The following is a 144,179-nucleotide window of genomic DNA, read 5'->3' on the forward strand; positions in this document are numbered from 1 at the left end:
GTTTAGAAGGGAATGACGCGCGCGCCCCGGAACTGACGTCGGGGCCGGTGCAGGCGCAATGATTCCTGGGAGCGATGACGTTCAGCTCCCAGGAATCATTGCAAAAGCCAGGAAGTGACGAATCGCCGTGGCCGCCGAGGGGAGGAAGAAGGAAGTAAGGTGAGTATATTTTCTCTAAAAGGTAAGTGAAAAAAAAAAAAAAATTGCGATTATCCATTTGTTTTTCAGGTGACCGGGAGCGAGAAGATGGAGGTAAGTATAAATTTCGGGTGGAACTCCGCTTTAAGGACCGGGCCTTTTTCAACACTTGTTGTTTACAATAAAAATCTGTATTTTTTGCTAGAAAATTACTTAGAACCCCCAAATATTATATATATTTTTTAAGCAGAGACCCTAGAGAATAAATGGAGATCATTGCAGTTTTTGTATGTCACACGGTTTTTGCGCTGCTTTTTTCAAACGCATTTTTTTGGGAAAAAATACACTTTCATGAATTAAAAAAACACATGCCCCAACTTTTTTTGCATAATATGAAAGATGATGTTACGCCAAGTAAATAGATACCTATAGGACACGTCATGCATTAAAATTGCGAGCGCTCGTGAGATGGAGCCAAACTACTGTACCTAAAAATCTTCATAGGTGACTCTTTAAAAATGTATACAGGTTACCAGTTTAGAGTTACAGAGGAAGTGTAGTACTAGAATTATTGCTTTCGCTGAGACATTTGTGGTGATATGTCACATGTGTGGTGCAAACACTGTTTACATATGTGGGAGTGACCTACATATGCGTTCACTACTGCGCATGAGCACTTGGGGATAGGAGCGATTTAAAAAAAAAAAAATTTAGATTATTAGTTGTAAATTTGTATACAAGAATGTAAACATCACTTGCGATAACATTACAGCATGACAGGTCCTCTTTATGGAGAAATCTGGAGTCTAAAAGACCCCAAATCTCTCCTCTACCCTTAAAAGCAAAAAAAAAAAAAAAAACATGTTTACATGGCTTGAGAGCTGGAAGTGAAGTTATGAAGAAAGATGAGCGGCAGCCATCTTGCCATCGCTTATCTCTATGGAAAGTCACTGCCGAATGGCAAATCGGTAACATAAACCTGGGAACCACCAGGCAGGGAAAGAAAATAAAAATGCGGATTGCATTTGATATCACATCCCTTAGTAAAAACAGCACACATAGTACACAAAAACACAGGCTACGCTTACATTTTACCCTTTGATCACCTTAGATGTTTAACCCCTTCCAAGCCAGTGTCATTAGTACAGTGACAGTGCACATTTTTAGCACAGATCACTGTATTAGTGTCACTGGTTCCCACAAAGTGTCATAAGTGTCAGTTAGTGTCAGACTCTCAGCTATAGGTCACTGATCACCGCCATTACTAGTATAAAAAAAAATAAATAAATACAAATTCCAAAATAGTTCGTAGATGCTATGACTTTTGTGCAAACCAATCAATATTCACTTATTGGGATTCTTTTTTACCAAAATATGTAGCAGAATACATATTGGCCGAAATTTATGAAGAAACCTGATTTTTTAAAATGTTTTATTGCATATGTTTTATGGCAGAAAGTAAAAAAATATTGTTTTTTTATTTTTTTTATTTTTAAATTGTCGGTCTTTTTTTGTTTATATCACAAATAATAAAAAACCCATAGGTGATCAAATACCACCAAAATATAGCTCGATTTGTGGGAAAACAGGACATCAATTTTATTTGTGTAAAGTGTTGCATGACCGTGCAATTGTCAGTTAACGTAACACAGTGCTGTATCACTAAAAATGGTCTAGTCAGGGAGGGAGGTAAAACTTTTGGAGATCAAGTGGTTGAAAGTTTAGTTCACCAGACATCCCAACCTGCAAAAACTAATTTCAGGTTCGTGGCACCCCCCTCCCCTCAGCAATGTAACACAACTAGAGGATGATCAAATGAAATGGGATCAGTATACAGAGGTTTACTTCTTATGAGAGATATTAAAGGAACACTCTAACCACCATGACTATGTCAGTGATTTGAAGTGGTCATGGTGGTAGGAGTCAGAAACACTGCACATGTTGAGATATTCACAATAATGTGCTGGGGGCTAGTTGAACCCCTAGCACATGGGAATTAGGCAGCCAGAAAATGTAATGTCCTTATTCATACATGTATGAACAAGGACATGTCATTTTATTATGACAGAACACAACTAGCTATTAAAAAACATATTGCAACAATTTACACATGCTAATGCACAGACCGATCGTGTGAAAGGGGCCTAAGGCTGCTTTCACATGGATGCACTGCGGTTTGGTGCTGCTGGTGGGTACTGATGGCAGGTACTGATAGGGGGTACTGATGGGTACTGCTGGCAGTTACTGCTGGTGGGTATTGCTGGCTGGTACTGCTGGTGGGTACTGCTGGTGGGTACTGTTGGCTGGTACTGCTGGTTGGTGCTTCTGGCGGGCACTGCTGGCAAGTACTGCTGGCGCGTACTGATGGCGGGTACTGCTGGTGGGTAATGCTGGCGGGTACTGCTGGTGGGTACTGCTGGCGTGTACTGATGGCGGGTACTGCTGGTGGGTAATGCTGGCGGGTACTGTTGGTGGGTACTGCTGGCGGGTAATGCTGGTGGGTACTGCTGGTGGGTACTACTGGCGGGTAATGCTGGTGAGTAATGCTGGCTCCTCTGAGACGGAGAGTGTGACAGAAGCGGCGCTGGAGGAAACATACATCTGCAGTAGAGAGCAGAGCCGATGCTTCCTGTATACCTCCTGTCACAGGCAGATTGCATTTGATATCACTCTGCCTGTGACAGGAGCCGTAGCTATACAGGAAGCATCGGCTCCGTTCTTCACTGACACCGCTGACACTGCAGTGGGGACATCTTGCGGGTGTCAGGGAGCCACAGAACACCTCGTGGGAGACTTGGTATGTCTGGTTCACCCTTACAAACAAACTGCCTAACCAGGTGAGGGACATCTGTAGGTAAAAACAAACTGTGCAGCTCTAAATAAAGTTGAATAATACCCTTGTTTTAGGTGTAGGTCATTTGTGTACCTCATAAAGCTTGATTGGAATACTCCCAGGACGCTCATAGGACGTGGCTAAGTGAGGCCTAGTCATTACTGTTCACCTCCACCATCACAGGAGCGAGCTCTTTCTCCGATACAAACCTTCTCACATACTCTTTCTCTTCCCCTGATACAGTATCTCTGAGCTCAGCATTTGAGAGCTCACTCCTGTGATGAAGGAGGTGAGCAGTAATTACTAGGCCTCACTTAGCACCATCCTAACAACGTCCTGTTCAGGCTTCATGAGATATGTAAATGGCCTACACCTATATCAAGGGCATTATTCATCTTTAGTCAAAACTGCACAGCTTGTTTTTATCTACAGGCGCCCCTTATCTGCATAGGCAGTTTTTTGGTAAAGGTGAACTAACCCTTTAATGTTCTTCTTGTGATATAAAACATTTCTGGCTGACTAGAAAAAAAAGTATGCATATATTTACAATGGAAACGTGATGTGCCAACTCACACGGTGATGTAGATTTCACCTTGTACATGTGAGATCATATAAATTAGGAACAGACTGGGAAGCGTCATAACTGTGTATGTATAGTTTGGAAAATAAGCAGCATATTTTGATAGTAATAGAAATACTGACCAATCAGCTTCAGACATTCTTCTTTCCTAATACCGTAATGTAAATCACATGTTGTATGACACCTATGTGTGCACTGGTTTTCATTAAAAATATGAAAATATGATGTGACGTAACATTTTCCATAGCAACAAGGAAATGTGTTAGGCCTTGGTGTCTTGTAATGGACATCGCTATTTTACATAAATCTTATTATTAGGCACATATGAACTGCTGGTCATTGTGAAACACGAATGCTTTTAGGAATCCATTCTAGCATAAGCTTCTTCCACACATCATCAATGCATATCTTTGGACTGCTTGTTTATATGTAGCCAGGTGCTGGCTAAACTACCCGTGTCATAAGGGGATGCTCTGCAACATCAGCCACAGTGAGTCTGTTCCCTTTAGTGTTCAGCTTGGACACTGTATTGTCACCTTCTAAATGCAGAGTGGGTGAGATCCGAGAGAAGAGCAAGAGGTCTTGGGACATGTAGTCCAAAGAGCCAAGTTTACACAGGAGTCAGACTGTTGTGGACTACAAGTTCCAGCCTGCTGGAGAGAGAGAGCAGAATGCTGGGAGAGATGTTATATAGCCTGGGGACAGGAGGAGTCGCTCTCTTAAGACCATAGCCTTCAGTACGGAGCAGGTACCCAGGATATTTGGAGGGTCACAAGGAGTCCTGTGGCCTTGCCAGTGTAGGGAGCCTTTAGCGGACACCTGAGCGGATCCCTTTCTTGCCAGTTTCCTGTCGGCCGAGTGACCCTTGGGGGCATCTTCATCGGCACAGATCCCACTGAATCCAAGCATTGCAAAGTGTGTGGTCAGGCACCCTTTCCCTATGGACCAATTCTGCGGGGGCCTATCCAGGGACTCCCTATTCCCTCAAGCCCGATATCGTCAGGACTGGTGAGTGGTCAAAAGCCCACCTTTTACATACCCCCAAAAGACATGCAAACACCTTTATTCCATTTATTTGTACTAAAGCTTTAGGTAGTGGAAGATGCTGAACATCTACATCACCAGGACTCCACCCCCCCCCCACGACTTACAGGACTTTGTGTATAATATCTGCATATTAAGGGGAACTCTTCTCAGAGAATAAATGTTATATTTAAAGTAATCTGTAACACAATAGTAGTTCATCAGGGGTTGAAGGGAGTAGTCTGACATAAAAAGGATCATTCTCCTTCCCTCCTTCTATACCTGCGGTCATAGGTTCTACCAATGTTACCGGTTGCTGCTATTCGTCCTATCGTGATTCTAAATGCATTGCATACCTGTTTATTTTTGTTGAGAGCAGGCAGGGGTTCGTTGCCAAAAGTATGTTTGCCTAAGCCAATTTCTTGTCCTTTCTCTTCACAACACTTTAAGTAAAAATACTTGTCGCAGTCTGGTGTCTGTGTAATTGCATTGTCATATTGAAATATGTCCGGGTTTGCGGCTTCTGGCTCCAAAAGTGGCCGGAAGCGCGATGACGTCACTCCCGTGCATGCACAGTATGCCGGACCTTCGGAGCGAATGCACCGGTGACATCACTGGCTGCATGCACTCTGAATATCTGCTAAACAGTGCAAGTTTAGGAGATATTCCCAGCACCTATAGGTAAGCCTTATTACAGGCTTACCTTTAGGTAAAAGATGAAAAAGTGGGTTTACTACTATTTTAAACCTCTAATGACTAAATCTACCGGAAAGCTTGTTCTGTTGAAAAATATCAGACTTACTAACAGGTTCACCAGGTGAAAATAAGAGAAATAAAGCCTAAAAAAGAAAACGAATGCAGTCATCACCGAATTACAGGAAGTGCCGGAACAGAGACCCTCAATGGTGTGATCATCAGGTTTTATTTTAGTGAAAGCAACACTTTGTGTGTGCCCAGCTATGATCACCTCAGGTAATCGATGGGTGTGCAGAGAGCCACGAATAGCTGTACCTGCCGGAAACATTATAGTGAACTGGGTTGGCAGTCGCACCTAACCACTGACAGCCACAGCAGAAATCAGAAGATTCCTGCTGCTACAATTCGCACCTGCTTTAAACGCTTCCGGACCGCCCACCGCAGTTATACTGCGGCAGGGCGGCCCTCCTGCGCGAACCGACGTAGGTATACATCGGTCGCGCGCCTGCAGCTAGAGGGCAATTGTGCGCTCCCGCCCCCACTCATTAGTGGGGACTCCGATGCAAGGGGCAGGTGGCTCTGATTGCCTCCTGACACCCGTGATCGCTCCCCGCTGAGAGAGAAGGATGGGCAGCTGTTGTAAACACAGCTGACCATTCTTCTTTCTGCAATGATCACAGAGCTCCTGTGATCCTTCTATATAGGAACATAGGTCTCTGTGATCATTTCAAAAGCCACAGTTAGAAACACCTCCCTAGGTACACATTTAACCCCTTGATCACTTACTGTGTTAAGCCCTTCCCTGCATGTGTCATTATTACAGTAACAGTGCATATTTTTAGCACTAATTACTGTAGTAATGTCACTGGTCCCCCAAAAGTGTCAAAAATGTCAGTCAGGGGTCCGATCTGTCCACCTAGTAAAAAAAAAAAAAACAATAAAAATGACATAAATCTTTCCCGTAGTTAGTAGACGGGATAAGTTGTGCGCAAACCAATCAAAACACGCTTATTGCGATTTTTTTTTACCAAAAATATATAGCAGAAAACAAATTGGCCAAAAATGTTAAAAAATTTAGATTTTTAAATCTTTTTTTGAGAAGGTCATATAGCAGGATGTGAAAAATATAGTTTTTTTTTCACAATTGTTGCTCTTTTTTTGTTTATAGCGCAAAAAATAAAAATCGCACAGGTGATCAAATACCACCAAGAGAAAGCTCTGGTGGTGGGAAAAAAAGGACATCAATTTTATTTGGGTACACCCTTGCGCGACCACGCAATTGTCCGTTAACCACCTAGGAGGTAATCCAGAGCGTGACTCGGGGTGGATTTTTCATTGCAGGAGCGGTAACCCCGAGTCACGCTCGGGGTGGATGTGCAGAGAGCGCAGCGGTGTTCTCTTACCTTCTCCTGGCGATCCAGCGATGATCTCTCATTGCTGAGATCGCCAGCCGAGAGTCCCGCCGCTCCTCTGTCCTCCGTCGGTGTGATGACTTCCTAGTTCCGTTGCATGGGAGCTGAACTAGGGAGGGAAATTAAAAAAAAAAAAAAAAAACGTTGCACAAAACACATTTTATATTATATATATATATATATATATATATATATGCATATATATATATATATACATATATATATATATATATATATATATATATATATGCATATATATGCGCATATATATATATATATATATATATATATATATATGCGCATATAAATGCGCATATATATATATATATATATATGCATATATATATATGTGTATATATATATATATATATATATATATATATATATATATGCACACACACACATATATATATATAAAATTATATTATTGATTCAATTATAATTCATGCGTTATATATTATATATATATATATATATATATATCTGTGTGTGTATATATATATATATATATATATATATATATATATATATATACACACACACACATATATCTATATATAATATATAATGCATGAATTATAATCTAATCAATAATATAATTTTATTATATATATTATATATTAAATAATAAAATAATATTATTGATTCGATTATAATTCACGAGTTTGTGTTTCAAATTTATCACATCTGGGATGTCTACTAGACTCTTGTTTTGGTCAGGTTAAGTCAGTAATTACTAAGAATTGTAGGCCCATAATACATAACGCCAAATTTCCATGAAAACAATTTTACCGCTTTTGGTATGTAATTCCTGACATAATCATACCGCCAGGGAGGTTAAAGTAACGCAGTGCCGAATTGCAAAATAGGGCCTGGCAGGCCAGTTAGGTTGGGGAGGTCAAATATCAATCCTTTGCAATCTGGTTGCTCATCTCTTTCTACTACAAACTGTGGAGGGAGAAAATCTTGTAAATTTGAGAGCTGAAACATACAGATCTGGGAGATTGGGATTGAATTCTGACTTGTGCAATCTACTAATCACAACCCCTGAAAACAGACATTGAGGTTGATTTACTAAAACTGGAAAGTGCAACATCTGGTGCACCTGTGTATGGTAGCCAATCAGCTTCTATCTTCAGCTTGTTCAATTAAGCTTGGACCAAAAAAACCTGGAGTGCCGGTTCACACTATTGCGATGTGGGAACACTGCGAATATACTGCATGTTCCCACATCACATCACCAGCACAGGCAGTTCACACTGCCATATGCAATATGCTGGGGGTGTCAATTCAAAGTTAACGACACCCCCAGATCAGATCACAAATCGCAGTGCGATCTGACAGTTCGCATTGGAATCGGATCGTGCTGGTGTGAGCCACTTTGCGATCCGATTCTGCTGCGGACCAAAAAAAGGGTCCTGTGCGTATTCACTGTGATTGCGGTGCAAATTCAGCCATACAAACTGACATCGCATGTGATTTTAGGAGCAGTGCGCGATGTCTGTGATTGCAATAGTGTGAACCGGGACACGGAAACTTATTAGTTTCTATCCAGAGCTTCACCAGATTTTGCACTCTACAGATTTAGTAAATCAACTCCATTATATTTTGTAGTATTTTTCTTTACTATATAAAGACAGATTGCTTGTATCTATTCACAATGTTAATGCACTTCATCATTTGGTGATATATAAATAAAACCATCTTCGTATTGTGTTACACTCAAAAAAAAACCAAACATGAACCTCAATGATCTGCTACGTTTTGTAGCATTTTTTCTATCTTAGCACAGCAGAAGACCACACGAAGATGGAAACATATCACATTTCGCTGTTCCAAACTATGCAAGCTTGCAACATTTTTTTATGAAATGATGCCATATTTTTCCGCGTCTGGTGGGTATAGCAGTGATAACTAATACTTCTGCTTCTGAATCAAATTTCTAATGATATTTACAACTATACAAAATATAAGCTCCCCAAATAAATTCGATTTTTAAAAGACAGATGTGAAAATGTTATTGTCAAAGTATCTTTGGGTTGAGCCAAAGTTTTCCCAATGTGTACCTTATGAGAGTAGTTTAGTGTTTGTTTTCTTTCCAGAGATGTAAGTGTGCAGGCAACTATGGGCTAATCAAAGCTACTAAGAGTGACATGAGTTTTCTTCTGATAGATCCTAGAGAACATATTTTGTTTCCTGACTCATGGACCACACACAAAGTTTATCTTGGTTGTCAATATACGTTTATCTGTACATTACTATATCACTGGGCTTGTAAACACTAGATCCGTATTGCTCACCCTTTTCAGTCAAGGCCCACTTTAAAATTTTGGACAAGCTTCAGGCACCCTATTCCAAAATTTAAAAAAACAAAAAAAAAAAAAAAAAAAACGAATAGTTTTACATAGTGCAGTAATATCCACACAGATACTCTAGAACACCCAATGTTAGCGGGTGCCAAGGCACCCCTGAAGAAACCTGAAGGCACATCAGGATGTCTGGGTACCCTGGTTGAAAAAGGCTGCTTTTGATCTGTAAATGTAACACTGTTGTTGATGTTGTGTAGCTACTGAACCTTTTCCCTGATACTGTTTTTTTTAAGGGACAGTGTATTGCATTGGAAGGAACCGCACCCCGGTACATGTGGATGGTCAAGTTGGTGACAAGATACACAGTTGGCGCTTTTCCACTGCATGGAATGGATCGGTTTGGCTCGGTTTGGAGCTTTTCCACTTCATGGTACCGTATGGTACGTGTTAGAACGGTTCGGTACGGCTCGGTACAGCGGCGCTTTTCCACTACATGGTATGGCTCAGTACGGCTCGCTTAAACAGTACCACCTCAGTTGGGGTTCCAAGCAGGCCGTACCTATACCATATCCCACAATCCTTTGCATACAGCCTTGATTGTTTGTCACTACTAGTCACTGATTGGTCAGAGAATCGTTGTAATCCCACCCACTTACTACTTTAGTGGAAAAGCAAACCGAGCCGAGTAGAGCCTATACAGTGCCGAAAGGTGCCGACTCGCACCACGCAGTGGAAAAGCAAACTGAGCTGAGCAGGGCCAAGCAGTGCCGGGTAGAGCCAAGCCGGTACTTGCAGTGGAAAAGTGCCAAGTGGGTCCAGATTTGCTGACCTGACCACAATAGGATGTTAAAATCTTTCTTTATAACAAGAAATAGATTTTACTCTCCTTGGCAATAAACAGCCAGTCACTGTGAGTTCATGGCAAGAAACAAATGTTTAGCACATCACCGACCTTCAGACTGTTTTGATTGCTGCTCTTTTAAAATCCATCTCACGCATTTGACCATTTGCTTGACTTAGGTCATCCCAACTGCTTCACAGCACTGATCCAATCACACTTTCAACTGATAGTATTGTTTTTATAATGCCTAACCTAGCTTATACTTGACATATGACATGCAGAGACATCTGTCCAGTGTATTGATTTGTCCTGCCACTGAAAACATTGCTGATGGATTTCCTGATGCAGCTGGTAAGCATCAGGAGCATGCTTGAGGATGACGGAGTATATTGCAGAGGTCCTGATGAACAATATCCGTACAAATAAAAATAGCATAGTTGGACAATGCAATACACTGAAAAAAGTTCCTGTTGATCAAGCTATCTTTCTTGCTCAGCATTGACCTTTTAAAGATCACAGAGCAGTTCTAAATGCAGAATTGTCCTGCTAATGTACACAAAATGAAACATAAAAAAATCAAAAAGATGGCATGCCTAGGGGTTATAATCAAGGGGACAGGGTAAGTATAAATCTGGGATTTGTGAAGTGCTGCTTTCAAACATATCTACACACCCTAAATCCATTACCTATGTAGATTCAGCGCATACAAACATTTTAAAGAGTATCTAAAACTTAGAGTAAACTATGCTGCAAAAAGGAGGGTAGAGAAGACTGATCTCACTTTTTATTCAGTTATGAAGATTTCAACATATTTTGGAAAGGAGATAGTAAATTACAGCTACGTACCACTGTATCATCAAGTTTACCCATAATGCATTTCATGGCTGGAAAGAGATCAGATTGTGGAAGACTTTGATGTCAATTAGAAATTATATGACTTTAGGAACTACATTTCAACCCTCATACCCAAAAGTGTCATAGCCTATACCAGGGTTTCTCAACTAGGGTTCCTCCAGAGGTTGGTAGGGGTTCCTTGAGCAATGAGGAATTTCTGCCTCCCAGATAAGTTCCCATCGACACTGATCTTTGAGCTATCTGTAAGAGGGAAATTCTTCCTAATGACCACTAGTGTAAGAAGCATTCTTCCCACTGACCATCACACTAATAAACCATGAGTTGTAGATATAGTCATTTTTAGCAGGGGTTCCCTGGGACCATACGTTTTTAGCATGGGTTCCCTGAGAAAGTAAGTTTATTTTAAGTGTTGTCTGTGTTGAAAAGGATGAGAAATGCTGGCCTATATCTTATCTATCTCTCATCTATGGTAGGTGTCAAACAGTACTGGGATTTACAAGACAACACTGGACATTATCAATCTCCCCTTCTCTGCTCTACACTGTGGAAGCTTGTGCCCAAAGATTCAAGCTGTGTGCCAAGGATCAGTCACCAGTTATGTCTGTAGCCTCCCTTCAACTGATATTGTTCTATGCTGGACTTACCATGCCTCATTCCACATGTCTTTCCATCTTGTGTAATCTTTTTTATGAGGGCATCTTTTTAGAGGAGCAGGTTTTTCTCATGCCAGACCTCATGATTTGATGGGGTTGATTAATCATAGCTCCACAAACAGCAAAAGCACAGAATGGAGGACCAATCAGTAAGCAGCAGGAGAGTTAAGCACAGAACCATCGAGTGAAGGAAGCAGGAGAGACGAATCATGGAGATCCTGGCATTGCAGATCATAAGGTGCAGTGTCTACTCCAGCATGTTCTAAGAACAATGAACATTCCAGTAGTAATATCACCAATTTTTGCTAAAGTGACCAGTAAGACACTTCGTATTTCATTACAATAGTCATCATCAGAGGCAATGTACAAATACTGTACTGGTGACCCTAGCATAAGGAACAAACTATTCAGAGAAAGGGAATACAATAAGACACGTGGCCACTCACTAAAACTAGAGGAAAGGCGGTTTAACCTTAAAGTACGTAGGGGGTTCTTTACTGTCAGAGCAGTAAGGATGTGGAATTCTCTTCCGCAAACAGTCGTATCAGCAGGGAGCATTGATAGTTTAAAAAAACTATTAGATGGGCACCTTAAAGACCACAACATACAGGGGTATACAATGTACGGTTAACAGCAAACACACACACACACACATCATAGGTTGAACTGGATGGACTGATGTCTTTTTTCAACCTCACTAACTATGTTACTATGTATGTTACTATGAATTAGTATGATTTGCCTTTAGATGATCTCACACTGTGGACACAAGCACAGAAACACGTAAGGAATTGCGCAGCAACTTCTCATGTGGATTTCAAGGCACAAATGTAATTTGCCAAGGTACTTTGCCCCAATTAACACTTCTATATATTCCATAAAAGACAAGAAATATTCACTTTTTGTTAATTGGTCCACTTTAAAATTAATATATAAGGATAGATCCATGGAAGCTCTCAGTACTAACTTGCTTTTAAAGCTTCAGGCTCTGAGCTGATATTTATTTCATTACTTGAGTTACTTACTGAGTTGTACCAAGCATGCAGCCACTGAAGTCAGAAAACTCTGAAGTAATGTAGAGATAGCACTGTCGTCTTTCATATTTTATTTCTTTATTTATGAACGTCAGTGAGATTACATTAAAGTACAACACAGTTCTCAATACGCATCATCAAGTCACATTATAGATGTCCAAATAGATAACAAACAGTAATCATACATGGAGTGCCTGCAAGTTAGCATATATCTCAACCTACATACTGACATAATAAAAGTGCAATGTGCATTAGCAGTCTTTGGTGCGGGATCAGAAACATTTGAGAGCTATAATACACCGGCTGCGACAATCTTGTTGACCACCAAAGTTTTTGTTGAATTTTAAAGAATCAAATTAACCAATAACAAACTAAAGCCTCAGAGTTGGAGGTTGTGATTCCATTGAATATGAAAGTGGGGGAAAACAAATAGGAAAGGAAAGGAAAATGAAAGAGCCCTAAGAAATGAGAAATTTTTACCAAAGGGAGAAGGAAAGAGCAAAGAAAAAGTGGGAAGCCATCAGGTGTCACATGGGGTCAAGAGGGAACACCCCAAACAGCTCCTCTTACTCCAATCCATCAATTAACATTTTACCCTCATCTGATTACATAAACATATGTAAGTGCTGCCACATTTTTTGGAAGACTTTTTGTGTATTCTTTTGGGAATGGGTCAGGTCTTCTATTCTCATAAAAACCTCTACCCTCTGTAGCCACATCTGGATTAGGGTAAGGGATTCTGCCCTCCAGCAAGCAGGAATTCAGGCTTTAGCAGAGTTAAGCAGGTTTCCTAAAACTGACTTCCAGAAAGTCTTTGTAGGGATTAAATTATGATGGAGAAATAAAGCTGGGTCTTTAGGTATATTGAAATCAGTAAATTCTTGGGAGATTCTTTGCATATTCTTCTAAAAATCTGAGTACTTAGGGCAGTCCAAGAAGATTTAAAAAAAGATCTCCAACATTTTTCTGAAATGTAGGGCATGTATTTATGAAGTTGTGATGGAGAGATTATACCACCTAGTAATAAAGCTAGTCACCTTCCTGGATCTTTTCACAGATCAATGATTTTAGCATAAAAAGGTACATTGATCTGAGGAGAAGGTAAGATTTAGATCACATTTTCAGGCTGCAATAAAAGTTAGGGGTTATCGTGGTCTGGTGGGACCAAGGAAGAATAAATTAGCGATAAGGAGTGCCATAAGCTTGGTACACACTAGAACTAAATAGCTCAGGAGGAGCCGCTGTACTAACTATCTAACTAGCTAACTAGCGATCTAACCGCTGAGCTATTGTGTTCTGAGGCATCGCCTGAGAGTGCTGATCAGATGCTGATCGGCAGACCTTTTTCGATCATGTCCTTTTGACAGAAGTCAAACTGCTTCTGTCGGACCAGCTGCCATACACACGGGCCAAGTGTCGGCCAGTTTTTATTGAGCCGGCCTATGCTGTCCAATAAAGGTCTGTGTGTTCGGTCCTTAAGAGTACCTCTTTAGAGCAAAGCAACTATTTTCCATATGTCTATAATTTCTGGTTCCCCCTAAAAAGACAATAGCTCCGCTTATATACGTCATGACTTTGACGTTAAATATTTTTTTAAACACTGGGTGATTCTGCGTCTGATAAAAGTGGTCCCGGTGGCAGATTTACTTTTATAGGCAGTGGGAGAGGTGCCAACCCCCCCACCGGGCGCTTCTTGGTCGCTTCCCTCGCTTACCGGAGAGATCGGTAAAGGCAGAAATGATCCAATCCCCAGGAGGGATGGGCATGAAGTCGAGTGAGGGCAAGATGGCCCCCGCTCGACTCTATGTCCTTGGAGGATTGGAGTGACGTCTGACATCACTTCCGCCTAACGGCCTTAAAGGGACAATTTATTTATTTTTGGTAAAGGTAAATTACATTTTTTTTTTTTTTTTTGCTTTTAAGTGTAAATGTGAGATCTGAGGTCTTTTTGGCCCCAGATCTCGCAATAAAGAGGCTTCTTTCTATTAGAACGGAAGTTTACAATCCTTGCAATAGGAAGAAAAGTGATAATTTTTTTTTTTTTTAAAAGGGACAGTGTAAAAATAAAAAGTAAAATAAATAAGAGAAAAATCATTTAAAGCTCACCGTTCCTCTGAGCTCGTGCGCAGGATTGAATGCATACATAAGTGTATAAGTATTACTTTACTGAGAGAGTAGTGGGTGCATGGAATAACCTTCCTGCAGAAGTGGTAGCTGCAAATACAGTGAAGGAGTTTAAAGCGGAGTTCCGGGCACAGAAGTCATTTTTTAATAGACATACCCCCGGGACAGTCAGGGCTAGCACATTCCACAATGGCTAGCCTCTGATCTGTCCCGGTTCACACTTACCTTTTAGAAAAAAAATACTTACTTATAAAATTTCTTCCACAGCGTTTCCATCTCTCTTGTGGGCAGGTGAAGCTGGCGCGGTCCTCTTCTGTGTCTTCTTCCGCGTCTTCCTGTCCCAGAATGCGCCTGCACCGGCCCCTCTCGTCACTTCCGGTGTGGCGCCGCATTTCTCCACAGCTTCTGGGCATGCCCAGAAGCTGTTTAGCAGGGGAATGCGGCGTCGCCCGGAAGTGACGAGCGGGGCCGGTGCCGTTGCATTGATTCCTGGGAGCGATGACGTTCAGCTCCCAGGAATCATCGCGAGACAGGAAGTGACGGGGTGAGCCGCGGCGCTGAGGGAGGAAGTACTCTGAGGTGAGTATTTACGATCTTCAATTACAAGGTGAGTAAACAAAAAAAAAAAATAACTATCCAATTCCTTTTCAGGTCCTGTCGAACTAGCGGAGGGGCACAAAAAAAAATATTGTTTTTGTGCCCGGAACTCCGCTTTAAGCATGCATGGGATAGGCATAAGGCTATCCTTTATATAAGATAGGGCCAGGGACTATTCATAGGATTCAGATATATTGGGCAGACTAGATGGGCCAAATGGTTCTTATCTGCCGACACATTCTATGTTTCTATGTTTCTATGTCTAAGTCACACCCACATAGGTAAACGGTGTTCAAACCACACATGTGAGGTATCGCCGCGCTTGTTAGAATGAGAGAAATAATTGTAGTGCAAGATCTCCTCTGTAACTCTAAACAGGTAACCTGTAAAAAAATTTAAAGCGTGGCCTATGGATATTTTTAAGTACTGTAGTTTGTTGCCATTCCACGAGCATGCGCAATTTTAAAGCATGACATGTTAGGTATCTATTTACATAACCGTAACATCATCTTTCACAATATAGAAAAAAATTGGGCTAACTTTACTGTTTTCTTTATTTTTAATTAAAAAAAGTGATTTTTTTTTTTTTTTTTTACAATGTGTTTGTAAGACTGCAAGATTTGTAGGATGCTGTGCAAACACGTGCGACATAAAATGTTGCAATGATCTCTATTTTATTCTCTAGAGTCTCTGCAAAAAAAAAAAAAAAAGAAAACATATATATATATATATATATATATATATATATATATATATATCTATATATATAGATATATATAATGTTGGGGGGTTCTAAGTAATTTTCTAGCAAAAATCTTATTGTATTTTGTGAGCAACAAGTGTCAGAAAAAGGCTTGGTCCTAAAGAGGTAAGCATATTGTACATAAGAAAGAGATCTTCCTAATGTGAATAATCAATAATGGTAAACGTTAATATTCTGAAAACATTGTGTTCCAGTTTTTCATATTCCTTGGAACAACATCCGAAAAATGAATCCAAGAAACAGCAGAACTCGAACCATCAACCCAACATTTTTTTTTCATTTTTACTTTAAACAACACCCTCCTGCTATTACTATGTTAAAAGGTCAGTCCTCCCAAAACTTTTGAACAGCTGACCAAAGGTTGAATCACCCCCCCCCCGGTTTCTTTCATTTCACAAGGAGACTTCTGGGTCTACATTTACAGGATGGATCATTACCTTGCTCATTATGAAGAGATATCACTGTTCCTTTCAGTTTGTTTATGAAGAATTAAGTACAAGGGTAGAGACTCCACAGAGAGTACCTTTTTTGTCCCTAAAATAAATAAAATGACTAATATCCACCAGAAAAATAACAGTTTTAGGTGACTATGGCGGCACACAAAATGGCTTTGTACATCATGTGATATGTGAGCTTTTAGAAAATGTATAAAAGAATGTGGCGGAAGTGGCGCCAGATGCCATGCACACGTGGTTTGACGGGCGAATTTGGTGAGGAGAACAGTTTGCTGGCTGCACTAATTTAGGTGTATCTATTGTCTTACTACTTTTTAGATGAGCAATATACAAAGCTAACCTTGTGAGTGTTCTTCTGCTTAGTTTTAAATAAATTGGTTTTATACAGGATTACGCTATGTAAGACACTTTTTTTCTCCTGTGTCTTCGCAATATATGGAGCTCATGGGGAGCTGACGGAATGCCCTTAAAAGATTACATGAAAGGAGACCTTTTGAATGCCTTTTTGCTAATCATTAAGGCTCCATTCACATCTTAGCGTTGCTATTACAGGCGTTTTTATGGGTATTTTTATGGGCGTTTTTGCAGGCGTTTTTACAGGCGTTTTTTGTGCAGGCGTTTTTAGATTGACTGGAGACCAATGGAAAACGCCTGTAATCTGCCCAAAAAAAGAAGCGCAAGTACTTTTTTGAGCGTTGGGCGTTTTGCTCACGGTGTCAAAACGCTGAGATGTGAACAGGGGCCATTGAAATGAATAGGATTTGTCTTGTTGGGCATTTTGAGAGTTGATTCTAGAGCAGAAAAACGCCCCCAAAACGCCTACATGTGAACGTAGCCTAAAATGAGAGTCAATAACTTCTGGTGAGTGTGGTGATGGTGATGTAAGGGAGCTGTTTCACACTTTGTTCAACATGGTGGAGGATTAAAAAGTGCACACGTATTGGAATAAGAATATTGATTGGTCAAATATATGAAGATATTAGGGATTTGTGCATGGGTTTATGAACTTTATATGTTTTTATGGACTTTACTAATTTACTTATTTAGACACTTTGATTTTGGGTGTTTTTCTCCACTTTTTTTTTTTTTTAAGATATATTAAGTGTGGTTTCACCACCAGAGGGAACATCAAATTGGTATATTCTCTTTTTTTATACTGAAAAAGGATGCGCCTCTTTTTAAAGGTCAGTAATTACACGGATCCCCCTACTGTAAGTCGCGTAATCTCAAGCATTCCTTAAGTTGCGTCAAAGTCCGAGGACAAGTATGAATGGAACTTAAAGTGAATTAAAACTAGCAATTTTTGACAGTGTATAAATATTCCCAAACCATCCACTAAGCTAAACCCTAACTGGGAGACATACAGTATATTTTGAAAAAGCGTTGTGCATCATCATTTTCCTTTTCTTAAATAAAATATTGCTTTTTCACCTTTTTTTATCCTCATAGGCAGTTTTGTACTGCCGATCTCCTGCAGCCTCCTTAAGCCAATTTCTGTCTACATGAACTCACTCCAGCATTGATGCACACCATTGGTCAGGACTGGCTTCCTATTGTTACAACATTGGTAGATCACACCTGTGCAATGTGTATTAGCATGTCCACTGGTTGTCTCCATCAGGGGAGCAGTTGACAACACAAGTGCACAATTTGGACACAACTGTCACTCTATAACAAGAAGTGCCTTAACAAGAAGTCTTGTGGCAGGATCATTAAATTATTATATTTAATGAAAGCTGTAATAAGGTTAAAAACTGTTTTTGAAATCGCCTTAACATGTTAACACTTGTACGAGATTTTAGTGATTGGTTTAGGCTTTACTTTTTTAAACAAATTGGATATTGGTTTTATGTACAATTTATTTTCCAACACATTCAACTTCTCTGTTTGGTGGTTTTACTAAAAGAGGCAGAAATCATGAGAACTGAGAAGCCCCCTGCTCTGGTGGATGTTTATCAGTGTGTGACACATAACACTACTAGGCTTCGGAGCTGACAGTCTGATGATGTTATGAGACTTGAAGCTTTGTAGTGTCTACAGACCTGCAGCAATGCCATGTGTTGGGAAAGTATGGGGACATATGGATTCAGGATTTTTCCTGCACAGAGAGCAGAGGATAGAAACGCAAGTACAGAGAAATCCTAACAGTAGTCTGTGGATAGGGGGAAGGGTCTAGGAGGAATCACATTTCAGTTTGACATCACTAACTCCCATTCAAACAGGAGACAGTATAAAGGCTATTGGAAAAGCAGTCTACACTGCAGAGGTTGTAACCCTTAAACACATCAGACTACTGAACCTTCATATAGACACTTCACTACCACTGCCAATCACTCACACAGGAGGCTGCCAACTCTAGGAGCGACCGAGCAAGAGGTAAGGAAGGAATAGAGAACTTTGCTTATTTTACTACGTTCACTATTTATCACTGTGCTGCCTCTTTGCAGCTTTCAGTAATGCAAATGCCCCTTTAACTCCCTTTTCTGTCATTTGTTTCCATTCTTCTTATGTGCAAACACTTGCTTACTGCCAATAGAAAGAAGGGAAAACTAATAACATTCAATTATGAATACATTTTAAATATCTGTCTTTCTAAGCAGCTATGGTCTAATTTCCAGTGATATTTATTCTATTTAAAAATAAGATTTTTTTTTTTTTTTTCTAATGGCAGGTATCAACAATTAGTTTAAAAATATATTCTGTTTTTAATTACATAAAGCAAAATAGCTATAATAAGCCACAACAACCAGAGTTCACTTTGTGTGAGTTTCAATACACACTTGTGTAAGCTGTTGGCTGGTTGCTATAAGTTATTGCAAATTGTGGCTCTTTGCACTGCTGGCTTCTTATTGATTAATATAGGTTATTGCAAAGGATGGCTGTTTGCATGGCTGTCTTCTCATTAATCAATATATGTTATTGCAAGTGATGTCTGCTTGCACAGCTGGTTTCTCAGTTCTCACTGATCAATATAGGTTATTGTAAATTATGGCTCTTTGCATTACTGGCGTCTCATGGGTTGATGCAGGTTATTGCAAATTAGTGCTCTTTGCATTGCTGGCTTTTCATTGATTGCTACAGGTTATTGCAATTTTTGGCTCCTGGCATTGCTGGCTTCCCATTGACAAATATAGGGTATTGTATATTATGGCTCTTTGCATTACTGGCGTCTCATGGGTTGATGCAGGTTATTGCATATTAGTGCTCTTTGCTTAGCTAGCTTTTCATTGATTGCTATAGATTATTGCAATTTCTGACTCCTGGCATTGCTGGCTTCCCATTGACAAATATAGGGTATTGTATATTAAGACTCTTTGCATTGCTGTCTTCTCCTTGATTGGTATGTAAATTTAAATTATGGCTCTTTGCAATAATGACTTCTCATTGATTGATATAGGTTTCTGCAATTCATGGCATTGCTGGCTTCTTATTGACAAATATAGGTTATTGCATATTATGGCTCTTTGCATTGCTGGCTTCTTATTGATCGATATGTGATTGCAAAGTATGTATCTTTGCATTGCTGACTTCTCATTGATTGATATAGGTTATTGCAAATTATGGTTCATTGTATAGCTGGCTTCTCCTTGATAAATAAATAAAGGGGTTTTAAAATTATGCTTTTGGCAAATGATGGCTCTTTGCATTGCTAGATTCTCATTGATCGATTTAGGTTATTGCAAAATATGTCTTTGCATTGCTGGCAACTTATTGATTGATATAGGTCATTGCAAATTATGTTTTTTTGCATTGCTGGTTTCTAGTTGCTATGGATTTCTGTACTTAGTGCTTTAAGTATGCCAATTTTGGCTCTTGGCATTCCTAATTTTGGATTGGTTGTTAAGCGTTACCACAATATGTCTCTTGACATTGCTGATTATTTTTGCTTGTTGCCTAGGGATAATTTGCCTTTGATCCGTAAGACTGGTAATTAGATTACTATTTTGTATAATATTACTATATTAAAGATTTTTAAAGGAAAATATGCCTAAAAGGTTCATGTTGTGACATCTGTGTTGTTTAGCTGTGTGTAATACATCTAAAACATTTTCCTAAGTTGTAAGTATTCATGTACAGGCTTACTCAGGTAACACAATACAAGCAGCATGATGTTTGAAGCAGAGAAAACCATAATAGCCAGATTTCAGTATAATGTAATTGAATAACTTAAAATAAAACTGTTATACCTTGTAAAGTTACAAAACTGCATTTATAAATAAATGCAAAAACTAGGGACAGGGGTTTCTGTACATAACCTTTTATAAGCACCCTAGCAGCCCTGAAACCCAGAGAGATTGAATATGCTAATTTTGACATCTCCTGGAGAAGTCAAACCCAGACCAGCCCTCTGGTGCCTGCTGCTACCTTACCCCTGGCTGGTCAGGCCACCTATCACTGGAATGGGCAAATAGGGAAGTGAGTAAAGCAAGGGTGGTCAGAACAGCTCCCAGTTGCCAGAAGAAATCCTTAGTTTACTACATTTTGGATGCTCCTAGAGTGTCCATAAAGCTGCTGAGATGTACCTGCAGGCATTGCTGAATGCTGACATTTGATTCCTGTAACTATTATGTAGATTTTTCAGTTAGATGGGTTTGCTTTCAGAGGGGATTTTGCATTGGTTTCCAGTGAGTACCTACACATTTTTTATTATGATTGTTCTTGGCAATGCCTAAGTAAGGTTGATCTGGTTGTAAATAATTAGGTTCATTGAAATTGTGAGCAAAGTGCATGAGTTCAATGCAACCAATCAGCAACCATATTTTAGAGTTCCAACTGCTCTAAAATGTTGGAAGTTGAAATCCTGTTGATTGATTTGGAGCTTTGCTCTGCATTTTTGTTGTATACTATATAACATTGTTCTATACTATATAACATTTTTGTGGCATTCTCTGTGATAATAAGTCCTGTTTTATATTTTACTTTTTCTGTGCTGTGAAGTACCAGACTGTATGCTGGTGAACAGCAGGCTATGAATGTGGTCTGTTTGCTGTCCATGGTTGAGAGGTTTGGCTAAAGAATGAGGCAAGTCAGTATGCTAGTAAAGTTCCCTCTACTCTGTGATCTTGATGTAATCCAGAAGAATGTAAAAACACTTTGCTTAAGACCAGAACAAATAAAAGCAGCCTTATCGGAATTCCTCGCAGCAGACTGTCAGCTGTTTTCGATGCTAAAATCCCATATAATCCTCTAAAAAGCTGAGGCAATAGCAACTCTACATGTTTGGTTTTATGTATAAAGGTTATCTGGGTGTTATTTAATACCTTGTTATTGCTTTCAGTAGATTAGAAAAATTGAAATGTGGTTTCCTTTTAAAGCATATGGACCAAATTTTTCTATTTTCATATACCTGAAACGTTCAATTAAAACCAGGCAACTTTCAGAGTTTCCTGAACAGTCTGCCAATCATGTCACTTCTTGTAATATTTTAAAGAAATGCTGTGGACATTTCATTCTTTGAGCTGAGTGGTTTTCCAGCTAGACTACATAAAAAAATCTCACATTTTGGCTAATTATTACTATTTCCATCATTGCACATTTTTGTGTTTTTGCTTTTTGCTTCACTCAACGAAAGACGTGTGCTATGGTAGGCATTTCCTGGTTCCAGACTGTAAAGGCTGGAAGTTTAAGACTGGGAAGAGGGGCCACTGTGCAGTCTTGCACTTCGGGACCCTGATCCATCCTGCCAAGTATAGCACGCTGCTGGCTGCACTAAGTGGAAACTGGATCTATAGGATGCCAAACAGTAATGGTGCCAGCCAGCTAGTCATGGAAATATGGTTCCAGCTTTCTCTGTGTCGTACTCTAGGAACCTGTGGAGCTTTAAATGGTATTAGTCAAAGTTGGCACATGTACAGATCGAATTTATGTGGACTGCCTACATATAGACCTGATGTTTAAAAAAGGTGCTAAAGCCAATTTTTCTTGTTCCTCATAGCAACTAAGTAGCGTCCTTGACATACTTTCAAACCCGTGAGTATTAATATTAATTCTGGAAAATTAGTGATTGATAAGGGTAATAATAGTGTTAATTATATCACACTTCCACAAAGTAAGCCCATAATGATTCCCAACAAAAAATGTAATGGTTAATTCCAATTTTTGCAAAGGTAACAGGCAATGAAATGTGTGTTTTAACACAACACATAGCTCTTTGTGTGGTGCATTACAGTGTCATTCATTGTCAGTGGCACCTCAATGCACTGTACAGTAGTAGAAAAACTGAACTTTAATGGCTTCCCAGTCTTAGTCCGTAGGGTTCAATATTGAGTTGGCTCTCCCTTTGCAGCTACAACAGCTTCAATTCTTCTGGGAAGGCTGCCCACAAGATTTAAGAGTGTCTATGGGAATGTTTGACCATTCTTCCAGAAGCGCATTTTTGAGGTCAGGCCCTGATGTGGACCAGAAGGCCTGACTCGCAGTCTCTGCTCTAATTCATCCCAAAGGTGTTCTGCAGGCCAGTCAAGTTCTTCCTTCCCAAACTCGCTTATCCGTGTCTTTATGGACCTTGCTTTGTGCACTGGTCCAAATCATTTGGTGGAGGGGGAATTTTGGTGTAAGGTTGTTTTTCAGGGGTTGGGTTTGGTCCCTTAGTTCCAGTGAAATTAACTCTTAAGGCATCAGCATACCAAGACATTTTGGACAATTTCATGCTCCCAACTTTATGGGAAAAGTTTGGGGTTGGCCCTTCCTGTTCTAATATGACTGTGTGCCAGTGTACAAAGCAAGGTCCATGAAGACATGCATGAGTGAGTTTGGGGTGGAGGAACTGTGCTGTAGCATTCATTTTAAATGGCACTTTAATGCACTAATTCACAATAAAAAAACTCTATTTTGATATGTTTTTCTGGCACATAGCTACCTTCTCATGTTGCTACAATGAAATTTACAGACATTCCTTTAAGGTTAAGGGTTTTGTTACAGCAACAAAGGGCAGTTAAATGTTGTTAAAGGTCGTATACATGATACAAAGAACTCACAAGTAAGAATGTAGCTGGAGATTGGTTGCAGTGAAAGGTCACACAGGTCATGGCCTAAAGTTACACAGACTGTAGGAGGTTATTTGGGGACATCGTCTTTGTGCTTCCAAGTAGGACAATACTGCATCTTTTGCTCCTATGTATTGCACTGTGCATAAAATATGGTAGGGTTTTGCAGCATAACAATGATTCACATCTCTGTGAGCCTGAAGCCTGATCTATAATCTGTTGGGCTGGGGGAGACACGTATACAAGGCGTATTTAGCTCATTGTGGGCTGTAGCTTGATATAGTATCTGAAGATCTGGTAGGAGGTTTATATGAGGCAAAAAGCTCAGGGTGGGTTGTGGTCAGATATATTATGTTTGATGGTCTATATAGGGAGGTATACATATAGCAATGAGCTCAGGGTGGGCTGCAGCCTGTTATATTAGCTGATGAGCTGGTAAGATGTTTACATGAAGCAATGAGCTCACGGTAGGTTGTGACTTGATATGTTATACCTGATGGCCTGGTGGGGAGGTATAAATAAGGCAGTCAGCTCAGGGTGGGCATCATTATTGGAAAGAAAGAAAAAAAAGTGGTAAAAAAGGTTAATAGTTATACTGTACCCAGCTTCTGTATTGCATCCTACAACTCCCCTGATGAGTTCCCAGGCATTACTGAGTACACAACATCTCTTGAGAAAACCTCCAGCATAGTACAATAGTGTCTTCGCTTGAGATTTGGGGTACTCATTGTCATCCCCCGAGATCTTGATGGAAGTATATTAATTACCTTTTTTTGTTAATTTTGCTACTATATTTTGGGAAGGAGAAGGCTGTGAAGGAAAAAAGCAGAGATTTAATTTTTTTGCCCAAGGTCTACTTTAAAGTGTCTGTAGCCCATTTTATTTATTTAGTTCTGGAAAGAATAGCAACAATATTAACATTAATATGTAAAAAATCCCAGACTAGATGGGATAATATAGCGCTTGCTGGTATGAGCAGGAACAGGTAGAAATAAAATTACAATAAAAAGGCTAGTAGCATAAATATCTAAATACTGTACCCTTAAAAAATATATATATATATACAGTGAAGATGAATAAATAACAATATGAATAGTGTGCCAAGTGAAGTCCAAAAAGTTCATAAAAAATGCACAGTGTAAAATTGCATAAATATATCACAATATAAATAATGTGCCAAGTGAAATCCAAAATAGTTCATAGGTGACTCAGTGATAAATAATCCAAAAGAGTGCCAAAAAAAGTGCAAGTGCTTGGTGCTGGATACTCCAATGGTCCAGGAAATCCAATCATGCAGGTGGCTTCAAAAAGGATAAGATGTAAACTCACCAGATATGGTGGGTCTCAACTGCCTTACGGCAAAGAGACCAATAATGCCGGAATCCCCCACGGTAAGCGAATAGGGTCCTCAAGGTCCTCCAAATTGGATTAGGGGAACAAAACAAACAAGCTCCGGATGGTGCAGTACCATTTAGGTTACTTTATTTAAGTTAAAAGGCAAACAAGGATAAAAAAACGCTGTACAAAGCCCGCCAGTAAAGTGTCTGTAGACATCGCCTCTGAAGACGTCACTACACTCTGACGAAACGTGCGTCAGGTGGAACGCACGCCGTCAGCCCGGAAGTCAGCCTGGAACGCAAACCGCTCTCCACGCTACAGACACTTTACTGGCAGGCTTTGTACAGTTTTTTTTTTATCCTTGTTTGCCTTTTAACTTAAATAAAGTAACCTAAATGGTACTGCACCATCCGGAGCTTGTTTGTTTTGTTCCCCTAATCCAATTTGGAGGACCTTGAGGATCCAATTCGCTTACCATGGGGGATTCCGGTCGAGAGGGATCAGAGCCCAGCAGTTACCATCTTTCTGACCTGGAGGGTCATAAAAGCATTATTGGTCTCTTTGCCGTAAGGCAGGTGAGACCCACCATATCTGGTGAGTTTACATCTTATCCTTTTTGAAGCCACCTGCATGATTGGATTTCCTGGACCATTGGAGTATCCAGCACCAAGCACTTGCACTTTTTTTGGCACTCTTTTGGATTATTTATCACTGAGTCACCTATGAACTATTTTGGACTTCACTTGGCACACTATTCATATTGTTATTTATTCATCTTCACTGTATATATATATATATATATTTTTTAAGGGTACAGTATTTAGATATTTATGCTACTAGCCTTTTTATTGTAATTTTATTTCTACCTGTTCCTGCTCATACCAGCAAGCGCTATATTATCCCATCTAGTCTGGGATTTTTTACATATTCACTTTGCACTTTATAGCAGCTGCTTACAATCTGATTATATTTTATATTTATTAGCTTAACTACCCGTCCAACTAGGCACTCCTAGGCGCGAGGAATATATTAGTTTGAATATATACATTTTTAATTATTAACATTAACATTATAATATTAACATTTGATGTGTTGATGTGTCAATGAGACAGGAAGGGATATCTCACCGAGATTTTTCTGCATTTCTTACTATATCTAAAACAAAAAAAAGTTTGGTTACTACTTTAAAAAAGCTACATACTGCATTAACTAGTTGTTCTGAAAGTCTGTAATAGCTCTGCATGATGCAAGGGCCTACTTATATCTATAAAGTCTGTTAACACGCATTGCATTCATTTATGAGTCGACTGACAACACTCTTCAACAAACCGATTAATGCATCTGACATGCTTTTTTCCAATGCAACACAGTGCACCAAAATGCACTGTATGTGTGCTGTGGTTTGTTTTGGCCTTTAATCGTACAGCACATTGGGGAGCCATTCACAATAAATGACACTGCAGTTATACAGAAGGGATGACGTACGTTTCTACAAAATATACCTGTGGCCCTTGGTCTTGAGCTTTGTCTTGAGCAGTTTTATTATAAATAAAGTTTTTGGTGGAAGCAGAGCCAAGAACCCTAGTAGGAGCTTCCTTATTTCCAGTTGAAAGATTTCGAGGTTTGAGTCTCCGGGAGTTTGTTGATAGCATATCCTTTGTTGATATAAGAAGCTGGAAAGTAGTTGGATTTCCAAGTATTTACCCAGTAGAGAAAATCAGTTTTGGATAGGTAGCATATAAACTTAAAAAAAAAATAAAAACTTGATTTTTGAAGCAGTTGTTTGCTAAGTTTTTACAGAAAGGCAATACTGTTGTACAGGTGGGCAAATAAACCTAGCAAATGTTGTTAAAGAAAGAACTCTCTGCACAACAATGACATTACACAGATTCCTTGTATTTGTATTGAATTGTATTTGAAGTCAACAATCACTATGACAGTCTCTGGGCTTGGGACCCCCCCCCCCCCTCTACCGTGCTTCACCCCAAAAAGGCTTACTTGTAGAGACTTGCCATCTGTGTTCCGAGAGTTCCTTTCTTCTGTTTATGTGTTGGAGCATGGGCCATGCCATGAATCATCTGCACCTGGCATGGAGGGCACAGCAAGAGAAATTTAACTTGATTGTAGAGGAGCTTTTCTATATACACATTGGTTCCAGCACATTTTGTTATTGCGTAGTATAGTAAAGCCTTTTTCAACCAGAGTGCCTTGGCAAAATGCCAGCAGGTGGATCACTGGTTTTTATTATGCACCATTATGACTTTCTAGACACTAGCTTCCTAACAACCAATGACATCTTCAGTTCCTAGATAGTAAGGATAACTTGCTACAAATTTGTGGCAGTGTTGAATTGTAAATCTGGTAACTTGCTGCACATTTTTACTGGCAAGTTGTACACGTGCAGAGCATGTGAAGCACAAGTTCTAGTTGACACTTTCCCAATTTGTAGCAAATTTGCATGGCAAGTCTCTGGCAAGAGCAAAGTTGCAGTGGTGAGTCTACAGCAAGAGCTCTGCAAGGCTACAGCATGAAAAATTCAGCCACAGTGACCCCTGTGGTGGGATGACTATAGGACAATATAACTGAACCAGAACTTGCAGCAGACTCGCAGAATTTTTGCAAAGAAAGTTGATCTGGAGTCATGCAGTGCAGACTTGCTTCAATTGTTCAACAAACTTGTGAAGCCTGGCAAGTATAGCAATAGCTTAGCAAGCCATTTTCAAACTCGCGGCTCAATTGCTTGCTAACTGGGTTAAAAAGGATGGCGGCTGTTGCTTCCACAGCATCCTTATTTGACCCTCTTGTGTCCCTCTTCCTCAGCACTGGGGTGACATTAGCTGACTGATGTAGAGAAACTGAGGGAGAAGAGAAACATTGCATTACTAGTCAGTACCAGTGTGCAAAAGTTTATTTGCTTTAAAAGAATAAATAATCTCTAACCTTGGGTGTCCTACATTTTAGAATGGGGGTGCCTTGAGACTGCCCATACATTTAAAGGGTGCCTTGAGATTGTCTATAATTTTAAAGGGTGCCTTGACTTAAAAAAGTTTGCGGTCCCCTTCCAGAGCTGGGTGGGTTGATGCGATCCGATCTTATCTTTGTGCTTCGGGCCTCCCCTCCCTTCCGACGGAGGAGGTGGAGAAGTTGGATGAACCTTTGCGCCCTGGTGAGCTGATGATGGCTCTGAAGGCGACACAGCCGGGGAAGGCCCCAGGCCCGGATGGCTATTCCATCCGTTACTACAAGTGCTTTAATGACATCCTTTCTCCCCATTTCCTTGCTGCATATAACGCTACGGGTGATGGTGCGGCGTTCCCGACGGACTCGCTTAGGGCGCACATCGCGGTTCTCGCGAAGGAAGGTAAGGATCCTCTGGTCTGCGCCAGCTACAGGCCTATCTCGCTCTTAAACGTCGACCTGAAGCTCTTTACTAAGATCCTAGCCTCCAGATTGGCCCCGCTGCTTCCGCAATTGATCCACGACGACCAGGGGGGCTTTGTTGCTTCCCAGGAAGCTCGAGACAACACCACTAAAGCGCTTGACCTGGTGCACCTTGCCAATATCCGCCAAATCCCAACCTTGCTTTTATCCACGGACGCGGAGAAGGCATTTGATCGGGTGAACTGGGAATTCCTCTTGGCTACAATGGAGCACGTTGGAGCAGGGGAGCGGCTCATGTCTTGGGTTCGGGCTATATACTCAGCCCCTTCGGCGAGAGTGAGGGTCAATGGTCACCTATCTGACCCCCTGGTAATCTCCAATGGGACCCGACAGGGCTGTCCACTCTCCCCGCTGATCTTCGTTTTGACCCTCGAGCCCTTCCTGCGTACGGTGAGGGCTAATGCTGATATTGCGGGGGTGTCGGTCTCCACGACGCTTTCCCCTAAGGTGGCGGCGTACGCGGATGACCTCCTTTTCTTTCTTACGAAACCTCTGACATCTTTGCCCAATTTACTGCGGGAATTCCGCATTTATGAATCCCTTTCGTTCTATAAAATTAATCAAACTAAGTCCGAGGCCCTAGCGGTGGCAATTTCACCCGCTCTTTCCGCTCTCCTCCGGGCGGACTTCCCCTTTCGGTGGGGGTCGTCCCATATTCGCTACCTGGGGATTTCTCTACCGCATTCACCAGATGGAGCTTTTGACTGCAACGTCCCACCTTTATTGACACGAATCAAGAAAGATCTCGATGACTGGCACGGAGGCCGATTTTCGTGGTTCGGGCGTTGCAATATCATTAAAATGAACGTGATGCCCCGCCTATTATATTGGTTCCAGGCTGTCCCGGTGACCGTCCCAGCCTCCTTCCTTCGGAAGGTTAATCGTTTCGGGAGTTTCTGTGGCGGCGGGGTTCCCCGAGGCTGGCGTTACGCATCCTGCGCATGCCTAAATTGAGCAGCGGCATGGCTCTACCGGATGCCGTAGCCTATTATGAGGCGTGTCACTTGTCCCGTATTCTGGACTGGTACCGCCATGGCCCCCTGAAGCAGTGGGTACGATTGGAGCGGAGCTCGGTGGGGACCCCACCCGAGGCCTCTCTGTGGACTCCCTCAGCTGTTCAGAAGGAACTGTCCGACCACCCGACCATTGGCCCCACCTTGCGGGTGGGGAGGCGACTGTGCCACGGGGGCCTGTTGGCTGCCCTGCCGTCCCCCTTGCTCCAGGTGGTTGATAGCCCTGACTTTCCACCGGGGATAGACCAGCCGGGATTTCGGTCCCTGAGGGATGCGGGACACGGTCAGGCCCGCCACTTTGTGCGGGGCGGGTCCTGGATCACTAGGTCTTGCCTTCACTCGGACGCCACCTTCTCTGAGCTGACCTTCTGGCAGCAGGTCCAACTTTCGCATTTTTTGCAGTCTCTGCCGGCGGCGCCCCTGTTTGCCAGACGTCTCACCTACTTTGAGGAACTTTGCTCCGTTTCATGTCCTTTACGTCACACTATTTCCCTCCTGTAGAGGACTCTGGTCACCCCTGAGGCGCCATTCCGACCTCCCTACGTTGCACGTTGGGAGCGGGATCTTGATCTGTCCTTCACCGATCAACAGGTGGAACGCATACTGTTTTTCGCATACAAAACTTCGATTTGCTCTCGCTACCAGGAAGTGGGGTACAAATGTCTGACTAGATGGCACTATACCCCAGTGCGGTTGAGTCGGATGTTCCCGACTGGTGATGACACTTGCTGGAGGTGCGGGAAGGAGCGGGGGACATACCTTCATATTTTTTGGGCGTGCGAACGGGTGCAGCCATTCTGGGCATCGGTTCGCCTCATTGCCCAAAAATTCACGGACCACTCTTTAACACTGGACCCTGCGCTTTTCCTGCTCCACCATCACGAGTTCCCGAGGGCGTCTTATCGGAAATCCATCTTGCCGTTATTGTTCACAGCTGTGAAGAGTTGCATCCCCCCCCTTTGGAAGCAGACACAGCCCCCGACCGTGGCCATGTGGCTTAATAAAGTCAAATGCATCAACGAACTGGAAGACCTGATGGCGACGGAGAAGGGAACCAGAGAGAAATTTACATTTTCAGCGGAATATCGTGATCTGCTGCTTTAATGCTCTGTAATTGACGGTGCGGGTAGGCCGCGCGGTCCCCCGCCCCCTCCCCCCCCCCTTACCCCTCTCCCTTTCCCCTCTTTGTCCCTCTCCTTCTCCCTCTCTTTGCTGTCCCTCCTATACCTCTTTTTTTTTATTATTCTGTCTGGTCTACTCTTGCAGGCATATTTCTTTGGTTATTTGTCGGATCCACATCTTGCTCCCGGACTGATGTACTGATATCGATCCCCCCCTGCCCCTAGGGAGCTCTTTGGAGACAGTTGGGAGGCGACCCCCGCACGCCTGATACCGGCCATGTGTTGGATGCCGGTGGTGGCGGGGGTTTGCCCCGCGGCGGCCCTTGGGCTCCTGGTTACACACTTGGTACCATATTTCCTTATGTGCTGGGTTCTAGGGGGGCGATATGCTTGTGTTTAAGTATTGGGGGATATACGCCCCCCAAATTCCACTATGATGTTATCCTGTTATTCCATGTTGTCTATGCAGACCGGGAGCTATGTTTCCTACCATTGCACTGTTAATGCTTACTATGTTGATCTGTTGGCTTGTAATATGTCTTATTCTTGCTTCAATAAACGAATTTATAAAAAAAAAAAAAGTTTGCGAAACACTGGTATAATACACCATGGGTAATAGGTGCAAATATGGTAAACTCCAAGAAATTCCTGGAGCCTAAAAGGTAGACTTTTAAGATGAAGTATAATTCTCTGTTTTGTAAAAGTCTGCCGCCTTCCATTTAGAGGATTCCCCAAATGACTCAATGCATTAGCTGCTTTATAGAGCATTGAGTGACACTTCAGTCTTGTCTGTGGCTGGGTATTATGTACTCAATACAAGCTGATTCACTCCCCGTAAAGGGCTCTTGCTATGACTTGTATTTATATATGTATGACAACACGAGTTTCCATGGTCGTTTATTCCTATTCTTCTCAATTGTTTGGCACTGTTAGCCATTGAGAAGGGATTACATGAAAAAGGTTTTAGCTCATAAAACCAGACACAAATCAAGTTTACTATTGAACCAGAAAAGCTACAAAATATATTGAAGAATAACCGGGTAGAACAATCCCATCTGTCTGCCTATATAAACCTGCCATCCTGCATTTCACATTGACAGCAATACCAAATACAGTAAAACCTTGGATTGAGAGTAACTTGGTCTGAGAGTGTTCTGCAAGACAAGCAAATTTTTTTTTATAAATTTTGACTTGATAAACGAGCAATGTCTCGATATACAAGTAGCGTCATGTCACACCTGAATATAAAAGAGAAGAAAGGCGCCTCTAAGTGTAGCAATATGATTACATTTAATAAAGCTACAACATTTAGTAACTCACATGGTTGATAATTAAAGCAGGCACATCTAAGTATGCAGGTATCTGGGGTAAATCTGTCCACATAGACCATCCCCTCACCGCCATCGATGTCATCCCTTCCACGCTGCACTCCACGAGAGCTTTAAGCCTCGCTTTCAGATCGCTCTACTGCAGGGTAGTCTTCCTGGTCACAATTTTAGACTGAGAGTGGTGAGAGCTGGTGGTGCAGAGGACAGTCTATGTGGACAGCTTTACCCCGGATGCCTACATACTTCGATGTGCCTCTTTTAATCATCAACCATGTGAGGTGCTAAATGTTGTACCTTTATTAAATGTAATCATATTGCTACACTTAGAGGCACCTCTTTTCTCTTTTATACTTTGTAGCTCCTGCTGGATTTTGCTTCTAATCCCCATGCGGAGGCTTCCACTTATGAATAGACATTTTATGGTTACACAACCTATCACTTTGCTTTAATCTTTTTATATGGACTATAAAGTGAAGGCCTTATGAATAAATGGTTGTGGAACGAATCATCTTCAAATCAGTTTCTTTTATTACTTATGGGGAAAATCGCTTTGATATAAGAGTGCTTTGGCTTACAAGCATGTTTCCGGAACGAATTGCGCTTGCAATCCAAGGTTTTATTGTATTTGATGTATATGTGCAAACACCGCGCTAATACAGCTGTACAATGTATACAGCTGCTAGCACTACAATGGACAAAATATTGCAATAAATATATATGGCAAAAAAAAGTGCAGTACTAAAAAAATTTCACGAACATAACATTATGAATAACTTAATAAAACATAAAAGTGCAAAAGTACCAAAGATGCATGAGAGTAATAGAGTCCATATAGTGTTAATAAAGTCCACAAAAATATGCAATAAAGAATAGAAATGGAATATAGATCCCGGTGAAAACTCTGTGGTGTAAGTTAGTCTTGCCACTATCCGTTTTTAAATCCCACTGTGTAACCGTCCACCGCTCTTAAAGGTTTACTGCTTACCAGAGAGTGTGGACTCAGGTACCATTAGCAATGAGTCAACCACATTAGGGTATAACCAGGGATGGTGCTTGCAGGTAGCTCTTTAAGTTTCCCAACTTAATTCCAAGGTAGGATTGCACTGGGATCACTATTCCATTTCTATACTTTATTGCATTTTTTTGTGGACTGTATTAACACTATATTGTTACTCTCATGCAATTTTGGCACTTTTGCACTTTTATGTTTTTTTTAAGTTATTCATAATTTTATGTTTATGAAATTTTCTTAGCGCTGCACTTTTTTTTACCATATATGAAGCTTTGTTTTCAAAAGAAAAGTTACAGGCTGAAGTAATTGCCCTGTGTTCTCCCTGAATGCTTATATGTTTATTAGTAGTAAATGGAACGCCATGACATTCTGTATTAGGTATGTGAATATGGACCTTTGCAGATTTTGTTTGTTTTAGCACACTTTGTCCCTAAATGGTATGTACACATATACGGTAGATTTATGTTGTACAATGTCATATATTTTGTACTGAAAATGGTCATAAAGTAACTTTATGTGTTCACAAGAATGCATTCCTGGGATGTCACAATATAAAGCAACAGTATCATTTTTCAAAAAAAGCTTCTTGAGCTTAAGGAAAGAGACATGGTTTTGGCTGTTTGCAGGCAGGAGGAAGCATTTCCTCAGTCTCCTAATTTTGTAGAAAGTAACAAGATGAGAGACTGTGACAGGGGTCAGGGGCTTATCCATGTCAAAAATGTGCAAACAAACACAAGGATTCAAATGGTTGCAGGGACACACATTTGTGTAAAGCAGGTCACGCACACTTCGAATCTCGGCCGGTTCAGTGGGAACCGTCCGAGATTGCAACTGTGTATGGGCAGGCTAAATGTACCAAGTTGATGGATCGATCAACTTGGGTACAATCAGCATGCCAGGTTTTACCTGCTATTATCTCTAGTAGTGCTATAGCTGCTAGCAATAATCACTGCCTTTTCCCGGCAGGGACGGCTTCCCCCGTCCTTCCCCGCTCCCCTGCCAGGAGAAGACAATGGCCTGGTAGAAGGGATTCCTGCATCAATACTGTATGTGTTCATGGGGGAATCAAGCACATTTCCTTCCTGCAACCCATGGCTGCAGGAAAGAAATTCGCTCTGTGTATGGCCAGCCTAAGGTCTGGACAGTAAGCATTGTATTTATAAAAAAAATTGCATAATATTTCACCCATTCACTCATTCTATGCAAATGGGGGAAAACAACAAATATTAAGCTACAGTATTTACCCTTCTGGTCAAATGTTTTTTATTGATTTAATAGGAAAAATACCACATTTGGCCACTAGATGGAATTAAGTATTCTAGGAAATTCCTATGATACTTACCAGCAACATCCAGTATCCAAATGCGGTATTTTCCATTTTATATCCAAAAACCTTTCACCAGTGCAGGAAATAGATCAATGACATTTATTTTTTATTTTTTTGCCCCATTCTCACAGAATAAATGTTTATACATTTTATAAGGTACACCCAGTGAACAAAGGCCTGGTGCCTTAATCGAAAGTGAAGGTTTTTTTAGCCCCAAGCTAACAATTTATTATGGGGGGGGCAAGTGGTAAAAAAGGTAATAACTGAGGGATGAGCTGATGGAAGAATTAAAAATCGAGTGGTATTAAACCCAAAACTAAAAATGTTAAATATTGCAGTTTATTCAATCATTAGATGTGGTGGCTGCATTAATTTTTTTTTTTTTTTTTTTTAGGCTTTTTTCTTCTGTTCCTTCACCTTGTGATCTGGCCAGTAAAGCACTTTCTGTATTAGAGTGCTCTGACTCTGTATGAAGGAGCACAGGGGGCATCTTTGCACAGCAGCGTTGTCAATCTTGGGGAGGGGAGTGTTAGATATACTAGCAGATTTGGATGCACTAACAAATTAAGGCTTAACTCCAGCTAATACTTAATATTCAGCTACAGCAAACATTTTTTCTTTTGGGATAAAGGTTTTACATAAATGAATAAAAGCTGATAAATGTAAACACCCTTGCTGGTGTTAAATGGTTTGTCTTATCCCTGTAACTGCAAGAGAGCTTTTCTGTTGAAGACTAGACTTTCTGGCTGGAACACCAGATGAAAATAGAAAAAAAAGAAAACTTAACACTAATGCAGAGATCACATCTAAGAATCGGTAAGCTGCAATATAATAAATGTTTGCTTTTGGGTTTAAAACTGTCGTCAGTTGTCAGGTGAAGGTGGGATAGGATTCCCCTAAAGAGATGAGTTTTCAGCGATCATCTAAAGGTGGACAGATGAAGGTAGAGCATTCTAGAGAATGGAAAGGCTCTGGAGAAGTCCCGGAGATGAGCATGGGAGGAGGAGACAAGATAGCCAAAGAGCAGGAGATTATAGGAGGAGCGGAGAGGACGGTTTGGGTGATATTATGACACAAGCTTGGCAATTAGCTTGGGGCAGAATTTTATAAGACACGATTCTCCTAAATTTAGTTAGTATTCTCAATATAGCGCACACCAAGTTGTTTACTCTGTGCTGCACTTATTGCCAACAAATGACAGTATAAAATACAATAACAATTAAACCGTGTATGGCACCAATCTGGTCAAAATTGTCCGTGCTTACAGGAAGATCGGACAGTGTGAACTCAAGTCTAAAGCTTATTAAAAGTAAAAAATTACTAGTCTAAGAGGAGAGCCAAATATGTAGATTGATAAAATCTAGATTCTTTAGCTGACACTGTATGGTGGAGGTGAGGCTGCCTCTGGAGCAGTCTGGGAACCCGACCACTGAAACAACAAGAAGGGATGGGGAGAAAGGGATGCCAAGCCACCAATAGTGTAGCACAGTTTATTAGGTGGTTAACATGAAAAACATCAGTATTGCACTCACAAGACATCCAAGATGACAGGTGTGTGATCTCTCAAATGAGTCCACTCGAAGGGTCCTGGTCAATGCTGTGGCCACCGTGAGGCCAGATCCATCGCCAGGGGAGATGCAGGGAGTGGGGTGGACACTGGAGAACTGTGGTGACACAGAGCTGTCAGAGAGTTGTCAGACCTGGGAGTGGAATGGCCAATCAGAGCACATTTCGGAGGCAGGGCCATGCCTCCTTCACCAGCCACTCAACCTCTTCCTCCCCATCTCTTCTCTTTATAGACCACCATGTGTTTTTGTTTTTTTTTTCTGGGGCACTCTGAAGCGATCAGGGTTTATTTTCTAAAGCTGGAGAGTGCAAAATCAGGCTCACTTCTGCATAGAAAGAAACCAATCAGCTTCTAACCTCAGCCTGTTCAATAAAGCTTTGGCAAAAAAAAAAAACTGGAAGCTGATTTCTATTCAGATGTGAACCTGATTTTGCACTCTCCAGCTTTAGTAAATAAACCCCTAAGTGTTAACTTTTCTCTTATCATTTATACTCTGTTTAGAGCTACAGAAAATGAATGTAGTCCTACTAATACAACGGGGCTAAAGGCCCGTACACACGTACCGATCGTCGGCCGAAAATCTGCCGATTGTAGGCTTGTTAGTATGATGCCTCCAACAGCCGACAGCGCACATTCGGCCGAAAAGAATCTGTCATGCAAGCATTAAAATTTTTGTATGCCGACACCAGAGCGGCCGATTGTTCGCCAGTCAGTACAGAATTGCAAGACTGGGCATGCTCAGAAAAGAAAAAACACAGGGAAAGTTAACCATTACATGACATAACTTCTGCAGTCGGCTGTAGTCGGCGGACAAAATTCTTGTGCAGTCTTTTGCACTTTTCAACAGACACCGACAGCCCTGGACAAAAGACGGCCGATCGTTCGGCCGACGATCGGTACGTGTGTACGGGGCTTTAGTATTAGGCTGACCATAAATAACTCAGTTCTGCTCCAGTCTGACAGCCTTAATGCCAATGCTCAGTGTCTAGGAACTTAATGTACACTTGATGCACAAGTTACTCCGTTGCACCAATAAATGCACTTTTGAATATTATTATACGCCAAGCGCAATTAATCCAATTGTGCTAAAAAGCCCAGTTCTCAGCTCTTTTGTATAAGTAGGTTCATCACGTTCAGTCACGTTTAGTCACGTTCGGCCGCGTTTCTGCGTTTGAAACGCCGGGAAACACACGTTTGAACGCAAATAATTGCGTTCTAAAAAAAGTCCCTGAACGCAACTGCCTGTAAATGACTGTAAACGGCCATGTATACATGGACAGATAAGATAACATGGAGCTGTGTTCAGGGGCTTTTGAAAAAAACACCCAACTGCTCCTAAACGGCCATTTCCAGCGTCCCGTGTACATGGACCCTAACACTACACAATGAACCAAGCCTGTAGAACTGTGAACACTGCTCTGATTAAACTCGTGCATGTATTCCCGCCACTACTACTGGCGTGAATCCCATTCAGCAAAGCTCAGAGAACTGTTCACATAGACGCGAGGCAATCTGCAGGGAAAGAGCCATGCTATTTCCACTATGGTGATCAGGCACAGTAGAAAAACATGAGCGTGTATCCCTTTATAAAGGCAGATAGATATCAAAACGATATTGACTCCACACCGCAGTACACATAGATCTCTACCGGCAAACAGACCCACGCATAGCACATGGAGTGTTCGCCGGTGGACATCTAAAGGAATGTTTGCACTGCCAGTAGTCTTTCCTCAATGCTGGCTTGCCCGTACAGGCTCTAATGAGCATATTGCAAGCAAACTGACAACAGGAACCATAATGACAAGCTAAATAAAACACATTCTGAAAAATGTCCACACTAGTCCTAATAACATTTCCACAACAGCAGGTCTTTGAGGAATACCCCAAAATGGGTATAAGGATCACTTTTTTCATTGCACACAGGGATTTCCCAGTTTGTTAAAAAGTGTCTCTAGTGATCTAGTTGATCCTTTTCTTTTCCCAAAATGAAGATGGAAAGCATGTGTTTTCAATGTCTGTTTGGTCAGTTAGCTGCATGGAAATATCACTGTGACAGATGACAGGCAGATGTCTCACACTTCTCAGGGAGACATTTGCCTGCTTATAGTTAGTTTTGAAGTGTAAGCAACAAGCTACAAGTTACCAGAATCAAAGCTCACACAGGGATATGGATTTATGACAAATTACCAGGGATATGGATTCTCCTGTGCTGCACTGATTGGCCCAGCTATGTCACATGTTCCTCCATTCTCGAAAAGCACAGTGTGTTTGCTTTGGTTCATGGTGCTGAATAGCCAGGTGGGGGAGTGAGAAAAGGTAAGTACACTATATTTTCAAAAGTAGTGGGATGCCTGCCTTTACATCAGTGGCGGCTGGTGCTCAAAATTTTTGGGGGGGGCGCAAACAGAAAAATGTAATAGGCATTGCTTCGCGGTAAAAAATAGCGTGACTTTGAGGTCACACAAGTGTGAAAGGGGCCTTCAGTAATCAAAGTACAGTGTGCCCCCATCAATGCAGAGTGATCAGTGAGCAGTGCTCCCATCAATGTAGAGTGACCACAGCGTGCCCCCATCAATGTAGAGTGACCACAGCATGCCCCCATCAATGTAGAGTGACCACAGCATGCCCCCATCAATGTAGAGTGACCACAGCGTGCCCCCATTAATGTAGAGTGACCACAGCATGCCCCCTTTAGTCTAGAGTGACCACAGCATGCCCCCTTCAATGTAGAGTGACCACAGCATGCCCCCTTCAATGTAGAGTGACCACAGCATGCCCCCTTCAATGTAGAGTGACCACAGCGTGCCCCCCTTCAATGTAGAGTGACCACAGCGTGCCCCCCTTCAATGTAGAGTGACCACAGCTTGCCCCCTTCAATGTAGAGTGACCACAGCATGCCCCCTTCAATGTAGAGTGACCACAGCATGCCCCCTTCAATGTAGAGTGAACACATCATGCCCCCCTTCAATGTAGAGTGACCACAGCGTGCCCCCTTCAATGTAGAGTGACCACAGCATGCCCCTATCAATGTAGAGTGACCATGGTGTTCCCCACCACCACCGCCGGACTCGAGTCCGCAGTCACGCACAGTGACAGGAGAGAGAGGAGGGAGGCACTGAGTCTGAGGCAGCGGCTGCATTTTGAATCACTTACCTCCTGCTCTTGGGCTGGCTCTCTCACGATGACCGGACCGACTCTGCTGCTCTCTGCTGCTGACGGCGGGACTCGGGAGACTCAGGACTCTGGAGCAGTGGAGAGATGTCTTCTTCCTCCACGCACGCCGCTGCTTCCTCTCTGATGGCGGGCGGGAAGGTGACGCCGGCCTGGGACGGTGAGTGACTAACGCACGCACCGCCCCCCTCGCGACGTCACCCGGGATGTCCTCCTGTATGATTGGTCCAGGCTGGAGTCTGGACCAATCACAGCCAGGACATCACTAAAGTGGGGAGTGTCGTGGCGCATTGCTCTGCGCCCCGATGACCCCCAGAAGGCTGCCAATCGGCGCCTCTGCCTGGCGCATGCATGGTGCAAACCCCCCCCCCCCATAGCCAGCATTAGGTCCGGCGCCCCTAGTGGGCTGAAAATGGTAAAATTTTTTTCTTGCCACAGATTGGGGGAGCGGCGCCCCTGTGCCCCCTATGAACCGGCCGCCACTGCTTTACATGAACTTTAATGAAAGTTTGAGTTGGCCCACCCTTTGCAGATGTAGCACCCTCCTAGGTAGGTGCTAGGAAAACCATAAGGCAGGCCCTGTCTGCTTATCAGGGGGGCCTGATTGTACAGCTAGGCTGTCATGTGTTTCCAGGTATGCCTGTTGAGCTTGGGGAGTCTCCCCACTATGTCCAATGAGGGTTTAATATTGGACAGTGGAGGAAACCTGATCAATAGCACACCAGGGCTTGTATATATCCCAGAGGGCAGATTCTGCTCAATGCATCCTGGGATGGGGTATAAGACTGCGGGGAGCACATGACAGAGTGGTATTTGGCGGGAAGCAGAGTCCCAGGAGGGGGGTGATGGCTGTCTCTCCTCCTGTCAGCGTGAGGAAAGTGTCCTGGGCAGTTGGCCTAGAGGACGGAAGGTTGAGCTGAGCTACAGAGAGGGATCCGATGTGCTGTGGACCGAGTGGAGCTGCTGGGCAGAGTGTCAGGAGTACTGTAAACTGCCCAGGGGTCTGCCTAGGATAGGGGACCACTCCAGAAGGTCAGAGGGATCTGGGAGCCAACTAACTAGTAGTGAGGGCTTAGAAAAGGGAATGCCAGTGTCTAAGCCCTGAAGATAAGTGTGTGAGAGAGGGTTTCGGTGCGGACCCTGAAGCGTATAAGTGTTCAGCAGTGCAGCAGTGATAAAGTAGCTACCTCAGCAAGGAGTGGCAAAGGGAGCTTCAACAATGACTTTGAGTCACAAGTAGGGATGATCGAACTTTTGAAAAGTTCGGTTCAACCAGAACACCCGAATTTCCCAAAAGTTCGGTTCAGATTTCAGAACCCCATTGAAATCAATGGGACCCGAACTTCGGTAATCAAAAAACACCATTTTTAAGCCCTAAAACCCAATAAATGCCCCTAAAAAGTGCCTAGGGTTCTGGGTCATGCCCCATTAACTATTAATCACACAAAAAAAGTTCTTAAAAATTGTCATTTTTGTGTCTGGGGGGGGTCTAAAAGGTGTACCTGTGAAGTTTCAGCTCTGTAGCATGTCCAGAACCAGAAAAAAAAAGGATTGTATGTATTAGAAAACTTTCAGCTCAGGGGGTTAGCTTCTCTCCACACCTTGCCGGTTTCAAAGCAGGCATTTTTTTGGGTTCTTTGCAGTCAGGAAAAACATCTGAACTTGTGTATAGTGGTACTGTGCACAAGTTCAGATGTTTTGCCTGCCTCCAAAAACTCCCAAAAAATGCCAGCAAAAACACACCTGGGCATTTTTTTTTTTGACGCTAGCGTTTTTTTTGGCATTTTTTGGGGTTCTTTTGAGGCAGGCAAAACATCTGAACTTGTGTATAGTGGTATATATACACACATAATTATATGTATATAGACACCTAGCCATATATAGGTGTGATAGTAGCAGAAATATATTACTGTAAATGATTTCATTAGCGCAAGCATTTATTTCTGCTACTATCACACCTATATATGTCTAGGGGTATATATACAGACATATATGTGTATATATACCCCCTATACACATGTTCAGATGTCATGTCTGACATCAAACATGTCCTCAAAAAAGCACTGGCAGTGGCAGCCCCTGCAGCATAAAAAATGCTTGGCTGGTGAGAAGCCATATGGGTGTGCCGAAGCAATTCAGAGAAATGATAATTTCTCTATAGCGGTCACCCTGCTATGGAAGGGTTTTGTCACCCTGCCATAGCAGTCACTGCCAGTTAACCCTACACTACGGTCCCTTTACACTTAACACTTTCCCTACAGAAACTAAATTTTTGAAGCTAACTTAAGTGTAAAGGAGCACTCTAACTACACTAGATATCCCTTTCCTCACACTAATAAATAGCTAAATGACACTTTTAAAGTAAAATTAACAGAACTGCTTCCACTCTCTTCCATGTCCAGTATAACAATGCTAGGAATATGGCGGGGCGATCTTATATACTGGGGGGCGTATTCACTAATGATTGGTCTAGGGACCCCCTAGTCACTCCAATCACATTCCTAGCATTCTCCTGCCCCCTTAATTGGCTTTTGCTAATGGTTCTGGTCCAATCACGGGCTTTTAAAGCCCATTTCCTGAAGCATTACATTTTGGGCGGTTCTGGTTGCCGAATTCTAAACTTTTTGGGCAAAAAGTTCTAAATTCGGCCGAACCTCGAACACCCAATGTTCGGGCCGAACCGATGGTCGACCCGAACCGTTCGATCATCCCTAGTCACAAGGAGGTGATTGGAAGTCAGTTCAGTGTTAACAGGCAGCAGGCCAGCGTTAACCAGCATTAACCACCGTTGACCGGCATTAAGCTAGCATCAAGTCAGCGCCAACAAGCATTTTTCAGTAGTCCCTAGCAAATTGTGCATAGTTGAGCCAAAGGAGTATCCCACTCATCCCTTCTCCTATCCAAGTTCTCAATAAATATAAAAAACCCAAAGATACTGGGCTGGTCATTGTTTCAGTGCTCACACTTGAAGAACATGCTTAAATGTGCTGTTGTTGTTAGCGGTAACCCAGGCGGACCCACTTCCAGCACAATGGCTTGGAATTCTGCTACACAGCTATAAAAGTTTCAACACTTCTGGAAAGGCTGTCCACAAGGTTTAGGAGTGTGGCTATGGGACTGTTTGACCATTCTTCCAGAAGCCCATTTGTAAGGCCAGGCACTGATGTTGGACGAGGATGCCTGGCTCGAAGTCTCCACTCTAATTCATCCCAAAGGTGTTCTATCGGTTGAGGTCAGGACTCTGTGCAGGCCAGTCATATTCTTCCACCCTACAAACTCACTCATTAATGTCTTTATGGACCTTGCATTGTGCACTGGCACTTAGTCACGTTGGAACAGGAAGGGGCCATCCCCAAAATGTTCCCACAAAGTTGGGAACATGACATTTTCCACAATGTCTTGGTATGCTGATGCTTTAAGAGTTCCCTTCACTGGAACTAAAGAGCCAAGCCCAACCCCTGAAACCCTACACCATAATCCCCCCTCCAGCAAATGATTTGGAACAGTGCACAAAGCAAGGTCCACAAAGACAAGGATGAGCGAGTTTGGGGTGGAGGAACTGGCCTGCACAGAATCCTGACCCCCAACCCAATAGAACACCTTTGAGATTAATTAAATTGGAGACTGCAAGCCAGGCCTTCTTGTCCACATCAGTGCATGACCTCACAAATGCACTTATGGAAGAATGGTCAAACATTCCCATAGACACACTCCTAAACCTTGTGGACAGCCTTCCCAGAAGAGCTGAAGTGGTTATAGCTGCAAAGCCTTCCCAGAAGAGCTGAAGTGGTTATAGCTGCAAAGTATGAGCCAACTCAATACTGAAACCTACAGACTAAGACTGGGGTACCAATAAAGTTCATGTGCATGTAAAGGCAGGTGTCCCAATACTTTTTACAATATAGTGTATTTGTTCCAGGAGCCTGGATGATGTTCCCTGACTATGTTTGGGGGGAAAGTTGATCTGCTAGGATGGATATTTCCAGATCATTACTGTTGTTTTCCCCTCAAGACAGCCTGTACACCCTGGGTTCCTCCCTCCACTCGTAGTAGGCACAAACATGCAAGTGTGTCCAATGTGAGCTTTATGCTCGTAAAACAATCTTTCACTAAACACGATTGATCAAGACATCATCTAATGTGGGCGTTCAGTTGGCCTCAAATATCAGATAATGATCAGATGAGCAAAAACAATCTGACTATCTGCAGATGTCTTTCAGCTCAGCTTAAGCTAATAAAGGAACGTGTTTGCATGCAGGAGGAAGAGGGGAACACAGCTGACATGCTCTAGATAGTTCTGGCGCCAATTGAGCACAGGAAAAACAACAGTGGTCAGACAAGGCTTTTTAACTTGTCCAATTGCTTTGGTTGAGGCCCTCTGAAGCTGACTAGAGACAAGCAATTGTCCCCCAGTCTCGTAAAAAATATAATGATCTGTAAACATATTTATTCAATAGACCACCTCATTTATTCAGTACAAAGTAGTCAGGGAATGAGAGTTGACTATAGTGTCACCTCTATTGCCATGGGCAATATATAATTGAAAAAGACAAATGTCACATGGTAACTGTAATCCTATGCTTGGATTCCTTCAATCGTTAATAGAAAACAGTTGTCAGTGCAAGCAACCGAGGAATTCTGACTTGACACTCAGCATGAAAACAGACCCAAAAAGAACTCCTGGGCTATGCTAGGCATCTCAATGTAAGCCTATACTGTATATGCAATCAGGGCCACATTAACAATAAAGGCCCCAGGCCTAGTAGTCTAGGGTGTGCAGATGACCCCGGGTTAACAAGTGTCCTCAATTGTGTCCCAGGTTTAAAAAAATGCATTTCCCACCCTTTTCTCTGGCTGGCAGTGTGTTTTGGTATGCCACAGCTCTGCCCCGTTTCTCTGCCTAGAATCCTAGCTGCAAGAGGAGAAAGAGGTGCCATGCTGTATGGGAGCCCTAATGCACTGTTGTGGCAAGACAAGTTGGACTGAGTACAGTCAAAACTGGTCTGAAGAGTTGGTTTGTCTTTAGTATAGATATCTTCATTATTAGGTTACATTGCTAGGCCAAGATGGGGCCATAATTCCCAATCAGAACACTTCACCGAGAGCTGTCAGTGCCTGTGTTTGGAGGTTGCAGTGAGCATGCTCTCAGCATGCAACTCATTCTGCTGTGTACAAATATGTGCGTAGAAGGGCAACTCTAGCTGCAGTTAAGTAGCTCATAATTTGAGCAGTAGAAGGGAAGTATGAAAGGGAGGAAAAGTGTGGTGTCTGCGTGTACTTATATCTGCACTACCAGGCTCCTTCCTGATCCCCCTGGCTAGTTTGCTAGTACACCAGGCTGTACTCATTATTTCTTTTATACCTTTTGTTTCCTATTTAACCTCTGATGCCTCTTCCAATCAATTCAGAAACAGCACCACATTTTTATTATTAATTTTTAATGCAGTGGTTTCAAAAATAGCTAAATTAATATAAAATGTTTAATCATATTATTGTAATGCATTTTAACCACTCAACCACCAGATTTACCCCCTTCATGACCACTCCATTTTTTGCGATACGGCACTGTGTTACTTTAACTGACAATTGCTCGGTCATGCGACACTGTACCCAAATTAAATGTATGTCCTTTTTTTTCCAACAAATAGAGCTTTCTTTTGGTGGCATTTGATCACCTCTGCGTTTTTTATTTTTTGTGCTATAAACAAAAAAGTCCGACAATTTTTTAATAAAAACAAAATTTTTTACTTTTTGTTATAAAACATATCCAATAATAAATTGGAAAAATCAAATTTCTTCATCAATTTAGGCCAATATGTATTCTGCTACATATGTTTGGTAAAAAGAAAACCCATTAAGCGTATATTGATTGGTTTTAGCATCTACAAAACTATGGGATATTTTTATTTATTTATTTTATTTTTTACTAGTAATGGTGGCAATCAGTGACTTATACCCGGACTTTGATATTGCAGTTGACATTCTGACACTTTTGACACTTTTTGGGGACCAGTGACACTAATACAGTGATCAGAGCTAAAAATATGCGCTGTCACTGTACTAATGACACTGGCTGGGAAGGGGTTAACATAAGGGGTGATTAAAGGGTTAACTGTGTGCCTAGCCAATATTTTACTATACTGTAGAAGGTGTTACTAGTTTCTTTTATTAGGGGAAGACTGCTTGCTGTGTGGGCACTGAACAGACCGGTGGGGTCAGGATCACAGAAGAGGAACCCGAGAAGAGGAGGATCTGGTCTGCTCTGTGCAAATCCACTGCAACAGAGCAGGTAAGAGCCGGTTCACATAGGAGCGACCCAACTTGCCGGGGCGACCTGTGAAGTCGCGGTGCACAGCGCGCATCGCGACCTCGGAGTGGCATGCACAGACTTCATATCATTGAAGTCAATGCGGGTCGCTCCAGGTCGCCCCAAAGTAGTACAGGACCCCTTTTCTAAGTCAGAGCGACTTGTGTCGCTCCTATTAGAACGGGTCCTGTGCTAATCTATGGCAGACGACCCACAGCGACTTGTCAGGCGACCAGGTCGTCTGACAAGTCGCCCCAGTGTGAACCGGCTCTAAGTATAACATGTTTGTTATTTTTATAGGAAAAAAAACGAGACTTTAATGCAGGGAATGCATTAGGGTAAAAATTGTCTAGCTTTCAAAACAAATTTAACAACCAAAGAAGCTGTGCTGAACTGTGGCACCACCTTCAAAGACTTGGGATTTTATTGTGCTTGTAATGTACAAATCATTTATAGACATACTTGTTATAATTGTACTATTTTTTATTTAGCAATAAGCAACATAGCCGTAAAAGATTTGCAAAACATTTGTAATACATCACTGTGAGTTCCTTTAGCCCTTGGCGGGTCCCAAAATGTAATTTGGACTTATTTCACCAATATGTGAGGTTCCCCAAAGACTGCTTTAGGAATCATTGCTCTGCAGATCCAAAGAAAGTTGAAACAAATCCCAGAGACATTTCAGACCAATTATATCTCAAACGGGGAAAAATTCCTTAACCCAAACAGGACATTTGGATTACACCCTGAATTCCACATACACAACAATGCTGCATACTGCTACAGAATAGGTAGAAATGCCACCAATGGGGCCTAGAAATCAAACAATGCAGAAAAGTTTTCCTCATTCTATTATTTTCACTTTCTTTTTCCTTTAGTCTTGCTTGATGCCCTTTTCCATTGTGTTCCCTTGTCCATCTTTCAGTTAGGTGCCAATGACATTCATGCAAATAGGACAGAAGTGAAGAGTATGCTGCCTAACCCCTGCAACTGGTAAAAAGGATATTTGTACACAGAGATTTACACATGCTTACTGTTGATGCATACATATACACTGTGTATATAAAAAATGTAAGGATGGAAATGGGGAGCTGAGTAAAGCAAAGTAATTACATCTTATTTTTCATCAGTTAGTATGATGAAAGCTGACTATCAATTAGTTGCTGTACGTTAAGCCTAACTCCAGATTTCCCTTTTATTTTAAATAGTTAATTTGGGCCAAGCTGGCCCAAACAAACTATTTCTATTATGAAGAAATAGGTCTGCTGTTGGTGGCCTTAGGCTTGAGAGCGGGGACCTAGAGGGAGGGGGTCGCTGCCTCGCCTTCTCAGTACAGGTTGCCATGCAGGCTCAGGTAGTCGACCTGAGGGCCAGAGTCGCAGAAGCTGCAACCCAGATATCCTTCAGAGCTGACCAACATTTCCCCTAGATGCCAATGTGTCCATACTCGAGAGTGTACGTAAAGTGAAAGTACATAAAGCAGGGTATGCCTATAAATTGCTTCCTTTGTATGAAATACACTATATTACCAAAAGAATTGGTACACCAACCTTTCCACGTACCTGAAATTTAATGGCATTCCAGTCTTATTCCCTCAGGTTCAGTATTAAGTTGGCCCACCCTTTGCAGCTATAATAGCTTCAACTCTTCTGGGAAGGCTGTTCACAAGGCTTAGGATTGTGTCTATGGGAATGTCTGACCATTATTCCAGAAGCACATTTGTGAGGTTAGGCACTGCGGTTGGCAAGAAGGCCTGGCTTGCAGTCTACACTCTCATTCATCCCAAAGGTGTTCTATCTCGGTCTGGCCAGTCAAGTTCCTCCACCCCAAACTTGCTCATCCATGTCTTTATGGACTTTGTTTGTGCCCTGGTGTACAGTCATGTTGGAACAGGAAGGGTCAATTCCTCCACCCCAAACTCGCTCATCCATGTCTTTATAGACTTTACTTTGTGCAGTCATGTTGGAACAGGAAGGGGCCATACCCAAACTGTTCCCACAAAGTTGGGAGCATGAAATTGTCCAAAATGTCTTGGTATGCTGACTCCTTAAGAGTTCCTTTCACTGGAACCAGGGTTTCAAGCCCAACCCATGAAAAACAACCCTACATCATAATCCCCACTCCATAAAATGATTTGGACCAGTGCACAAAGCAAGTGCTCTTCTGGAGTAATCCAAACATATAAGATGTGTAGGTCTTGCTTTGCATTTATTGTATTTTCATTTTATGGAACCTGGTGAGCAAATTACCATATAAATAAGTAATAATACATTAATATAAATTATACTGAGATAATATATACATTAAATAGTTTCTAATATTCAGTAACAGAGATGTCCCTTTGCATTGCAATATCAATTATTATTGATTATTATTTATAAATTCTCCAGGAACTAGACTATGATTTACTAAAGACAAATAGGCTATTCGTTTTGCAATGGAATGTTTTCCAGAGCTTAGTGAATGTGGTGCAATTTCACATTGCAAAGAATACCCAACCACGTGCAGGGAATATATAAAATATGTATATTTGCTTGCACATGATTAAATGAAAGTCAGCATTGCTTTACCTCATTCACTTAACTCTGGGGAACATTCCCTTGCAAAGTGAACAGCCTATTCGCCTTTAGTGAATCAACCCCACAGCAATGTCACTTTTTAGGGAGCTGGCTCTACCTGTTTTTTAACCACAATATGGCTGCTTCTACTATCTAAATTGGTAAAGTACACTTTATCTATATTTCTTATGGAACTCTGGATCTATTTCTTATGTAATATTCCTAGTTATTTCATCCCCAGTAGCTTCCTCTGCATACTGTTTAACCCAAGTAATTTCCAAGTCAACTATTCAGCTGTCTTATATCATCTGGTAAAGAGAACAACTGTACAGTTGATTTAAGATGAAAGCTATATAAAGACTGCCTTTGTAAGATGAAATCAAAGAAACATTGCTCTTTTTCACAGATTTGCCCATCCAGAAGGATATATTACTGATGGAGATACTGCAGAGATTGGAGTGAAGGACCTGCAAGTAATGGAGTTTAGCTGCAGGGACCAGTACAGCTTTTGAAGATGTTTAAATGTGCCTCATGGATCTGCCTAGAACTTTTCCTTTTGTTCTATATGAACTGCCTCCAAATAATACCAGGACTACCTAGTGCCCCAGACTACCTACAGCGTGGTTGGCAGAGACTGTTAGAAGAAGGAGAAAGCTGCTCAGACTGTAAGCCGGAAGAATGTCCTCAACCCAGAGGATGCCTTGCTGGGGTGGTAAAGGACACTTGTGACTGCTGCTTGGAATGTGCCAACTTGGAAGGGCAGATATGTGATCTGGATAACACCAATCACTTTTATGGAAAATGTGGAGATAACCTAGAATGCCAGCTGGATATGGGAGACCTGAGGAATGGAGAAGTGCCAGAACCTCAGTGTGTCTGCTTATCTAACACAGCTGTGTGTGGATCTGATGGCAAAACGTATCCCCAGCTGTGCAAATTCCTGGAGATGTCCAGTGCTCAGCCAGAGAGAAATCTGACTGTTGTACACGAGGGGCCATGCGAATCAGGTATAGTAAACACATCATGATTTGTTTACCATGGAAATACAATTGCCTGCTTAAATGCAAGGGCCAGCTTCTCAATTTGTTTAGAAATACTTAACCTAAAACTGAGCAGAGAGTTAAATTATTCACATAGAAATCTAAGCAAGGCCATAGCTAAAGAATTAGGTACACAATTTGCTAAATATGTTGTGCTTATTTATGTGGCATTAAAGGCTAAATTCACCTTAAATATAAATAAATGTGCATATTTTTGCAGGCTATTTTTTTACTGGAGAATGCAGAACACTGCACCTGTGATCAGCAGATCATAAATGCAATGTCAGGCTCCTGCACAGTCTTCCTTTAGCTTTTGTGCCAGTAACCTTGTATGGGCTTACAGTTACAATGTTAAAGGAAGATTGAATGAACTACAAGCGTGCATACTCATTCCCCATTCAAACTACAAGTACATCTGCCATGATGGAAAATGGTAATTGTAGTTTTTCATTCACAGGTACCTGTGAATAAATGATGTGGCTGTGTGGGTGGAGCTTGCACAGATGTGCTGTTTTCAAAAAGTGACAGCAAGTGCTGATCCGATACTTGCTGTCACAGAGAGGGGAGTGCTTGTGGTGGGAGGTCGGTACATAGGAGCATGCTACACCCTAAATAATTGGTGGAACATGTTCCTAAAGATGAACTAAAGGTTGAACTTAAGGTGAAATAAAGTAAGCTAACGGTGAATTTAAAGAAATTACTCTCACTCTCTTTAATGACTTGAGCTCATAATTTTCTGCCTCCCCACCATTACATTACTGGATATTAACTTTTCTTTTTTTCCTTTTAAATGGGAAAGCAGTTTTTTTGGGAGTCTTGACCTGGGCAAAAGTGAGGTTCCCCATTCTCAAGGCCTCCAGGCATACTGACATCCAGCATCCCAGGAGGCTTCTCGCAATCTCTGCTAAGTTGCACATGCGGCTGGCAATTTTTCTACCACAGTGTGCATGCACTGTGGCATCTCAACAGGGGCCAGCTGAAAGAACTGGGAAGGGACAGCTGACCTTCTGCTGACATCCGAAGAGAAGATGGTGCAGGACTGGCTGTGCTGGAATGGAGAAGCAGCTTACACAAGACAACACTGGATTTGCTGGGTGTGTGCGCACAGTACAGCCAACCACCCACCCAAAGCCCAACATGGCAGCAGGTAGAGAACCTACACAGGCTGCAGCACAGTTTAACTTGGCTTGTTGAGTTTGTCAGGCAGAACCACCTGTAAACTTGCTCATTGAAGTCAATGGGACCACGCAGCAACTGCAAACCAAACGCTTGGCTTGCAGTTATGCATTCGGCCAAAAAAAAAAAGAACAGACATCCAAGCCCAGGTTACCTCCTGAACACCTGGAAGCCACTTCTCTACCACCCTCGGAAAAGCTATCTCTGGCTGGCCATTTCTGCTGGCTTCTTTCTAAAAATCCTAGCTGCAATTTTGATCTTCTAGATTCCTTATTTTGTGAATTACTGACTTGGAGAGAAAACACAGCAAAATAATTCAGATTCTTGTTCTGTGCATATTAGGGGGAATTTATGAAAACGGGAGCAGACAGAATCTGGAGCAACTGTGCATATTACCCTATCCCTTTCTTCTGCTTGTTCAAAATGAAAGTTAGAAGCTGATGGGTTGACATGCACAGTTGCTCCCGATTTTGTTTGCTCCAATCTTAGGCCACTAATGTTGCCAAAGAGGGAATTTACTAATGCTCTGAAGCTTTGAATCAATGTGAAAGCCATGTGTCAGCCAGCAGGTTCTCTTTAAAGGCAAAGTACCTAAAAATATGTCTCTAGTTTTGTTAAAGTTTGTGCCCGCACTGCATGGGTCAACTTCTCATTTACTCTAGTGGTGAGCACAAAGTTCATACTCACATGATCCGATCCAATGATACGATCCTCCGGAAAACTGCCCCTATAGTCCAACAGTGCACTGTTCCTGTCTATGGAGTGTGCTCTGAGCATGCCGACTTCTGAAACAGTCCATTTTCAAGACAGCTGGAGCACGGGGGTGCCGGACAGGTCTTGTACAAGGAGGATTGGCGGTTCAGGTAAGTATTTCTCTGCTGCCCTCTCCCCTAGAACAAAACGAACAATTAAAATGAGCAGTCACAGTTCCATTGCATGGGGGGAAAAAATGTCCCTGAAGTTCTGCTTTAAGTTGCTTTTATATCTTGGATATATCAAGAATGGAAGATGATTTCGATACTGCAGTGGCAAAAAGCAAGGATCCATAAACTGTACAGAAGGGTAATATAATACTTTATCCAGACTACGCATTCCTTTGCACCTGACATAAAAAAGCAAAGTCAAGGTCTGAGATTTATAGGCCTTTAGGTGAAAAAAAATCTCTTTTTTGCAAGCCTAAGCTTTAGATTTAGGGGCCCTTTAAAAGGAACAGAGGTCTTCATGTAGATTATCCTCAGGAGTAAAACATGCTTTTATGAACCATTTTACTAACTGCCGACCAAAAGAAAACATTGTGATTTATTTATGGTGGTATATATATCGTTTTTTCATCTATCAGGGTTCACCGCTAACACATAATTAGTAACAGATCGCACCTCACAAAACTCTACTTTGTTCAGTTCTCCTTTAGGAATTATATAAAATGAGGAATTCAAAACAGTAGCTCCTTGTCAATCAATTCCTCATAGTATTTGATATTTTTCTAATATGTGTAAAACATACAATGAATCTAGGCCACATATTTCATATAACAAGGGGAATGGTGATTTCTGCTTACAGTATGAAATAACTGGTGTCTGCAAAATATAAAAATAGAAAAAAACATACATCCACTCATCATTCTAATCACTCGCAGATGTAGAATTGTAAATTCCTAGCACTTTCTCTGGGCTAGCTTTTCCATTTCAGTAACGTCAGTGAGGCCAGAAGTAAGCTGGAGTCAGGAATCACTCATGCACATGTGATCTGCCTTCAAAAATATGAATGGTCAGGAGGAACAGTTATCATGCAGTGGGCCTAATTTAAAAAGGCAGAGCAAGGATATAGCGCTTTTGTGCAATTGCATTGCAGGAGTGTACAGACATAGGCACAGACAGTGAACATGATGCCTGAACTTATATAGCAAATTGTGATGTTCAATGCTCACAGTACCGTCCTAGGATACCATTCACATAGAACATCCAAATGAAGCTGCTTTTGGGCTTTCTGTCTAATAAAATACAGTAAGGCCTTATACACATTGGGTGTTTAGCCCAAATGCACTAGGCTTCCTAGTTTAGGTGCGGGTGGTGGGCAAAGGTGCACCATCTAGCCCTATGGGAGGCTGATAGCTGCTACAGCTAGATATGTCTGCATTAAGCACCTAGTGGCACTTATATTTTTGTTCCCAGGAACAAATGCCCAGAATGCAAGTAGAATAGTCTATATAGAATGCAGTGAGTATATAGTGCCAACAGTTTACTTAATGCTTTACATGTTGTACATTAATATCATGTCCCTGCTCTCAAGGAGCTCACAATCTAAGCACCCTGTCTATCATGTACAATATCTCACAAAAGTGAGTACACCCCTCACATTTTTGTAAATATTTTCATGAAGAAATGACACTTTGCTACAATGTAAAGTCGTGAGTGTACAGCTTGTATAACAGTGAAAATTTGCTGTCCCCTCAAAATAACAACACACAGCCACTAATGTCTAAACTGCTGGCAACAAAAGTAAATACACCCCTAAGTGAACATGTCAAAATTGGGCCCAATTAGCCATTTTTCCTCCCCGATGTCATGTGACCTGTTAGTGTTACAAGATCTCAGGTGTGAAAGGGGAGCAGATGTGTTAAAAATGGTGTTATCGCTCTCACTCTCTCACACTGGTCACTGGAAGATCAATATGTCATCTCATGGCAAAGAACTCTCTGAGGATCTAAAAAAAAAAGAATTGTTGCTCTTCATAAAGATGGCCTAGGCTATAAGAAGATTGCCAAGACCCTGAAACTGAGCTGCAGCATGGTGGCCAAGACCACACAGCTGTTTAACAGGACAGGTTCCACTCAAAACAGGCCTCGCCACAATTGACCAAAGAAGTTGAGTGTACGTACTCAGCGTCATATGCAGAGGTTGTCTTTGGGAAATAGATGTATGAGTGCTGCCTGCATTGGTGCAGAAGTTGAAGGGGTGGGGGTCAGCCTGTTAGTGTTCAGACCATACGCCACACACTGCATCAAATTGGTCTGCATGGCTGTCGTCCCATAAGAAAGCTTCTTCTAAAGATGATGCACAAGAAAGCCTGCAAACAGTTTGCTGAAGACAAGCAGACTAAGGACATGGATTACTGGAACCATGTCCTGTGGTCTGATGAGACCAAGATAAATGTATTTGGTTCAGATGGTGTCAAGCGTGTGTGGCAGCAATCAGGTGAGGAGTACAAAGACAAGTGTGTCTTACAAACAGTCAAGCATGGTTGTGGGAGTGTCATGGTCTGGGGATGCATGAGGGCTGCCAGCACTGTGGAGCTACAATTCATTGAAGGAACCATGAATGCCAACATGTACTGTGACATACTGAAGCAGAGCACGATTCCCTCCCTTTGGAGACTGGGCCGCAGGGCAGTATTCCAACATAGCGACCCCAAGCACACCTCCAAGACGACCACTGCCTTGCTAAAGAACCTGAGGGTAAAGGTGATGGACTGGCCAAGCATGTATCAGACCTAAACCCTATTGAGCATCTGTGGGGCACCCTCAAAATGGAAGGCGGAGGAGCGCAAGGTCTCTAACATTCACCAACTCCTTGATGTCATCATGGAGGAGTGGAAGATGACTCCAGTAACAACCTGTAAAACTCTGGTGAACTCTATGCCCAAGAGGTTTAAGGCAGTGTTGTAAAATAATGGTGGCCACACAAATTATTGACACTTTGGGCCCAATTTGGACATTTTCACTTAGGGGTCTATTCACTTTTGTTGACAGTGGTTTAGACATTAATGGCTGTGTGTGGAGATATATTTAGGTTCAGCAAATTTACACTGTTATACAAGCTGTACATTCACTATTTTACATTGTAGCAAAGTGTAATTTCTTCAGTGTTGTCACATGAAAAGTTATAATAAAATATTTACAAAAAAGTGAGGGGTGTACTCACTTTTGTGAGATACTGTATATATCAGGAGCCAATAAAGCATCCAGGATGTTTTGGAATGTGGGAGAAAAACAGAGTACCACCCACGCAAGCACAGGGAGAACATTCATTCTCCATTCAGGTAGTCTCCTGGTCAAACCTAGGACCCTATTATTGCAAGGCAGGAGTGCTAACAGTCACTGTGCTGCCCAATATTGACCCTTGAAACACAATATAATACACAACCACCTGGGTTTTACATATAATATTTGAAATGGCTTATAAAGAGGCAGCTCTACTTTATGATATATGCAGGACTAAACCCAAAATGTACATCTGCATTAAATGATTAGGGAGTCATGTATATGTGGGGGGAAGGGAGGGGGACTGGAGGAGAAGTAAGTATATAAGCCATCAAAGCGTTTTACATATACAGTACATTGTACATTCACATAAGTCCCTGCCCTCAAGGAGCTTACAATCTAAGGTCCCTAACTCACATTCATACATGCAGTGCACATACTAGGGCCAGTTTAGACAGGGACTAATTAACTTACCAGCATGTCTTGTGGGAGGAAACCGGAGTACTCAGACAGGCACAACACGCAAACTCAAGGCAGGCAGTGCCATGATTGGGATTCGAACTGATGACCCTAGTGCTGATAGGAGGAGGTACTTACCACTTAGTCACAGCGTCCTGTTGGCATTAAAGGGGGATTAATGGGGATTCCAGGTCACATGGCCTAATCAGAGGCACCAGCATCAGTAAAAATAAATCAATATTGCTGCGCCAAATGACTAAATTCAATAAGGGTAAATAATAAATCACCATATACAAATATAGTAGAGTGATCCAATATAAATAACAAAGTGCAAGTGCAAAAAAAAAAAGGACAAATGCAAAAATGTCCAAAAAAGTGCTATATTCAAGTGATCAAAAAAGAGAGAGTCCCAAACTCAATCTTAATCAAAACAAGAGTTATTAAGATAACTCCATCCATGATACAGTGTGTAAAAGGTGCAATCGTGCTCCAAACACTTCAACCAGGTGCTCCCAGTGATTGGTGCTAGATTAGCAGTTCACCTCAGGGTTAGACTCAAAAGAGTCATGCAAGCATTGGAATAATGTAATGGACAGCCTGTTCTTTCCACTCCACACCTTCCACTCCTCCTTCACCGATAATAAGAGTGCGATGATACTCAGCAAAAAACAAAGGAAGAAGGTGCTGTGTAGTTTTTTTGCTGAGTATCATCGCACTCTGATTATCGGTGAAGGAGAAGTGGAAAGAACAGGCTGTCCATTAAATTATTCCAATGCTTGCATGATTCTTTTGAGTCTAACCCTGAGGTGAGCTGCTAATCTAGCACCAATCACTGGGAGCACCTGGTTGAAGTGTTTGGGGCACGATTGCACCTTTAACACACTGGATCACGGATGGAGTTATCTTAATAACTCTTCTTTTGATTAAGATTGAGTTTGGGACTCTCTTTTTTGATCACTTGAATATAGCACTTTTTTGGACATTTTTGCATTTGTTATTTATATTGGATCACTCTATTATATTTGTATATGGTGATTTATTTTTACACACATGTTGTATTGATTTATATGATTCATATTGATTTACCCTTATTGAATTTAGTCACATGACGCAGCAATATTGATTTATTTGTACTCACTGGTGGTTTGTGTTAACACTGATTGCTTGCTGCCTTGTATTTATTTATTCATTGACCTATTTATTTACTTTTATTATTGTAGATTGCGCTGATTATTTTCACGTTTTTGAACCAGCATCAGTAAAGTCTGATTCTAGGTTCCAGGTTTTGGTCATGGGATATATACCTAGAGCTTCCCTAGATTATCTTGTGTGGGTTGAGAAACCAGGTCCCAGTCTGGTTTTAATACATCTACCACACTCTCTTCTCTATCTAATACTTACATAATTATTTAGAGCAAAGACAAATACATAGTTGAAATCTGCTTTGATGAACGATTACACTCAAAAGTGCCATCTCAAACTTCAGTGGACACTGGTGGCATGCAACGTCCACTAGCTGTTGTAACCTTTCCGGGCCTCTAGCAACAAGATCACTGCTCTTACATATCCAGGTGCTTTAAATTAACTATATTATCTATTTAATTTGGACCCAGCTGACTGTGTGGGACCAGGTTTGATAGTAAGATTGTAGATGGCCTTGGTTTTATACCACTGGCATATTATAAAGCACTTGTTCTAGGCAAAGGGGCCCCTTACCATTATTATACTATATTGTCTGTTATACATTGCTAAACACGTGAAAACAAATTATCGGGCAGAGATTGTGTTATTGCGACAATGATGATGATCATGTTGGCATTAAAGAGGTTTCAAAATGTACTAAAAATGCCCCCCCCCCCCTCCCTTCCTGTATTCATCTTCCATCCTAAATGTACAGGTTCTACATATACTGAGGCTTGCATGCTTAAAGGTGCCCATGAACATTAATAGCTTTTTAAATGACCCTAAATTCTTAAAATATTGTTCTTTAAAAAGGCTGTAAATGATCCTTGCTCAGTCTGGCCAATTTTCAAATCATTTGAGTAAACTGAAAGGCAGAGAGGGTTATAGGCTTTGGAGTAACTTGTATCAACCATTGTTAATTTTGCATTATACTGTAACCTGGAATGATGAGTTGCTACATGTTTTTTAACCCCATTGTTACTCCTTGAGCTTCCTTATTAAAAAAGAGTATATGTGTCTAAGTAAAAATAGATGGTTGGAATTGAACAATATAATGATGTCTATCTATCTATCTATCTATCTATCTATCTATCTATCTATCTATCTATCTATCTATCTATCTATCTATCTATCTATCTATCTATCTATCTATCTATCTATCTATCTATCTATCTATCTATCTATCTATCTATCTATCTATCTATCTCCCAAACCATTACAATTTGTTTTCCCTTAACTTCAAAAACCTAAGGGTCCTTTCACACAAGCTTTCCTGCCCAGCGGACTCCGTTTAGTAGGCACAGTGAGCAGAGACGGACCTTTTAGAGCCCTGTTCTCCTCTATGGGGATCGGGAAAATATGGACCACCTGTCCATTTTCATCTGATCTGATCCAATCCTCCAGACAGATGGAAAATAGGGTTTCAATCAGTCTGGATTTCACGGACAGAATCGGATCGAATAGCAGTGGGTTTCAGCGGACATGTCACCGCATGTTCCGCCTGAAAAACTGACAGGAGGACCTGATCAGAAAGCCCGTGTTAAAGGACCCTAACTAAAATCCTTAGCTGCTTAAAGTGGTTTTAAAAGCTAAAGGTTTTCTTACCTTTATGCAATCTATGCATGAAGGTAAAAAACTTTCAGTGTGCAGCTCCCCCCCTAATACTTACCTAAGCTAGATCTTGATCCAGCGATGTGCACGAGACCCAGGGGCTCTCTCGGGTCTCTCCCTCCTGATTGGCTGAGATGCAGCAGCAAGAGCCATTGCACAGCGCAAGTATGACATGTTTGGTATTTTTTAAAAAAAAGCATTTTTCCTTTACAATGACTTAAAGGGTGACACAAGTCTGCAGGGGAGTAACTGCAGATCATGGGGCTCAATAGCAAAGTTTTAAGCTGTTGACATAGCCTATACACTACTATAGACCAGTGCTGTGAATATTTTTTGCCAGGGAATGGAGCAATAGTACAGGGAAATCATTTTTCACTTTATTTTTCCAGCGTACTTTTCGGTCACTCACTAGTCTTTTTCAGCATATACTGATAATTTTAGGGAAATAAGATCTTAGGGCTTTGCTGTATGCAAGCAAGTGTTGCAATAGGTACTTTAGTACTCAGTTAAAAAAGGAGCATTTATAATACCAACCATAATGGCATTTTATATTATTACATAATTATTGTTAGTACTCCTATACACAATTACTTTATAACCCTAATGAAAACATTTCTTTAAAATGTGTCTTTTATGCAGAACTACAAATCTCAAATACCATGAGATTTATAGAAAGTAAACAAATGCTGTTGCTGCACCAAGAAAACAAAGGAGTGCTGGGACTATCAAAGATCCCAAAGACTCCTCCTGTGCATGTGACATTAGCTCTTCCTGACTGGAGACTTTACAGGGGGCAAGGTCAATGTCAATTACAATGTCTCCAATGCCAAATGATACAGTACACACACAGACTTTCTATTTTTAAGCCTTCCGCCCTAAGGCCTCATAACAGAGGCACGGGCTGCTATGACTATATTTGTAGTTTTGTACCATTGCATTGCTATAGAAATTCAGTACTAGCTATAGTATCCAAAAATGAATTTCTGACCTACAATCAAAGCTGATATCTCATCAAATGATTGCCCATATAAACATTTTAGCATGATTGAAAACAGTTTAGGTGATCCTGCAATGGGTTTGTCGGATTTTGTAGGAGGTAGCCTCCATCTACTGTAAACTCAAATACAGTCCAAGTAAACCTACATAACCTTACAGAGAAGAGACACACAGTAAAAGTTCTTACTTCCACCGTACAGGAAATGTTTCTTGCCAAATCCTAAATATATTCTGTGACTTTTCTGCAGCACCACAGATCCTTACCGCACCCTATGATAACTGGAATGTTACTGGAAAGGATGCTATATTTGGCTGTGAAGTCTTTGCCTATCCCATGGCATCTATTGAATGGAAGAAGGAGGGTTCCGAGATGCTGCTACCAGGCGATGATCCTCACATTTCAGTCCAGGTATTTAAATGTCAAATTACAATGTTGTTTCTGCCAGAAGATTTTTTTATGCATACACTTGCACATTCCACATAAAAGGCAAATGAATTAAGAAGTGATAAAATTGAAAATAGTATGTCACTGCTGCGAGGTGTGGTTTGCTGTGAAGTATGAAATGGGGAAATGGTCAAAGGTTTTACAAATGCTGATTAACAGTAATAGGTAAGAAATGTTCTGGAGAAGAAGTCCGATGCCTCTGGAAAACACAGTGAAAGTCAAAGGGTCTCTTGTTCTGTTGTAACTAACCACAACCAATTTTATTAACAGGCTGACCATCTATAAACTAAAAATGACTCATACAGGATGACTGTTACGGCCTTTTCCTTTCTGGAGTCCTGAATCTGTAAATACATATCCCTTACAAAGAAAAGCCACCTGGATTGTCTGGGAGAGCCTCAAATCTTTGACTGTAATGGACGTCACCCATCCAGCAAAGCAGGCTCTTCTCAGCTATTACCCTTGGCCAAAACAGCTGGTCCATCCTTTACAATGAACCTGTTAATTTGTTTGATGAGGACAAAGTAAAGGTTCATTTTAAATTGGGTATGTGTCTAAGCTACAGACATTCAAGTACAGTATTTACATATTCTTAAAACACTATCTAAAGCTTTTAAACATGTCCTCCTTGACCTCTGCAGGCATTATGGAGCAATTAATTCTCATAGTTCATACCAAAGTCACTAAAGACAGATTCTTCTTTCTTAGCAGCTTTAGCTCACCCTGAACGTCCGCTGTTTAACGATAAGTAGGAGTATTATTCATTCATTCTTTCATTGTTCTTTCAATCACTTATTTATTCTTATTAATAGATAATGATAATAACATTTAATATGAGGAGTTTTTACTTCGGTCCCATTGCAACAGGGGCAGCTTTTGCAGCAACTCAGAAATAAAAAGGACAATGTAATCTAAAATAGTAAAATTATTTGGGAACAAATAACTAATAACAAAATTAGAAAATTAGAACATACTATAGAATCATGTAATCTTAATATATTATGACAGTAACACACTAAAAAACATTATTTAGGTCAAAGTCTTGTCAATGATTAAAGAAATTTGACTTGCTGACCTTAGCTATTAATAATCTGGATACCTTGTAGTGCATTTGTGAGCTCTTTAATGTAGATATAAACTCTAACGGGATGACTTCTAGCCTTCCAAGCACGATCCTGCCTCCCCACCCCTCCTCCCATCTTTTACAGGAATAGGGCTTTTTTTTGTTTACCTCTTTTTAGGATAGAATGTCTGCCCTGCCTCCTAATGCACATCACTCCCCTTAAGCAAATGATGAGCACACTGCCTGCTGTGCCTCCAGGAAAATGTATGTCGCATATCCCAGAAGTCATAGGCTTTCATTGAGTAAAGGAAGAGGAGGTGGGCCTGCCAGTGTGTCATCGTGTGGGGTGCCGGAACAGCCGGCAGCTTAGCAATGATGTCACAGGGAAACATGGCGGCGGAGGACCGAGCACTGCCAGAAGAAAAGAAGCTATCAGCTGGACAACGCTGGATCCGCTGGGTGGGTGACTATCAAAAGTTAGCAGAACTCACCACCAAGTAGGTAAGGCTTAACCACTTGCCGACCGCCCTATAGCAGTTTTACTGCTAGAGAGCAGCTGTACTGCACAGGATCACGTGTATATACACGTGACCCTGCACTCCTGGGTATCAGTCGCGAGTGTGCCCCGCTGGTTCGCTCCCACTGTGATTCTGCACAGCAGGAGCTAATCAGCGGGTCCCGCAGGCCCAATGTCCGCCAGCACCCACTGATCATTCCATACACAGGCAGAACGGCGATCTGGCTATGTAAACTAGGCAGACCTCATTCTGTCAGTAGGCATGGATCCTGTGTTACTGCAATGCATGGACATGGATCAATGCCTTCCCCTAGTCAAAGCATTTCCCACACTGTTAGAAAACACTGGCTAGGTACACAGTTAACCCTTTGATCACCCCTGATGTTTAAACCCTTCCCAGCCAGTGTCATTAGTACAGTAACAGTGCATATTTTTAGCACTGATCAATGTTTTAGTGTCACTGGTCCCCAAAAAGTGTCAAAAGTGTCAGTTAGTGTCCCAACCGACCACTGCAATATTGCAGTCCTGCTATAAGTCGCTGATCACCGCCATTACTAGTAAAAAAAAAAATTTTAATTTCCATAAATATATCCCATAGTTTGTAGACGCTATAACCTTTGTGCAAACCAGTCAACATACGCTTATTGGGATTTTTTTTTTTAGCAATAATATATAGCAGAATACTTATTGGCCTAAATTTATAAAGTAATTTGATTTTTAAAGTGTTTTTATTGGATATGTTTTATAGCAGAAAGTAAAACATTTTTCAAAATTGTCAGTCTTTTGAAAGCTTTATTTGAGGGGAAAAGGCTGGGATGATCACAAGTTTAATAAAAGCTGCAGATTTAAAAATGGTATATTAACACAAAGCTTGTACGAGATATGATGATTGCATATACTAATTAAAACACTAACCTTTGTTTTGGAAGTGTTTCAGTTTCTGTAATAAAGATTATTCCTTACAATATTTTTCTTTAAGCCCCGTACACACGTACCGATGGTCGGCTTACAAATGTTCCTCTTTTCTCCCCGGGATGTCGGTGTCTGCTGAAAAGTGCAAAGACAGCACAAGGACAGCACAATAATTTTGTCCGCCGACTGCAGAAGTGATGTCATGTAATGGTTAACTTTCCCTGTGTTTTCTATTTTCTGAGCATGCCCAGTCTTGCAAATCTGCGGTCTGTCGGCCGAATTGTGTACTGACAGGCGAACAATCGTCCGTTCTGGTGTCGGCATACAAATATTTTCATGTTTGCACGAAAGACTTTTGTCCGCGGATTGTGCGCAGACATCTGTCGGAGGCACCATACTAACACGCGTACAATCGGCAGATCCTTCGTCCACCGACGTTTGTATGCCGACGATCGGTACGTGTGTACGGGCCTTTAAAGTCATGTACATTTACTTGTGACAGGAAGACAAAAGTTAATGCAATAGATTGTGAGTTTAAAAAGTGTCAGCCTCCTGGTGTATACCAGGGGTTTCAACTTTTAGTGTAATGCCCCATACACACGTGCAGATTATCTGCAGACTTTTGTCTGCAGACTTACCTTTTCTATGTAGTGCAAGGGCCTGCCGGATTGCATACAAATTGAAAGTGTTTAGGTTTGACCTCATATTATATGGTTTTGGTAAGTCTGCAGACAAAAGTCTGCAGATAATCTGCACGTGTGTATGGGGCATAAGAGTAAATTCTGGTTTGATGCTTCTTCATGTACTGTTTTGTCAAAATTGGGCCTTCAGGTTTCAAACTTGATATAAACTTATTCACCTAGACTGGGCATTTCGGAAACCAAACCTCTAGTTTAATAAAAAGACGGGGGGGGGGGGGGGGGGTTACCATGTGTTCTATCATACAGGGTCCAGGGACAAGCGATCTAAAGCAAGAGGCCACTTTTCATTTGAATTAGAATCCAAAAAGTATCACCGATGAAGCAGAGAAAACAATAAAGTGTCATTAAACCCAAACTATGTAAAACTCTAATATATGCTTTATAAAATGTGTATACACACAAAGCCACTTAAACATTTGCGTTGTGTAAAATAACATATACCTGGCTGTTCCTGCCTTCAGCTGTCCCTCCCATATTTTCTGTGTCCCAATTGCAGCCAGAGATTGTGTAGACCAGCTGTTGTCATCTACTGAGCATGCTCCAGTTTCAGTTCTCTCCAGTTAAACTCTTAATTTCCTCCCTTTTCTTATCTATGCAGCCCATATGACTATATAATCACACATGTGGGCGTATGCACAGTGATAATTGACACTCCCCTGCATCCCTCCTCCTCTATGTCCTCCTATTGCTAAATACTATGGGGGCAGGATAAGTATACTGATTGATTACATTTACTAAGAAACTCACAAAAAAGCTTAGTTTTAAAATAAATCAATATTAAATACATTATATGTATTTGCTAACACCTGTTAAGTAACAAAAAAGAGCAGTGGATGCAGATGTCGTCTGAACAAAAAGAAAGCTAGTGTTAATGATCTTTGCCTCTGCCTACACCATTTAATGTTCTGTAAAGATTTATAGGGAGCTGTAAAACATTTATTGATATTTATCACTTAATTTGAATTGCTCTTCTGAATATGTCTTTTTTTTTTAGTCATGTGACTGGCACAGCACCAATCAGGGCTGGCCAGACACAGACTCACACTGTAGAGAGCATACATCAGCAAAGTAGTAGAAGCCCCTCCCAAGGACCTTTCCCTGCAGATGCCAAAGAACAGGGAAAGGGCATGTGACCACACAACAGCACTGCAGGAATTTAGAGGACTTAAACAAGAGGACTTACTTAGAGAACTAAAAACAAAACACAGTGGCATGATATACTATATGGTTTACTTGAATGGATTATAGCAATTAACACTTTTCTGTTTAGTATCACTTTAAATCTAGATTGGGGTTACATGTACCCATATGCGCTAACGCAAGTAAAACATTCCTATCAAGAACAATGTTTAAGAAGACCTTTACAAATTGTATAATGATCTATAAAATCACGGATGGAAAATTTGGAATCATCCTCTTTCAAGTACACGATTAATGGCAGACTATGTCTATCTGAATGTTTTGTGCCTGGAGCTCAGATGGAAAACGATTAAACGATGATACTCCATCATTTTCTAACACAATGAAGACTTTATAGAGTGGGCTCCACTGCTTGTACTTAGGAATTTCCTGTCTGTCTGGGATTGAATGTATATTTCAGCATATCTAAAATGATGAATACAGAGTCCTGTACATCATTGCTGGGGATCTTCTTGATTCTCTGCATGGCTTTAGACTGGGATGAAAAGGCTCCTCTGGGAAAAGCTACTGTGCTGATAGCATCCAATGGCCAAGTTAGAATTAATATAATGTGTGCAGCAGCAAAGCCATACAGTTTATGCATTTTGACTGTTTTTACTATAACCCAAATTACAGTATAATTTCCTTGTCATCCAACATAACCCACATTTTGAATCTTAATACAGTCTATTTATTTTGGAGCTGCAAACCTAACATTTGAAGCAATTCGAATGGGGCTACGGAGAAAAGGGCATGGTTATGTTCAAATATGGCAGAGGGTCTGCTAAGGCCATAAGTGTTATGATTTTGTGTCTGAAAAATAATAGAATAATAGAATGGCATAAAGATACACTAGATTACCAAAAGTATTGGGATGCCTGCCTTTATACGCACATGAACTTTATTGGCATCCCAGTCTTAGTCCGTAGAGTTCAATATTGAGTTGGCACACCCTTTACAGCAATCACAGCTTCAACTCTTCTGGGAAGGCTGTCCACAAGGTTTAGGAGTGTGTCTATGGGAATGTTTGACCATTCTTCCAGAAGTGCATTTGTGAGGTCAGGCACTGATGTTGAGGAGAAGGCCCCTGCTCTAATTCATCCCAAAGGTGTTCTCTTAGGTTGAGGCCAGCCAAGTTCTTCCACCCCAAACTCACTCATCCACATCTTTATGGACCTTGTTTGTGCACTGGTGAGCAGTTATGTTGGAACAGGAAGGGGCAAATCCAAATTGTTCCCACAAAGTTCGCAGCATGAAATTGTCCAAAATGTCCTGGTATGCTGACGCCTTAAGAGTTCCCTTTACTGGAACTAAGGGGCCAAGCCCAACCCCTGAAAAACAACTCCACACTATAACCCCCCTCCACCAAATGATTTGGACCAGTGCACAAAGCAAGGTCAATAAAGACATGGATAAGGGAGTCCTGGCCTCAACCCGACAGAACGCCTTTGGGATGAATTAAAGCAGAGACTGAGAGCCAAATGCATTTCTGGAAGAATGGTCAAACATTCCCATAGACACACTCTTAAACCTTGACAGCCTTCCCAGAAGTGTTGAAGCTGTTATAGCTGCAAAGGGTGGGCCAACTCAATATTAAACCCTGCCTTTACATGTACCCCAATACTTTTGGTAATACAGTGTATGTTGATTTCTTTCATTCTGCGTTGACTAGTTATGCAGTTACTAATGTACACAGGGATAAAATATCATGAAATATCAAGGAAAAAGTGAGTCCCACAGTCCAGTTACTACTACTTTTCACTAGTGAAGAAGGATGGGTGTAGCCTGGAAGCCCCGCATGTTCTCATACCACCTTATGGATGGTGTAAAAGAAATTAGGTTGTTGCTGGATCAGCTCCATTTTCAAAGATGCCATTTTAAGGCTTCATTCCAAAGTTAAATAGCCAGGCTCAGAATGGTGGTGAACAGACATGTTCCTACTCCTCCCACTGTGAGGATATCAAACTGTGTGCTATATATTAGACTGGTACCTTTAGTAAACAGACCTCTTGTCTTTTTTACTGTTGTAACCTTGATCTACTGGAATGATTAAAGGTGAAAATTATGTCTGATTATATAGCTACCGTATGTAGGGGGTAAAGATTAGGTCTTGTGGATGGAGACAATAGTTAGGGGCCTGTTTTACCAAGTTAAAAAGTAAATAGAAAAGAATATAAAAACTTTTTAGACTTTGGTTTACCTAGCCAAGACTTGCCAATGTCATCTTGTACATATTAAAGGAAAAACTAAATGAATACAATTATGGTATCCCAAAATACGTAGCCCTTGATTGTAGTTGATTGCAGACCTTCTTAGAAGGGAGGATGCAGCAGCAGTGCTCTAAATCAACAGCAATAACAGGCAAAACATTGTTACCCATATCAATATCATAGAATTATGTCCAAATTATGGCTAAAAACATTCCTATTTCAAAATAGGGGACCGTGTTTGTTGGGAGGGGGAATTCAGTTTATCTTTAAAGACAAAGATTTACATATTAAATCTAAGGAATCCAGTGTAGGTCTCCTTCATATTATTTGGGGAAGCAAATTGGGGAAAATTAGGGATTGGGAACATCATTTTATTATTCTGACTGATAACTCAGAACATTATTTTATTATTCTGACTGATAACTCAGAACTTGTTCTTTAGGTGAATGATACAGACGCGGTGCTTGCTATTAATGCTCTCAATCCAGAGCTTGGTTAGTTATAATGAGCCTTGTGTTGTCCCAGTTTGTGTTCTGTTTTTGTGTCTATATATTTATGGAGAGAAGTTAATCTCTGACCACACAGTCTGGAGTTAAGTTCAGCAATTCTAGTGTTCCTTTGGGCAGAGAGCCAAAGGTTAGTGGAAAGAGAAAGCCTGATTTTCATGAAGCCTAATTAACTGTTTAATGAAAACCTATTTGTAGGTTTAAATAACAAAGACTTTGATTCACTAAACTAAACCAGATGCCAAGCTAAAGATGAACTTAAGGGGGGGGGGGGGCAAAGGAAGAAATTAGACTAGGCTCTACTGATTCATTTTATGTTCCAATATACTTTGCCTGGCTATATAAAATATCAGTAGTAAGATTAAACAAAAGAAAAAAAACTTGTTGCAGTTATGGGGTATTCTAAATCTATATATTTTCTGCGTATGTTTTTTTTGTCCTACATTATTAAATTAAACTCCATAGTGTTTTGGAGTTTGGAATGTGGTATATGATGGTGTGTCTGTGTTTGAATATGATCATATCCTCCTGAACAGTACAAAAGTAAAAAAGTATAAGATGCAGGGTCCAGGAAGGGTATACCTATCCCAACTGCTCCTCTGTAGTTGCAAACTTTGGCTGACAGCATAGACTGAATCTCTAAAAATGTGTGTAACCCTCACCATCACAGTAGTGATTGACAGTCTGTCCCAGACTATTAGCATTATTATAGAATTGTCCCCTCTCCCTTTGCCTCTATAACAGCTTCCACTCTTCTGGGAATGCTGTTCACAAAATGCTGGAGTGGGTCTGCTGGGATTTGTGCCTGGTCAGCCAAAAAAGGCATTTGTAAAATTAGGTATAGATGCTGGGCAAGAATACCTGGCTCACAATTGGTATTCTAATTCATCCCACAGGGGTTCAGTAGAGCTGAGGGGAGGGCTCTGTGCATGCAACTTGAGTTTCTCCATACCAAACTAGTCAAACCATGTCTTTAAAAACCTGGTTTTGTGCACAGGGGCATAGCCATGCTGAAACAAGAAAGAGATTTCCTAAACTGTTGCCATAATGTCCACAATTATCTAGAATGTATTTATATGCTGTAGCATTAAGGGTGTACTCACACTAGATGTCTGAACATGGTTTACCCTAAAAGTCTGATTCATTTGTGTAGTATGATTATTCAGTATCATGCTTTGGCAAGGTTCAGTGTGCAGGCTTCAAGATCACTTGAAAGTAGTAGTTTGGGGCACAGTTCAGTTGGACTCTGGCACAGTACCTTTAGGTGTAATTGTTAACTATGACTGAGCACCAAATTTTCATACTTCGCTGAACACTAACAGAGCACTGAAGCAAGGTTTACTATGGTCTGGCTGGCAGAAGTAATGCCAAAAGCATGCTCAGGCCCAGCAAAATTGAGTGCTGACCAGCAGGGGAGTGGGACGGGGGGCAATCATATTAGGGCACAGTACAAGATAACTGTGCCTAGTGTAAGTATACCCTGACAGTACCCTTGATTGGATTCACCTGAACTTAATCATTTTTAGGGAGTCCACATACTTTTGGCAATATATTGTAGGTTTGAAGGTCAGGTGTCTAAACAATTTAGGCAATATAATATTTAGTAGATGAGTAATTTACCCAGTAGTTTAATCCTAAATTGCAGTATCCATCTTGATTGGATATGCCTTGTAAAACAACATTTGGCAATCCAGAATCATCTCTCGCTGACCCCACCTCATCTCATTTGATATCACCAATGACACAGTAAGTTAGCTGGTGCCCAACAGTTATGAAGGGATTCAGGGAAGGATGACAAGAAATGAAAATAATGAATATCTGCAGAATGTAAAGTATTTTGCTAATGGACAAGTGAGATCTTATGTATTTATATTAATTTCCTTTCTGAAAGAAATAATGTATTTAATTTTGTGTGTATGATTTAGCTCACTTTAAATTTCTAGATTTTAGAGCAGCATATTTCACAACTAGGCAAGGACAAAAAGTAATATGATGTTTCCTGGTACTTGTAATTGTAGTGTGGAAGACATTTTTGGAACTTGAGTTTGGTCTGTTGGGATGACTCCTGGTCACTGGAATCAAATGGAAAACTGAAGTGTTTAGTCCAAAGTAACAGTGAGTTTCCAGACAGAATTCCATGGTTATGGGAAAGTGCCAGGGCATCCCTAACCATGTTTGGTAAACTGAACATGAATACAAATGATCGTCATAATTGTTTATAAATGACATACTGTTTCTGTATACTGTATTGTGAAGATAGTACAGACTTGAATTTTCAGGTGGGTATCCAGCTGTTATATCTTTTACAGAAGTAATTTTTTATTGACTGGATTGCAGCAACTACTGTATCATGAAGGGGAGGATTTATTGTTTCATTGGCGAGCTATTGGTTGAGAACAGCTTTTTTGCTTTACAGACAAAAAAAATGTTTAAAAAGATATTAGCTATATGTAAAGCTGGCTATACACGGTAAGATTTATGTTCAAAGGTCCCTACAAAATTCTGGAAAACTGTTCATCAGAACATTGGATGATGCAATCATTGAGTTAAGAAAGTTTAAAAAGGTGGTCCGCAACTGCTACTTGTGAAGCAGAATTTTATTAAATGTATGTATACTGCTTATTTAGAAATATATATATATATATATATATATATATATATATATATATATGTATGTGTGTATATATATATATATATATATTTTCTTTTTTTCAGGTACTTATATAGCACCGTCAATTTACGCAGCACTTTACATATACATTGTACATTTACATTCATTCATGAAAAGTCCTAATTCTGGATAAAACTTTTCCTAGCACATGCACATTAAAGTAAGTACAATTTTTTTCCTACTGAGGACCACATTATAGTTATAATTTCATTTAGATAAGAAAGGAGAAACATTTTCCACCCTCAGCCACGATCCTTCTCAACACTATGATCAAAAAAATTGTCGGTTAGAAAAATAAACAATTTGAAAACAAAAACAAAATACTAATTGCTATTTAGGCAGCATCTCATCCACAGAACACGGACACTGTACAGAAGTGCCAACAGCATTAAGCAAGCCTATATTTGAGCCTTAACAATTTTCAGTTGATCCTTAACAGCCCTGAGGAAGGAGAAGGCAATTACCCCAAAACACATTGGTTCCAAGTGTTTTTTGTTATCTCCAATAAAGTGCTCAAACAAACCTTTAGGTGAGATGATTGTTTGTTTCCAGGCGCCCTTATATTCTCACCTAATTGTCTTCTGCTGAATCATCTCTATTGATGTATCAGAAAGGTAGCAACCCAAGATCTCAATGGAGTCTACTGCCACTGCCCTCCATTGGTTAATAACCCCCCTTCCCTGGAAGGGACTCCCACTGTATCCTCTACAAATATATTGACCAATAACCAAACTTTATGTACACCAGTCCAGCGCTGTCATCCACACATGCCAGATAATTGCCATTTATGATTTTGTTGTGAAAATAATTCCCAATTCCCAATTGTTTGACTGGCAAAGTCTTTGTAGCAAAGAATTGGTATGATAAAAATAGTCGTACAATATAATATATAAAGGATCAGAAGTGGAGTAGTCAAGGTGAGTCTTTGTATGTTATTATAATACAAAGAGTTGCTTTGTAACATGTTTCTACATTTAAAGTTGTGCCCAACAGTTTAAATAACCTTAGAGAATTGGTAATATGTCCCATTTTTAAAGAAAACACAAGTAAGCATGCAAAACACATTTCTTTTTATTTGTTTGGGATTTAAATTCAACTGGAGGTCATAACAGAATGGAACAATCATACAACAAAACATGGCAACAAGTAAAAAAATGAAATGTTCCCTGTGCAAAAGTCTGCATACCCCTAATTCTTAACACTGTGTATTGACCCCTTTAGCATCAATGACAGGATGCAGTCTTTTATAATAGTTGTCTGTGAGGCTCTGAATTCTTGCAGTTGGTAGGTATAGCTACCCATTGGTCTTGGCAAAATGCCTCCAATTAATGTAAAATCTTTGGTCATCTTGCATGAACTGCACGTTTGAGATCTTCCCAGAGTGGCTCAATGATATTAGGGTCAGGAGACAGTGATGGCCACTACAGAACCTTTACCTTTTTCTGCTGTAACCACTGGAGGGTCAACTTGGCCTTGTGCTTAGGGTCATGGTCGTGCTGGGAAGTCCAGGAGCGTCCCATGCGCACCTTTTTAATGCAGAAGAGGGCAAATTGTCTGGCAGTATTTTCTGATAACATACTGTATTTATCAGCCATCAATTTTCACCTTCCCCATGACTAGAGCTCACACCCCCAAAACATCTGTGAGTCACCACCGTGCTTCACAGTGGGGATTGTATTCCTCCTCTCCAAACATAAAGCTTATGGCTGTGACCATAAAGCTCTATTTTGGTCTCATCACTACAGATTACAGTGTGCCAGAAGTTGTGAAGCGTGTCAAGGTGTTGTCGGGCATATTGCAACCAGACTTTTTTGTGGCATTGGTGCAGTAAAGGCTTCTTTCTGGCAACTCAACCTTGCAGCTCATTTTTGTTCAAGTATTGTCGTATTGTGCTCCTTAAACCAACCACACTGTCTTTTCTGGAGCAGCCTGTATTTCTCCTGAGTTTACCTGTGGGTTTTTCTTTGTATCCTGAACAATACTCCTGGCAGTTGTGGCTGCAATCTTTCTTGGTCTACCTGACCTTGGCATTGTATCAAGAGATCCCTAAGTTTTACACTTCTCCATAAGTGATTGAACAGTATTGACTGGCATATTCAAGGCTTTGGATATCTTTTTCTATCTTCATAAAGTTCCATTACCTTGTTATGCAGGTCTTTTGACAGTTTTTTTTCTGCCCACATGGCTCAGTATCTAGCCTGCTTAGTGCATCCACATGAAAGCTAACAAACTCATTGACTATTTATACACAGACACTAACTGCAATTTAAAAAGCCACAGATATGGAAAATTAAACTTTATTTGCCATTTTAACCTGTGTGTGTCACGTTGTGTGTCTAAAATAAGGCCAAACACCCCAGGGTATGTAAACTTTTGTTCAGAGCCCTTTTGGTGATTTCTGTTATCATTATGATTTATAAACTAGCCAAAAAACTATGTGATAATAAATGGCTTCATATGATCAAAATCTTTGGCATTATCAGTCATATTTTCAGTATCAATGCCATCATTAACGATTTTTGGCAAGGTATGAAAACTTCTGAGCACAACTGTATAGAGGGGTGCATTGTGTGCCATCCTGTTTAAGTTTTTGGTGTCTCTTTAGAAATGGGAGGAAGTCAAAAAACATATGGTAAAGTAGCTTTAAACCCTAAATGGATGTTATTTAGGTTGCTACAGCTCTATTATAAAAAAGTTTTCCTGTCTACATATACTTACGATAGGGTCGGCTTCACATCAGTGCTCAGGACTGGCTTCTTGAGAGCGCTATTGATGCCTGTGCAATGTGTGACCACATGGCTGCTAGGAGTCTCCATCAGGGCTGCTGCTCTCCTTATTGTGAGCCAGTTGTCACCTTATAACTGGAAGTTCCAGAAAAAAGATCTATATACAAGAAAGTGATGCAGAAGCTGCTTCTTGGGACCTCCACATGAGTGTCGCAGAGACAATAGGACACTTTGGCAAACCCCCCAATGATGGGTATAAAGTGTTGTGTTCTAAAAGTCCTCAGTCATAACCTGCCTGGTCCAAAGAATGTATGGTGTACTGATGGTGCATGTTTTGCATTGTGTCTAACTACTAACTGTAGGATTGTTTATTTTTCTCTTATGAGACATTCTCTTTGTACCGCAATAGATATAAACTAAAGTATCCTTTACTGTTCTATTGCTGCAATAAAGTTAAGTATTTATTGGAGTTCTTCAGGATGAGGCATAGTCCTTCCTTTTTATCACCTCTGCTCCACTGTAAAGTATCCCAGGGTTTTAAAAACCCAAGCCACTCATTAATGTAATTACAACACTTTCTGGTGCTGGTCCTATCCTACCCAGTCTAAAAGCCTTACCTCTGGGTACCAGGGTCATTCACCACCTGATGGACTAATGACCGTCTAATTGACCAGTATTTATTACATCTGTCTTTTTCTATACTATTGTCAAGTGAGTAGAGACAATCTTTAAATGAAAACACTTATGAGTTGATTAACTGAAGACAAATAGGCTCTTAACTTTGCAAGAGAAGTTCCTTGCATCAAATTTTCCCCAGAGCATAGTAAATGTGGTGAATTTTTACTTTGCAAAGAATACCCAATCACATGCAAGTAAATATATCTTTAAAAAAAAGCATTTTTGCTTGCACATAATTCGATAATGGAAGTCAGCAGAGCTTCACCTCATTCACTAAGCTCTGGGGCAAATTCCCCAACAGGATTATCAGTCACAAGTCTGTAGTGATGTGAGCGCATACATAGGCAGAAATAAAATCCTTTGGGTTACATGTATGGGATATGCCTCTGGTTTTCATTAAGACATCTATGGAACTTATGACGGCCTCTCAATGAGTGGAGTTATATAATAGACAGTTTTATATGTAAAATATTCAGATTTTTATCAATTTACCCAACAGATTTTAATTTCTCTGAATTCCTTTATAGTGAGGTATAGCAAGTGTCTTTTAATAACAATTTTTTTTATATCTGTAGTTTAGAGGAGGCCCTCAGAAGTATGAAGTGACGGGGTGGCTTCAGATACAATCAGTCCGTGTCACCGATGAGGGAACATACCGTTGCTTTGCTAAAAACAAAGTTGGAGAAGTTATGGCAGCAGCGACACTCACTGTGCTAACACCAGGTAATACTCATATTTTCTTAAAACCAAAAAATTTACATCAAGCACATTTAAAGTAGAGCTATTGCCCCCATTAAAATAAACTATGAGCTGCAGCATGTATTTTAGTACCTCTGCCAAGTTCCACAAATACCTCTTGATCCTGCCAGTGATGGCTGCCTAATGCATGTTTCTGTGATGGGATGCCAACAATGTTGCACTGCTCCTGAATTCAGAGCAGAGTTGCCACTTTCATGTAGAATGTGCTTGCTTGCCATCCCACTATGAGCTGCAATGTCTGGGAGGGGGAAGAAAGATTTAGCTCAGTAAGGGATAGTAATGGAATGTTTTTGTTCAATTTATGAGGCTTGTGCATCACATCAATATGATGAGCATTGACTTTCACCCTGTAATTGCTTGTGAACCGGGTCCACAGCAGTTATTAACAGTGCTATTATCATAAATGGTAAGAAAATACGTGTTTTCTTCGGGACTGGCATTCTCCCCAGATTGCCCACCAGTTTTTCAAAGCTTAGGCATCTCTCAACCGAAGTCATAAATTTGAACAACCAGGAAAAACTTGTCAACAGTTTTTAAAGGCTCTTGTTGAATAAGTGGGATAAAACAGAGAAAATCAGCCCAACCATCATGAGTTAGCTGCCTGCAGAACAAATATCTATCCCTGCTGTTTTAGCTAATGTATGTTCCAATGTATGGATTTATGTATTTACATATTTACGTTTTGTGTGCTTTAGAACAAGTGAACTTGACTGGCTTGTCTCTGCCAAAATTCCGCAACCCTTTACAAGAGGACGATGCTGACAACGAAGATTCAGATTATTACTGAATTTCCATAGAACGATGGATCTGGTTTAAATCATTCTCAACAGGTTCTGTCCATACATGGCTAGAACATTCTACACACAGCAAATTCCATTTCCATGACAAGGGACAATGAGAAGCACTTTATATTTGTGAACCCGCTTTGGAAAACTTTGTAAAATATTTTTTTATTTGAAGGATTCTGGAAGAAGTTACATTTTTTATCAGTATTAGTATGGCTATTTTTATTGAGAAGAATGGATAGACAAATACAGACACTGTATTATTGAACATTTAGTAGATGCATTTAATTATGCAATGTACAGAAGTTATTACCTAGAACCATGTGCCCAGACCAAGCCACAGTGTTTATGCAGTTTCATCGTTTTGGCAGGAGTGGAATAAATCAAGCTGGTATTTAAAGTTACTGTTTATGCAACCTGCAGACTTTGGTTAACGGCATACAGAGCAAATTGCATTTTTTTTTATATTGTATGAAAACAGTTTTCATGTAACTTTCATAAGTGTATTTAATGTTCATATAGCATCATCGTATGATGTTTTATATAAATTATATGTTTCTCTTGTTTACTCTTTTCTTTTGCACAGCCTTTCGGGTAGACAATTGAGATTAAAGGGTTAGCTCACCATTTCACAAAAAGTAAAAAAGTGAACTAACTCAATTTAACCCCTCCCCATTGCATGTACCCTATGTTATCCCTGTCTTCAATTACCCTCTCTAGCTGATATAATAATTTTGCAATTAAAAAATTCACTTAACAGCATTGGAGGCTGTATGACAGTATTGTGCTCACAATGTTGAGCGCTCATTGGTCAATGTAGGTCACGTGATTGCACTGACTATGAGATTCTCTTCTTTTTTTCCAGGACACCATCAGGCATCAGGTGATGAGGCAGAAAAAGTAGCCTCATCACCATTGCTCTAAATATGCTGTTACACAGGCAATGTGCAGTGATGTTTAAAAGTGTTGGATCAATATCTGGGCTTGAGAGAGCAGCAGAAGATGGGGATCATATATGGTACATGGGGTGGGGAGAGTGTTGTGAGTGGAAAAGTTACCTAACCCTTTAAGTATTTTGTTCCTTTAAAAAACAATGAGGAAATGTGCCATATTGTTTAAAGCTTCACACATACATAGGTGGAGTAACCAGTGTCCCAACAATGTAGTTCTGTTATCTTTGTGTATATCTGGAAACACAACCTGTTCTTGGTACTTGAGAAGTTGAGAAGAGGTTTGGGAGATGATGTACTATGGGATCTGACAAAAGACAAAAACAGTTTTAATGTGAGTTTACCTTTGCAGAAGAAAATGGAAAGGTGAACTTACACCCTCTCCATCCACCCTCCCACTGATCCCTGCTACACCTACCTCTGTGGATGGTATGCTGAGCTCAGTGCCCACACAGTCTTTCCCTGATCTTCTCCCTCTTCTCTGTGCAGCGCTTCTGGGACAGATCAGAACAATTCTAAATGTTCACTATGGCACAGAGCATCACTCTGATCTGTCTTGGAAGTGCTGCACAGAGCATAGGGAGAAGAGCAGCGATTTCAAATTCCTGGGACCATTACACGGGCTGAATGGGCACTAACAATCAAACAGCGAGGAACCAGGGGGTTGTATGGTGTTAGTTTACTTTTTCATTTTTTCTGAAAAGGTGAAATATCACTTCAGCTGGCTGTAGATCAGAGCAATTTTACAGCTACTTATTAGTGTATTCTGACAGCGGAGGAGTCCCACTGTCATAGCCAGCTTGACTATGGAAAGCCTGGTTGAATTTAGCTATTCGGTATTTAAGGTACATGGGATAACCTTACCTGCTAAGAAGACATAGGTCTGAAGACCACACGATGGCAGTGAGGAAGATACAGTAAACATCATCATCAATATATTTCTAAATCACAACAAGCATAAAGGATAAGTGTGCTAAGCCTTCCTGTCAATCCCCCTGATCTAGAGCAAACACCCATTCTCCAACCCAGATATATACTTACCTGTATCCCATAACTTCATGGGTATACCATTATTCATTTTAGTTTATGTATAGATTTGACCGCAGCCATACTTGCATTGTGTTTTATATGAAGCAATAGCCATTAATAAGATCAACAAGGCACTTTATCCATACAGTTCTAGGTCATACATAATTTTATCTATCAGATCCATCCATCCATTATTTTTTTTTTTTTTAACAAATTGCCATATTATAGTGGGCCGGACTGGGACAAATGTGGCAAGGAAATATTCTTTCTGTAAATAAGGTGTGCCTAGCAGAAGGGGTTTGCATTGAACTCTGGAGCTTATGTAACTGCAGGTCAGAATCTGGTGCTAAATAAGTTACATAGTTAAACCATTAAGGTTGAGCAAGACAAATGCCCATCTACTTCATGGAAATGCCCACTTTAGTAGCTTATACAGCACAGTACATCTTAAAAAAAGGGATACACAATTCCTGCAGGTCATCACTTCTTGGAACTACTGTCAAGCTCACAGCACTGAAAGCATGCCCACTGATATCCCTCAAAACATTAGTGTTGTGGGTACTTTGCAGATAACCTTCTTGATGCCTGATGCACAGGATGAATAAAGGGATGGAACATGAAGGTATTTGGGAGACCAGTTGGCTATGTCCACTATTGAGTTTAAATTCAGAAATGTCCTATGTTATTTTTTGGAGTGTACAATGAGGACCTAGCCAGAGGCAGATGTACACACTGTTCAGATATCTATTATGAGGACTGGATCACTTCCTAAAGCTGGATGGCTAAACAAAACATTCTGGAAAAAAAACAGTTCCATATCCTACTGTCTGCATTTTCAAAAAATATTTAAATAAGATCTCTGTTACCCAAGAAAGCTGCTAGAAATCATGGGGCCCTGTACAACTTACCTAACAGGGTCCCCCCCTCCGGAAATAATAAACTGCTAAAATGCCATGATCACAATGGTGTTCTTTGCAGCCATGGCAGGGACCAGAGCCTCGGTACTGCCGCCTCATGAAACCTGTTTTTTTTTTTTACTTTTTTATTTGCTGAATGGCAATTTTACATTGTGAGACCACACTGCAATTGTGAGCCAATTATTTGGTTTCAAGGTACACAGCGGCCCCATTGAACTCAATGGGGAGTTTGACAGGTGGTGCTGCTTATCAAACTCTGCATTGCAGCCATGGTATGTATACAGCCCTAAAACACAATGAAAACAAGAGAAGGGCCAACCGACCTAGTGCAATTCCATTATAACATTTATTGAATAAATTAAAGGTATAGCACATAATACTCACAAATGCATGTAGTGAATACTGTAGCAGAGCGTCCTAGGGAGAGCCAGGAAAAGTTCTGTTAGGGGTCTATACATCCCCCAGGCATCTCTCATACACCTTTAGGGATCTCTGATCCATGATCCAGTTTGGATCTTGCTCCTCTCCCCCAGGCCAATTTAAACTCACCTGAGACAGACAGCCAGTGCTCTCTCAGCCTGGGAAATCAGACAACGTTTGTCTAGGAGAGCAAAAGGTTGGTAAAAACTGTCAGAGTGTGTCTGTGGAAGCTGACAAGGGGTAAGCTTGTTCAGCCTGTTAGTGAGGGCCTGCATTGTGTATAGTAAGTGCCAGGACACGGCTAGGTTTTTGTTTTGTTATTATTTCTCCTGCTTGTTTTTCTTTAAAGCACTGTACAGCACTTGTATATAGACTTGTATATAGCACCAATAAACACCACACTGTTTGTCACTACCTTACTGGATTTGGTATCTGTGCCTGAAAGACTGCTCATCCCAGGGAGCTTTGCACCTGCTACCTGTTACCCAGCTTACAATACGCATGTCAGAACAAAACATTGACAAGTAGCCTCCAGGACTATTGGACTGTTCTAATGCTGCAGGGAGACAAGATGGTGTCCATAATAGCTTAGGCTGATGCATTTCAAGGAAGAACCCTCTTCCTCAGAGCCAAAGAACCGAATGACCCACCATATATTTATACCTACAGCCTGGAACACGCTCATTTGTGGGTCCCGCCCCTCAAACACCAATTAATGATGTATAATATTACAGGGCTCAAAAGCAGATCAAAACTCCCTCTCTATGTCAGGAAACACCATGCACTATATATTTGTAACAAACCAATTTGCAGTACCATACCATTTCAATTTACAATCCCACACACATATATGTACACATAAATTAGTTTATGTCAGGTACCGGGCAGTGTACCCACCATTAATTCTTTGTAATACACATAAACTCCTTTATAGATGGGGTTACATAAAGTGCTTCTGTTGATGCTTCCATTCCCCAAAGAAATATCACCGATCACATCACGAGTGATGAGGAGGCACCTATTGCGCTATTCCAGACTACATCTAATGCTGGTGAAAGGCACACTACCTTCGTGAGCCCAGAAGTGCCCGGGCGGGTATGTGTTCCACCGGCCTCTACACCACTTCCGTTGTCAGCGACATCATGTCCGGCCCCATCTAGAAACACGGCAACACTCGATGATGTGGGCAGCGAGTAGCAGAGATGGGTCTATTATTAATTAGTTAACCCCCACCCTTCCCTATAGATGTACTCCTAATGGGGCTGGACTCACTGCATTATTGCAAAAATAAAAAATAAAAAAGAGAAACAGTAATACTTTAATAATAGTGTACAGGCCATTCATATCGGGATATTACCTCAGACCTCTACTTGCTTGAGTGTTCCAGATAATAAACTATTAAAAAAAAAATCTAAGAGATTCCACCCTGTTAGTAATGATATCAGGGTAGGAAACATGTACAGTGATAAAAAAAAAAAAAAATATATATATACACACACACAGTATCTCACAAAAGTGAGTATACCCCTTACATTTTTGTAAATATTTTATTATATCTTTTTATGTGACAACACTGAAGAAATGACACTTTGCTACAATGTAAAGTAGTGAGTATACAGCATGTATAACAGTGTAATTTTGCTGTCCCCTCAAAATAACAAATCACTGGCAACAAAAGTGAGTACACCCCTTAATTAAAATGTCAAAAATTTTGCTTGACTGTAGGAGAGACACACTTGTCTTTGTACTCCTCACCTGGTTGCCGCCACAGACGCTTGACACCATCTGAACTAAATAAGTTTATCTTGGTCTCATCAGACCACTGGTCATAGCTCCAGTAATCCATGTCCTTAGTCTGCTTGTCTTCAGCAAATTGTTTGCAGGCTTTCTTGTGCATCATCTTTAGAAGAGGCTTCCTTCTGGGACCATGGCCATGCATACCATTTTGATGCAGTGTGCGGCATATGGTCTGAGCACTAACAGGCTGACTCCCCCCCCCCCCCCACCCCTTCAACCTTTGCAGCAATGCTGGCACTGGCAGCACTCATATGTGTATTTCCCAAAGACAACCTCTGGATATGACGCTGAGCACGTGCACACAACTTCTTTGGTCGACCATAGTGAGGCCTGTTCTGAGTGGAACCTGTCCTGTTAAACCACTGTATGATCTTAGCCTCCGTGCTGCATGAAAAGATATAATAAAATAGTCACAGAAATGTTGTTAACGATGTACTCACTTTTGTGAGATACTATATATATATATATATATATATATATATATATATATATATAAATACTTTTTTAAATTCAAAGGACTATTTAAAAAAAAAAATATATATATATATATATATATATATATATATATATATCCATATAATCTGGAAAAGTTGGTGGGGACCAGGCTGCCTTAGCTTAAAATGGTTGAAACAGGGATTAATTCATATGGACTTAACTGTCCAAAAAAGAAAAAAAAAAGGAGTGTAGTAAAGAAGAAGAATAGCACACTGGAATAGACTCAAAAACGGACCTAAATGTCTCGTATCTAAAAGAAGGGTCGAGGTTGGATCAAAACAAAGACTGTATCATTACAGGACAAACATCCCTCTGACAGATGGCAAATATTAATACTACATATGTCTGCATAAACGCCAAAGGATACACAAATGGGCAGATAAAAAAAAAAGCCCATTGGGCCATTGAACAAATCCGACTAGTAGGAGAAAATGGTCGGCCTATCCTTCTAACTGAGAGGCTAAAACTAGAGTGGCCTTAGTGCAAACAGAGTAGGGTTATTTACATGAGTTTAAGGTGTGTCTTAGAATGAGTACAGTACAAATAAACTTTAGGTATCTGGTACCAACATCCCTGTACTTAGATATAAGTAAAGCTCTGAATTTACAGAGTTCTCGTATGGACGAGAAAGAGAAGAGGGCTTGGTACACCAATTTGGATGGGACTTTACCGGTACCAATTAGAGAAGTTAGTAAAGACAAAGAGGGATATAAAATATTGTAGATTTATTCAAAACATTAAAAAATTCATCTTATAAAGAAGTTTTGGGATGAATATTGATTTACATAGAGACATACAAAAACATACAGAGACCACATATGTACATGGACAATGAAATATATCACATGAATAGATGAATATAAACATATAGGACCATATCAAATGGCTGATGGTTGCTCAAAGTGAATAAGCCATAGGTTCATCCACTATGGCAGTATTCAGCGCCCGCCCGACATGTTTCGCCACAGGGGCTTCTTCAGGGGCATAACATACAGTATAGTGATGGTCGTATTGCTTAATGGGAGTTTAGTAGAGTGACATCTTCATGTGTGATATATTTAAAATGTACTCAACATATTTGGTGGAAGAGGACGTGGGAAAAGCAGCTGCACATCGCCTGCTGAACAAATAGCACCTCCGCAGGGCAATATATAGCAGTAAAATCTGCGGACAGCTATATATCGCTAAAGCTGGTCTAGCAGTGTACCAAACAGTATGCACAGATAGATTCAAATTAGCCAGCACCAAGCTTGCAAATAGTCCGAATCATCAGACTGGAAGGCAATGGGCAATGCAGGCTGTGTGTCTCGCATCCCCACGAGAGTAGGGTTATAGTGCAGAATGGAGCTCTTATCGCAGAATGGAGCTCTATTTCTTCATTTAACACTTTGGGGGTCAGAGATCCTAGAGCAAAGATCCAGAATGCCTCTCTAATACAAAGCCTACAGTGTCTACTACCATTATCCAAATCATTCCCAAAAGCTTCAATGCCAAAGACTTTTAAGCCCTCTGTACTGCTATTGTGCACATCTGCAAAGTGCCGAGGGGCTGAGTAGTTATCTTCAAAGTAGTAATATTACTCCTGTGTTCCCCTATTCTCACTCATAGTGGACGTGATGTACGGCCCACATACAAAAGCCCACAAGGGCACAGCAAGCTGTAGATCACGTAAGAGGTGCCACAATTAATAAATTGTTGAATAGCATAAACCTTGCCGTTTATTGTGGTCACTTCTCTTTTGTGGTGACACATGACAGCACCGGTGCCACAACTGCTGACTCCACATCTATAACTACCCTTTTGATCAAAGATATTGGTCCAAGGGCCACTTAGTTCACTCTTCTTGACTTTCTTAATTCTACTCGGGGCTACAATGCTACTCAGACCTTTTGGTTTCCTAAAGATCAGGTTAGGGTGAGCGGGCAGATTATTCCTCAAAAGGGGATCTTGTCTTAATACTTTCCAATTATTCTTCAGGAATTTTTGGATCAGGGGAGCTTTGCTTTTGAATCTTGTACAGAATCTTACTTGTAGTTTCTCACTGTTGACCTTCAACCAGTGACTGAGAGCACTGACCAAAGGGTTCTGATGCAGGGGGCTATCCCCTTGTCAGAACACAATTGAACAGCAGGGGAGAGTTAGCGACTCAGACCTCAAGGCATCAGTTTTTTCCGGGAAAAAAAAATAGCAGTGTATACTAGGTAATAGGCTGCATTCACATTTGACGTTTCCTGAATGTGCACAAAGTGCACAGATAGGTAACGAGCATTTTGCAGTACATTTTGGAAATGCGCGGCAAATGCGCATAGCGCATGTGGTGCCATTAATTGTTAATAGCACCCCAAATGCAATTAGCAGACCTGTGTTTTGTCATGTGGCAAAGCTGAATGCCTTAATAGGTTCTATAACATCTACAATGTGTTTGTCACACATATGGCAGCCTTCTCAAGTGAATTGGCTACCCTATGTGAGAAAAACATGCAAAAAAAAAGGCGAAAACAGAAACGTGTGCTCCTGCTACGTAAAGCATAAAGGGGGTCTTAGGGATGATATAAAGAAATGGCTGGGCGGAGATGTTTGTCAGCTGGAGAAGGATGTGATCACTGGCTCCTAGCTCTAGCACTATAGTATCAGCTACCTGCAGTTCTAGGCTGGCTCCATATTCACCTCTCTCCAAAATCCAGAAGTTTCTGTCCCTCCACTCCAGCAGAAACCCCCACCCCACTCACCCCCTCCAGCAGAGGCACTGCTCCATCCAAACCCTGGAGGTCACAGTGAGCACAGAGCAGTGAGAGCACGATCTGGAGGGAGAGGGAGCAGAGGTCAGGAATCAGGGAGGAGGTGGAGCAAGCTTCCTGCTCATTCATCACATTGACAGGAGATAACCCTGGTGACTGATGGAGGGGGAGTTTCAGGACCCAGCAGAGGCACAGGTAGAGAGTCTGCAGCTGTCTCCTTCTGCCTCAAATAGGGACACTTTGCCAGTATGTAGAACCGATCCCCCTGCCGAGCTGCCAGAGCGAGAAAGCTGGCAGTGCTGCAAGGAGGTCCACAGGTGTCACCAGGCAGTACAGCTGGCTGTCCTGCTCTGCAGGTGCCCAGGCCCCTCTTCTGAAGTGACAACGCTTGGGCCCGGTACAAGAGGGCTGGCTGTACTGCCCAAACAGCGGCCCAGCTGTTGCCCATGGCAACCACTGTTACACTTGAAAATCTGTACTAAAGAAATAAAAGGAAAATCGGTACAATGTTGTACAAATAACAGAGAACAAAAACTTTTGTAACATTCTCTTTTCATATAGAAATAAATTCAGACTTTGAAGCATTATGGTTATAATTTTACTGAATGTGTTGTTCTTACTCTGTCTCAATCTCTGTCTCTCGCTCTTTTGTGTTACAAGTTGGAGGTTATTTTCCATTCCTGAACCACGTCTGAAAGATGCATGAATTTTTCCAAAAGTTCCTCCAGACCCGTGCTTTGTTCTGGAATTACACAATACATCTCCCCTTAAAACAAAACATTACTCTGTTCTCTGAGAAGTTTCTGTGAGGGCCCTCCAAAAAATTCTAATTCCCTCCAGATCTCAGAATAATTATTTATATTGCACCATCAGTTTCTTGGGAAACAACTACAACAAGGAAAAAAATTCTTCGAGTTTTGTTCCAACTTCAAAGTCATAGGCCAAAAAAATCACTATTAGAATGTGACATTTTTATTCATACAATTTGTATATCGTTAGATTTATTAATTAAATAATTTGAAGGAAAACTTTCATCTGAAAATCTTTGTTGCCCAAGGAATCATTTATTAATAGTGCAGTGTAAAAATAGAAAAAGTAAAGTAAAACACAGAGTGAGAGAATTTCATAGAATGTCTCTAGTTTTTTTGCACTGCTTCTAGTATGCTTTTCAGCTTACTACAGTTTGGCAATGCTAGACTCTAAAGTAAACCTAATGAAAAGATGTATGTACCCGTGCTATGGCTAAGTGTTATGTGCAATTGTTAAGAGTGGAAATGCAACAGCCTTACAATGATAAAAAAAAAAAAAATTATATGTATATAAATAAATATATATATATATGTCAAAGTGATTGGAGCTGCTGCTATGGTGAAAGGTCAATAGATCATATAAACTGTCAACAAAAAAAATTAATTAAACTTAGCGATGCTTCCAAATACTGAATGACATATACTATATACACAAATGTAAAGTGCTAGTGCATATAATAAAAAACAGTAGTCCATAGGTGCAAAACAAAGTGCAAAACAAAGTGCCACTCCATGCTCCCCTCTTGAATTCCCCACTCACCAACAGTATGGTTCAAAACAGCATGGTATATATCCTTAACAAATGGATGAATGTAGTTTGTTCTTTCTCCTTCAATTACCAGGTTCTTTTCATAGATGTAATATGAAATCCAATGAAGAGAGAGATATCCATAGCACAATTCAATTTAATTAATTAAAAATTGTACATGCAAATGCACCAATAAAGGTAGAAAAAACTTGGGCATGTATGTTTGAAATCGCCACCTCGGCGTATGTTCCAATTGTTAGATTGACATCACTATCTCGTCCCCACTTGACGTGTTTCACCCCTCCCACTGGGTGTCTTTAGTGGGAGTAAACCTGTCTTGTACTAAAACTTTCTATTTCAAGGTTCAAGTTTAACAGCAGGCGCCATGTCATGCCATGTCTCTACGGTTCCAACTTTAAGTACTCAGACACTTGAGATCCTCTGAAAAAAGAAACATCAACATATGAAAGAATTGGCATGACCAATTGCCAGGCTTTAACATTGCCACTGGGTGGGTGGCTATGTCTTTACAAATACCAACTTAAAGCATATCAACACTTGAAATCATTACAGTGCCATGATAAGGAATAAAATAGAAAAAATAATTGGCTGTTAGGTGATACAAATTCGTTCAAGATGCTGTAATATTGGCCTGGAGTAATTTAAATGTAAGATTATCTAATTATTTTTTAATGCTATCATGATATAAACATATATATTTAACATAGTTATAGTTAGATAAATATCAAAATAACCACTCTAGATGGATCTCAGCTTTCACACCCATTGACTATGAATGGCTGCTGGTTTGGTTTCTCTTCCTGAAAGATAAGTACCAAGAATATGAGGGATTCAGCACACAACTGGACTGTGGAAAATCGTTTTTCTTAGTTTATTAAACAGCACAGGATAGGGCACTTAAAAGTGTGTACGTTTTGTATCCTGTGCTGAGTTAATAAACCAAAAAAGTATTCCATAGTCCGGTTGTGCAGTAAATCTCACATGTTCCTGTAGTTTTAGTTAGGTAAAAAAAGACACTTTTCCATTGAGTCAAATAAAAAAAAAAAAAAAATACTAAACTTGTGGATATGAAAGGAATGCAAAAAGCATATTGTAAAGTATGGCTAAATTTACTCCATCAGAAAAATAATCCTTCCTGATCTCTAAAGGCAATTGGGTTCTAATATTATTTCTTACAAATATAGGTAGACAGTTATAATATATTATAGTTATATTATGTGCAAGCTCATACGGAAGACTATTTCACATTTTTACAACTCTTGCAGCCAACAAACCTTTCCATATGCAGAGGTTACACTTTTTTATTTGGAGGGGGGGGGGTCACAAACAATGCCCCAATTTCTTCTGTGGTGACCCTACTGATTTTGCTATACAGTCAGTCCCTGAGTTCAGTCCCAAACATTCGACTTACAAAGGACTCCTACTTACAAACGGAGGAAGGGAACAGGAAGTGAGAGGAAATCTACCCCTAGGAAGGGAAATTCACTCCTGTAATAGTTATCATGGGAAAAAGGTGTCTCCACTGAAGCTTTATCACCAATCCTTGTTTCCACAACAACCCAAACATTTTCCAAATCCAATTGTCACAGGGACAGAAAGTGAAGTAACATCTTCTGAACAGGGGCACAGACAACAAAAACAAACCTTACAGAGGTATTAACCCTTCCCTATGCTATCTAAAAAAACTTAAAAATGATTGTTTTTGCTGGAGCTATACCTAAAAATTGTACCCGTTCCGACTTCCAAACAAATTCAACTTAAGAACAAACCTACAGATCCTATCTTGTTTGTAACCCGGGGACTGCCTGTATGGACCATTTATGTATTTGTACAAGATAATCATATCCTCCCTAACCCTCACACCATGCCAGGTTCCTGGTGGTCATCTTTGTGCGGGCACAGCAGTCTTTTCATTTGAATGGGCTGCTTTAGCTACAGAAAGCACTGGAAAAAAGCCCCTCTAAAAATGCAGTGCACATGTGCCGAAAATCTGCCTAAAATGGTCAGTGTACAGCTCCTTGACCGGCTTCTGTCGAAGAAGCATGCTGAAAAACCAGCAGCCAATCAAAATCTGATCAGCGCTTGCAGCCATTGGCTGAGAGGCCTGACCAGTTCTAGCGGGGGTTGGTCCTCCTGTCAAAACACAATAGCACAGCAGGAGAGATCGCTGTACTACATTGCATATTTAGTACAGTGACCTCCTTAGTGAATAAACAAATAAACATTCACGATAAACCCAAAGCAAAAGAGTCAATCTTTTTGAAAAAGTTTTCCATAAAATAAATTTAACTGTAGCTTCCTCCCTAAACATGAAAATAATTTTTCTGTGGTAACTGTCCTAAGGCCGTATTGTTGTTTACAAAACTAGATGTTTTTTAGCAAACGTCTTTGTACTTTAATTATACATTATGTGTTTGCATACCACAGACATTTTCTTGGCTAATTCATTTGTAGAAAATATCCACAGGATAGGTATAATTTCAACCAGATTTTTATTTATGTGACTCCCTGTGGTTTTAAATGACGGTTCCAAGAAAAGGTTTTTTCTTTTATTTTCCACCAAATTACACACTTTGCATGTACTAAAATAGCCTCACAAATGGAAATTCGGTTGCCCATAATAAAGTAGATTTCCTGCTGAAAATACGGTGATGGGAATATCCTCCATCATCACTTTGCTATAACCCACTGTGATGTCCCAGATTTGTCCCATATAACCCACTGTGATGTCCCAGATTTGTCCCATATAACCCACTGTGATGTCCCAGATTTGTCCCATCCATAGTATAATTTTTTTGTTTTTACTTCCAAAAAAAAAAAAAAAAGAACAAGCAACTATTTGGTACAAAGATTTCCCAAACATGGATGACCCCAACATGCAGAGGACACATTAGGATTAGTGATGCACCAAACTGCCCTGGGTTTGGTTTGATTGGGATTCAGCAAGCATGTTGAACCCGAACACCATTGAAATGAAAAGTGGCCGAATTTGTTAAATTTAAAATGCCCATTTTCTAGGCTAATAGACAAGGGGGTGTCAAAAATACAAAAATATCATATAAGAATTCCATTAACCCGGGAGAAGTGACTTTTTTAAACATTGGAATAATAAAATGTCTAAATTCCTTTAAATTACATAATGTTGCCTCTGAAGGGGTGCATCACTGTGATGTTCAGAAAGCTCTGCATTAGCACTGATGAAAAAAGGAAAAAGTTTAAAAATTGCAGGCAAATGTCATGTCATCGACACCTTCTTTGTTTAAAAAAACAGCACACAGACCACTCCAAGGGTCTGCTATGTATTCTGTGGGGCCCTTGGAAGGGTTTGTCTGATTTTTTTTTTTTAGCAATAAGATGTAATTTGCTGTCAGTTTTAACTATTGCATTTTTTTTAAATAAATGTCACTTTTGTTGCAGATCCTGCTACAGGAAGAATGAAAAAAATAATAATCCGTGTAGCGTCCCCCCCATACTCTAATACTCCAACGGCCTGATATAGAATTTAAGAGAGCAGTCAGAGCAAAGAAAAAATAAAACAATAAATCCATACTAGATACTTAATCTGAGCATTTAGCCTGGCAGGCCAGGAAAGGGCCTTCTTCTTTTCTTTTAAATTCCTGCTTGGCCCCCTTTTCAGGTGTTCACGTCAGTGCCTGCATAACATAAACACTTCCTATTGGATGCTCAGCCGTGAGGTCTTCTTAGGATCCAAAAGCGGATGATGTTATCACAGGGAGACAATAGAGGCCAGGGGAAATCAGGCTCTATTCTACCACTGGATTTGGGCCATTCAGATTTGGCAATTGTGAGGGACCTAGAGGGGGCACTTAGGTAGGTATAACTGGCTTTACAAGGTAAGGGTGGAAAATGGCCTAGTAGTAGGGGGTTAGAATAGGAAAGTAGCGAGGCATTGGAAAAACAACTATAAAGTGATCTAAATCCAATCACTAAAATCATACATTTAACCCGTTGACAACCATCTGCCGCAGTTTTACTGTGGCAAGGTGACTCGGCTGCGTGAACCGACGTACCTGTATGTTGGTCACGCGTGGGGGTAGGGGCGTGCTCACCGTCCCCCCCATGATCTGATTTGGTTAAGAACCGATGAGTCATGAGGAGTGATCAATTTTCAATGATTGGTACCATAGTTTGTAGACTCTATAACTTTCCCACAGACCAAATAATATACCAGACATGTGCAGAATGAAAAAATTTGTTTTGTTACGTTTCGGATAGATTTGTTATGATACTAATTTTGTTTCGTTATGGAATTCATTTAGTTTGGTTTTGGAAATCGTTTAGTTTTGTTTTGTTAAATTTAGTTTCGTTTTCATTAAAATTTGTTTTATTTAATAATTTTCTAACGAATTCCAACTTTTTAGAATGATTCAAATTCGGATCGGTCGAAAAACGATCGCCCAATTTGAATTCTGTGTGAAGAAATAGCTGGTTGTTAAGCAGCAGGCTGGGAAGCCGGCCACCCTCGTTCTCAAAAACCACGAGTCATCATCTGTCAGCGGGCTTCCCCACTGACAGATGAATGTAAAGAAAAAAATGCTGGCAATAGAAACATTTAAAAAATAAACAGGCGTGGGGTCCCCCCAAAATCTATACCAGACCCTTATCCGAGCCTGCAGCCTGGCAGGTCAGAAAAGGGGGGGAGATGAGCGAGCGCCCCCCAAAACCATACCAAGCCACAAGCCCTCAACATAGGTGGGTGCTTTGGGGCAGAGGGAGGCTCTGCGCCCCCTCCACCCCAAAGCACCTTGTCCCCATGTTGAAGGGGACAAGGGTCTCTTCCCAACAACCCTGATCTGTGGTTGTCGGGGTCTGCTGGTAGGTGGGGTTATCAGAATCTGGAGGCCCCTTTGTGAATAGGTTTTGGGTACATCGTACCTTTACCCATTTACTAAAAAATTGTCAAAAAGTAAGTACCACAGTAGATAGTTTTTGACAAGCTCTTTATTAAAAAATAAAAAAATAGTGTCCCTCGATGAAAATCCACTGTCAATCACGACGCCTGCCAGGCCCGAAAAAAATTAAAAACGCTCCACCTCCTGGGCGGCCCCCCGCGGCCTTCTCTCCCCTCTCCTGACAGTTCTTATATAGGCAAGGGGCGGAGCTTTCTTTTGGTGGTATTTGATCTCCTCTCTGTTTTTATTTTGTTTGCCTTCAGGCTTTCTAAGGGCGGAAATTGTTGATTTCACTCCTCACTACCTATCACAATTTCAAGGGCCATCGATCGATGTGGATGAAGAAATCTGTGTCTACCCCATCCCCTATGCTTCGCCATATATGCTTTTTTTTTTTAAACTGCGGTGGTGAAATTACCTCCTACAGCGCTGCAATCATTGATTTACGTATATACTGAGAGCAAATGCTGTTGCTGTCAGGATAAACAAATCAGTGCTGCAGCTGATGAGCATACCTGCAAAGCAAACAAAGGTTAATAATAAAACACAGCAACTATAAAACATTACATTCTAATAGCATACAGTACAGTAATATAGTAGAATGGAAGTATCTACAAAGCAGCAAACTATGGTTAACAATGAAAAACAGTAACAATAAAACATTATAGTATAGCAGTATATTATAAAGTACAGTAAAACAGTAAGAACAGAAAATTAACTCAATAAAACGTCAACTATTTTTGGCTTTATTAATTTTTAATTAATTAATTAATTTTTTTTGTAGCTTTTTTTTACACTTTTGTAACTGTAAAAAAACTTTAAACTTTAAATGTTCCAGGCTAGGGTCTCTCAAAATGTGATAGCCATCTAACATCTTTCAAGACCCTGTGTAAAAGTGTGCCTAGACTGTGCCATGCTCTGCTCTATACTAATACTCCACCTGTGTGTGGTAGCGACGGAAACAGTCTCCGATGCAGAGACCAGGTTGGCCAGAACGGGAGGGACAAAAAAAGCAGGCGTTACGCCTATATCCACGTTTTCTACAGACACGACATCTTCTTTGGGGTGCTCTTTGGGTAGAGGTACCAGGGAGGACATCTGGAAAACGCCTCTCATGCAGCTGGCTCATTGCATCTGGATTGTGAATTTGGCCACAGCACCTTCTGGATACAGAAGGGCTGTGATGATTTCTTCCTGGAATTTTAGGAAGGATCCACTTCTTCCTGAAGCTTTGTATAGCACATGAGGGTTCAGCAGAGCCAATTAGAATAAGTATACAGACACTTTCTTGTACTAGTGTCAGGCTTTACGACAATTAAGAACAGCGCCATCATCTGGTTGTTGAAGTCCACCCCTCCCATGGTAAGGTTGTATTCGTGGACACAGAGGGGCTTCTCAGCAACACCAATTGCCATTGTAATTTGGACAGTCGTATCTGCGTGAATAGAGGAAAGAATGAAAACATTCTGTGTGTCCCTCCACTTCACTGCAAGCAATTTATTATACTTCAAGCAGGCTTTCTCCTCCTGTCTAAGTCAGGAATCTACAAGCCATTAGGGGAAGCCCCGGCTATTAGGTCGCACAGTGCCACATGCGCCAATTCCAGAATCAAAAAGGTGACTAAAAAGTGGCAAGCTTGTATAATAATTGTCCACGGAAAAATTGTACCCCTTTCCGAATAAGGGGGATACCAAGTCCCAAACAACCTTGCCACTGCTCCCTATGTAGTCTGGGCAGTCGGGGGCTCCACATTGCTATCTTTTCCCTTGTAAATCAAGGAAACTACATGTATAGCCTGTTTCCCTGTCACCGAGCTTATACATCCTAACCCCATATCTGGCACACTTTCTGGGGAGAAACTGTTTGAAAACAAGACGGCCAGAAAATGTAATCAGGGACTCATCAATGCAGACAGCTTTTTGGGGCGTATACAAGGCTGCAAATTTTTGGTTGAAGTGTTTTACGAGGGGTTGAATTTTGTGGAGGCAATCATATCCAGGGTCACCCAGAGGACGACAGAGTTCATTGTCATTGAAATGCACGAACCGCAAGATTTGCTTGTATCTAGTCCTGACCATGGTAGCAGATAACGCAGGCATATAATGAATTGGGTCAGTGGACCAAAATGACCTCAACTAACTCTTATGAGTAATGCCTATGATGAGGGATAGGCCTATAAAGGTTTTGAATTCGGAAACAGTGATACGTTTCCATGCAAATTCTCTGGCAAGGGCCAAATTTGGATTTGCGGCAATAAATTGATCAGCAAATAAATTGCAATAAATTGCTTTGGTCCACAATAGATCTGTACAGATCTTCCATGAAAAACAGCTTGTAAAAACCAAGGGGAGTAAAATCGGATGTTTCCACCTGAATGGGGGAAGTATGGGCAATGCAGAAGTGGTGGGCTCCCAATCAGGATTTGCAAGTGCATCAGGAAGGACGCTATGGGCTCTATGGGCCTGTCTTCGAATTCTTGGAGGCTGCGGGACACTAATTGTGCTAGCCACTGCACCAGCATGAACTGCACTTATGGGACTGCGACCAGGATGTACTAGGCCGCTGGTGCTTGCCAGTTCACTGGAAGGTTGATCGGCACTAGTACCGACACTCTGCTGAATAAGAGAACCATGCGATTGTTGCACCTCAGCAAGCAGGGACCACTACTCCATCGTCAGAGCTATCTGTCAGGGTGCTGCTGCTCTCTACAGGTTTGAATACTGAGCTTGATTCTGACAGTGAGGCTTCCCCATCGCTCTCATCTGTCATGCTCAGCATTGTGTAGGCCTTTCACTAGTGTACCTCTGTTTGGACATTTTGGCCAATGCATTTTTAGGTACCTAGTGGGACTCACAGGTAAAAAAGCACCTGGTTGTCAAGAACTGTTTGAACCGCTACCAAAAAATGTAACTGCTAGTGCTAGCAGAGATCAGGCCTGACTCTGACCGCTAATGCTGCGGTTTAGTGTGCTGTGTATCGGAAGTGACAGTAATCTGCTGATACTGCACTTCTTTGGGGCTGGGCGGAGGGGCTAAACGCAGGTGCTGGCATGTGTCAGGGCTGATTCTGCTAGCGTTGCATTTTAGGAACACTATACTATTGGGGACACTACTATAGTTCTTATCTGATCAAAGATATTGATCAGTTCAGACACTATACTAGTAATGGAGGTGTTTAGTGTGTGTGTGTGTGTGTGTTTGTTCCTGGCACTCAAAGGGTTAAAATGTATTACTAAATATGTGGCAATCTGACGCTGTCCTGGATTGACACTAACGTTAACGCTAACTCACGTCACCTATGACACTAATACAGTGATCAGAAAAAAGATCTGTACACTATAATAGTGAAACTGTGACAGGGCTTTACTGGAGGTGAAGGGGTTAAATCTTTATTAGGGGATATATGGCGGGTACCCCAAAACTATCTGGGACTGCTGCTAACTACCACTAACTGCAGCTGACTCTAACTTGTGTCACCAGTGACACTAATACAGTGATCAATAAATTATCTGTATACTGTATACATTAGTGATAATCCCCTCATCCGATGTGCTCCCACCTGGGGGATAAGACCAACCAATGGTCTATATGCGCTTTTGTCCCTCTCTGCGGATCTGTTTTATGCTGTTTCGCTCCTCTGCTGGTAATCTTGAGATTAGAATCCTCCTTCATATACACTTATCTCCATACATCCAAATCATAAAAATAGAAAGCTGGACATAGTGCTTTATCTTTGAAAACAACCAGTTTATTACCACTTGCCAACCATCCACCGTAGTTTTACTGCGGCAGGTCGGTTCTATAACCCGAAATGACATACCTGTACATCGCTTCGTGTAAAGATAGTGGGGGCGCACACACGCACCGATTGGCAAGTTGAGGAGCCAATCAGCGGGATGTGATGTCCGCCCGGTCACCCGCAAACGCTCCCCATGGAGACAGAATGGCGGTCTGACGATGTAAACAAGGCAGACCACTGTTCTGTCAGCGATGATCCTGTGTTCCTCCTATTTAGGAACACAGGTGTCTGTGTTCATCCAGTGAGTACAACCCCCATACAGTTAGAAAACACTCCCTAGGAGCACACTTAACCCTTTGATCGCCCCTGGTGTTAACCCCTTCCCTGCCAGTGTCATTAGTACAGTAACAGTGCACATTTTTAGCACTGATTACTGTATTAGTGTCACTGATCCCCCCAAAAGTGTCAGAAGTGTCAGTTAGGTTTTTGATCTGTCTACTGAAATGTCACAGTTCTGCTAAAAATCGCTGATCACTGTCATTGATAGTAAAAAAAAAAATGAAATAAAAATGAGATAAATCTATCCCTAGTTTGTAGACACGATAACTTTTGCGCAAACCAATCAATATACACTTATTGGGATTTTTTTACCAAAAATATGTGGCAGAATACAACTGATGAAAAAATTAGATTTTTTAATTTTTTTTTTTAAGAATGTTTTATAGCAGAAAGAATTGCCGCTCTTTTTTATTGTTTATAGCGCAAAAAATAAAACCCACAGAGGTGATCAAATACCATCAAAAGAAAGCTTTATTTGTGGTAAAAAAAGAACATCAGTTTTATTTCGGTACAGCATCGCACGACCGTGAAATTGTTAAAGTAACGCAGTACCGTATCGCAAAAAAAAAAAATGACCTGGTCATTAAGACGGTAAAATCTTCTGGTCCTTAAGTGGTAAACACTAAGTATAAAAACACTCACATTTTCCTGGTGCTTAGAGTGCACCAAACTGTAAAAAGTATTCAGCCCTCACAGTGTGGGTATAAGACAATCAGACAGTGTTACCATGGCATGCGCACAGTGCGCGCCTCAGAGTGACGATAGATTGGCCCCTCCCCTACGCGTTATGCCACAGGGTCATGTGGATCCCCCTGTAGGAAGTACTGTATTTTTATCAATGAATACAAAGCTTCCTTTAATTGGCCAAAGTGAAGAGGCGTGCAGGTTCCTCTTTGAGATATTTTAGGTCTGTAGTATTTTTAGCCCTGTGCATTTTTACTGTCATTTTATGGTTGCATCCTTTTCAAGTGTATATATTGAACATTCTATTAATTTTTTTGGACATTTAAAGTTGGTTTGTAAAATTACCTACACAAGGATCAAACCACATACTTGGCTAAAGATCTCAATGTAAAATGAAAACACCTTTTTTCCACTCCTAACGTAGCTGACATACAATTAAGACCTAAAACAGGTATGTGTAATGAAAGATTTCTCCTTCTACACCACAGTGAGACAAAATTCCTTTCATTTAAAGTCTACCACTGGAAAAACCCTGAGCTTTTGCCAAAGTCAGCACATAAGTGCAAGCCGGCCTACCCAAGTGTCACTGCGCTGCCAAGTTCTGAAGCCCCTCACGTCTACCTGGCACTTGTTAATCCATCAACAAAGCACAACGCCAATATCTGACAGATATATTCCATCAAGTAATAGTAAAGGGGAAAAAAAATAATTTCCTTTTTATGTAGTTTTGTTTCAAAGCGCCCTTGTCGTTTTTCTAAAATAATTCAATAATGGAACATGCTAGCAAAAATAGGCTATGTAATTGTAGGCAGGCTGCCTGCAGTAGTAGCCAGACTAGTGATTGCTCAGATTACGGGGAGAAGGGGTTAACTCTGCTGTGTTTTCCTGCTTACATTTTTGGACTTTTTGGTTCCAGATATATAAAGCAGAGGTTTGGGTCTCGTGCGTGTGGGGTGTCAGCAGGATAAAGAACAGGAACCTGATATGATATGCTCAGAGCTATAGTCCTTTTACAGAACACCAGCCTTCAGGATAGACTTAAGTCATGAAGTTCTCCCATTGAGCTGTGCCAGCCAGAGGCGTAACTAGAACCTTCAGGGCCCCAGTGCAAGAAACCATGAAGGGCCCCCCGGACCCCTGGACGGGGCCCTTTCCTTCAAGCCTGGGGCTCTTCCCACTGATCCTGGGGCCCTTTACTCTCGTTGCGGGGCCCTTTATTACAGTCCCGCAGCGGGTCCCTTTCACAAGTTCTGCAGTGGGCCCCCTTCCTGCCATCTTGGGGCCTCCTTACGGTGGTGGATTGCCAGGGCCCGGTTGCAAGTGTGACCTTGGCGATCCTGGAAGTTCACCCACTGGTGTCAGTAGTTTTTATTTTTTGGTATTTTAATTGTATTATTTTTTATCATTTTATTTTATATTTTACAATGTCACTGACTATGACTCTGTCCATTCAGAAAAGGAAGGAACTCCCGCAGCTACAGGAGGAAAAAGATGGACAGTGATTTCTCTACATGCTGTCCCGGCCGGCGCCGCCACTCCTATCCAGGTGTACAGGGGAGCCGCACAGGCCCCCTTGGAGCATGGGGCCCGGTTGCAATCGCAACCCCTGTAGTTACGCCCCTGGTGCCAGCCATGGACTTTACCCCCCAAGGACTTTACCTATGCAGACACCCTGGGGCCAGGGCCATCTTGCCGAATAGGCACGCCAGCCAGCCAGCATTAGTCCTGATTCCCATGTGCATTCCGGAACTTAGCAGGTGGCAAGCGCCTGTCAGCCCTGCGCTGCTGTCAGGACACTTGGGCCATGGAGCGGGAGCCCACAACTGCAGGAATGCCTGTCTGCCTCCACAGGAACAGGCGCACACAGGACAATCAAGTCTGACTCCCGTCTGTGTGTGTCTGTTTTCACCAGACCCGGCCGCCGCACTTGGAAGCTGCCTGTCATTAGCCTGGCACTGCTGTACCAATAAATATAGCCTTATCGATAATTTGCATTTTTATTCTCGTGGGTGATTGTGTAGGCAGAGCCCCAGTGCACTGCATTGCCCGGGGCCCTTTTATTCTCTTAAGATGGCACTGCCTGAGGCAGCCGCTATTAGTGGTAGTAGGGGAAGGGCATTCTGCTATGTTATGTTTATCATGCTGCACTTTAGTAAAAGTTGTTTTTACTACTCAATGGGTGCACATGATGTCCTGGTGCCTACGACAGCACAAAAAATGTTCCAGTAACTGTATCCCCCTCCTAGATAGGTGCTAGGAAGGAGAATAGTTTGCTCTGTCTGCTTAACAGGGGAGCAGCAGGCAAATCATAGTCTGCTCCATCTGCTTATCAGGGGAGCCTGATCAGTAGTTATGTCTGTTGCATGTGTCCATGTGTGATTCATCTAGGCTGAGGGAGTGTCCCCACTGTATCCAATAGGGGAGCCTGTTGGACAGTGGAGGAAACCCAGCCAGTGATGCACAGGCTTTGTAACTGTCCCAGTGGATTGGCACAAACAGTGGTGCATCCTGGGATATGTTATAAAAGCCAAGGGCACATGTGACAGGGTGGCTTTGGGCGGGAAGACAGGTCCCAGAAGGAGGGTGACGGCTGTCTCTCCTCTTGTCTGTATGGAAGGTGGTCACAGGCGGTCGGCCTTGTGAACCAGAAGTGTGGTGCTGAGCCAGGAGGTCCAGTGGATGCTGACAAGTGGAGTTGAAGGCAGAGCAACCTTGGGAAAAACAGTGTCCGTGAGAACCGGGAAGCTTGCCAGGGGTCTGCCCAGGAAGGGGACCACTTGAGTGGAGAGTCAGTTGACAGGAGCTAGCACGAACAGCAAGTGAGAAAGGGGGTGCCAAGTTAGGACCCTGAAAAGAAACTATAACAGGATCATATTCTTTATCTTCACTTTAAAGACAAGGTGAAACAGCGGCCTTGCCACGTGCTCCAGCTAATTGTCCTCCGATTTGTGCATAGTTCATAGTTGGAGTATCCCACTCATCCCTTCTCCCATCCCAGTTCTAAATAAAACACAAAAACCAAATCCCCTGGACTGTTCATTGTTTGAGCTAAGCATCTAAAGTGATATGTTTCCACAGACTGTTGCTACGGGTAACCCAGGGGAATCCAGAAAGTGCAATTCTCAGCAGTCCTCTAGGGGGCAGTGCTACTTAACATCACAGCAACAAAAGGTAAACTGCAACCAGTTTCTGGCATTGTACTTGGTAAGGTGACAGGTTCTCCAGTAGCTAGGGGGTCTGGTGTTATGGCTCCCTCCCTAGCTGTCTGTCTCTGTCAGTCTCCAGAAGTGGATTAACATTACGGAGAGTATGACCTGCTCACTACAGAGAATAGAGGGTACAGAGAATAGAGTTAAGTGAGTATGTATAAGTTCCATGCTATGTGCTCGGTGGGGCCCCATTCAGTTACCTGGAGTAAAGTAACAGAGGTACGCTGACTGATGGAGTGGGCATGGGTTCTGTGTGTCCCTCCTAATGCAACACAAGCACTTGTTCAAGTGTGTAGAATATGGGATGCTATCCTTGAAAGAACTTCACATGACACTGCACACAAGGGCCCATCTTTACATTGGAGGTCTGCTTTAATATTTGACCTTCACATGAATGCAGCCCTTGCCTGGTCCTGGTACTGATGAGTACGCCTTCAGGCAAGGTGTAATCCCAGTATTGGAACATCTGACCCTTCTTGTGCCTGGTGTAGCCCAGAAGAACTCACCCCGGGGTAAGCCTCCTGTGTGACCCACGCTTGGTGCCAAATGAGTTAATGGGTAACACATGGAGGAGGTGTCAAAACACATACCCTACCCTTACATAGATACCTGCCTGGTAGTTGGCGAAAAAAAATGTCCTTACTTCAAGAGCTCTGGGTGACTCTGTTACCAGACATTTTCAGTGTGTACCCCCCAGGGAGCTATTTTTCTTCTCACTGACCCCTGTGTCACGGTAGTGACATAATGGCCAGGTACAGGAACCACTATGCCCAGCAGTGAAAACTATCCTACACACCTAGAAATGACAAATGACAGCAGCACCCAGATCCATTGAACTGTGCAAAGATTTTTTGCCACCTGCCAGGCGGGTAAGTTTTCAGCCCACTTATTTGCAGGATGCCTCGTATTAAAATGGAACTTCAGTCCACCTACCAGCTGGCTCTGCCCCCCATCTGGCTCCACCATTATGGCTCATGTGCCCACAGGTTCTGCCGTGCATTCGGGTCCTGATAGAGCCCGTCAGCTTATCTGTCCATTTACAGGTTATTTTCCGCACGCTCGTAAAGACAGAGGAAGGTTTTGGACTTCTCTTTTAGCAGTCTCTGCACATGCACAGATGCCCAGGGGAAACTGGCGCATGCGCAGATATGCCACAGGGCTTTCTCATGACCGGAGCCCATCACCATAAAGCTTTTATTAAAAGTTAGAGCATTTTTACAGCTGGAAAACTCCTCTCAAAACCCACTAGTTCTGGGGGAGTTTTCCAGCCAGAAAACACCCCTGCCAAAAACTGCTAATAAATTGCTATGTGTGCATGGACACATAGGATAACATGGGGAGTTTGGGAGCTGGGGAGTTTACTGGCCGTAGAAAAAAAGCGTCTGAAGCCAAAAACAGCGGCTGTAAAAACGTCCCGTGTGCTTGAGGCCTAATACTAATTGAATTGGAACTTCAGCCTTACCTCCATAGTGTCTCAAGTGTCTCTTGAAAAAGGAGAGCGCAGGTCCAGGACAGGACTCTCGCGCATGCTCTGAAACTAGTTGTGAAGCCCAGACTGCCCACACCTACCTGTGACGTCAGACGCCTCCGCTGACTCCCGGCTGCCGCACACGTCTCCACCGCTGCACGGCACTTCCGGAATGATTGAGCTAAGTCTCCACCAGTTTCTGGACATCAAGCCTACACCTGGACACCTGGATACTTGGATGCAATCTCCAGCAGCCGCCCTCGGAGAGCCATGCACTTACCAGCTTACTTATATGTAAGTTACTACATTGTCTTGTAATAAATTGTGCTTTTTACCACACTCAAGAGGCGCTTCCCTCTTCTTTTTATCTACTGCTCAGAGTCGACTTCACTCTCCCGGACAGCAGCCCTGAGTGCCTTGTGACCCATCCATCCATCCATCCTTGGATCAACCCCGTATCTGCTTACCCTTTATTGGATTCCAGGCCATTTATTTCCTTTTTATCCTCAGAGACTTGCACAATGGACTTCTAATCCCCACCTTGTGCTAATTGTCAGTACAGCCCCTAACAACACGCTGAATATTGTCCTGGCCATTCATTTAAGACATACCACTCCTTACTGTATTGTTATTGTATATTCCTCTGCATTATCTATGAGCGCCATACCACCTATATATCTCTTGGCTAGAGGACATCCAGCATCATTTATTCTGTTAGGGCTCATGCACACTGCAGCTCAAAGGAGCTCAAAGAAGCAGCACTGACAGGATTTTGAGCTCTTTTGAGCTCCTTTTTTTTCTGCCTGGAAACTCCCCTCCATGTTAGCTAATGTGTCCATGCACACTGTGGCTTTTTCAGGTGTTTTAAGGCATATACTCCTACAGGCAGAAAAAAAAACCCCACACGGGCGCACTGCCCAACGGAGTCCGTTCTGCTCAGCGGGGGGATCGATCCGCCGACCCCCGCTGAGCAGGCGGATGACAGCTCCGTCTCTGCTCTGTGTGAAGAGACAGAGCTGTCAGATCCCCGCTGTCCTCTATGGGGAGATTGGATGAGAACAGACCGCCTGTCCATTCTCATCCGATCCCATCCGATCTGATCCTCCATACGGATGGAAAATAGGGTTTCCATCCATCCGGAATTACCAGATCGAATCAGAGAGCAGCTGGTGTCAGTGGACATATCTCCGCTGACATCCGCCGCCCCATAGGAGTGCATGGAGCATCCGATCAGGTCCGCCTGAAAAACTGACAGGCGAATCGGATCGGACCGCCCATGTGAAAGGGGCCAAACTCGTGTTTTTGAGAGGAGCTAATGTCCCAAAGAGCTCAAAATAGCTCAAAAAGCTCAAAGAAGTGCGAAAACTATTTCAATTCTTTCAGTCATAGAGGCTTACCATCATATCTGGGTGTCTGCATGCAAATGCAGTCTGCAAGAAACTCACACTCTTCCAGACTCACATCCATCCAGGCATTTTTATATCTATATAACTTTCTCCAAGAGCCAGCCTGCTGCCAGTATTAGGGATAAGGGCTCTTGAGATGGGTACTGTTTTTTTAGATTGTACAGGACCCTGCTGGCCCCTCCCACCAGTCATGATCTGTATGACATAGAGAAGCAATGAAACCCAGTAACGATGTCACTGGGACTATAATAAAAGGAGGAACCAAGCAAGGCACATATAGGCAGAATAAACGCTAGCTTTAATATTTAGCAGCCAATGTGATTCATTTTGAACATTGATTATTGCTCTGGAGCCTATAGCCAGCATTGTGTTCAGTGGAAGGTATTGCTGCACACTACACATAAACCTCTAGTGTTGGCTGACAATGTGTAAGCCAACAAGGAAAAGTTTACGCACACCTATCACAGTGTTGATTAAGTTTACTATGTGTACGTTGCAGGTTGTGTGTGTTTGCATGTTGGACATTGCTGTGTTTGTTTTTATCTGGACCATGTGAACCTTCCCCAGCTGCACAAGGGCGCTTTCCTAATTGCAGAGGAGTGGTATCACTTCCCAACAAATACCATTAGGTTATTGAGCATCTTAGGCCCCTTATACACTTATGCGACTTAAAAGTCTCGCAATTTTGCCGCAATTTTTTTGCTGTGATTTTGACTGGACCTAAAGCAATGCCTATGTCTATGGACCTCAAAGCGAATCAAAGTCAGACCAAATAGTGCAGGGACTACTTTGAATTCTTTGCAACTTGAAGTCGCACAGATATGAATGGTACTCATTGGAAATCATGGAGTACGACTTGTCATGTGACTTTGCAGTCCCAAATCGCAGGACAAATCGCACATGTGTGAAAGAGGCCTAAAGGAATATACTATATCTATCCTCCCCTGTGCTGTATTAAGCTGACACTTTTAAGTGAGTCTAGGGCCCCTTTTACACTTGTGCGACCTAAAAGTCGCATGATTTTGCCGCAATTTTGACTGGACTTGAAGCAATGCCTGTGTAATCTTGAGGTCTATTGACCTCAAAATGCATCAAAGTAGTGCAGGGACCACTTTGAAGTCGTTGCAACTTGAAATCGCACAGATATGAACTACATATGGCACTGAATCTTGAATGACCATATAGTATAAAACAAACAATCATCAGCAGACAGTCCAAAACCAGTCCACAAGCTTGAACATATAAAATGTATAAGATGTCGGTGCTCATCCAAGGAGTGTAGCTGGACGTGATATTTGGGGGGACACCCCACTCTCCACCACCACTGTGCCGGGAAAATGCCTGAAATGGACACTCACCAAATGGAAATACCTCCCCACTCTCGTGGATCAGACTACAAAAGCATGGATTACAGGTGACAGAGGCGCATCACACCACCACGATCTCCAGACGAGATGTGTAACTCCAGTACATGTGAAAATGAAAATGAAAATCAATCTCCACTAGTGTGATAACATTTCAAACCACTTTATTAAAAGCAAATTTCACACATTGCACTCACTTGTTAGATGATGATCATTGCACACATAAAATCCTCCATACATATAGCACGGGCGCACCGCACCCTTCGGACACTTCATGCTGGCTCCACCCTGAAGTGAATGTTCCTCCGGATGTTCACCCCCTGCTGTCACGGTAACAATGGATGCCTTCTGGTCACGCACCGATGTGTTTCGTCACTTCAGACTTCGTCATTGGGGGTGTCAACCGGTGTGATGCGCCTCTGTCACCTGTAATCCATACTGTAGCCTGATCCACGAGAGTGGGGAGGCATTTCCATTTGGTGAGTGTCCATTTCAGGCATTTTCCAGGCAGAGTGGTGGTGGAGAGTGGGGTGTCCCCCCTAATATCACATCCAGCTACACTCCTTGGATGAGCACCGACATCTTATACATGTTATATGGTAAAGCTTGTGGACTGGTTTCGGACTGTCTGCTGATGATTGTTTGTTTTATACTATTTGATCATTCAAAATTCAGTGCCATATGTAGGACCATGTCTCACATAGGCTTGTGAACTTCTGTGTGGTGGAGAGTGGGTTCCACCATCCCTGTGCTACTGGAATTTGTGTTATATAATACACAGTTTTGTTGTATACCAGGTTTCAATTTGATTAAGTACATGGTGTTGATGACGCTGTCTCTCCCTAAAGTGAAGGGGGAGTGGGACTCCCAGACCTACTTCAGTATTATAGGGCCTCCCATCTTGTACGAATCCTTGACTGGCACTGCAACGCGGACGCCAAACGCTGGGTCAGTCTGGAAGTAAGCACGGCAAGACAGCTAACACCCCCGGCCCCCTGGTCCTCCTTTCAACCCTCGGACCCCATTTTCTCTCATCCTACGATCGGGGTGCATCCAAAACCACCTGATGGTCGCGCCCGCACCAGCTACGCTCACGCCTGTACTGGGCAACCCAGACTTTCCACCAGGTTGAATGAATGCTAGGGTGCGCAGCCTGGCTCGGGCTGGCATGGCCCGCCTTCTCGACTTATGGCAGCGGGGGGATGTGCCCACCCTCTCGGAGATCGCTGCCTGGCCCGGGACCTCCCTCGATCCCCTCAGCGTCTATCCATTGCGACATTTCCTTCTCTCCGTTCGGAAGAGGGGTTATGCCCCGCACTCTCTGACCTCGCTTGAAGCCACATGTAAAGACAAGGACCCCCCCCCCAGACATGCCCTTTCACTTTTTTACTCGCTCCTCTCTGACGCACCTGGGGAGCAACATCTACCCTTTTTGCGCCACTGGGAACGGGACCTCGACATCTCGTTGACGCCCGCGCAAACTGAAAAAATTCTGACGCTGGTCCATAAGTCCTCTTTGGACTGTAAATACCAAGAGGTTGGGTATAAAATCCTGAAACGGTGGTACAGAGTCCCCACTGTGTTACATAAAATGGATGGTGGTTGTCCGGATAGGTGCTGGCAGTGTGGTTCAGAGGGGGGGGGGACGATTCTCCATATATTCTGGGCTTGTCCCTCACTGCAAAATTTCTGGAATGAGGTCGTCTCATTCATTAAACAACTCCCGGTGGTCGAGGTGGGGGACGATCCTGCGCTGTGCCTTCTCCACCTCACGAGGAGCCCAATAAGTAAGTACAAACGGTCTCTGATGCTCCGGCTTCTCAATGCTGCAAAGGCCTGTAAACCGGCTAGGTGGAGACAGTCCTAACTGCCTACTCGTGAGCTCTGGTTCTCCAAAATCAATGAGATCCACCGCATGGAGGAGATGACTGTCACCCTTAAAAATACGGAAGAGCAGACATGGAACCGTTGAATGCCATGGCTGTTCTTCACAGGCACTGATGTCTACCAATAAGGGGCCCCCTGATCTATGACGCCTCAGCGAGCATACTCTGCCCGTGCGGCGGCCTGCCCGGGGGTTCCGGCCCTAGCCCTCCTTCCCTGCTTTTCTCCCACTGCCCTATTCCTGCTTTTACCTTCCCTTCCTACCTTCCCCCTGCATCTTCACTCTCTTTTCTGTTACCCTGACCTTGTGATTATCTATACTAACACCTTAAGTATGCCTATTTCTCCTGTATATTAGCCTCGTTCTTTTCAGGATGCCTGGGTGGGAGCTCCCGACTGCTCTATGTCTGCACGCCATTTTGTTACCCTGTTACGCTCCAATTGAGCTGAGCGCTCCCGCCTTGTTTGAAATGTTCAGTAGTCCTGGCACAATACCTATTTTTTCGATGCTGTTTATGTTATCATTGTCTCCTAAGATAGCACACTCCTGTATACCTGCTCTCTTTTGGTCGCCTGGCCGAATCTCATGAGTCCAATTGTGCTGCTGTTGTAATTTGGTACTTTGTTTTTCTCAATAAAGGAATTAAAAAAAAAAAATGTAAATAAAAGAGCAAATTTTCAGAACCACTTATGTTTAGAAATAATTATGGTATAGCAGACTGGAAATGTAAGTGAGCAAGAAGAATGGGATAAAGTTACATAAATGTAAAGTATTCTTACACATCTTTTGGTATAATGTATTTTTTATTGATCAGTCCTTTAACATATGTACATTTACATTCTCATCGCAGTATCCAGTATGCAGAGTTCTTTTCTTTTCACGTGACCCATAGACTATGCGGTATAGAGTTACAAGGTATACTTCAGCTGAAAAAGTCTTGCAGGACCCCCAGGGCCCCATGTTAGTGAACATATTAAACTTGAATCATCTACAAGAGACCTTATATAACTAAGAAAAATGAAACTCTGCACTGTAAATTAATTTTATATTACAGCCCATCACCTCCTAATTCTATACATTGTTACAAGTCTGCAAAAACTCACTTTCTACATATATATAATATTAATAGAATTACTTACATTGTGAATTTAAGATGCCAAATAGTGCCACCTACTGTCAGAAATAAAGACATAACTTAAGGCTCCAAATTATGTTCTAATAATACGCTTTTATACATTGCACTAATGTCTGGTAAAACACTGTCTGCAGGCATATCTGTTCCAGGACCCGTACTGTACTTTAATCTCTTATATTTTTAATATATATTACTTACAGTGGATTCTTTACAGGAAAATGTATTTCCCTCTCCAACCCGCTATGGGACCAGTTATCAATAATGCATTCACTAACGCTGGGATGTGGAGTGTTTTTTTTTTTTTTTTATAACTGCTCAGATGGGTTTTAATAAAACTCCAATAACACGACATACGCAATTTATTATTAAACATCCCGGGAAGATAGGTGAAAGAGTTTAATAAATATAATGCGGTTTTTGAACAGTATTCATTTAAAAAAAGGATAAACAAGAACGCCTTGAAATAAATTACGTCGAGGCAGTTTTTGGAACAACACAAATGTGCTACTATAAAAGAAAGACTTATTTTAAACATACGCCACTAATGATATGATAGTATAGGTGCTGAGAAAAAAAATGTAGGTTGCCATTGCTGATTCCTCTTCTGTAAATATTACTTGCCTGGCCGTTATGTTAATCCATTGGCCTCGGTACTTTCTAAATTGGTAATCAGAAGTTCTGACTTTACTTTGACTTCATAGGCTGTATTCTGAGTCATTGATCCAAGGCATTAAAGCTATTGGATTAACATGATGGCCCAGCAACTAGCATTCTCAATAGGAGGTCTAAATTAGCAGCCTACATATTTATTTTAGCATTGGCTCCCCCAAAAGAAAACAACAATACAAGGGATCATTTTTTATTCTTCTGCCCGGCAACTGACCATCATGTTAATCCATTGGCCTCAGTACTTTCTGAATTGGTAATAAGAAGTTCAGACTTTAATTTGACTTCAATGGCTGTATTCTGAGTCAGTGATTCAAGACATTAAAGCTATTGGATCAACATGATGGTCCGGCAACTAGCATTCTCAATAGAAGGTCTACATTAGCAGCCTACATATTTTTTTTAGCATTGGCTCCCCTTAAAAAAAACAGCAATACAAGGGATCATTTTTTATTCACATCCAAAAAACGGCCTCAACCTCCGCAACATCTCCAAAATATGCCCCTTTCTAACCAATGACAGAACAAAGCTCCTAGTTCACTCCCTGGTCATCTTGCGCCTCCACTACTGCAATTCCCTTCTCATTGGCTTACCTCTAAACAGGTTATCCCCCTTAAATCCATCATGAACGCTGCTGCCCGACTCATCCACCTTACCAGTCGCTCAGTGTCCGCTGCTCCTCTCTGTCAAACCCTCCACTGGCTTCCGCTCACCCAACTAATTCAATTCAAAATACTAACAACAACTTACAAAGCCATCCACAGTTTAGCCCCCAGCTACATCACTAGTCTTGTCTCAAAATACCAACCTAATCGCTCTCTTTATTCCTCTCAAAACCTCCTGCTCTCTAGCTCCCTCATCCCCTCCTCCCATGCTCGCCTCCAGGACTTTTCCAGAGCCTCTCCAATCCTATGGAACTTCTTACCCCAATCTGACCGATTATCTCCTACTCTATTAGCTTTTAGACAATCCCTGAAAACCCTCCTCTTCAGAGAAGCCTATCCTACCCCCACCTAACAACTATACCTCCATTTTCTCCATCAGTTCATAACCCACAGTTATTACCTTTTGTTTCACTTGACCCTCACTTTTAGATTGTAAGCTCTAACGAGCAGGGCCCTCTAATTCCTCCTGTATTAAATTGTATTGTAACTATTGTCTTCCATCACATTGTAAAGGGCTGCGCAATCTGTTGGCGCTATATAAATCCTGAATAATTATAATAATAATAATATTCTTCTGCCTGGCAACTGACCATCATGTTAACCAATTGGCCCCAGTACTTTCTGAATTGGTAATCAGAAGTTCTGACTTTACTTTGATTTCAATGGCTGTATTCCGAGTCAGTGATCCAAGACATTAAAGCTATTGGATCAACACGATGGCCCAGCAACTAGCATTCTCAATAGGAGGTCTACATCAGCAGCCTACATATTTTTTTTAGCATTGGCTCCCCCCAAAAACAACAGCACAAGGGATCATTTTTTATTCTTCTGCCCAATTTCTTATTGATGATAAGAATAAGAGTGCAGTTGTAATTGGTAGTCATTGACCATGTGATTTAGGCCTGTCAGAAATTTTAAAATACATGAAAAGTATACATTTTTAATGATAATGATAGGCCAGCTTTAAACAAACCTTCAAACATTAAAGTTTGCTATATTATAGGCAACATCTAGAAATGTAAATTAAGTCCAAGCAGTACCCAGAAAGGTTTATCTTTTTGTCCTGAATGCTTCCTGAAAAAATATCACTGCACTTCCTGTGCTATTAATTTCATAGCCATATGTCTGCAGTGTGAGATCATTGAAGGCACTGCTGTCTCTGACTGCTAGTCTGAGGAGATTCAGTGATGTTACCATTGCGCTATTCTCCTTGCTGTCAATCTCCCTGCTTCTCTTTGTTCATTCTGTGATGTCTAAATTTTTAAACTCTTCTTCTGCTGTTTGAATATTCCTCCATCAGTCATCAGATCACTCGTTATCTGGGGACAGCTTTGACATGGGGAAGCAAACCCTTTCCTCTGCCACTATGGCCACTACTCAGAGACACAACACAGAACAAGGCATGGTATTAGGGAATATTTTACCTGAAGGAGGACTATGTGCAATATTGGTGACTAGTTTTTTGTTCTCTGCTTGCCTTTCTTTGGGTTATTATTTGAGGAAGATGGTAAGCAGCATTAATTTAGAGTAATGTAATGTATATATTCAAACTCGTATTTTAATGCCCCGTACACACGTAGCGATTGTCGGCCGAACGGTCGGCCGTCTTTTGTCCGGTGCTGTCCTGTCGGTTGAAAAGTGCTAAAGACTGCACACAAATTTTGTCGGCCAACAACAGCCGACCGCAGAAGTGATGTCATGTGATGGTTAACTTTCCCTGTGTTTTTTCTTTTCTGAGCATGCCCAGTCTTGCTCATCTGCTGTATGTCGGCCGAAATCTGTACTGACTGAGGAACAATCGGCCGTTCTGGTGTTGGCCAACAAAAATTTTAAAGCCTGCACACCAGATTCTGTTCGGCCGAAAAGTCGCAGTCGGTTGTCGGAAGCATCATACTAACAAGCCGACAATCGGCCGATCGGACGTTGGCCGAATATTTACGGCCGACAATCTCTACGTGTGTGTACGGGCCTTAACACTATCTAGTGGTGCTGTGCAATGGATACAGACAGGACACATAAAAAAAATATAACATGCAGCATCAAAAATAACTGAACTGGTCCGGATTTTTGGAGCTTACAAAGTCTAGTGCAGTACAGACTGATGGGGAATGTGTGGTGCCCCCCCCCCCATAATTAGGTGCAGGCAGCAGGAAAGGTGAAAATTACCCCAACGTCCCAATGCAGACACATGTTTCACTTTATATTTCACAATAGTATCACAATGCACTGTCGGTAGATGCCGCCACAGCAATGTCCTAACCAATAGCTTTATGTGCATAAGCTGGGTATGCATTCTAATGTGTCTCATAACAATTAGACCTGTTTCACACCTATGCAGGTTGCAGTTTGTATATGCCAGGTGCATTTTACATTTTTCAATACACATTTTTGATACATTGAAGTCTATGGAACCAAAAATCTGAAAAAAGTCTCTGGTCCTTTCATAACATGTGAACGCGACCCATAGGAAATGGACTGTAGTGTGTTTCTGCAAAACGGTAAACGCACTAAAAAATGCATAGGTGTGAACCAGGCCTAAGTTAATGGTCTGCTTTTGGCTGGAATGTAATAATTAATTCTAGGCTGCTCTTTGAGAAGAAGAGAAGAAAGATTCTTTCACTTTTCTAAAAAAACAAGATAAACGTTACATTATTTACATTCTCTGCTTTCTGACTCCAGTGGTCTCTATGGCTTGAATTTAGCAGAGCCAATAACTGTAGACCATTTTCATCAGATAGCTGAACTCATCAAACACTTGAGAACCACAAATATCATTATTGCATGCAAAAGGGTTGAGGCAAACAATATGATGTGGTAGATGTTGGAATTTGCAGTGTTTGAAAGTCAAAGGGAATTTTCTTCTCTTAGCCTCAATGTGTATGTCTCGCAGGAAAAGTACAGGAACTTACAATGAGGAAGGAAGGAAGTTACATCATATAAGAGGGTGGATACATGGAAACCCGAGTGTAAATAAAACAATGACCACAGGGTGGCAGCATCATAGCTATAATAAAAGTATGATGTGAAAAAACATTAGGAATAAATATAGTCTTTCCCTAGGGTTAGGTCTTAGATTTGCCCTGCACACTACATTACTTTGATTTACATGCCATCACTTGTCCTATTCATTTATGGTTGAAGTAGATGTAAACCCCAAGAGGATGACATTATTTTGCTAGAGTGAAAGTGGAGATAATTAGTGCAAACAACGGGGGGACATTAGAGGTAACAGTCCACTAGAAGTTAAAAGTCCATGTAAAATAGTCCATAGATGAACTAGTCAATCAAGGGAGGGCACACTATGTAGGCAGCTCAGTTTAAAATCAAGAAGCTGCTTCTGTGAAAACAAGGGGGAGAAGACAAGCGCCAACTAAGTTCAGTAATAAAATACATTTATTGGGGGTAAAAAAATGTCACTCACAAGGAGAGTAGAAATGTAACCGTGTCAGCTGTATACAAGATCCTACGGTAATCAGGTCCCGGTTGTCACCCGTAAAGCTGTGGAAGACTGGATATATAGGCTGTCAGGGATGCTGGCACCGGTAGACATTGGTGCTTCTTGGGTCCATGGAAGGCAAGGCTCAGTGGATGTGACGTCACAACCAGATCTGGAGTAGGACATGAAGACGCGTTTGCGGAGCATGCGCTCCTTCTTCAGGCCTTACAGGTGCCATATTGGAAATGGGCTTATATGGGCAACGAAGCTGGACGTGGACTACACAGTCCAGCGGCCCAATTGTAAATTTAAGAACATATTAACGAATCATTAAAGCAGTAAAATAAACAATTAAGATCAATGTAAAAAGCGGCAGTAATATGGCAATATTTATACATGTTTTGAATATTTCAGATGCACGATCACTAGTATAAAATATTAAGAGCTAAATCTGTATAGAAGGAAGAGTATATTTTTAAGTATGGGAAAGGTACCGATCACTGTGAATAGCTCTATCTTGAGCTGGAGAGTACGTGGGGACCGCGTGTATAATGCATTTACAAGTTTGACAGTATGGCTACAAATCCATTATGGTTAGACATATACACCTGAGATTGAGAAGTGTATATGCATGTAAACATGCGTATATACACCTACATGAATGAACACAAAAAAGCAGGGGCGTAACTACAGGGGTTGCAATTGCTACCGGGCCCCATGCTCCAGGGGGACCGGTAGCAAACCAGTGGGTGAACTTCCAGGATCTCAAAGGTCACACTTGCGACTGGGCCCTGGCATTGCACCACTGTGGGGAGGCCCCAAGATTGCAGGAAGGGGGCCCACTGCAGAACTTGTGAAAGGATCCTGCTGCGGGACCATAATAAAAGGCCATGCAACGAGAGTAAAGAGCCCTAGGATTAGTGGGAAGAGCCCCGGGCTTGAAGGGAAGGGCCCCGGCCAGGGGTCTGGGGGGCCCTTCATGGTTTCTTGCAGCGGGGCCCTGAAGGTTCTAGTTACGCCTCTGCAAAAAAGCATGCCTAAACGGGTGTATGGAAAAAGAAACAAACAAGAGAATACTGGAACAATAAAGTCCAAAATAAAAAATATAAAAATGGTGATTTATTTGTAAAATTCATTAATGGTATAAGGTCTTGCCTTTTACTGTGAAATTCTTCTGCCCATGAGAGACATGCTTGCAGGTAAGGCAGAGTGCCTTTTGGCATTGGTACATGCCGTTAAAAGGAAATAGAGTTAAAGGATGTTGTTTGAGTTGAATAATGGGCCTCAGTTTGCTAGGATCTATGTGGCTCTTGACATTATGAGTAGAGTTGAGCGGACACCTGGATGTCCGTGTTCGGCGGGTTCAGCCGAACTTGAAAAAAAAGTCCGGGTCCGTGTCCCGGACTTTTTCCGAACTTTACCCGGACACCGAACCCCATTGAAGTCAATGGGGACCCGAACTTTCAGGCACTAAAATGGCTCTAAAACACAAATAGAAAGGGCTAGAGTGCTGTAAATGGCAGCAAAACGTAGTCAAGAGCATGGCAAGTGCTCTGCAAACAAATGTGGATAGGGAAATAACTTAAAAAACAACAAAAAAAAACATAAAAATAAAACAATGTTCTTCATCTGGGAATGACGAGGCCCATATGGAGTAGGAGGGAGGTTGAGGTGGTGGTGGATGTGGCGGTGTCATAGGCATGCGCACAGGGTGTGCCGGGTGTGCCTGGGCACACCCTAATCACCTTGGGCACATAAGCATTTTCGCTCTGTTTGCCAGTGAGGAGATGGGAAAGATCTCCCTCGGACCTGCTCTGCCATATGAGAAGTGTCACACACTTCTATTTCACTTTTCCAGCAGGGAGAGTAATATACCGGGGCCACATACATGTAGGCAAACACATGCATGTGTATTTAAACTTTGGGGTGCACACCCTAATGCAATAGGCTGCGCACACCTATGGGCGGTGTAGGTGGAAGCTGCGGTGGAGGAGGACGAGGTAGCCAACACTGCTTTTTTTCAGTCATTTTAAATGAGGGTACACCCCAAAAGAGTGAGAAAGAGCAAAAATAGAACAATGGCTGGGTAAGGTCAGTATCCATCTCTATTCTGCACAAGGTACGGAAAAGTCCTGTGGGATCCATGCCTGGTTCATTTTAATGAAGGTGAGCTTGTCCACATTGTCTCTGGACAGGCGGCTGCGCTTGTCTGTGATAACGCCCCCAGCCGTGCTAAATACACGTTCAGATAATACACTGGCTGCAGGGCACGCCAGCACCTCCAAGGCGTAAAGGGCAAGCTCAGGCCATGTGCCCAATTTGGAGACCCAGAAGTTGAAGGGGGCAGACCCGTCATTCACTACATGTAGGCGTGTGCACACATACTGCTCCACCATGTTGGTGAAATGCTGCCTCCTGCTAAGACGTTCCATATGAGCTGCTGGTGCTGCTGTTTGTTGTGGCGTGCTGACAAAGCTTTTCACATTTCGGCCATGCTAACCCTGCCTTCTGAGGTGCTGGCGGTGCTCTGGTTGCGTTGGCGACCTCTTCCTCCTCCTCCTCTGCCTTGGCCTTGTGCTTCCACTGTGGCCCTGCTGTCAGGTGGGAATGCCAGCAGCATCGCGTCTACCAGCGTGCGCTTGTACTCGCGCATCTTGCGATCGTGCTCCAGTGAGTGAATTAAGGACGGTACGTTGTCCTTGTAACGGGGATCCAGCAGCGTGGCCACCCAGTAATCAGCACAAGTTAGAATGTGGGCAACTCGGCGGTCGTTGTGGAGACACTGCAGCATGTAATCGCTCATGTGTGCCAGGCTGCCCAGAGGCAACGAAAGGTTGTCCTCTGTGGGAGGTGTATCGTCTGTGTCCTCTGTATCCCCCCAGCCACGCACCAGTGATGGCCATGAGCTGGCCTGGGTGCCACCCTGCTGTGAACATGGTTCCATCTCCTCCTCCATCTCCTCCTCCTCATCCTCCTCATCCTCCAGAACTGTGCCCCTGCTGGACAATTGTGTCCCTGGCGTTTGTGGGTGCAGGAACCCACCCTCGGAGCCACTTGCGAATGACTACCCTGAAAGCCTTGGAAATGTTACCTCTTCATCCTCCTCCTCCTCATCCTGTGCCACATCCTCTTCCATCATCGCCCGAATCGTTTTTTGAAGGAGGCATAGAAGTGGAATAGTAAAGCTGACAACGGCGTCATCAGCACTGGCCATGTTGGTGGAGTACTCAAAACAGCGCAACAAGGCACACAGGTCTCGCATGGAGGCCCAGTTATTGGTGGTGAAGTGGTGCTGTTCCGCAGAACGACTCACGCGTGCTGCAGCTGAAACTCCACTATGGCCTGCTGCTGCATGCACAGTCTTTCCAGCATGTGCAAGGTGGAGTTCCACCTTGTGGGCACGTCACATATGAGGCGGTGAGCGGGAAGGCCGAAGTTACGCTGCAGCGCTGACAGGCGAGCAGCAGCAGGGTGAGAACGCCGAAAGTGCGCACAGACGGCCCGCACTTTCTGCAGCAGCTCTGACATATCGGGGTAATTTTTAAGGAACCTCTGCACCACCAAATTCAGCACATGCGCCAGGCAAGGGATGTGCGTCAAACCGGCTAGGCCCAGAGCTTCTATGAGATTTTGCCCATTATCGAACACCACCAGGCCGGGCTTGAGGCTCGCTGGCAGCAACCACTCATTTGTCTGCTGTTCCATGCTCCTCCACAACTCCTGCACGGTATGTGTTTTTTTCCCCCAAACAGGTAAGTTTTAAAACTGCCTGCTGTCGTTTACCCCTGGCTGTGCTGAAGTTGGTGGTGAAGGTGTTACTCTGACTGGATGAGGAGGCGGTAGAGAATGAGGAAGCGGAGTAGGAGGAGTTAGGAACAGGAGGCAAACTGAAGCGCCCTGCAATCCTCGGTGGTGGAAGGACATGCGCCAAATTGCTATCCGCTTCAGACCCATCCACCACTGCATTTACCCAGTGTGCCTTTAGGGAGATATAACGCCCCTGACCGTGCTTACTGGTCCACGTATCGGTAGTTAGGTGGACATTGGCACAGATGGCGTTGCGCAGTGCACACCTGATTTTTTTCCCCCACTTGGTTGTGCAGGGAAGGGATGGCTTGCCTGGAAAAGTAGTGGCGGCTGGGCACGACGTACTGTGGGACAGGCACCGACATAAGGCTTTTAAAACTGTGCGTCTCCACCAGACGGAATGACAGCATTTCAAAGGCCAAGAATTTTGAAATGCTGGCATTGAGAGCCAGGGATCGCGGGTGGGTAGGGGGGTACTTCCTCTTCCTCTGAAGTGTTTGGGAGATGGAAAGCTGAACGCTTCCACGGGACATTGTGTAGATGGTTGGTGACCCAGGTGGTGGTGTTGCTGACAGATCGTCTGTTTGCGGGGTGGCAGGTGCCGGTATCACTACAGAGGTGGATGGAGAGGCCGAGACTGCAGCAGAAGAGGAAGCAGGAGGAGCCAGAGACCTTTCTTGGTTTTGAAGGTGTCTACTCCACTGCAGCTCGTGCTTTGCACTTAGATGCCTGATCATGCAGGTTGTGCTCAGGTTGAGAAGGTTCATGCCTCGCTTCAGGCTCTGATTGCACAGGGTGCAAACCACTCGTGTCCTGTCATCAGCACATTTTCTGAAGAACTTCCACGCTAGAGAACTCCTTTGAGCTGGCTTTGGTGCGCTCGGTCCCTTGCTGCGTTGGGCAGTAGCAGGTGTAGTGTCTAGGGCACGGCCGCTCCGCTTCTGCACCCTGCTCCCTCTTCTGCTGTGCTGGTGGCTCTGTGCGACCACCGCCTCTTCCTCCAAACTTCTCAGGTCACCTGCATGACCTTCATTCCATGGGGGGTCAAGGACCTCATCGTCCTCCACATCATCTTCCACCCAGTCTTCACCCCTGCCCTCCTTGTCGGTCTCCACAATTCTGAGTGCCGCAGCAGTTGGCAGCTGCGTTTTGTCATCATCGGAGACGTGCTGCGATGGTCTTTCCATGTACTCATCTTGAGAAATAAGTGGTTGGGCATTGCTGCACTCAATCTCTTCCACTTCTGGGGCAGGGCTAGGTGGATGGCCCTGGGAAACCCTGCTGACAGAGTCATCAAAAAGAAGAAGACACTGTTGCATGACTTGGGGCTCAGACTGCTTGCCTGATTTGCAAGGGGGTGAGGTGAAAGACGGTTGGACATTGGCTGCAGGTGCCAACTCTGACCTTTCTGCAGTAGACTGGGTGGGAGACAATGTGAAGGAACTGGAGGCACTGTCAGCAGCAAACCAATCTACTATCACCTCTACTTGTTCTGGCCTCATCACTTCTAGAGGCGTATGATGCCCTACCAAATACTGCTGCAGGTTCTGTCGCCTACTCACACTTGAGGAAGGTGTTTCACTTGTGCGTGTAGCTGGCACAGATCGACCACGTCCTCTCCTTGCAACAGGAGCTCTACCAGCAGCACCACGACCCAGGCCACGGCCCCTATTTGACGGTCTCCTCATATTTCTGTAATTTATGATCTTGCCCTAGAAAGGTGTTTATTGAATAGCGGAACAAAACAACAACAGTATCGCACGGGTGTATCTCACAGTCAAATATGGAAACTATGCCGCAATTTAATTTTTTTTACCCCAAAAGGGTGCATATTGAATAGTGGAATAGAAAAAAGGATAAAAAACGGTGTATCTCACACGTACAAACACAGACTAGGCCCCAATTACAATTTTTTGTACCCTAAAGGGAGGATGAGGAAGAGAAAAAGGAGGAGTTCGGAACAGGAGGCAAACTGAAGCGCCCTGCAATCCTTGGCGGTGGAAGGAGATGTGCCAAACAAATTTAAAAGGTGTATCTCATACGTACCGATACAGACTATGCCATAATTAAATTTTTTAAACTCCAAAAGGGTGTATATTGAATAGCGGAATAGGAAAAATTTTATAAACTGGTGTATCTCACACGTACAAACACAGACTAGGCCCCGATTACAATTTTTTGTACCCTAAAGGCAGGATGAGGAAGAGGAGTAGGAGGAGTTCGGAACAGGAGGCAAACTGAAGCGCCCTGCAATCCTCGGCGGTGGAAGGAGATGTGCCAAACAAATTTAAAAAGGTGTATCTCACATGTACCGATACAGATTATGCCGTAATGTAATTTTTTACACTCCAAAAGGGTGTATATTGAATAGCGGAATAGGAAAAATTTTATAAAACGGTGTATCTCACACGTACAAACACAGACTAGGCCCCGATTACAATTTTTTGTACCCTAAAGGCAGGATGAGGATGAGGAGTAGGAGGAGGTCCGAACAGGAGGCAAACTGAAGCACCCTGCAATCTTCAGCGGTGGAAGATGCGCCCCCAAAATTTGGAAGGTTTATCTCACACGTACCGATACAGAATATCCTGCAATTTAATGTAGATGTAGCACCCTTTTGCAGCTTCTTGTTTCAGTAGCTATTATCCACAGGCTGTAGCCCCAGAAGAAATGGAACCCTCCCTGGAGAGGAAAGAAAACTTAAAAAAGGTCTCTCAAACATCACATCTCAAGTATCACCTCCTCAGCCACCTTCTGGACACCTTCTTCCATGGATTGCCTGGAGCATGATAAAATATTCAAGCTGGTTATTTGACTGTCCCAGCCCCATATTCTGGAAGCTTCTGAAAGCAGGTTAGAGAAATCAAATACCCAGCTAGGAAATACTGACCAGACAAAACAAGCCAATTACTGCTCCACTGACTGCAGTGAGGCCAACAATTAAATTTAACCTAGCAGCCTAACTAGAGGAGGGTGTAACACAGTTATTACTAAATACTTCCAGTGCTATATTTAACAGACCAAAAGGGAGCAAATAGAGAAGTGCATTGTTAGGGTGTACACTACATGCAGTACACTTTAAAAGACAATTACAATTAAGGAAAAAACCCACCAGCATACATATTTTTCTGAAATCAAGTGCATTGCCTTTTTATTTTGCCTGACTGTGAGTTGAAGCTCTAGCTGCAATGAAGGTTCCTGAGCAAGGCTCTGGTTCCTCAATACAGCAGCTTCCAAATCTTTTAATTGTGTGCAAGTTCTAGTTGATGTCAAGGCCAATGAAGAGAGATAACACCGCTCAAAGTCAAAGTCCACGATTCAAGGTGGGTGCTGAACCTCAGGTCCCCACCAGGAGAAGCATAATAGAAGAAAATGGTTGCACACTACCATGGAATCCAATGAAGAAAAGTTCCTTTATTCACATGGTACAAGTGGTACAAGGTACAGCAGGATAGGACAGTAGATGCGTTTCACATGACTACTACATGCTTGTTCACTACCCCACACAGGGGAAGAATCATTCTTCAGACGTACTAATTTATGATTAAAGGCTTTAAACCCTAAGAAAGGTTTTTTTTTTCTTTTCTTTCAGAAAAACACAAAGAGCAGACACAGGTGAGTAGTTACTAATAATATGTATTTTTTTTTTACTGAATGTTGTCATCCCCAAGGTATACCCATAACCATGAGAAAACAGTAGCTTAATCCTGCAATACATCCAGTAATTCTGTGTCTATAGGTAGTCATTGATCCAGCTGGCAGCTTTGTCTGCAAGAACAGTTAATCTGGTGTAGGAATTTGCTGCCCTCTACTGTCTGTAAGTGGCTATGCTGCTGAATTTTCACAGAGATTATTTATGTATATCAATTCCTGTGTGTCTGGGTCAGAAACCCCAGAAGGAGGAAGTGGAGAGAGAGAAAGACAGAGATCGGAGCCACAGGCCCTTATACACGCAGGAGCTGATGTATTTCACCCAGACCAGCTGAGACTATTTCTGTTTCAAAAATTGTGAATGACATTCGTCTATGATCTCATATAGCCTACAATAAGTAAATTGTTATGCAAAAGAGCTGCACTTACCCCATCAGCACTATGGTGAAAAAATATATATTGAAAAAAAAGGAATAAAAATTAATAAAAAGAATGCACATATAGCCACAAAAGGGTTACAATCATAAATCGCATAAGTGTAGAACAATTATAAATACTGTGCAATATTCAGCAAAGTGCATACAAAAAACATTAAAGTGCATAAATAGTCCAGACAAAAGTGCAATTTCTAAAAGTGACTGCGTGCTTCAGCTACGCAAGTGATGATGGCTTTAAATGAAGGTGCTCTATGCATATTGAACTTCTCCACAGCAATCCACCATCTGTGCAACAAAATCACTTATAAACCCACACACGGTGATAAATACATAGTGAACTTATGCGCTCAAGGGTATAATATAAATAAAAATCAAGGTAAAAGTATATGCTGCTACTTGTAAACAAGAATATAGAATATGAAATTTCATAAAATAGTCACAATATAGAACATATTACAAAACTTTAGTAGCGCGAAAAACAAGGATAACATAAAATCCCAGTGCACCTCTATAGAGATGCATGCGAGTAATAGTTAATGCAAACAAACCACACAGATCATCTGCTATTAGCTTAAAAAACATCAATAAAAATTCATAAGAGTCCAAAAAACAGTCCGCTTGAGAGGTACTTGTTTATAGGATCACCAGCACACTCACCACCACCGTGTCAGAAATATATTGGGCGAAAGGAGGACTCACCAGATATAGTTGCCAACCCACTTAAATGGATAAGGCAAATAAGCATGTGGTTAGACCAGATGCTCCTCTCAAAACGCCAGCTGTTCCTCTGATACAATAACTCTTCATATGCTCACATGTAGGGGCATAAACAGAAGCCTCCACTAGCGTGATATTGTTTTTAAATCAGATTTATTAAATAAAAGTAACATACATTGCACTCACTTTTCAACAAAAGTACAAATCGCATCAAGATGTCACAATCCGAGAGATGTGGCCGCCATTGATCCTCCTACCAGCTCCACGCTGGTAACAAGCGATGGTTGGAGACACACACACAGCTCTCTGGTAACTAGGAAGTGGACGCGGTATGGTCATGCCTCTACCGTGACCATACCGCTTCTGTTTATACCCCTATATGTGAGCGTATGAATAGTTATTGTATCAGAGGAACAGCTGGAGTTTTGAGAGGAGTATCTGGTCTAACCACATGCTTATTTGCATTATCCATGCAAGTGGGTAGGCAACTATATCTGGCGAGTCCCCCATTTGCCCGATATATTTCTGACACGGTGGTGGCGGAGTGTGTTGGTGATCCTATAAAGACACAAGTACCTCTCAAGCGGACTGTTTTTTGGACTATTATGAACTTTTATTGATGTTTTTAAAGCTAATGGCAGATGAGCTGTGTGGTTTGTTTGCATTACCTATTACTTGCATGCATCTCTATAGAGGTGCACTGGGATTTTATATTATCCTTGTTTTTTGAGCTACTGAAGTTTTGTAATATGTTCTATATTGTGACTATTTTATGAAATTTCATATTCTAAATCCACCATTTGTGCCCCCACAAGGGTTTGCACTCACCTGCTGGAGTTGACCTCCTTAGTGTGGGTCACCAAGGCTTTAAACTGATGCAGTGATGTACTTTGTCACCATCCAGGAACTTTCAATCTGTACACACACACACAGGGAACTTTATGATAGTGGCCAAATATTCAGGTTTTGACTACTGCCTGTGTCTTCCTGTCCCACAGATAACTGCAATCTCCTGGTGTCTTCATGTCCACTTTCCAGGTGGGGCTAGTAGAGTGACAACACTGCCAGGAAGTACAGCTCCAAGTCAGCACTAAAGCTGTATGCAGGAATAGCAGTCTGCCCGGGAAACTAAGCACATTGCAGGGGGATAGTGATGTCGCGAACCTAAAATTCGCCGTTCGCGAAAGGCGAACGCGAACATCGGCAAATGTTCGCGAACCGCCATAGAGTTCAATAGGCAGGCGAATTTTAAAACACACAGGGACTCTTTCTGGCCACAATAGTGATGGAAAAGTTGTTTCAAGGGGACTAACACCTGGACTGTGGCATGCCGGAGGGGGATCCATGGCAAAACTCCCATGGAAAATTACGTAGTTGACGCAGAGTCGGGTTTTGATCCATAAAGGGCATAAATCACCTAACATTCCTAAATTGTTTGGAATAACGTGCTTTAAAACATCCAGTGTGTGAATACGATCAGGTATGATGTTTTATCAGTCAAGTAGTGTAAGGGTTACGCCCTCTTCACAGTGACAGACCAAACTCCCCGTTTAACAGTCAGTCAGTCCATTTGCACAACCGCAAACTCCCCATTTGCGCAAGGTTGGATACCAAGCTAGCCATGTCCCGTTCCTTGTCCTCACTGACATCATTGAAGGTCTCTTCCTCCACCCAGCCACGTACAGCACTAAGGGTCCCCGAAAGGTGACAACAAGCCCCCTGGGACGCCTGCTGTGGCTGGTATTCCACCTCCTCAAAGCCACCTTCCTCCTCTGACTTCTCTTCTTCAGACTCCTCTCTCTGCGTTGCCACAGGTCCAGCAATTGACAACGACAAGGCTGCTTCTGGTGGTGATGGGGACCACAACTCTTCCTCTTCATGCTCATCTACAGCCTGATCCAGTACTCTTCGCAGGGCACGCTCCAGAAAAAACGCATATGGGATGAGGTCGATGATGTTGCCTTGGGTTCGACTGACCACCAGGGTTGTCACCTCCGCAAAAGGACGCATGGCATGAGCCTACAGCCATTGTTCATGAGCATTCAGTAACGCGGCCAAAAAATACCCAGCTCCGCAGAAAGAAAGAAATAAAATGAATGTTTTTTCTATGAAAAATTATCCTGCGGATCGCTTTTGGTCTGTTCACAATGAAGCAATGACCTTATCATCTGGGGTGTGCCAACACACTCCTAGAGGTGATCGCTTCATTGTGATACGCAAGCCCCTTCACCACAACAAGGTAACGATCACGAAGGGGAATTGACACATGTATGTGCCTTTTTTTTTGTTTTTTTGCAGCCACAGTGTAGCACCAGAGGCCAGAAAAGTTAGGCATGTACACATGCATGAAAAAGTAGGTATTGTTGCAGCCGCTGCTGTAGCAGCGGCCTGAAAAATTAAGGTTTTCAAGGCAGAAAGTGCACTAAAACATTGCGGCTCGAACCGTAGTTGGTGGCGGAGACGTCACGTAAGTCATCCGGCATGCAGAGAATGATTAAATACAGCAGCGTGTGGACCATTTTTAGCCCAAGGCATCTCAGTCATCACCAGGCCTTTTTTAGTCAAATGCATCCCCCACTGTCAGTCCCTTCGGGATCCATGCCTCATTCATCTTAATAAACGTGAGGTAATCAAGACTTTTTTGACCTAGGCGACTTCTCTTCTCAGTGACAATACCTCCTGCTGCGCTGAAGGTCCTTTCTGACAGCACACTTGAAGCGGGGCAGGCCAGAAGTTCAATGGCAAATTGGGATAGCTCAGGCCACAGGTCAAGCCTGCACACCCAGTAGTCAAGGGGTTCATCGCTCCTCAGAGTGTCGATATCTGCAGTTAAGGCAAGGTAGTCTGCTACCTGTCGGTCGAGTCATTCTCTGAGGGTGGACCCCGAAGGGCTGTGGCGATGCGTAGGACTAAAAAAGCTCCGCATGTCCTCCATCAACAAGACGTCTGTAAAGCGTCCTTTCTTTGCCGGCGTGGTTGTGGTGGTAGGAGGAGGATTACTTTCACCTCTTCCCCTGTTGGATTCCCGTTGTGCTGTGACATCACCCTTATATGCTGTGTAAAGCATACTTTTCAATTTATTTTGTAGCTGCTGCATCCTTTGCGACTGCCGGTAATTGGGTAACATATCAGAGACTTTCTGCTTATACCGGGGGTCTAGTAGCGTGGCCACCCAGTACAGGTCGTTCTCCTTCAGCCTTTTTATACGAGAGTCCCTCAACAGGCATGACAGCATGAAAGACCCCATTTGCACAAGGTTGGATGCCGAGCTACTCATGTCCAATTCCTCGTCCTCACTGATGTCATTGAAGGTGTGTTCTTCCCCCCAGCCACGTACAACACCACGGGTACCAGATAGGTGACAATGAGCACCCTGGGATGCCTGCTGTGGTTGGTGTTCCTCCTCCTCAAAGCCACATTCCTCCTCTGACTCCTCTTCCTCACACTCCTCTTCCAGTGTTGCCGCAGGTCCAGCAAGCGATGGTAAGGCTGTTTCTGGTGGTGGTGATGGTGACCACAACTCTTCCTCTTCCTCTTCACGCTCATCTATGGCCTGATCCAGCACTCTTCGCAGGGCATGCTCCAGGAAAAAAACATATGGGATGATGTCGCTGATGGTGCCTTCGGTGCGACTCACTAGGTTTGTCACCTCCTCAAAAGGACGCATGAGCCTACTGGCATTGCGCATGAGCGTCCAGTAATGTGGCAAAAAAATACCCAGCTCCGCAGAGGCTGTCCTAGCACCCCGGTCATACAAATACTCGTTGACCGCTTTTTCTTGTTGGAGCAGGCGGTCGAACATTAGCAGTGTTGAATTCCAACGTGTCGGGCTGTCGCAAATCAAGCGCCTCACTGGCATGTTGTTTCGCCGCTGAATATCTGCAAAGTGCGCCATGGCCGTGTAGGAACGCCTGAAATGGCCACACACCTTCCTGGCCTGCTTGAGGACGTCCTGTAAGCCTGGGTACTTCTGCACAAAGCGTTGCACAATCAGATTCAACACAGTAGTGCTGGTCCGGTGTGACTCTCTGCTTTCAGGCAAGTCAACCCCAAGACAGCGTGACACTGTCGTATCTGGCATGTGGAATAGCCTCTGGGGAGCTGGGGGTGCAGTTGATGTGGAGCAAGACGCAACAGCAGAAGAGGACTCAGCCGAGGAGGTTAGCAAAGAGGATGGAGTAGGAGGAGTAGAGAAGGTGGCAGCAGGCCTGCCTGCAAGTCGTGGCGGTGTCACCAACTCCTCTGCAGCAGAGCCACGCATTCCATGCTTGGCAGCCGCCAGCAGGTTTACCCAATGCGCAGTGTAAGTTATATACCTGCCCTGACCGTGCTTTGCAGACCAGCTATCAGTGGTCAGATGGACCCTTGCCCCAACACTGTGTGCCAGACGTGACATGATTTCCTTTTCCACAATAGAGTACAAGTTGGGGATTGCCTTTTGTGAAAAATAATTTCGGCCGGGTACCTTCCACTGCGGTGTCCCAATAGCGACAAATTTTTTGAAGGTCTCAGACTCCACCAGCTTGTATGGTAAAAGCTGGCGGGCTAAGAGTTCCGACAAGCCAGCTGTCAGACGCCGGGCAAGGGGGTGACTCTGTGAGATTGGCTTCTTACGCTCAAACATTTCCTTGACAGACACCTGACTGTGGGCAGGTGAGCAGGAACTGCTGAAGGTGAGAGGCGGAGGGGCGGGTTGTTGATAGGGGGCATGGAGGACAGCAGTGGTTGACGTGGCTGAAGATGCTGGACCAGGAGGAGGATGGTGGCTTTCAGTTTGTGTGCTGCTTTTACTCATGTGTTGATCCCATAGGCGTTTGTGATGTGAGATCATGTGCCTTCGCAAAGCAGTTGTACCTATGTGGGTGTTGGACTTCCCACGACTCAGTTTCTTTTGGCACAGGTTACAAATGGCATCGCTGATATCAGAGGCAGACACACAAAAAAAATGCCACACTGCTGAGCTTTGCAAGGACGGCATTCTGGTGGTGGCAACAGCTTGCGTTGATTGGCGTGCTGTCTGGCTGACCCCGGGTGCCGAATCTACATGCTGTCTGACTGCGCCACTAGCTCCTTGCGATGACCTCCTCCCCCTGCTTCCAACTCGTCTCCTCCTCCTCTCTGTCTCCCCATCTGAACTTTCCCCCTCTTCTTCTGCTCTTCGAGCAGGCACCCAGGTGACATCCACAGACACATCATCATCATCAGCCACTTCACTTGACAACTCAGCAAAGGCAGCAGCAGCAGGTACAACATCATCATCATCATCACAATGTACGTCCATGTGTATAATGGTGCCTGACTGAGACATATCCCTGTTATCTACATCCTCTGGCACTAATAGTTGCGCATCACTTATTTCTTCCAACTGATGTGAAAATAACTCCTCTGACGGATCAAGTGAAGCGGCTGTGGTGCTAGTGTTGGTGGTGGTGCCGGCGGGCTGGCGAGTGGTAAATTGAGAGGTGCCCGAAGCTGAGCTGGAGGAGGATGGTGCATTAAGGTTCCGAGCGGAAGCTGTAGATGATTGGGTGTCCTGTGTAAGCCAGTCAACTATGTCCTCAGAATTTTTTGAGTTCAGGGTCTGTGGTGGCCTCTGAACACTGGGCATTATTCTAGGGCCTAAGGAAATCACAGCACCACGACCACGACGGCCCTTGCGGGGTGGCCTGCCTCTGCCTGTCATTTTTTTTTTTTAATGTGTTGTACTATGAGTGCAAGGTGCTGTGCCACCCTATAGGAGTGTTGGGCAGTGGGTACAGTACACTCTGTGGACCTGACAGTCACTGACACCCAGGCAACTGCAATTATAAAAAAAAAATATATATTTTTTTTTACTTTGAAAGCTGCTGTGCCACCTTATATATCAGTGGTGGGTGGGCAGTGGCACAGTACACTCTCTGTGGACCTGACAGCAGTCACTGGCACCCAGGCAACTGCAATTAAAAAATATATATTTTTTTTTTACTTTGCAAGCTGCTGTGCCACCTTATATATCAGTGGTGGGTGGGCAGTGGCACAGTACACGCTCTGTGGACCTGACAGCAGTCACTGGCACCCAGGCAACTGCAATTAAAAAATATATATATATTTTGTTTACTTTGCAAGCTGCTGTGCCACCTTATATATCAGTGGTGGGTGGGCAGTGGCACAGTACACTCTCTGTGGACCTGACAGCAGTCACTGGCACCCAGGCAACTGCAATTAAAAAATATATATATATTTTGTTTACTTTGCAAGCTGCTGTGCCACCTTGTATATCAGTGGTGGGTGGGCACACAGTGGCACTGCAGTGGGCACAGTACACTCTGTGGACCTGACAGTCACTGGCAGCCCAGGCAATTGCAATAATAAAAAATATTTTTTTTTTCAATTTGCAACAAGATGCTGTGCCACCGTATATATATCAGTGGTGGGCAGTGCACTGCAGTGGGTACAGTGCACTCTGTGGACCTGACACAGCACTCACTGCAATTATGACAGAGGAAAAAAAAAATATTTTTTAAAATGCAATGTACTGTGCCTGTGCCACCCGAAATGAGTGTGGTATGCACACAGTACAGTCTGTGGTAGGTCTGTATATATATATATATATATATATATATATATATATATATATATAAAGAAAAAACTCTATTACCTTACCAGCCCTTAAAAGGGCTTTTGGGGACACTAGATATATATATATATATATATATATATATATATAAGAAGAAAAAACTCAATTACCAGCCCTTAAAAGGGCTTTTGGGGACGCTAGATATATATATATATATATATATATATATATTTATAAAAAATTACACAAATACCAGCCCTTAGAAGGGCTTTTTGGGGTGCTGTCCTTACAGCAGTAGTGGACCAAGAACACTGCAAGACCAGGAACACTGACTAACTGTCCCTAGCTTAACAGCAGCAGCAGCAGCAGCTCTCCCTGCTCTCACTACACACACTGCTTCAGAATGATCTAAGATGGATGCTGCCCTTGCTTATTTATAGGAGGTGGGAGGGTGTGGGAGGGAGGTATGCTGATTGGCTGGAAATGTGCCTGCTGACTGTAAAGTTCAGGGTCAAAGTTTGCCTCAATGATGTATTATGGGGGGCGGACCGAACATCGCATATGTTCTCCCGCATCGGCGAACGCGAACATGCTAAGTTCGCCGGGAACTGTCCGCCGGCGAACAGTTCGGTACACCTCTACAGGGGGACAAAGACAAACTAGTAGGCATTTTCCTTGCTAAAGGGTCCGGAATAGAATATCTAGAAAGGTAAGCTGCAATATTTATTTTTATGTTATGTGAATGGGGACATCTACGAATACAACGTAGGTAGTATCCCAGTTTGGCTGCAAAAGTGGAAATACACTTTAAGACCTATGTGTGTCTGAAGTTTTTTGATAAACGAACATAGGACAAATACAATAGTGCTGGTCATGTCCATTTCTCTTTGCCCATATTCAGGAGATCTTGGACGTGAGTTTATTCGGGATGAACACATTAATGTATCCAAATACACCAGCAGAGCCTTGTTGTTTGCATTGAGTTCCTCGTTAATTTAGCAATAAACTGAAGTTAGAGCTGATTCACAACCCCAGACTGCAGGAAATTTGATAATGACACAAAGTGATGAGAAATGCCGATTAATATTTAATGAATCCCCTGACACAGTTATTCACCAGTGGCTCGGGTTGTGTGTACACAAGTAAGAAAACAATGATTCCAATTCCAATACATTAGGATAATTTATTTTAAGTATATAAAGCAGAGACAGCATAACAAAGGTTGGATTATGACCACATAATCCAATGGCATGAACGCCATTCATTGTTTATAATGTGTAACACTAACAACAGATGTGTTTTAACATTAAAAAAGAAAAATATATATATATATATACTCCTGTATTGAATTGTATTGTAACTGTATTGTCTGCCCTCATGTTGTAGAGCGCTGCGCAAACTGTTGCCGCTATATAAATCTTGTATAATAATAATAATATATGTAGAGCAGGTTCAATCATTTCATCATTATTTTGACCATTATACGCTGTTATGCAAAAAAGTTTGTAAACACTTTTGTGAAATTTGAAATTCTGCACGTTGGGCCCAAAAATTGTTATCTGGTATTCATAAGTTAACATAACAGAATCTTAGTTATCAACCACATATGGAGAATTTTAAAAGACCATATTGAGCACATAAAGGTTGATTTACTAAAAGCAAGTAGGCTGTTCACTGCAATATTGCAAGAAAATTTTTTTCATAGCTTAGTGAATGTGATGAAAATTCACCTTGCAAAGAATACACAATCACATGCAAGGAAAATTCAAAACAGTATTTTTGTATTTTTGCTTGCACATGATTGGAAAAAGATTCAGATTTGAATGCAAAAAAAAAAAACAACAAAAATGACAAAAATCTTTCCCTTTGTTAGTAAACGCGATAACTTTTGCGCAAACCAATCAAAATACGCTTTTTGCGATTTTTTTACCAAACATAGGTAGCATAAAACAAATTGGCCGAAAATGTTAAAAAATTTTGATTTTTACATTTTTTTGGGGGGGAATTTCATATAAAAAAATGTGAAAAATATTGCTATTTTTGCAAAATTGACACTCTTTTTTTGTTTATAGCGCGTGATCAAAAAATCGCACAGGTGATCAAATACCACCAAAAGAAAGCTCTGTTTGTGGGAAAAAAAGGACGCCAAATTCGTTTAGGTACAGCGTTGCACGACCGCGCAATTGTCCGTTAAAGTCACGCAGTGCCGAATCGCAAAATACCCCCTGGTCGGAATGGGGGTAAAATCTTCCGGGGCTTAAGTGGTTAAAGGAGAAGGATGCAAATAAATGAAATTCTAACTGCAAATGTGGTTTTTGTTCTGGAAAAATCATACTTATTTAAAGCGCATGTGCATACCAAAATCAAAAGAAGAATTCAAAACATTGGCATGGCAATGTATCTAAAGCTTCCAGGGCTTTCTTACGAAATTTGACCCGTCAAAAATAGTGCTAGTCACCTCATTAGATTACAGCTACACAAGACATTTACGGTATCTCAGGCATGCTACTGAAATTGCTAGTTATTTATTACTTGTAGTAGGAACTGATCAGTAAGTAAAGGATTCATTTGGGGCCCCTAAGGTCACCAGAACAAGTGTCCCCATTGGAAGATTTCCTCTCTATTACTTTTCTGGGGACAACCCAAAATTTGTGATTCACTTTCAAGGATAATGGTAAAACAGGACTAATAGAGAGGGTGAATATGCTTAACAGGGACACAGGTAGCAATAAAAATATGTCAGCATGGGCGTCCGCAAGGCGTTTTTTTTGGGCATTTTTTTGGGGTCTTTGGAGGCAGGCAAAACATCTGAACTTCTGTATAGGGGTATATATACACACACACTTATATGTATTTATACACATACACATATATAGGTGTTATAGCAGAAAAGCCATATGGGTGTTAATTATTTCATTAGCGTAAGCATAGTGTTCTGCTACTTTCACACCTATATACAGTCAGGTCCATAAATATTGGGACATCGACACAATTCTAATCTTTTTGGCTCTATACACCACCACAATGGATTTGAAATGAAACAAACAAGTTGTGCTTTAACTGCAGACTTTCAGCTTTATTTGAGGGTATTTACATCCAAATCAGGTGAACGGTGTAGGAATTACAACAGTTTGTATATGTGCCTCCCACTTTTTAAGGGACCAAAAGTAATGGGACAGATTAACAATCATAAAGCAAACTTTCACTTTTTAATACTTGGTTGCAAATCCTTTGCAGTCAATTACAACCTGAAGTCTGGAACGCATAGACATCACCAGGCACTGGGTTTCATCACATGGTGATGCAACTGTCTCCAGTGCTTGTTCTTGGGGCATTTTCCCTTCAGTTTTGTCTTCAGCAAGTGAAATGCATGCTCAATCAGATTCAGGTCAGGTGATTGACTTGGCCATTGCCTAACATTCCACTTCTTTCCCTTAAAAAAACTCTTTGGTTGCTTTCGCAGTATGCTTCAGGTCATTGTCCATCTGCACTGTGAAGCGCCGTCCAATGAGTTCTGAAGCATTTGGCTGAATATGAGCAGATAATATATGCCTGAAACACTTCAGAATTCCTCCTGATGCTTTTGTCAGCAGTCACATCATCAATAAATACAAGAGAACCAGTTCCATTGGCAGCCATACATGCCCACGCCATGACACTACCACCACCATGCTTCACTGATGAGGTGCTATGCTTTGTATCATGAGCAGTTCCTTTCCTTCTCCATACTCTTCTCTTCCCATCACTCTGGTACAAGTTGATCTTGGTCTCATCTGTCCATAGGATGTTGTTCCAGAACTGTGAAGGCTTTTTTAGATGTTGTTTGGCAAACTCTAATTTGGCCTTCCTGTTTTTGAGGCTCACCAATGGTTTACATCGTGTGGTGAACCCTCTGTATTCACTCTGGTGAAGTCTTCTCTTGATTGTTGACTTTGACACACATACACCTACCTCCTGGAGAGTGTTCTACATCTGGTCAACTGTTGTGAAGGGTGTTTTCTTCACCAGGGAAAGAATTCTTCGGTCATCTACCAAGGTTGTTTTCCGTGGTCTTCCGGGTCTTTTGGTGTTGCTGAGCTCACCGGTGTGTTCTTTATTTTTAAGGATGTTCCAAACAGTTGATTTGGCCACACCTAATGTATTTGCTATCTCTCTGATGGGTTTGTTTTGTTTTTTTTCAGCCTAATGATGGCTTGCTTAACTTATAGTGACAGCTCTTTGGATCTCATATTGAGAGTTGACAGCAACAGATTCCAAATGCAAATAGCACACTTGAAATGAACTCTGGACCTTTTATCTGCTCCTTGTAAATGGGATAATGAGGGAATAACACACACCGGGCCATGGAAGAGCTGAGCAGCCAATTGTCCCATTACTTTTGGTCCCTTAAAAAGTGGGAGGCACATATACAAACTTGTAATTCCTACACCTTTCACCTGATTTGGATGTAAATACCCTCAAATTAAAGCTGAAAGTCTGCAGTTAAAGCACATCTTGTTTGTTTCATTTCAAGTCCATTGTGGTGGTGTATAGAGCCAAAAAGATTAGAATTGTGTCGATGTCCCAATATTTATGGACCTGACTGTATGTGTATGTGTATATATACATGTGTGCGTGTATATATACCCCTACTCAGAAGTACAGATGTTATGCCTGCCTCCAAAGACGCCCAAAAAATGCCCAAAAAAACGCCCAGGTGTGTTTTTGCAGCAGGCGTTTTTTTGGGCATTTTTTGGGGTCTTTGGAGGCAGGCAAAACATCTGAACTTCTGTATAGGGGTATATATATACACACACACTTATATGTATTTATACACATACACATATATAGGTGTTATAGCAGAGAAGCCATATGGGTGTTAATTATTTCATTAGCGCAAGCATAGTGTTCTGCTACTTTCACACCTATATACATGTATGTGTATATATACATACATGTGTGTGTGTATATATATATACCCCTACACAGAAGTTCAGATGTCATGCCTGACTCCAAACATGTCCTCAAAAAAGCCCTATAAACGCCTGCAACAAAAAGCAGGGTGACAGGGGGCGAAGCCACTATCCGATTCTATAAGTGTTCTAATACAAACGATCTTTTCTCTATAGCGGTCACCCTGAAATGGAAGGGTTTTGTCACCCTGCCATAGCAGTCAGAGTCAGTTAACCCTACACTACACTACGGTCCCCTTACACTTAATACTTTCCCTACAGAAACTAGATTATTAAATCTAACTATAGTGGAAAATAGTACCCTAACTACACTAGATATCCCTTTCCTCACACTAATAATTGCTAAATGACACTTTGAGAGCAGAAGTAACAGAACTGCTTCCACTCTCTTCCACAGCCCTGTATTAAAATGGTAGAGATTTGGCGGGGGCTATCTTATATACTGGGGGGCGTATTCACTAATGATTGGCCTCTGGACCCCCTAGTCACTCCAATCACATTCCTAGCATTCTCCTGTCCCCTCAATTGGCTTTTACTGATGGTTCTGGTCCAATCACAGGCTTTTAAAGCCCAGTTCCTGTCCCATTGCATTTTGGTCGGTTCTGGTTGCCAAATTCCGAACTTTTTCAGCAAAAAGTTTGGAACTCCGCCGAATTTCGAACAGTCAATGTTCGGGTCAAACCGATGGTCGACCCGAACCGTTCGATCATCCCTACCCTGTAGTACAGTATAAGGTAAATTTGTTACTTCCAACATTTTGGTGAGCACAGTGGACTAGAATATTGGCCAGTGGGAGGGGATGTCAGAGTAAAGAGCTGTTGTAGCTCACAAAATCAGAAAGGGTTACTAAGTATTTGAAAACTATCAGACTGTAGACTGGTGGAGGCCCAAGTCTTTACAAATAGAAAAGATTTGGCACTAATAATGCTTTCTCTAAGGGTGATTTCACATGGCCAAACTGCATTGCAGTGCACCTGTGGGGTTTGTGCGGGTTACCCATGCTTACTCATACTTATATTAGATCAGGCATTTTTGGTGTGTTATTTGCACTTAAAACCAAACATCCTACAGCCTGCCTGAACCACTGGAACACTGTGCTTTACCCAAGCTGTGATTTGGAAGTGTGAAAGCATCCTAATAGTGGCTTTCCTGAAAAGAATAATGCAATAAAATACCCTGCAAACCTAAAAATGGTGACAAAAGCCTTTGGGTGAACAAGGCAGCCATCTTTTGTGCTTGATAAAATCTGCTTTTATGAACCTACCACCTTCCCTCTAACCAACTGCTAATATGAAAAAAACTGTCCAAATGCTCATTTTACTGGTGACATTGCTGGTCTGATTCTTCTCTCTTCTGTTTACATCTGAAAGTGCTTCTTCAGGTGTTCATCTTGTGCAAAAAACATTTTTCTGCATAATTTGTTATCCTAAGTAAACACTGAAATTGATCTCTCAATTCCAACCTCAATATCATTAATATATAAGTTGACCATAACTATATGGGAGCTGTTTTACTTTTCAAATAGTGATCAGCTTAGAGTTCAGTCTGAACACAAGTTCCAACTGAACCTTGGCTGTTCAGGCATTTGTACGAATGCCCGAACATTTACCCATTTAGAGGGAGCCAAACATCAAATAAAATAGCGATATTACTACAGCTGTTATATATGACAGCTTCTCACTGTCAGCTGTTGTTAAGGATGCTGGCAATTGGCAGGTACAGCCAAATTGTTAACAACCAGTGACATCATAGGGTGCATTCACTTACATGGCTGTGAATCCCCGGCCATGTAAGCAAAGAAGAGGGTTGGTGGGGCCATGTCCATATTTGGTCAGCGATGTTGCCACATCCCTGCCTCTTGTATATAAACTTAAAGTGATTGTAAACTTCTCTATAATGTTTGTACCTATAGGTAAGCCTATGATAAGGCTTACCTATAGGTACTGTAAATATCTCCTAACCTTGCACAGTTTAGGAGATATTTACAGTATACTGCACCAATGACGTCATCGACGCATGAGCTCTGAATTAACGACCGCCTGTGCTGTTTCTTCAGAGCCCTGTGCCATGACCGGCGGCTCCCGCACGCATGCACAGGAGTGACATCACGCGGCTCTGGCCAGTAGCACAGCCGGAGTCTGTTGACCCGGAAGGAAGACAGGTGAAGATGGATGCGGCCTCCAGCGAGGATGCCGAGGGCTTCGTTTGCAGGTAAGTGTCACATAATGTGCTAGTATGCGATGCATACTAGCAAATTATGCCTTTACATTGCAGGTAAGGAAAAAAAAGCAGACTTTACTTCCTCTTTAATAACAGCCCATGAAAGTTGTTATTAGCAACAGAGTGTTATGTGAGTGGACAGGTTAGTGAACAGACACATTTTTATTTGTTCAACAGTCAGCAGGCAATGTTCATCGTGATTGATGCTGGGCTTGCAAAGCTTAGTTTTTTTTGTTTTTTTTTTAAAGGACTTCAAAGTTCAAAAGTTTGTGTTTACTTACAACTAACTTTTTTTGTGAATGAGTACTCCTTGCGAACTGAACCCAGATGTGTTTAGCTCATTCCATACCAAAGTATTTCTATTCATGTCTATTCCTTCCTGTAATTTACTTACTTTATGTTCACCAGAAGAAGATCTGCATGATGCTATTTTGACCCACCCAATGACAGATAATCAAGGAACTGGAGAAGTCCTGTATGAGTTTTGGGTATTCTACTTCCTTTATCCTCCTATCCTACCTACCAAGTTCAAGTTTGGATCTACAATTCCTCATGGCTGCAAGAGACAGTAAGTGGTACACTCAGGGCTGCTGTTAGAAATCTCGGGGCCCCGTACAGAATACCTGGCAGGGCCCCCCAAGAAAATATATATATAAAAAGATATATTTAGCTAAAATTACAACAAAACCACTATTAGCAGACACAAGTATAACATAACTCACATCATTACTACTAGAAAAAAAAAAAACCGATGTTAAATAAAAATGAAGATGAGATGAGAAAAATATACAGGCTGGGCAGTTGGAGCTCAGTGATCAGAGAGACAGAGGAAGAGAAACAAAGTTACAAATAAACTCCTGAGCAGAGATAACATTAGATCCAGTGCTGGGAGGGGGGCCCACACAGGAAGGGGGATTAGTGAGAGACAACTGTCTCTTTCTCAGCAAATAAAAGCTGATAGCAGGGAGAGGGACAGAGATCAGATTCAGGTGCTGGAGGAAGATTTCTGTATTTGTTGTCCATCACTAATCCCCCTCCCTGTGTGGGCCCTCCTGCATGCTCGGGCCCACTACAAGAGGGCTGGTGGTCCCCCCCATCAGCGGCCCTGGGTACACCCTTGGGACAAGGCATTCCTGGGTGGGAGCCCCCTTTCCAGGAATAGGGCCCTTCTAGATGGAGGTACTAAAGATTTAGGAACTACAGGTTTCTAGATGGTAAAGGTCCCACTTAGTGGAGGCTCAGGGTCCCCTGTTGCCCAGTTGCTGCTACAGCATGGGGGTGCAATGGCTGGTTAGTAGGTGTCATCTCACAGTATTGCTCCATTTCAAACACCCTTACACTTACAAAGCAGATTCCCTAAAAAGGTACTGCTACATTATTAACATTCAGAATTCATATGAAACCCTGTGCTGGCTTTTGAAATCATTACAAGCCAACATGAATCCTGCATTTTCTACCAAACAGCTCTGCTAATAATTAAAAACAGATGCAGATACACACAGCTATGTTTTTCCCAAATTAACAAACCTAAACTGCAATAATGCCTTCACTAGTTACAGCTGAACTCTGGCAAACAGCTTAAAACAAACTACATACATGGTAGTTGTTTTAACTGCCAAAGGACTTGAATTTCTGTCCATCCGTCCAGTCCTAAGCGTTACACTACTCTGCCACATAGCACAACCCTGTCTTGTAAGGGAGAGGATTTAATCTTTCTCTGCTGCAGTTTCACTCTCACCTACAGGTCCCCAACCCACCCCATAACTTGACATTGAAAGAAGAAGGAGAACACGGATATGCTCATCTCTCTGTCACTCTGTTCTCTCTGCCTTTCAGCATGCTCTATGTACCGTAGAACCTTCTCTGAACTCTGCTGTATAGGAACTGCAAGTGGATGTAAAGGGACTGAACGTTTTGTCATGCATCAACGAGTGTTACATTAAGACAGCTCATTTAAAATGAATGAGGCACCATTTTTAGGAGCACATCACAACACGTTTGCACATTGCTGCGCTGCAACACATGTCTATCAACAAGGTGTGTTAGAATGTCAATGAAGCAACCAGGTGTGCAATGAGCATTTAGAATGAACCGCATTGCACCAACACAAAAATGTGGAATCCATTAACATGCACTAGTGTGAATATGCCCTAAATTATTACAGAGCTGCCCTAATTTGTGTCTTTTACATCTTTCTCATCTTTAGCCTAAATATCAACCAGTGACATTACAGCTGTAGGAGAACTGCAAGTGGAAATGCTGGGAATTGTTGTTTCTTAGCAAATAAAGTCCCACAGCTCGACAATTAATTGACTTCATATATCAATAGAGCCATCTATTAAATATTAACATTTTATTGCTAAGAGAGGAATAGATATCCCATATTACTTAATGGTATTGTCTACTAACCTTCTAATGTACGGCATCATAATAAATGTAGGTTACATTCAACATCTCATGGCCCCAGAAAATAAACACAATGCAATATCAATAAGTCAGACTGCCAGACCACAATTGAATGAGAACTATGAACTAGTATTATGGTGAATCCAATAGTTTGGCCCAATTCAAGGGATTTCCATTACTCGTAAGCAAGTTAATATGTCTGAGCCCTGGCCTTGGAGCATGTCCCAGGCATTAACTGACTCGAATTTTATGACTATCACAGCTAATGGGAAGCACTTTATGAAAAGATCCCAGCGATAGCGGGTAGGGACCTTCAATATTTCATAAGATCCATCAAAACAATCCTCACAACAATGTTAGAAAAGAGTCTGCTTTGTTTTTCTTTGTTCTATTATATACTTACTGTGGCGTTGCTGTAAATTAATAATTATTGCTGTGTAGGCCAGGATTAAGGTTACAAAAAGAAGTCATGTTTTTTTGATTCAGCAACCAAAACCTTTACTTTGGATCCAGTGATCTAATAAAAAATAGCCATTCTAAACCATAAACTAAAAAATAACAGTCCAAAAAAGAATTCACAGTTCTAGAATCCCTATTGTTTGAAAATCTTCTGTAAAGGCCCGTACACACTTGACGGAAATCGGACGAAATATCCTCCGATTGTTCTCTCTCTTGAACAGCGTTCATAACCGTTTTTAGTTGACAATGCATAAATGTTCACAAAATTTCTCGTCCATTTTTTTTTATTTTGGGACATTTGTTCTTAGACTTCCGGGTCGTCAGCAACTTCATATCATGCGCGGTCTTTCGTATCCGATTTTTCACGGACGTACTGCATACACATTAAACGAAAATTGGCCGTCTGGGGACAGACGATAAAAATTTTGGTGTTTGTCCCTCTGCTTTTTTTCGTTGAAAATGTCGGCATCGGCTGCTGAAAGTTGTGTACACACTAGCCGAAAATCGTTCGATTTTACCTCGGACGGGAATTTTCGGCAGATTTTTTACTAGTGTGTACCCCACTTTAGTATTAACATGCCTTCCAAGTTGGCATTGTCTCTAAATTCAGACATGCTAAAAGCAAAAAAACAGTAGCTGCAATGTAAGCAAACAATGGGAAACCCCTATTATAGTTATGCATGCCTTATGCAAGTTATGCACCTTTTTATGCGCTTTTGGTTTGTACTCATTATGCAAATTGAGGCAGAAATATTTTAAAAAGGAATTTTCATGGTGTAGATGCAATAAAAACACCATACAAGTTTTTTTTTTGTTATTGTATTATTCATTTCAATGGGCCTAAATAGCATGCTTACAAATGGAGCATGTCTGGTGTTTAAAAAAAGCATGTATCTACAGCGCACAACCACAAAATAATAAATGGGATTTCAACCCCTTGTGGCAAATGCAAACCTATAGCAGAATATATTAATTCTTCGCCTTTTTTCATTAAAACCCTCCAACAGCATATTAAAGAATTTCCAGACCTATGAAAAAAAAAAAAAAACATCCAGAGGTGTGTTTACTCTACACTTAAAACCAAATGTGGTTATTAAAGTGGGGGGTATTCCCATCTTAGGACCCATTTCATACAGGCTTTCTGATCAGATCCACTTCGCAGTTTTTAAAGTGGACTTGATCAGCAGCTCCCTGCAGGTCTATGGGCAGGTGGATGTAGATGGACTTGTGCTTGTTTACATCTGTCCAGGTCCAGAAAAAAATAAAGCTGTCTATTTCTGTTTTTCTGGTCCTAAATGATATGGATTGGAGGCAGCCTGACAAAAATGGACACAAGTGCATTTACATTTAGCCACACATAGATCCAACACAAGTCCACCATAGTCCCCTATCTAAATGCAGACAAAAACTAAATCGCAATTGATGTCACAATACTGACCCCTGCTGAACGAAGTGGAGAGCTCCTGTCTGAAAGACCTTTAGACAATTGTTACAGGAAATGATGTGTCCCCATTAGAAGATTTTACCTCAGCTCTTATTCTGGTGACAACTGTAAAACCTTGGGTTTGTCATCATTTATGAAGACAATGGTCAACAGATCAAATAGAGAAGGGTCAATCTTCCTAAAACCGGCTGTAGATAGCTGGGACTGGCTGAGGCTCGATCCATCTATGGGTAGGTTGATTGTACCCAAGTTGATCCATAAATTGACTTGGGTACAACCAGCTTGTCGGATTTCTAGCATATGATTAAAACCATTGGCTAAAGCCATTAGCAATGATCATTGGGTTCTCCAGACAGGGAAGGCTCTCCACGCCCCCTCACTGGGAGAACACAATAGCTCCGGGGGGGGGGGGGGGGGGGGATTACCCCCCCCCTCAATACTAACTGTGTTGATGGGGGAATCTAGTGTTTTTTATTTGGAAATTTGCATAATCTATAGCCTGCCTAACAGTTCTAATCTCCCCTACTCTATCTAGAATAAAAAAACAGTTTCGGCTATACCTAAACTTTTAGGCTGAGAAGATGTAGAAAACTAGGTATGCATAAGGAAATATCACCTCTGTAAATCAGAGCACAATTTACAGGTCCTCCAGTTCTTCTGAAAATAAATAGTATTTTCATTTGAAAGTTAGTGCCTTTGGCTTATTAGGAGCTGCATAAAGTGTACCTGTATCCTGGACCGTAGCTGATAGCTGCTGTGTAACTTATTCCTTTGTTGCCATATCCTTCTGCAGTGTGGACAGGGTCAAACTGAATATTCAATAATGAAGAATGCAGCAGCCATCCCTAAGGAGACCAGGTTGCTATGCTCATCTATAGAGTTTCTCCAGTGCAAAGGGCAGCCATCTTGGCTGGGTCTAATTCAGTCCTGGAGGACAAAGATTGAGTGATGCAACAAAGCATGGGGGGGAGGAAAAGGAGGTTGGCAGAAAGGGGAGAGAGCATGAAAATATTGCAAGAAAATGGGACACAAGCTACTTGAAATGTGAACCTGTGCAGCAGAAGGAAAGAGAGTGTGCTGTACCTCTTTGCTGCTGCTATGATGGAAGCCTGTGCTCCAGGGGCTGTCTTTGCTAATCTGGACCTAACTGCTGTGAGCCAGGAGCCAGTGGGCAGAGCTGGTGACAGAGGCACTAGCTGCTTGGACATGTGCTGTAATAGAGACACTGCTGGTTTGCTACCACCAGGGAATAAGTTGTGCTGTTGTGGGACTATATAGCCTAGCATGACCATGGGGACCAGGGCTGACTGTGCAGAGAGCTAAGGCTTATGCACAAATGCCCAGAGACTTTCTGTTAGAGACTCCTGAGCTGCAGTTCCAGATGTGAGATAAAGAGAGAAACTGTGGCTGAAATGTGGTGGAAGACTGTGGCTGTGATCCAATGAAAGGCTGTGATCCAATATTTGTGCAGTCCAGACACATGGTCCAGGCCTGCTGATTTCAGGGAGAAACTTCAATCCATGGTGTTGAAAAAGAGACCAGACCAACAACCCAGGCATGCTGCTGAGGAGAGAGCAGGGATAGGCTTGGAGCAAGGAAGTGCGTGGGAAAGAGACTGTGCTGCTGCTGGATGAATAGATCCCTGCCATAGCTGTCCGGGATTGGGAGAACTTTTTTTTTACTTTTTATTTACAGGATTGCAGCAGATAACAAGAAAAATATTGACTCCATACATTCTAACGTATACTTCAGTTCATTGAAAAGGTACATTTATAAAATTATAAAAATCTCCACAGTCGTATACAGTATAACATACGAAAACCAGATTGACCAACCAAAATCCATGTGTTAGGATGATGTCAGAAGTCTAACTGAATAAAGAGAAAGGAATTGGTATAGTGGGTATAGAAAGACCTCTTGGATTCTGAGAGTGGGTGCAGTGGAGAAAACCTATGCCCAGAAAACATCAGGGCATAAAAAGCACAAATGTACAAAAGTCACCATTTGGGGTGAAAGACAGGATTCAGCATCATGACCCAATATAGAGCTGTCACAAAGGAACTATGTCTGTCACGAATATTGCAGGTATTCCTCAGAGAAATGGAAGAGATTCCAAAAGAACCACATGGTCTTATGTTCCTCTGTCTTGTCTCGAAGGGCCAAGGTCAGCTCTTCCAATTGTTCAATATAATTCACCCTAGTAAGCCATTGCTCAACCGTTGGGGTAGTTTGCTGTTTCCACATACTAGGGATACAAGCTTGTGCTGCGTTTAATAAGTGCTTGAGTAGAGATTTATGGTATTGCTTCTTTGATATCGGAGTGATATCGCAGCTGGGTTGTCTAGCAAAGAAATGTCAGAAAATGTGTTATTTTGGGGAAAAAAAAAGAAAATTTGTGGATCAGCTGAAGTACAGATTGCCAGGGCACTCCCAAAAAATATGTAAGAGAGTGTCCATTGAAATATCCAAGTCAAATGCTTGCCAGACTGCAGACAGTATTCAGATGCCTTTTCTCTAGCAAGAAGGAGTCTGGACCTGTGGGAGTCACTAGAGGACACCAGGTGGAGTGGGATAGATCCCCCAAAAAAGATCTACAAGCCCAGTTGGCATCCCTTGCTATATAGTAAAGGAGTCATCAACATCTGGTGAGTGTGGAGTGAATACATAATTACACATGGTGGATACACAGGGGGTACCCTGGGAACAAGGCACAAAGCACTCAATATTGCACAAAAAGATGTTTGTTTGCATTATGTCACTTTTTTGTCACTTATGAATATTTTTGAATCATTGTTTGTTATCACCATTACAGTTTTCTGTATAATATTTTTTGTATAACTAATAGTTCATGGTTAAGCAAGTGCTGCCTGAAATTTACTCACATCCTTTAAAGGGGGCTTCCAGATTCTCCCACAATCCCCAGCCAGGGTGAGGCATGTGGCCTGGTATGGTTCAGAAAGGGGAAGGTTGCACACTTTTCTGCCTCCCCCCTCCCCCCCCCCCACACACACTTTCCTGGTAATCCAGGATGCATGCTTGGATTAAGGGTCTGGCATGGATTTCTAGATTTCTAGTGGGACCATATTCAATTTTTTTATGCTTGGGGATCCTTCTTAAAATACAAGCTAGACCCAAAGGGTCTAGTAGGGATTTCCTGGGGGACCTCACATTTATTTATTTGTTTTCTTTGCATGAGGTACCCCCTTAAAACCTATACCAGACTCAAAGAGTCTGGTAAGTATTTTGGGGGGAACTGTAGGCAAACTTTTGTTTTCAATCTTACAGTAGAATGTGCTACAGCAAAATTAACAATTACAAAGACAAAAAACAGCACACAAACCTCCCCAATGATCCCCCAAAATGCATTGCAGACCCTTGGAGCAGTCTATGAGGCTGTTATTTAAAAAAAAAAAAAAAAAAAAAAAAGCAAGCCATGAAATATTATTATTTGCTGTCAATTTTAAACACTTTTTTTTCTCTATAAGTTTGGGCACTCACAGGCATGTTATTTAAAACTGGGCATTAAAAAAAATACTGCTCTTGGCTAAATAGAATGCTGTAATTCTTTTATTTTTCATGGGAACAGGTTCCCCAGGGTGGTGCCCACCCTCATGCAATTTTTGGACACCTTCGTGCCTATTAGAATAGAAAATGGGAATTGTTTTGTTTGACAGGCTCAATTCCTTGTGATCTCAGTGGTGTTTGGGTTCAGTGTGCAAACTTCTTTAAAGTTTGCTGAACCCTACTCGAACCATATGCAGGGCTCATCCCTATTTAAGAATCTATCAAATATACTCTGTTCAAAAAGCTGCAGGACTCTCTTAAGATATCTGGCAAAGATATCAGAAATTTCAAGAAAATTAGTAAACTTTTGCTTGAAATGCAACCTGCTAAGACAGCCCCTCAGCTACCAGGCCTCAGATATCTGGACATCACTCGCAGTGTGAATCCAATTGTCTTAAAGCTGCCATACAGAATACGAGAGAATAGGTCAACAGTCAGTTCCAAGTACAAGAAGGAGAATCAAGTTTCCATTCTGTTATTCTTTTTGTTCTGTGATTACATCAGGAATATTGCAGAAATTAAATATAGACCAAGTTTCTTATACAGTGAACCCTGTGCCCAGGGTCCAACATTTCCCAAGAACAATAAATTCAAAGACTGTAGGGTTCCTGTTATAGTGTATATCGTAGTAGTATGTATCCGGTGATGAGGGGACCACTGAGCAATTGATTTTCTCTACATGTTTCGTGTTTTTACTCAACGCTTCTTCAGGAGAATATTATGAAATATAGTATCAAAACAAGATCTGGAAAGAACAAGGGGACAGAGCATGAGTTACATACAATATACATCTTTAATTCTTATACATCATACAGTAAATTAGATAGTTGCAAAAGTCATTGTCCTTGAATACTAGCTAGGTTCCCACCAAGGGAGTGACATAAATCAAGGTGGCAATTTGCATACTCCTGTTCCTTTTCCATGCATAAAGCGAATTGAACCGACCTCAACTAGACACGGTTCCCTCTTTTATACAGTTGCCCCAAAAAGCCTGGGAAAACCTGGCCAGCAGCATTAATCCTTGACTCTAAGTTGTCACCAGGTGTAACGTTCATGCGTTTTTGTTTGTGGATGGATTTACAGCTGCAGAATTATTACACTCAGTAGCCTTGTAGAGAATCTGTTGAACAACATATCCAACTCTCAGGACTTCATCACCGTGTACAGCCTGTTATATACTATATATATATTAATAGATGTTTAATGGAGGGATAGAGTAAATGAGGATATATAGATGAGAGACAGGCTATTGTATGGTGAGCACTAGAAGTAGTATTAGGAGAGTTGCAGGTGATGGTAAAGCAGATAGGTTCTGATGTCAAGTATAGTGCAGATGGTAAGAGGACACAGATGGAGTATACTTAGACAGAATAACCTAGTGCAAGGATAGTTGAAGGTAGTCCCAAGAGCTAACAGTCTATGCAGATGATAGTGAATAGATAGATACAGATAGTCTTGGAAATTGCAGTAGATGACAGTAGGAGATTGGTTAGCAAGAATCCCCTGCGGGGTACTTATCACTTAGATAGGTTTAGGAATAACAGTGTCCATTGGAGAGGGATGATCCCGTAGCGAGATACGGATCACCAGCGAGGTTTCCGGCTTCAGTTCAGCAAGGGAGGTATGTCAGCAGCTCCGACTTCTCAGGCGTAGGTGCGATGAACATGTGGGTTTGAACGAGCGATGAGTGAGAGCAAACCGGCGATTGAAATAGCCGCTCATAGCGGCGCTCGGCAATGATGTCATCCGGTCTTAAAGGTATATGCGTCCCTTGTTACACAAGATGGGACGCAATTAGGAGAGGAGAAATATGGAGACAAGGGTACCAGAGGTACCGGAACATTACAGTACCCCCCCCCCCCTTAAGGCCGGCTCCGGAAGGCCTCTAGAACTGTTTTTTCCGGATATTTCAAGTGGAAATTGCGAATCAGTCTAGGGGCATGTATATCGGAGGTATCCAGCCAGGTGTCATCTTGGGGCCCATAATTCTTCCATCGTACAAGATACTGGAGTCTTCTTCTATTGAAATGGGAATCCAAAATTTCTTTTATCTCAAATTCTTCTCCACCTTCCACTTGTACAGGAGGTGGAGGTGAGATAGTAGGCCTTATTCCTTGGTTAGGAACATGGGGCTTCAGTAGAGACACATGGAAGACAGGATGTATCTTGAGGTCTACTGGCAATGTGAGTTGTACTGCAGCTTTTCCAATAAGCTTCTCTATTGGAAAAGGTCCCAGAAATAGAGGTCCAAGTTTTTTACTAGGGATTTTTAGTCTCAGATTTTTTGTAGAAAGCCAAACAAGATCCCCAATGGCATATTGGGGAGAGGGTTTCCTACGGAGGTCGTAGTACTTTTTTTGTTGGCTATGAGCATGAGATATGGTATTGTTGAGTAATCCCAGAGAATCCTTTATCTGGGCAAGATAATCATATGCCACTGGATTACTTGATGGCAAGATACGTGGAGGAAGGAGTGTGGGATGAAACCCATAATTCAGGTAAAACGGACTTTGCTTAGTAGTGCTATGAGTAGCGTTGTTATAGGCGAGTTCCGCCAGCGGGAGGAGATCTGCCCAATCGTCCTGTAGATATGAAGTATAGCAACGCAGGTACTGTTCAATGCACTGGTTAACTCTCTCTGTCTGTCCGTTGGTCTGAGGGTGGTGGGGAGAAGTAAGGTTACGCTCTATTCGCAGTATCTGACATAGAGCTAGCCAAAACTTTGAGATGAATTGTGAACCACGGTCAGACAGCAGTGTTTTTGGAATACCATGTAACTTAAAGACATGTTTCACAAGTAATTCCGCTGTTTGTTTGGATGAAGGTAGTTTTCGGATAGGAGTGAAATGTGCCATCTTGGTCAGATGGTCCACTGACACCAAGATGGTGTTGAATCCTTTGGAAGGTGGTAGTTCCACTATGAAGTCTAAGGATACCACTTCCCACGGAACCTGGGGTATCTGTAAACTACAAAGTAACCCTGATGGTTTCGTGTTGTCAATTTTAGACCTTGCACAGATATCACAAGATGAAACGAACTTTTTTACGGTTGTCTTCATGTCTGGCCACCAAAATTGCCTAGTGAGTAGATTGAGAGTTTTAGTCATACCCATATGTCCTGCCATAGGTACATCATGCGACAATTCTAAGATCTTGGTTCGCATAGTAGGGGGTATGTATAATTTATCGTTGTAGTAGAGGAAGCCTTCTGCGTCAGTAGTTAGTTGTGGTGGAGGTGAATCCAACCCTATGCTGTGCAAAATCTCCTCCTTCAGGGAGCGAACGACTCCGATAATACGCTCAAGTGGTATTATAGGAACTGAGGGAACCTCAGTGCAATCTTTCTCGGCTAGTCGTGAGAGTGCATCCGCTTTTTTATTTTTGTCTGCGGGGGTGTAAGTTACTAAAAAATTAAATCTCAGAAAGAATAACGACCACCGTACCTGCCGGTGGGAAAGAGTTCTATTAGTCTGAAGGTATTGAATGTTTTTTTGATCAGTATATATCAGAATTGGCAATTGAGTGCCCTCAAGTAGATGTCGCCAATTCTCTAATGCCAGTTTTATGGCTAATAACTCCTTCTCACCTACTGGGTAGTTCACCTCGGGGCTACTTAATGACTTTGAAAAGAAAGCAACTGGGTGAAGAGGTGAGGTGTTTGTTGGTCGTTGTGAGAGAACTGCTCCTACTGCCATATTAGACGCATCTACCTCCAAGATGTATTGAAGGGATGGGTCTGGATGGCATAGTATGCGGGCAGTAGTAAAGCTTGATTTCAGCAGAGAGAATGCTCCATTTGCTTCTTTTGTCCAATTAAATGGTTTCTTCGTGCTTGTAAGTTGTGTGAGAGGTTTCACAATCGCAGAGAAGTTTTTAATGAATTTCCTGTAGTAATTAGAGAATCCTAGGAACCTTTGTAATGCTTTGCGAGTGGTTGGCACAGGCCAATCCAGAATGCAGGATATTTTGCTCATGTCCATTTTGATTCCACTTTTAGATATAATATATCCTAGGAATAGTACTTCCTCTTTATGAAACAAACATTTCTTTGATTTAACATATAAGTTATGTGCAAGTAGTCTTGACAATACAAGTCTCACATGTTTTATGTGCTCAGGTAAGGAATGAGAATAGATAAGTATATCGTCCAAATATACTACCACACAAACATCAAGCAAGTCTCGGAATATCTCATTTATAAACCGTTGGAAGGCTGCGGGAGCATTACATAGCCCAAATGGCATTACAAGGTACTCAAACAGTCCGTATCTGGTTCTGAATGCCGTCTTCCATTCATCCCCTTTACGGATTCAAATTAAATTGTATGCCCCTTTTAGGTCCAATTTTGAAAAGAAAGAAGCCCCACGCACCTGTTCGATAAGTTCAGGAATAAGAGGTAAAGGATAACGATCCTTTATTGTGATGGCATTTAATTGTCTGAAATCAATGATAGGCCTAAGGCTAGAATCCTTATTGCGGACAAAGAAGAGTCCAGCAGCAGTGGAGGAAGAAGAAGGTTGGATGAATCCTTTTGCCAAGTTCTCATCCAGATACTCCTTAAGGTGAGAGAGTTCATCCTGTGAGAGAGGATATACATGTCCATAAGGCAACTTGCTATTAGGGAGCAGATCGATACAACAATCATAGTCCCTATGGGGAGATAGCATTTGAGCGTTTTTCTCAAGGAAAACCTCTGAAAAATCTTGATAACACTTAGGAATAATGTCATCCGGCAGTACAGACAGGATCCTATCATGTGTGGGGAGGTTACACGTCGTCTCACAATAGTGAGAAGAGAAGGCTAACGTTCTTGTTTTCCAATCGATGATTGGTTGATGTATGTGTAACCAGGGAAGTCCCAAAATGATTGGAAAATGTGGTGAAGTTAATACATCAAAGGTGGTGGTCTCCACATGAGACTCGTCAGCAGTTACAAGAAGTGCCTGTGTCTGACTGGTGATAGGACCAGAGGATAAAGGGGTACCGTTAATAAAACTAACGGAGACAGGTTTGGGTTTTGAAACAATAGGTATTTTATTAAGGGAGACAAAACAAATGTCAATGTAGTTTCCACAAGATCCTGTGTCAATCATAGCCTTGGTGGTGATCCTAGTTTGGTCCCACTGCAATGTTAATTGAACAAAAAGATAAGGATTAGAAAAGGAAGTTGTGAGTCCCCCTAGCAAGACATTTGAACACTCACCCTCTTTTCTGCGGACAAGAGGACAGTCGTTTACCAAATGATTCGGGGATGCGCAGTACATGCAAAGATGTTCGGTTTTCCTCCTGGCACGTTCAGAAAGGGTCAGAGGTGGACGTATCATTCCTACTTCCATAGGAGTAGGGTCAGCAGACAACATCCGAGAAGGACTGGAAAATGGTGAGCCCATCTTCTCAGCCTTTCTTTCTCGTAGTCGTCTGTCAATATTGATACTGGTCTGGATCAGTCCCTCTAGAGTGCCAGGTAAATCCGCTCGGGAGAGCTCGTCTTTAACGGCCTCAGATAGGCCGAGTCTAAACTGCGTTCGCAAAGATGTGTCGTTCCACCCTGAATCAGGGGACCATCTTTTAAAATTCGCCATGAAATCTTCAACAGGTCTCCTTCCTTGTTTTAAGGCCCGTAATTGGGTGTCAGCGGTACTCTGCTTGTTGGGGTCTTCATATAAAGTAGCAAGTTGTGCTAAAAATAAGGGATAAGAATTAAGGAGTGGATCATCCTTTTCAAAGAGAGCATCTGCCCAGGCCCGGGGTTCACCCGTTAAATAGGAGATGATGGTACAAACCTTAATTTGGTCAGTGGTGTAGGTTAGAGGTTTTAACAAAAAAAACAATCGACATGCGTTTTTAAATTCACGGAATTTGCTCCGATCACCAGAAAGCACTATAGGAGGGTTTATCTTAGGCTCACGGGGCTGAGCAGCAGGAGGCTGTGTAAGACGGCCGAGCTGCTGTCTCAAGGTTTGATTGTCATTTTTTACCTCTGTAAGCGCAGGGATCAATGCATCTACTTGCGGTTTTAATTGTAGTACATGAGTGGATAATTCTGCTGAATCCATA

At 42.1% G+C, this 144,179-nt stretch overlaps 1 protein-coding gene across 1 annotated transcript; it reads left to right on the forward strand.

Moving 5' to 3' along the window:
• Nucleotides 1-18,548: 18,548 nt before the first annotated feature.
• On the forward strand, nucleotides 18,549-73,645 carry KAZALD1 (Kazal type serine peptidase inhibitor domain 1). The gene is made up of 5 exons (XM_082269130.1): nucleotides 18,549-18,689; nucleotides 47,889-48,489; nucleotides 58,174-58,334; nucleotides 72,109-72,256; nucleotides 72,988-73,645. The coding sequence occupies exons 2-5, from the start codon at nucleotides 47,997-47,999 to the stop codon at nucleotides 73,077-73,079; spliced, it is 894 nt and encodes a 297-aa protein (XP_082125256.1). The 5' UTR covers nucleotides 18,549-18,689; nucleotides 47,889-47,996; the 3' UTR covers nucleotides 73,080-73,645.
• Nucleotides 73,646-144,179: the final 70,534 nt, after the last annotated feature.

Source organism: Pelophylax lessonae (assembly GCF_965119305.1).
Source record: "Pelophylax lessonae genome assembly, chromosome: 9".
Taxonomy (NCBI): domain Eukaryota; kingdom Metazoa; phylum Chordata; class Amphibia; order Anura; family Ranidae; genus Pelophylax; species Pelophylax lessonae.

Excerpts from the sequence above, each read along its gene's own strand:
- KAZALD1 (XM_082269130.1), top strand. The coding sequence starts at position 47,997 with ATGTTTAAATGTGCCTCATGGATCTGCCTAGAACTTTTCCTTTTGTTC. Across the intron at positions 58,335-72,108 it reads ATCCTCACATTTCAGTCCAG|TTTAGAGGAGGCCCTCAGAA; the intron begins GTATTTAAATGT and ends TTATATCTGTAG. Across the intron at positions 72,257-72,987 it reads ACTCACTGTGCTAACACCAG|AACAAGTGAACTTGACTGGC; the intron begins GTAATACTCATA and ends TGTGTGCTTTAG.